At 46.0% G+C, this 144,179-nt stretch overlaps 2 pseudogenes; both read right to left on the minus strand.

Moving 5' to 3' along the window:
- Positions 1-3,930: 3,930 nt before the first annotated feature.
- On the minus strand, positions 3,931-79,012 carry LOC140912874 (up-regulator of cell proliferation pseudogene; annotated as a pseudogene).
- A 5,534-nt stretch (positions 79,013-84,546) lies between these two features.
- LOC144930645 (up-regulator of cell proliferation pseudogene) lies at positions 84,547-92,790 on the minus strand (annotated as a pseudogene).
- Between the last annotated feature and the right edge of the window lie 51,389 nt (positions 92,791-144,179).

Below are 144,179 nucleotides of genomic sequence, written 5' to 3' on the forward strand. Positions count from 1 at the left end.
CAAAACTGGTGGAAAACCATTTCCAGAGAGTAGCTATCAATGGCTAACTTCCTGTCAGGGTGGTTAAGCACTGAAATAAATTGCCTGAGGGGTTCCGGAATCTCCATCAGTGGAGATTTTTAAGAGAAGGTTAGACAAACACCTGTCCGGGATGATCTAGATAATGCTTAGTCATGCCATGAGTGCAGGGGACTGGATTAGATCAGTGGTTCTCAGCGGGGGAGTCAGTGAGCCCTTTCCGGGGGGCCGTGGAGCCCCACGGCTGAAACCTGGAGCCCCAGTGCTGAAGCCTGGGGGCCCCCCCTTCCTCCTAAGCCAGGAGCAGTGCGGGTCTGAAGCCAGTGGGCCCCCTGCTCTAGTTAGGAGCGGCGCGGGGCTGAAGCCCGCGGTGCCCTCCCCATCCCCCCCAAGCCAGGAGTGGCACAGCCAGAAGCTAGGTGGGGCTGAAGCCGGCAGGGTCCCCACATCCCCTCCAAGCCAGGAGCAACGTGGTGCTCGAGCCGGCAAACCTCCCCTCCCCCACAAGCCAGGAGCAGCAGGGAGGCTGAAGCCGGGAGTCCCAGTGACTTGCCCCTGAAGCTGGGCATTGCACTGGAAGCCCCCCTGCCTGCATACAGCCCATAGCTACCCCCTGCCTGCACCCTGAGCTACCCCCTGCCCATACACAGCCCTTAGCTATCCCCTCCCTGTACCCTGAGCTACTCCCCTCATTTCACACAGCCCCTAACTAACCTCCTGCCCGCACCTGAGTGGTTTTAAAACTTTTTGAACTGAGTCCCCCCTTTCAGTTACATTTTTGGTTGCATCCCCCCAGAGCCCAGACAAGCTGGGTGCCCTCCTGAGCGAGTCAGGGGGTGGAGATGGCACATCCTCCCTGGACCCTGCTGTGTGGAGCTGGGATGAGCCATGCCAGGCCTTCCTTACCCCCCCGCCACCAAAAAAAAATTGAAGTAAAACTATGCCTATGCCCAAGTGTGTCCCCCTGGCCTGGAGCCCACGCTTACCCCCTGCCGGGCCCTCTTGTTTTTATAGGATGTTGAATGGGGCCACAGCAAGAAAAAGGTTGAGAACCCCTGGATTTGATGATCTTTCAAGGTCCCTTCCAGTCCTATGATTCTATGTGGAAAGGAACAATTGAAACCGGGTGACATGGGCAAATCCACTGAGCAGCTGGGCTGACAGATAGAGTACGGCAACTGCGTGGCATGTGGCAATGAAGAGAAGAGATTCCCCCGTGGGACAGTAGAGGGAGCCACTGCCCAATCCAGCTACACTCACAGCCCCACTGCCGAGAAGGGACACAGAGAGGGAGTGTCACGGGTTGGGGTCACTACAGAGAGTTTGGGCCATCAGTGTTGTTACTGGGGATTTCTAACCCTACATATTTCGGTCTGTTTGTGTGTATGTGTGTATAGTTATCTAATTTCCCTTGTAACTGTGGAAAATCCAGTCTTTGGGTTGGGGTTGAACTGCTTCACCTGGGGGTTGCTCCATTGACTCCACAGCTGGCCCTGCCTATCCCACCACAGCGGTTACTAACTTGTGCCGCATTGGGTCTCCACCCCCCCACCCCCTCCCCAAGTGAGAGCTCAGGGCTCCATGAAATGTTCTCACTGTTTAAATGAGAAAACAAAGCCCATTTTTCATGAGGTCAGTCGTTCTTATCAGCATCAGGCCTCTCAGAAGGGCTCATTTAAATGTTAAGGGGTCCTGTATTGCTTGGGATCTTGGGTTTGTACTTTGGAAGCATCACATCTCCTGAAATGTTTGCTGACCTCACCCACTATCCTTCCTCTCAGGGCTAAATAAAACAAAAAGTTTCAAGGCAACATTTCAAAATAAATAAGCCACCACAAAAAAGTCTGTTCCCAAGTTTATTTTGTTTAACTGTAAATGGTTTTCTGTTGTTTCTTATGCGTGATTACATTAAAACAAGAATACTAATTTCTTAATGCACAATAGGGAGAGTAAATGACAGTCATGCTCTAAATATAGCAGTTTAATTGTCTTCAACGGATTCTTATTTGGGGGGGAGAGACTCAGTTTAAACACTCAACATACATGCCAATCATTTATCTGTGTTTACAGCCTATTCTAAAGTAATTACTTCCTACTATGTAATACTCAGGTCCTGAATCTGCCCTTGTCTTGAATAAAGAAAGTTTCACTGATGTAACTTAGGCTATGTCTACACTGTCAGATGTACAGCTCCAGGAGCTGCAGTGCCCCTCAGAGAGCGCTGCAGGGAAAGCGCTGCTGTGTGTTCACAATGCCAGCACAACGGCAGCTCTTGCAACAGCCACAGAGCAGTGCATTGTGGTAGCTATCCCAGCATGCAAGTGGCTGCAACATGCTTTTCAAATGGGGTGGTGTTGGGTGGAGTGTGACAGGGAGTGTGTTGTGTGTATGTGGGGGGAGAGAGAGTGGGTTTGGGGGGGGATGAGAGCATGTCAGCATGCTGTCTTGTAAGTTCAGACAGCAGCAGACTCCCCTCTCCCTGCCTCTCAAGCAACATTCCACAGTAATGGTTTGCTTTGTCCCAGAGCAGATAAGCATTCCAGCTGTCAGAAACGGCGCTTTGAAAGGACATATCCGCATTCCTACAGCCGATTCCAAACAATGACAAGAGTGGCCACTTGACTTAAGGGGATTAGGGGACGTTTCTGGAGGCGGATCAGAGCGCAGTAATGCAACACCTCGTTCACACTGACGCTGGGGCGTTTCAGCCGAGATGCACCAAGCATTATGCTTCTGGTGGAGGTGGATTTCCAGGGGCACTCCCGCTACAAAGTCCAGGTGCTCTACGTGCCTTGACAGTGTGGATGGGTCATGAGTTAGGGTGCCCGGGGTTGCTTTTAATGCACTCTAACTCACAAGTGTAGCCAAGTCCTTAGTGATTTTCAGCTATTAGGCTGGGCAGAAATGCTGTCCTGCCACAAGTAATTGTCAGCTCTTTTGAGCACTTAAAATAACAAAAGGCCCTATCTCCTGAACAGTGGGGAGAAACAGGTTAAACCAGACCAGGGACCCTTAGGGAGAGTTCACTCCTCCTGGCAGAGATACCTCTCCTCACCCCTCTTACTTTCGCAGGAGTCAGGCATTCAAGCACCTGGCTTAATGAGTACTTTCAGCTGAGGGTGACCCCTCATTTGAGACAGGTTAAGCACAGTTCTGCTCCCCTTTACTTATACAATAAATGCAACAACACTGACAACAACATTTCACTACCCCTTCATTCAGTACTAAAGTGATCTGTAACCCAACACAAGTCAATATTGATCACTTTGAGCAACACCTCTATATCTGCTGGATATCTAGGCAGAGTAGGTGAGTTCATGTAAATACAATTTCCTCCTAAAGTCTCTCCCGCTCCCAGCTAGCTGTCATGGGAGAACTCATTCGGACCCTGTTTACATAGTTGTGTTAGGAAGAAGCTTCTCCTCTAAAAACGTTTCTATACAATTTCCATTAGATGGTTTCTTGCACCTCCCACTGAGACATCTTGTAATGGCCACTGTCAGAGACAGGATGGATCACTGGTTTGATCCAGTACAGCAGGGAGATGAGATACCGAGCTAGATGGCCTTTAGGTCTGATCCAATACAGCAAGGATGTGGGATACTAGGCTATATGGGTGATTGGTCTGATCCAGTACTGCAGAGAGGTGGGGATACCAGGCTAGATGGGCTGTTATTCTGGTTCAGCAAGGACACAGGGATACATGGACTATCAGTTTGCTTTGGTATGGCTGTTCCTGTGCAGCAGCCTTGCACTAACTGGAAGAAGTGACCTGCAATTGATTTTTTTTTTTTTAGTTTTCAATTTAAAAAACGGTATAGGCTGTCAGATTGGTTCATATTCCATTTTTTAAAATTAAGGGTTTTGTTTTGTTGAAGTGTATCCTATTTAAAGAGACTCTTGGCATGTCTATTATTTCATGTAAAACACTTCCTTTAGGCTCTTCAGCGCCTGCTCTTTAGTTAGATTTTTCCAGTCTCCTGGAAGATCTGCTGCTTTAGCACCATACGCTCTAGCTAACTGGTCACTGAATGATTTGAAAACAAATTTCCTGAAATCAGAAGCATCAATATTGGGACCAGGCTGAATGTGCCAGTCTGGGTAGTAATGGCGGTAATCTTTGAAGGGATGAAATTTCCCATCTGCGGCTGCAGTTTGGAATTCACGATTGGAAACCACATCAGAGGAGCATATGGAATGCTCAAGCTTTTGTGAATCACAATCCCTGAAGTTCCCTAACCCTTTGGGTCGATGGACTGATACAAAATGCTCTTTATGGTCAGTGCCTCCTGCTTCACAGGGGGCTTCACAGAACGGACACTGCTTCCCACAGCCAAACACTCGCTTGAAGATCTCATCCTGGGGTTTCACTGGCAGGCTGGAGAGTTTGGTCTCAAGTTCCAAATGATTAAACTGGGTTAAGATTTGTTGTTCCAGCTCCAGAAGGAAGATTTCAATGTTACCAGAAAGCTGCTCAATTTTTGCTGTGGTTTTAAACTGTACTCCAACTAAGCTATTGCTGGAAATGGCCAGGTCCTGCTGCAGCTCTTTGCAAAAGCTGTCTAAAAAGGCAGAAACTGTGTTATTGTTTTTATTTATGGAGTTTTTCAGAACTCCCTTGATTTTATTTATTATTCTGGATAGAATCCCTTTCTCCAAATCCCTCAAACTTGCCTTCCCTCCATAGTGGTCTATCAGACATCTCTGTATCCAGAATTTGACAAACTCTTCATAGTTAGTTATCTATTTCACATAGTTGTCAAAGTTCATCTCTTCCAGCAGCTTCTTTAGCAAAAAGAACTGAAAGAAGCTTCGGCTGGTGTATTCAAGGGCCTGTTCACTGCTGAGAAAATTGTCAACTATTTCTAGTCCGAGCCTTTTGTTGACATAACCCACCAGGGCAGGTTTGAGACACTGATCACAGAAATTCCTCGCCCTCGTTTGGCTCTCTTTCTTTTCCAAATGGAGATCAGTAAATATGGAGAAATAATGAGGTTTCAGCTTCTCCAGATGTTGCTGAGGATCATTTTCTTTGATAAAATCTTCATGCATCTTCTGAAATGCCCAAGCTGCTTCCCCCAAACGTGAAGCTTCAGGTCAACTTCAAACAAAGGAGAAGTGTGAAGTTTCTCAATCTCCTCCTCTTTTAACCTCTTATTAACCATTTGCAGCAGTTCTCCACAATAGGTTTCATCATAGTCTGTTTTGGATTTAACTTTTTCTTCAATGTATTTCTTGCATTCAGTCATTAAAGATAGAGCAAGCTCTTCAGTTTTACAGTAACATTCCTGTGAGAAGTATTCTGCAACTGCTCTGGTCCATTTTAGGTTTAAGTATTCCTTCTTCATTGTGAAAGACTTCATTCTATAATCCAGCAGGCTTTTTGCATGTTGCAGTATCTGTCTGACAGCACCCCCTCTGTGCTTCAGATCCTTTCTCAGCTGGAGATCCATATCTTGAACAACTTGACATTTCTGTAAAGTACAGAGCGTTAACTCTGACAAGGTTTCTCGCCACATCGTTTCAAATTCTTTTTTCAGTTTCTCATGGTCTAGTTTATCTTCTCTGTTTCGGCATTCAGCCAAGAGTCTGGCAACTTCCCCTTCAATTTTCTGCTTGTACCCAGACTGGATATTGTCTATCTTGTGCTGTCCTCTTCGTATTCGAATTGCTTCCTCACAGTTACTGCTTGACTAATTTTCAAGTTCTCTTTTGACGCTATTTGTGCTCCTTTTGAAATCTTCTCTGTACTTTTCTATCAGGTTCAAATTTGGAGCTTCACCTTTAAAATACTGTTCTAAGTTATTCAAGAGCTTCTGTTCTCCCTGCTGTAGCTTCCCTGGTGCTTCCATTTTTAAGCTGTGAAAGAGATCACCCTCTAGTGTCTCTGGCAGCTGATTCTGGATAAAAGTTTCTTTTTCAGATATCCAGAGATACATCTCCTTGCGGAAACCTCATTCCCATTCAGAATACTTCACAGACAGCTGGTGATAGGCTTCAGCTACAAGGCTGTTTCTAAAGCTAAAGATGAAGTTCTCATGTTTCACTGACTTCCACAGGCTCTTCAACCATACAATAAAATCAGGAATATCCTTTCCAGCTCTTTTCCGTGAACGGTTCTCTATGAATTCAAACAGGTATTTCTTTAGCTCACACACACTCTCACTGTATCCAGTGTTTACGGGAGCCATGAGAGGGACTCCATGCCGCAAGCCAGGCATGTACCAATTGTGTTTTTCTGGGTCATACTCCATAATATCAGAAAATGCCATTTCCCTGCTTTGCTTTTCCATCCTTGCTGCAGCTTTGGTCATTTCATTCAGCTGCTCCAGGAGGTGTTTCCTGTCCCTCATGTTTTGATCATGAGCAGACACATCACTGACATTCTGGTGCACAAACTGGCAGTTTGGCTGTTTTCCTATTTCCTCCATTCTGAGAAATGCATGGACCACAATTTGCAGAACATCCTTCATTTCTGTGGCATTCTCCATGGTCATGTTAACGATGGTGATGTCACTCAGTCCAATCACCAGAGTGGCCAGCTCATTGTCATGTTGATAACTGTCTTCCAGTGCTGTTAGTTCAGGGGCCTTCAGACCTTCAGTGTCTATCACCAGGATGAAATCACAGCCAAGCAGCTCCTGAACAGCTTCTGTAACTTTAATGAGTGTCATGAACGCTCCTCGCGTACATCGATCGCCACTCACTGCAAACTGCAGGCCGAACATGGTGTTGAGAAGAGTGGATTTCCCAGTGCTCTGCACTCCCAGCACTGTTATAACCACCATTCTGGATCTACCCCCTAGTCTGATATGGAGATGAGTTAGAACATCTACTACCCAGTTCATGGGGATGTTGGAGGCATCTCCATCGATCAGCTCCACAGGAAACCCTTCCAGCATCAGGTCAGCTGCTGTGCATGGGAGATGGGAGAATTGTCTTTGGCTTTCTTCCATTTTCCCTTCTTTATCCAGGCTAAATTTCATCCATTTCAGAAAGTAATGTTTCTCCACTGGATTCAACTGTACTATTCCATTGATAGACTTAGTCAAACCATTAGTACGGTCACACTGATTCCGCTGTCTACGTATCTCTAACCATTTCTGTTTCAGTGCAGATTTATAGTCTTCAATGGCCACGTCCCCTTGCCTTTTCATTTGGCACATCTCTTTTTCCAATTGAGCCAAGTTTTTCCATGGGTCTCCTTGCAGGCTCAGCATTTCCCTTTTGTATTTTGCCCCATCTCTTATTTCTGCAGTGATTTCTTCAGTATATTTCCTCGCACACTGACATGCCTGACACTCCTCATCCACCTGGATTCCCAGGTCACGTGCCGTCACAGCCATGGCTCCCAAACTCACTGTCTTCGGAGATGAATTCACTGTGGTTCCTATGGTGGACTTCACCTTTTTCCACAAATCCTGCATTATTCATGATACTATCTTTCACCAGTACTAGTGATTTGCTCAGTTTCAACACTGAGGACAGCTTATTAAGAAATCCCAGAGTTTCTTTGGGTTTCTTATTCTTGCAGTTGAGGATGAAGTAATATTTAGAGCTGGATTTTTTCAGAGATGACAACAGCTCGTATTCTTTCTCACCGATGCTCTCGGTAACTATGAACACTGCGGAGGAGACCGCTGTTAAAAAGCTAAACTGTAGCCAGTGGGACTCAATGTCTCCATGCAAATTTGTAACTGCAATGGGTTCTGGGAAAAGATCAGAATTTTCCGTCCCCCCAGGGAAATACCAGGAAATCTCAACCAGCCCATCTGCGATTTTCTGAAGGAAGTTCCCAGACTCCATGTCCCGATGGATAAAGAAATCATGGTGCTGCTGGGAGGGGCTGAGAACCTCATTGAGGAGTTGGGACTTGGAGAAGCTGTAGCTCCCCATCCACACAAAAGAAATCGTTGGCATTTCTGTGAGCACCAGGCTCTCCTCTCTGAACCCTCTGCTCTCTGCCAGGGAGTGCGGCCTCCACTTCCTCACAATGTCCCTCATGGCCCACAGTAATAGGGTGCCCTTGGGGGTGTTGAGGGTGGGTAGCAGTAGAGGGAGGGCAAACTGGCACATGGACATTTTGGACAGGATCTCCTGCTGTAGGAAACTGAGCAAAGCAGAACAGCACAAAGAACATCAAGAGATTGCAGAGAAACTTTCATCTCAGTGTCACTAAAACAGAAACTGCCATCAGTATGCAGTTTCTCCTCATAATCATCCATTTCTTCTGCAGGAGCCTTGTGCCCAATGCTTGTATTTCTGGCCGTCCCATTCAGAGCTATGACCTTCCTCAGGAAATGCCAAGGTAAATCACCTAATGCCTCTGGAATCCTGTTCTTGATGCTTTCTGGGCAGATCTCCAAAACATCCCTCAGCCTGATCTTGATGCTTCTGTGCTTCTCCAGGTTTAATCTGGACAGAACATCTTGAAATGCTTTACTTCTTTCTGCAGAAGGAAGTTAAAACAAACCAAAATTTCAGAGTAGAAAATGGTGACTTTATATACAGTTTACTCATTCCATAGACAGCCTGATGTTTGTAATTTAAAGAAAAGCAGTACCCAGTAAGTAACAGATGACTTATACATCCTGGGTTCAATTCTTCTCTTACTTATATTGGTTTAACAAAAATGAAGCCAATGGGATTACTTCCATGCAAATAAAACATAGTTCTGGCCCACTTTGAACTCCACTAGGTTGGTTTGCATTGTTTGATCCCAATCCTTATCCTCAGCGCAGTGCAAAGTCCACTTTAAAATGGCTTAAGTGGCGAACTGAGAATTTCCTAGAAAATCTTCCTGTATAACCAGCTCTATGACATCCCAGCTCACAGCTACTGGAGGAGGGGGCATAGACTCAGGACCCTGTCTCTGTGGTGATCCCAGAAGCTGGAATGATCCCTTGGCTGCTCTAAGCTGCTGCTCAGGATCAGACTGGTGCCTGGCAGTCTGAGGATCAGGTGGCTGTGATGGTAGCCTTCACCCCTCACCCTGAGCTGTGCTGGGCATCAATGGCTCATCCGGAGGATCTGACCCTTTATTTCCCTTTCAGCAGTCAGTGCAGATTACACCTTCTGGGAAGACTTATTTTTGATTTTCTTCATATCTTCCTCCATCTCTTTGCTGGGACATGTCTTTTACAGGTGTAGCTAACAGCACTGTGGCTTTGCTTACCTCCCAGCGACCAAATCAGTCCCTTCACTCACGCTACTTTCTCTGTCCTTTTGGGGAGCTGTGAGTACTGTCATTACTAACAAAGCAAATTTACCCACACTGCAACATGGGGAGCTAATGCGAAGACACCTCCAGGCAAGTCCTGGTACGGTAATGTCTCCAGTGCAGTGTTAGGGTATTTGGACCTGATACACAATTAACCCATTTATTATGTATTATAGAGACATTATTAAGGTCACAAGAGCAAACTATTCCACTGCACAGGAAAGATAGGAAGAGTGGCAAGAGACCACCCTGGCTTAATCAGGAGATCTTCCATGATCTAAAAATAAAAATAGAGTCCAGAAAAAGTAGAAACTAGGTCAAATTACAAAGGATGAATACAAACAAATAACACAAGTATGTAGGGGCAAAATTAGAAAGACCAAGGCACAAAAGGAAATCAAACAAGCTAGAGACATAAAGGGTAACAAGAAAACATTCTACAAATACATGAGAAGCAAGAGGAAGACCAAGGACAGAGTAGGCCCATTACTCAATGAAGACAAAAAAGCAATAACAGAAAATGTGGAAATGGCAGACGTGCTTAATGACTTCTTTGTTTCGGTTTTCACCAAGAAGGTTGGTGGCAATTGGATGCCTAACATAGTGAACACCAGTGAAAATGGAGTAGGTTCAAAACAGGGAAAGAGCAAGTTGAAAATTACTTAGACAAGTGAGATGTCTTCAAGTCACTAGAGCCCAATGAAGTGCATCCTAGAATACACAAGGAGCTGACTGAGGAGATATCTGAGCCATTAGCTATTATCTTTGAAAAGTCATGGAAGACGGGTGATATTCCAGAAGACTGGAAAAGGGCACATATAGTGCCTATCTATAAAAAGGAAAATAAGGACAACCCAGGGAATTACAGACCAGTCAGCTTAACTTCTGGACCCGGAAAGATAATGGAGCAAATAATGAAGGAATCAATTTGCAAACATCTAGAAGATAATAAGGCGATATGTAATAGTCAGCATGGATTTGTCAAGAACAAATCATATCAAACTGACCCGATAGTTTTCTTTGACAGGCTGACGACTGTGTGGATGGGGGGAAGCGGTAGATGTGGTATATCGAGACTTTAATAAGGCATCTGATATAGTCTCAAATGACCTTCTCATTAAAAAACTAGGGAAATACAACCATGATGGAGCTATTATAAGGTTGGTGCATAACTGGTTGGATAACCATTCTCAGGGTAGTTATCAATGGCTCACAGTCATGCTGGAAGGGCACACCGAGTCGGCTTCTGCAAGGATCAGTTCTGGGTCTAGTTCTGATCAATATAGTCATCAATGATTTAGATAATGGCATAGAGAGGACACTTATAAAATTTGCAGACGATACCAAGGTGGGAGGAGTTGCAAGTGCTTTGGAGGATAGGATTATAATTGAAAATGAGCTGGACAAACTGGAGAAATGGTCTGAGGTAACTAGGATGAAATTCAATAAGAACAAATGCAAAGTATTCCACTTAGGAAGGAACAATCAGTTGTACATGTACAAAATGGAAAATGACTGCCTGGGAAGGATTACTGCAAAAAAGGGATCAAGAGGTCAGAGTGGACCACAAGCTAAATATGAGTTAACAGTGTAAGACTGTTGCAAAAAAAACCAAACATCATTCTGGGATGTATTAGCAGGAGTGTTGTAAGCAAGACATGCAAAGTAATTCTTCTGCTCCAGTCCATGTTGATTATGCCTCAGCTGGAGTATTGTGTCCAGTTCTGGGTGCCACATTTCAGTAAAGATGTGGACAAACTGGAAAAAGTCCAGAGAAGAGCAACAAAAATGATTCAAGATCTAGAAAGCATGACCTATGAGGGAAGATTGAAAAAATTGGGTTTGTTTAGTCTGGAAAAGAGAAGACTGAGAAGGGACATGATAACAGTTTTCAAGTACCTAAAAGGTTGTTATAAGGAGGAGGAAGAAAAATTATTTTCCTATCCTCTGGTGATTGGACAAGAAGCAATTGGCTTAAATTGCAGCAAGGGAAGTTAAGATAGGAAATTTTTCCTAATGTCCGAACTGTCAGGGTGGTTAAGCACTGGAATAAATTGCCTAGGGAGGTTGTGGAATCTCCGTCATTGGAGATTTTTATGAGCAGGTTAGACAAACACCTGTCAGGGGTCGTCTAGATGGTGCTTGGTCATGCCATGAGGGCAGGGGACTGGACTTGATGACCTCTCGAGGTCCCTTCCAGTCCTATGCTTCTATAATGAAGCACCAGCTCTGCTTTAGTTTAGATTGAGAAGCCCTTTCTACTTAAATGTTAATTCTTCTAAGTACTGTAAGATCTGTATGCTTACTTGGACTGTCTTGAAATTTGTTGTCTCATGGGGGAACAGGATAGGGTTAGTGACCCAAATTTCGGGGTCATTTGAGCAAGGAGTTCCCTCGACACAGCTCGTCAAAAACACAGCATTTTGCAAAATCAGCAGTCTTATAATGGAGGGAATTGTGCACCACAGAGCTCAACATCCCCTACTTGATCTCAGTCACTCATCGTTTATTTCAGCCAGTGTGTGGCACTCACTGCCCGTTTGAGGAAGCAATACTGAAAACATCTATTAAAGGAAACCTTTGGCTTTCTAGAACACTGCGTGCAAACACTCATGAGCCAAAGAGATTGAAACGTGCATGTGCTGTGAGCCTAGGCAAGAGTCTTTCCAGACAGTCCACTCTCACAGTAGCTGGATGGCTCAAGTACATTTGAGCCCTACTCTACTCCACAGTATTAACAACCTTCCTCAGAATACCATCCTTGCCACCATGGATGTCACTTTCCTATACACCAATATCCCTCACAATGACAGGATAGCTGCCTGCCCGAAATATTTAAAAGACAATGGACAACCATCAATTATCCATCCCAAACACATAGCCAAACTCATCCAGTTCATCCTCGCCTGTCATAGATTTACCTTCAACAATAAACATTTTGTCCAAAGCATGAGAACAGCCAGGGGTACTAGGATGGCTCCCCAATATGCTAACCTCTTCATGGGTCATCCTGAAGAAGAATTTCTGGAGAAGTGCATCATGAAACCAGTGATATACCTGAGAAATTTTCATCCTATGGGAAGACAGCTTAAACTCCCTCAGACTTCCACCACAACTTCAACAACCACCACCCATCCATTAAACTCTCTCTGGAGCTTTCCCACACTAGAATCAACTTCTGGACACCACAATCAGCTTCAACAATGGAACCCTACAGACAACCATATACAAGAAACCCATGGATCACCACACCTACCTTCATAGATCTAGTAACCACCCCAACCATACCAAGAAATATGTTATTAACAGCCAGGCACTCAGATACCACAGAATGTGCTCTGAGGAGAAAGTAAGTGATATATACCTTAATGAAGGGATAGCTTATTTTTGTCAAGGTCCAAATTTCTTGGTCAAGGTACAGTCAAGGTCCAGATTCCAAGAAAAAAAAATTGAGAAACCCATAATGATAATAAACAAATAAAAACATTGTGGGGTCCATTCAAAAGCATCTCGCAGTCCGGATTTGGCCCATGGTCCACCTATTGACTATTCCTGGCTTAACACACTTGTTGTCGATATTGTGAAGGCCAAAACTATAACCGTGGTCAAAAAAGACCTAGGTAAATTGATGGAAGATAGGTCCATCAATGACTATTAGCCAGGATGGGCAGGGATGGTGTCCCTAGCCTCTCTTTGACAGAAGTTGGGAATGGGTGACAGGGGATGGATCACTTGATGATTACCTTTTTGATTCATTCCTTCTGAAGCACCTGACATTGGCCTCTGTCAGAAGACAGAACACTGAGCTAGATGGACTTTGGTCTGACCCAGTATGGCCACCCAGTATGGTCACTTAAAACCACCTTCACCAAACAAGGACACTTCATCAGAGAAGTAGATTGCATCATGCAACAGGCCACCCAAATACCCCAGGAGAACCTGCTTCAATACAGAAATAAACCCCCTTCTGACTGCATACCCCTATTTGTCACCTACCACCCCACACTGGAACCCATACAGTAAAGCTAGTGTAACCAACAATGGGTGTAAACAACTACACCCCATACGCGATGGGTACCCCATCATGAAAGAAATATTGCAAGAATCATCTCTTCTGGTCTTCGAACAATCTCTTCAAACTCATTGTTGCCCTGGTTTGAGGGATGTGTATACCCCATTATGTGATCAAACTAATTGCAACCATATTATGTGCATTCTGCCAATAGGAATTAATGAAATAGAACACCACATAGTTAAGGGTTAATTTGGAGAGAGGCTTTTAGAAGCGAGGTCATATCTAGCTGATAGTTTTTGCTAATCAGAATGGGAGGAGGGGACAGACAAGTAAACAACTGAGACTGAAAACCTTGGTGGTTGGAAAACTTTGAATCTAGGCACCTCTGATATGAAAAGTTGACTGAAAGTTAGAAAAGAGATGATCCAGTTGGGGTCATTATGACCTATGTGTTTTGTAGAAGTTAGTTCTAAAAGATTAGCTAATAGAGTATATTGTGCAGCAGTCCTCTGAAGCCATCTTGAGACACTTTTTTCTGACACCCTTTCTCCCTGGTGGGTGAGCAACTGGTCACTGCAAACTTGCTGTTAATTACTCAATACCATTCCAGATCTTAGGAAAAATATCTGGGATGTTCTAAACCTATTGCTTATGTCTCTGTGTGGTTAAATCTAATAAACTGCAGTGTTAGATAAGAGCATACTTACTTGCATTTAATCCTTGATCAGACAGAAGTGCTGTGTTCCTATTGATTGATTCCTGACACTACATGGAGTGAAATAGTTAAGTTGCCCCTGCTGTGGGTTCTGAAAACCCCAGGTAACACTCGTCATCAAGAGGAAGCTCCCCACAGACCAGGACACACCCACTCAAAGCAGCACCAGACTCTGCCAGAACTATAGATGCAAAACTTGCAGACATATCTCCATTACTATAATGATCAACATTCCACACAAAACACCTTTCAAGATCCCAGGATCTTATACATGCCTATCACATGTAGCACACTTCATCCAGTGCACTAAATGCCTGAATAATGATTATATGGATGAAACAGATAATCATTATAAACTCAAATGAATATACACAGGAAAATGATAAAAGACAAAAACACCCTATCACCTGTGGGTGAACACTTTTCATAAAGTAATCTGAAAACATCTATTAATGGAGTTTCATAGATTCATAGATTCATAGATATTTAGGTCAGAAGGGACCATTATGATCATCTAGTCTGACCTCCTGCACAATGCAGGCCACAGAATTTCACCCACCAGTCCTAAAAAAGACCTCACACCTATATCTGTGCTATTGAAGTCCTCAAATTGTAGTTTGAAGACCTCAAGGAGCAGAGATCCTCCAGCAAGTGACCCGTGCCCCATGCAACAGAGGAAGGCGAAAAACCTCCAGGGCCTTCCAATCTGCCCTGGAGGAAAATTCCTTCCCGACCCCAAATATGGCGATCAGCTAAACCCTGAGCATATGGGCAAGATTCATCAAGTTAACACCCTTAAGAGTAAATCTGACCGATCAGACCCAATCCTCAAAGGCAACTTGCACAGCATTTTCAAAAGAAGAACCAGGGAGCTTACATTCATTACTCTGCTGGACACCAAATCATGGATTATGGACATCATGGATTGAACAGAGACACTAGATTTATGGTTTATTAAAACAATCTGTAATCCACTAACCCCTTCTTTTTTTCCTATTTGCAGCGGTGCTAATGGCCCATTCTACTTTGAATGGTCCCTTACAATATGTGCTAACTAATTATGCTAAATAATCTGTTCCATCTTGCATTTTGCTCTGACATTGGGAGTAATGTTCCCAGACCTGAAGAAGAGCTCTTTGTGGCTCAAAAGCTTGTCACTCTCACCAACAGAAGTTGGTCTAAGAAAAGATATTACCTCACCCACATTGGCTTTCCAATATCCTGGGATCTACCCAGCTATAACTACGCTGCAGACAACCCTATGCTTGTCCGAAATCTGAGAATAATCTCTAGGAATATTGACAGGTTTCAGAGTAGCAGCCGTGTTAGTCTGTATTCACAAAAAGAAAAGGAGTCCTTCTGGCACCTTAGAGACTAACCAATTTATTTGAGCGTAAGCTTTCGTGAGCTACAGCTCACTTCATTGGATGCATTCAGTGGAAAATACAGTGAGGAGATTTATGTACACACAGAACATGAAAAAATGGGTGTTATCATACACACTCACTTAAGATGAGCTATTCAAGTTGCAGTGGGGGAGGTTTAGATTGGATATTAGGAAAAACTTTTTCACTAAGAGGGTGGTGAAACACTGGAATGCGTTACCTAGGGAGGTGGCAGAATCTCCTTCCTTAGAGGTTTTTAAGGTCAGGCTTGACAAAGCCCTGGCTGGGATGATTTAACTGGGAATTGGTCCTGCTTTGAGCAGGGGGTTGGAATAGATGACCTTCTGGGGTCCCTTCCAACCCTGATATTCTATGATTCTATGATTACCAGTAGGAGAGTGGGGGCGGGGGGTGGGGGGAAGAAAACCTTTCTTGATAACTTCTGGAAATGGCCCACCTTGCTTATCACTACAAAAGGTTTTCTCCCGTGCCCCCCCACCCCCCCGGTGGTAATTATTATTTTCTGTGGGTATCTGCAGCTGTTCTTGTGACACAGTGCCCTCTGGTGGGCAAAAGGTGGAATGCAGCAACATTTTGGCAGAAGCTTTTTTTTTCTACACAAAAAATTAAAGATAGGCATGGCTCATTAATTATGCATGCCTACAGTAGTACAGAATTCCTCCAGGAGTAACGTTTGGCGAAAACCTGATTTCAGAACAGCTGTTCCTTTGTAGAAGATTTTCTTCTTTGATGAAACACAAATGCCTCATGATTAAAAAAATCCCATTCCCCATGCACCAAGTGAACACTCCAAGGGTTGAAATGCAGGACTATTGAAGTTCAAAATCTTGGTCTTTATCTTCAAGGTGCTCAATGGCCTTGGCCTAGTGTATCTAAAAAATCAACTAACGCTACAGGACAAAGACTGTGGTCAACATTTACTCTTGTCTGCCACAATGAAATGGAATTCTTTACAAGGTAAAGCTCGTCTAGGTAGGAGACAGAGTTTCCTTGAAAAGGTGACCAATAATTTAAATCTGATTGAATATCAGATTAGGAGTGAGCAGAGGGATTCAAAGAGGAAAGTGATGGGTTCAAATCAACAGGTAGAGAACGTGCTTTTAGCAGCTCAACCTCAATACATTATTTCTTTTAAAAAATGCTTATGGATACACTGGACACAGAAATATTTTGGATTGCTTTTTCCCAAAATTGGCATTTCTGAATTGTTTGGGATATATACTCAATGTGTGTCCACCTCAGATACCCATCCTACCTGACCTTCAATGAAATTGAGGAGTTCAACATTAAAAATTAAACGTTGTTTTAAAACTATTTTAAATAATTGTGGCACCTTAGAGACTAACAAATTTATTTATATGCTCAAATAAATTGGTTAGTCTCTAAGGTGCCACAAGTCCTCCTTTTCTTTTTGAGAATACAGACTAACACGGCTGCTACTCTGAAACCTATTTTACATACATTATTCTTCCTCTATAATGTGGTCATGGCCTTTCCAGTGTGCAGTAAATCAGTTACTGAAATTGCGAACTGATGGTAGTTGGCTTATTTAGGCACATAATGGTACCTTTCCTCAGTCCTCAAGTCCATGCAGTTCCATCCCCCCTCTTGAGTCACATGAGCTTGGGGAGGAGAGAAACTATGGAGACAACCCAGAAACTCAGCTGAGGGGGACTGGGGCATGCAGCTCTAACGAGGACCTGCAGATTCTGATGGTGTCATCAATCACACGTTCATAGAATCATAGAATCATAGAATATCAGGGTTGGAAGGGACCTCAGGAGGTCATCTAGTCCAACCCCCTGCTCAAAACAGGACCAATCCCCAATTAAATCATCCCAGCCAGGGCTTTGTCAAGCCTGACCGTGAAAACTTCTAAGGAAGGAGATTCTACCACCTCCAAAGGGAACGCATTCCAGTGTTTCACCACCCTCCGAGTGAAAAAGTTTTTCCTAATATCCAACCTAAACCTCCCCCACTGCAACTTGAGACCATTACTCCTTGTCCTGTCCTCTTCTACCACTGAGAATAGTCTAGAACCATCCTCTCTGGAACCACCTCTCAGGTAGTTGAAAGCAGCTATCAAATCCCCCCTCATTCTTCTCTTCCGCAGACTAAACAATCCCAGTTCCCTCAGCCTCTCCTCATAAGTCATGTGTTCCAGACTCCTAATCATTTTTGTTGCCCTTCGCTGGACTCTCTCCAATTTATCCACATCCTTCTTGTAGTGTGGGGCCCAAAACTGGACACAGTACTTCAGATGAGGCCTCACCAATGTCAAATAGAGGGGGACGATCACGTCCCTCGATCTGCTTGCTATGCCCCTACTTATACATCCCAAAATGCCACTGGCCTTCTTGGCAACAAGGGCACACTGCTGACTCATATCCAGCTTCTCGTCCACTGTCACCCCTAGGTCCTTTTCCGCAGAACTGCTGCCTAGCCATTCGGTCCCTAGTCTGTAGCTGTGCATTGGGTTTTTCCGTCCTAAGTGCAGGACCCTGCACTTATCCTTATTAAACCTCATCAGATTTCTTTTGGCCCAATCCTCCAATTTGTCTAGGTCCCTCTGTATCCTATCCCTGCCCTCCAGCATATCTACCACTCCTCCCAGTTTAGTATCATCCGCAAATTTGATGAGACTGCAATCCACACCATCCTCCAGATCATTTATGAAGATATTGAAAAAAACCGGCCCCAGGACTGACCCCTGGGGCACTCCACTTGACACCGGCTGCCAACTAGACATGGAGCCATTGATCACTACACGTTGAGCCCGACAATCTAGCCAACTTTCTATCCAACTTATAGTGCATTCATCCAGCCCATACTTCTTTAACTTGCTGACAAGAATACTGTGGGAGACCATGTCAAAACCTTTGCTAAAGTCAAGAAACAACACATCCACTGCTTTCCCTTCATCCACAGAACCAGTAATCTCATCATAGAAGGCGATTAGATTAGTCAGGCATGACCTTCCCTTGGTGAATCCATGCTGACTGTTCCTGATCACTTTCCTCTCATGTAAGTGCTTCAGGATTGAATCTTTGAGGACCTGCTCCATGATTTTTCCGGGGACTGAGGTGAAAACCCGTTGTGGGTTTTTTATATATTTTCACTCTAGACATTAGTAGTATACAGCTCAATAGGATTCATCAATATATATATTTTTACAGGTTTCCACACCCTCTTTTGTCCTCCAGTTTCATATGTTGACACATACACATTTGGCACTGTTGACCATTTTTGAAGGAAAAAAAAGTATTTTTTCCTTTTCACAAGGCATATTTATTAGAGATGACCTGAAGAAGTCTTCTTCTGAAAGCAGTGAAATTGAGAAAGCCTTTACAAAATACATACACCACAGGAAGCTGAGTATTTTGTACATTGTGCAAAATGTGTTTTGCCAGGGGAAAAAAGACAAATGATTATTTTAAATACAAAGTATATGGTTCTCTTTAAAACCATGGAGATAAACTGCAAGTTACAACCCAGGCAATGCAAACGTACCCTGGGAAAACACAATTCTTTTGGGAGGCTTTTGAGGATGCTATCAAAAAGCCCACAAGTTTCTGCTGGTGGATTTAAATGTTTTAGCACCCGAAGCCTACAGGTTAAGAACAAGCATTTCTCCCCCAGACTGGCCCTATGTATACACCTTGAAAAAAACAGAAAAGTAGTAATTTTTTTAACAATCCTTAGCCATTTAAAAAAAAAAGAGCATCCCCCTGATAAGCATGTCTAGCCATGTACACAGAAACCTAGCTCTTTTGAAACTCCTCATCAAAGCCAGACCGCATCAAAGGAAGGTTATTCTGTGCTCAGCCTCTGACAACCTGGTAGTGGCCAGCTCTGAAATAGCACTCAACTCTGTAAAAGGAAAAGTCCCCCAGAAACCCTAACAAGTAAGCATGCTAAAAAGAAAATGGGGGATTAGTAAAACACTGAGCGATTACAAAAACCTGTTCCTCAAAAGAATAAAAGATGATTGTAAAACAGATCAGGGGTTTTATCAAACATTTGTTGAGTTTTGCTGTCAGGCATTTTAAATAAAATGGTTGAAAAATTGTACCTCGTTCCTAGCCATCAGCTAGAACAAACACGCCTCTAGTGATGAAACATGCCTCTAGTGATGAAGAAAATATCAGAACCACACCTCCTCACCAATTGGATTCAGAGATGAAAGACGTTCTTGAAAGATCCAGTTTATCAGACTCTGAAAAGGCTAAACTTTACGAGAGGGTCCTACAAAGGTATCTGGTATAGGCCAAGAAGGCTGAAGAAAAAAGACTAAAAGAAGTCTCTTTCTCCGAGAGTAAGAGGAGCAGGGGGCTGGGCCCATGGCAAAAAGGCGGAGGGTCATGGCCCCTTGGCCTCCCCATCTTCCAGCATGGTCATTTTCTGGCAGGGGCATGCCTATGTACAGAACTCTAAGGCTTTCAAGCCATGTGTAGGGCAGCTTGTGTTTGGAACAAAGGAAGCACAGGCTGCATGGCAAAAGACTATAAAAGGCAGCTGCATCTTCTCCATTTTGTCTTCAGTCCTGCTTCTTATCTCTGGGTGAACTTTGCTACAAAATGAAGCTCTGAACAAAGGACTGAATGACCCATCCTAGCTGGGGTTGTGTTCCAGAGGGACATTCAAGCCAGCAAACTCACAAGTACTGATAGGAGCCTGATATATGGACTTTCAAATCTTTGTATATATGTAACTGCTTTACCATTTAACATCTATCTTCTTGTTCTTTCTTTTTTCTTTATAATAAACCTGGCTGGCAGAGTGGTATTTTGGGTAGTATCCAAACCTATACTGGCCTGGTGACATGGCTGACCCTTTGGGGTCAGAAGAACATTTTGTATATGTGAGCAGAGTTTTTAGATAACTTCTCACTGTACTGGACGTAGGTGTTGATTGGGAGCCAGAGACTGGAATGCAATTAAGGGGCTGTGTGATTTCATTTTTGCTTCTTGATAACCAGTGTGGGGGATTGGAAGCACAGTTTGTGACTGGTTGGGGAGTTTAACTTCAGTGTTACCCACCAGTCTGGGGAGTATCTGCTCTCCCCTTTGCAGCCTGCCCTGACATTGGCATTTCCAGTGAGGGGTTCCCCTCGCACTGCTGGTCACACCTCGTTTGGACCGTACCAGTTAGTCACCATGCCTTTTGGTTTCTGTGTGGCCGCAGCCACATTTCAGTGACTTACGGACAGGCTGCTGCAATCTCACCACCTATATGCAGCAGCCTACATAGACAATATAGTTGTAGACAGCCTCATGTGGGAAGAACATCTCCAACACCTCACAACCATCTTGCAAGCTATAGGGGAAGCCGGGCACACCATCAACCTAGTCAAGTGCCATCTTGGGCAGCGAGAGGTAACATAGTTGGGGTACAGTGTGGGCCGAGGTACCCTACACCCCCAGTTGGATAAAGTACAAGCCTTAGGGGACTGCCCGGCCCCTATGACAAAAAGGCCGGTAAGCCAAGTCTTGGGCCTAGCAGGATACTATTGCTACTTTCTGCCAAACCTTGCAACGCTCATGTCACCCTTACCCGACCTAAAAAAGAGCTTCCAGCTTCACAAGATACAGTAGTCAGCAGAGTGTGAGAGAGCTTTCCTGGAACTGAAGGATCGACTAACTAGGGATCCCATCCTATTCCACCCAGACTTTGACAGAGCCTTCATATTACAGACTGACGTCATATTACATATTGATGTCAGTCATATTACAGACTGACATCAATGCCCGGGCCATGAGGTGGTAACTTTCACTGCAGCCCTACGATTTTCAAGTTGGCCACCGACCCGGTAAGGCCCATGCAAATGGCAGACTTCTTTTCCCGAGTGGGCAGTAAAAACCCAGAAGAGAGACCGCAACCAGATTCCCTCTTAAAGAGAGGTGTGCATGACGGGGCGCAGTGGTTGCCCTTGTAAGAACCATGACAAGTGCTATGTAAGTGAACTTAGCCAGTATGCCATGTTACCAACTCTTATTGTGAATTTAGAGTTACATGGTGTCTTTGTAAAGTCCAATAGGATCTCCTTATTCCTGGCTTTAAAATCCTGAAATTTCCCATAGTAGAAATAATCGCTGTCTCCCATTATTTGAAATGAGATTGATGCCAAACTGCCCTGGGATGAGACGACTATCATTCACTACAGGCTTTGCATGTGAAAGTAAGGCTGCCCCAAATAGAGATGGCTGCCATCTCCCACAGTTTTCCATTATACTGAAGCCAGGGTGCCCTCAGAGACAATGGCCACTTTCTGGACTCTGTGGTTAATGGCTGGACAAGTAACTCTGAGGAACTGGGAGGAACGTGGGAAGCAGGAGACATCCTCATGAGGAGAAGAGGCTATTCAGAGAGGTGGGGGGGAGGACTGAGGAGATCTCAGGGAAATAGGGGGTGAAAGAGGGAAAATGTGAGGGGTAAGATATTATAAGGGCAGGGGAGAGGGTGGGAAAATGTGGGGGCAAGCGAATGCAAGGTGGCACTGGGGACAGAAGCCTCTGGGGGGCAATGGGAGGAGTGTGGAGTGGAGGAGGGGACTTAGTGGGGCAGGGAGGGGAAGGGGATAGGATAGGGGTAAAGGAGAGAGATGAAGAGGCACAAAATGGCAGCTCCACCCTTGCAGGGGTTAGGAGTAGATAAGGGGAGTCATCTTCAAGCAGATGGGGGGGAAGTCTGCAGTTTGCATATTTGTTTAGTGTTGAATTTGACCCTAAGGCACTCCACAGACTAAAGCAGGAGGCAGCTTTCCCCTAAAGGCTCACAAACCAGACAAGAAATTTACAAACCGTGAAGTATAGTATAATTATCGTTTTACTCTTGTGATATTTAGGCCAATCTCATGTGTATTTGGTTTTTGAAGGTCCTAATAGATCATTTTTGTAAACTTAAGTGAAGCATGTTGGGTGAAATTCTGGCTCCACTGAAGTCAGTGACAAATTCCTGTTGGAGGAGAGAGGTTCTTCAACAGCCACCCAATAGGAGAAGTGGGGGGAAACAACCTAACTAGTTTGAAGATGGAGCTTGAAAAGTTTATGAATGAAATGATGTCATGGGGTTGCCTATGACAGCAGGGACTGAATTCGATGACCGAGGAGATTCCTTCAAGTCCTATGTTCTATTGACTTCAAAGGCACCAGAATTTCACCCACTGAATTTAGGTACAGTGCAAAAATTATGAGAGGAAATACCGTAAAGTCCTTCTGTCTCCTCCAGCTCCAGGACCGGCTCAATGAACCCTTCTTGCTCCAGCTTTAAGACATCTTTCTGCCTTGACTTTGGAGCTCTCTGTGTCGCTGAATCTTGCTCCTGATTTAAACCATCTGATAGTGAAATGAAAGAAAATAAATTATCGGTACTTCATCAATAATTGACTTTCTCACTAGACACAAACACATGTATTTTCTTCCCCGTTTGTGTGAATACAAACAAACTGAAAATGTGGAAGGATCACTGCTAATTTCCTTGTAATAATCTGAGAAGTGCAATGTATAAGATGGAGTCCTCAGCTCTTTGTAGGGAATTTTACTATGAAATCCTGGGCCATATCTGAAATAGATGAAGATGCAAAAATGCAACCTTTACTTCTGCAAAAATATATTAAGTGTTGGGTTTGTTTGTGGGGGTTTTATTATTGTTTTGGTTTCACTCAAATAATTTTAAAAGCAGCTGAAGGTTGCAGGTGAAAATTTCTTAGGAGGCTTTTCTATTCCTCACTGAGGCCCAATATCCAGGTTAATTTAGAAAAAAGAGGTGTTAAATAATAACAGTTATAACCAAAAGAAAAAAAATGTTTTTGTCATACGGTAGAATGAAATGTCTTCTAAATTCAGAGGTGCTTTCGTATTTATAGGACTACTGAATGTCACACAGGTTACACGTTGCTATTTTACTGGGACGTTCTGCAAGCTTCATACACTTTTGACTTTGTGCAACTGTACAAGTACATAGTGAAATCAGGATAGACCGTTTTGTTTGTTTTTTGCTTGAGTTTATTTTATTTCTTTTTTCCCTGGGGAAAAAAAAAGCACTGGGTGATATTTTCATTCCTGCTCTGGACCCTTTATGCTGGGTAAAAGGGCCAGAGGAATGGTTCCAGCGGAGGGAGAATCCCCTCTATACAGGAAGTGATGCTTTGCCACTGTTAAAAAAAAATTACAACTGTTTCTTTGAGAAGGTCTAACAGCTCCATACTTTAGAACAGGGACTTGACATTTGGAGCAAGGGGGCCTTTTGCTGTCTCTCAGAAAATTCTTCCAGAACTACCCAATTTATACGCCTCTGAAAATAACTCTTGGCACATGCTCAGTAGAGGCTTGTTAGAAGCTGGCAGCCAAAATCTAAGATTCCATCCTCACTGAGCATGATCCATCCCCACACAGCTCCAAGTTAACCTTAGTGAATGCCCTCCATCCCTGAAATTCTCTGTGCCAACCTCACTGAGCATGATCTGCCTGCAAAGAACTCACAGAGTATGCTCTCGCCCAGGGCTTGAGGCTGACAAAAAACTTTCCCTGCAATTGCTCCTTGCAGTTGCTGGTGGCCACCGTGGCATCGGGCATTGAACTGCTAGCAGGGTGAGTGTCTGCTGTGGTCTCAAAGCTCCCCCTGCTGGCACCCTGGCAGTGAGGATGAAAGCCTGATTCCACTGTAGATGCGGTGAGAAGCAGAACAGGGACTGGGGCAGCTGGAGGATATTAATGGAATGTGGCAGAACGCAGTGTAATGGGAATCAGAGGCAGAATGGTGTAGGCGCCCCAGGTATCCGTCCCTTTTCTACCACCCCACCCAAAAAAACCTCATCCTCTTATACCCACAAGCTGCCTGTGATGGCCCCGATTTCCATGAGTTGCTTCAGGCTCCCAGCATTGCCGATAGTGCACCCGTCACAGTTCCTGGGAGTGAGGAGTAGAGCCCCAAACCAAGTGGGAAGAGTCCCGCTTACCTATAGATCCTTTGCTTTTTCTACGGAATGGGGAACATGGAAAGCATCCTTTTTTCTTCTTCCTTTTCCATTTTTCTTTGGGCTCTAGTGTCTCCTTAGCTAATAAAGAAGAACAGACTAAAAGAGTATTCAGCGGTTACCCTTGTAATAGGCATGATAAGTGAGATGTAAGTGAACTTGGCCAGTATACCATGTTGCCAACTCACATTGTGAATTTAGAGTTACATGGTGTCTTTTAAAAGTCCAATAGGATCTCCTTATTCCTGGCTTAAAAATCCTGAAATTTCCCATATTAGAAATGATTGCTGTCTCCCATTACTTTAAATGAGATTGACACCAAAATGTCCTCAGACGAGATGATTATCATTTACCACAGGCTTTGTGCTGGGTAAAATGTCCAGAGGAGTGTTTCCAGCTGGGATAGAATCCCTTCTACACAAGAACTGATGACAGCCGCAGGACCAAGGGTGCGGTCTGAATCCCTAGGGTAGGAGGCATACCCGGGGTGGAGCTGCAGGCAATCAAAACATATCAGTGATGGACCCACAAAATGTAGCTCTGCAGAGATTGTGGGAAGTCCTGCTGCTCACAGGCAGTCAGGGACAGGCTGCTATTACTTAGAAAGCCCCTGCTTTGGAAGATGTTTTGGCCCCAGAGTAGCCCACAATCAGGAGTTTGTAAAGGTGGTTTAAAGCCATCTTGTCCTCCTCTTCATGGACTGCAAATAAAAGGCAGCACGGAATCTAAACCCATATGATCAATGTTACTATTTAATATTATTAATCATGTTTATTACATCAGTAAGAAGGGCCTAAGGCAGGGGTAATCAATAGGCAGACCGCAGGCCAAATCCAGACTGCCAGATGCTTTTGAATGGAACCCCAAATCTTTTTATTTTCTTCTTATTATAATTTTTTTATTATTATTTCCTCTGGAGTCTGGACCTTGACTATACCTTGACCAACAAATTTGGACCGTGACAAAAAAATAATTGACTATCCCTGGCCTAACGTCTAACCGGAAGAAGCCCCATTGTGCTAGCAGACAGTCCCTGCCCTGAAGAGCTTGTAATTTAACTAGTCCGGACATGCCAGCAGAGTGAACAATGTAATGGCAGCAAACATGTTAGTTCCAAGATATATTTTTTGAGGGGGTATTTAGGAGGGGATCTATTAAATGTAAAGAAAAGGGCACAGGGTATGGGAGAGGCAGGTAGGAGGCAGGCGTGATACTGTGGTGAAGAGACTGGGAGGGAGGGTTGGAACAAACAGCCAATTAAGGGACTGCTGCACTAAGGTGAGGGGATAAAATTGGACCCCATCAAGGCTACCCCTCCCTCCAGTACTTGGACACAGAATGTGCCGTGGAAGTTAAGGTTAATATGAGAATCTTAACTTGAGCATTTCTCGACTGTATTAAAAATTGTAACCTTAATATTACATTAATGTAATCTGTGTGTACACATAGTGATGATAATTGTGAGACAAGTTATAGAGGGAGCTAGTTACAAACCCTATATTTAGATTGCCTCACTATAAAAGATTCTCATGATTCCCTCTCCCCGCCACACACAATATCTAAGACCTCTATTGTTGGAAGCAGAACAGAAAGATAGTCCCTGCCCCAAACAGCTGACAATCTAAATATAAGACAAGATAGTGCCGTAAGTACTTTAGCTTTCAGCCAAAAACCTTTTCTTTCTAATATGGACACATTTCTTTCTCAAACATATATACAATTACTGACAGCTCAGAATTATACTGGATGAAGATCATGACAGGCAATGATAGACTTACCCCATTCGTACCTTTTACAAAAGACCAGGTCTAAACTTTTGACTGAAATGTTCCAACTGGAAAGTTTGGTTTGGATATAATCAAACTTTTTTTTTTTTTGAAACTCAAAAGCCACTCTTGGAAAATACTAGTGAGTAGGGCAACAATTACAAGGGTACTATGAAAGGAGGTTTATTAATTGATGATAGTCCTTTAACTATATCTTAAAAATACCTTTTAATATTTTATTTATATGCTAGTTTATATCATATTTGGGGAGGTGTCAAGGTTCCTTCCCCACTCTGAACTCTAGGGTACAGATGTGGGGACCTGCATGAAAACCTCCTAAGCTTACTTTTACCAGCTTAGGTTAAAACTTCCCCAAGGTACAAAATTATTTTACCCTTGGATTTCCACTGCCACCACCAAACTTTATCTGGGTTTCCTGGGAAAACGTAGTTTGGACACGACTTTTCCCCCCAAAATCCTCCCAACCCTTGCACCCCACTTCCTGGGGAAGGTTTGGTAAAAATCCTCACCAATGTGCATAGGTGACCACAGACCCAAAGCCTTGGATCTTAGAACAATGAAAAAGCATTCAGTTTCCTTACAAGAAGACTTTTAAAAGAAGTAAAGGAATCACCTCTGTAAACTCAGGATGGTAGAAACCTTGCAGGGTAATTAGATTCAAAACATAGAGAATCCCTCTAGGCAAAACCTTAAGTTACAAAAAAGACACACAGACAGGAATAGTCATTCTATTCAGCACAGCTCTTTTCTCAGCCATTTCAAGAAATCATAATCTAACATATACCTAGCTAGATTACTTACTAAAAGTTCTAAGACTCCATTCCTGTTCTGTCCCCGGCAAAAGCAGCATTCAGACAGACACAGACCCTTTGTTTTTCTCCCTCCTCCCAGCTTTTGAAAGTATCTTGTCTCCTCATTGGTCATTTTGGTCAGGTGCCAGCGAGGTTACCTTTAGCTTCTTCACCCTTTACAGGTGAGAGGATTATTCCTCTGGCCAGGAGAGATTTTAAAGGGGTTTACCCTTCCCTTTATATTTGTGACAACTATTCATCGAAAGAAAGAAAGAAAGAAAGAAAGAAAGAAAGAAAGAAAGAAAGAAATTAGTAGTCCTTACATATCCTGCTTTCTTTGTATGTGTCCGTCTTCCTTAGATCATAAGGTCTTTGTATTGTTAAGGAAAAGTTAGCACATGTGACTCCATTTTGGTTTGGGGCCCACCATTGTCTAAAAGCAAGCACATCATGCACCAGGAGGAGTGTTCCTTAGACACTGCATCCCTGTGAAAATCCTCCTCCTTGTCTCCAGCCTGCCTTGACTCCCAGTATCTGGTTTTTGTCAGTCTCTAACTCCGTATCTCCTGGCCTGTGATGTGAGGCCTCCCATCCTGATAATAAAAGTTCCTGATGCATGGCTTTCGGACCATGCTGTGTAATTAACATCCTGGTTTAGCATGAGGAATGCACCAAGCAGGGATAGGTGGTAGATAAGAAAAGGGTTTGTTTATTGGCTAAGGTTTCTGATGCACGAGGGCAATATGCTTTGCTAAAAAGTATATAACCTTTGTATAATCTGTATTCGGGGTCCCCTCCTGGCTAGCAGGGGGTCACCACGCTCGAGCGAAATAAACTTGGTGTTTTGTGGGAACTCTGCAGTTGTGGACTTTGTTTATGTGCCTCAGCCTAGATTCGAACAGTGCGTGACCTATCAGGTATAATTCGTAACAGCATTTGTGTGCGTGTCCTACCAGGTGTAATTCGCAGCATTTGTGTGCATGTCCTACCAGGTATAATTCGCAGCAGTTGTGTGCGTGTCCTATCAGGTATAATTCGTAACAGTTTTAGGGAGTGTCCTTACTCTTTCTGTTTTGTAAAGCACACACGATTGGTACTGAACAGATAAATAATGGATACATCACCAAAAAACAAACAAAAAACAAAACAAAACCAACCTTTGTCATAAAGGTTGGTCTCCTCAGTAAAGTAAGCCATAAAAATTAGGACAAAGGCTACGAAGTCAAGTACTCTCAAGTTAGGAAATACCAGAATGAGTATTGCCCATGAAACATTAACTCTGCAATAAATGAGGCAGGGATCCTGCAGACAACAGACTCCTTCAATACACAGCCACAGAGCAAAGAATTCTGTGCACTGAATAAGGCAGGGGTCGAGAGGGAAAAAAATAACATGGGATCATGTAATTAACGTCTGCATCATTGGGCAAAGGCACAAGAGGACTGAATTAAGGGTGCCACGGCAACACTTATTTGGACATTTGCTAACCTGAGAATGCTAAACTTCTTAACCTTTTAATCCTTTTTAAAACCTTGACTTTGTATTTCCTAATTATTTGATGGTTTAATTTATTGATGAAAGCTAACCTAAGAAGCGTTAAATGAAGGGTTTTTGGTTTCTTAATTTCCTTCGTTTTTGAATAGAAAGAGCATCTATTATATATGTGCTGTTTAAACAATGAAGCTCTTACTCATCTATTGTTTTCAGTATATATTTTATTGCCATTCTTATCTTTGTGAAGGTCCCTTTTCACCACTCAGTGCTGTGTTGATCAGAGTATAGAAAGTAATTAAATTAAACTGTATTAAAATAAAACTCATTTTCTGCAACTTCAGTATCAGTGAAAGTTCTAAGCTCTAATCCTCAATTTGTAAGAAGCAGATAAACAATATCCAAGTAAAAGAGCAGGAATTTTGCCTCTTATTTTCACTGAACCTTTACTAAGGAAAGTAGCAAACAATTGCTCTTTGAAAAGAAACACTGTACAGTACCACAGTACAAACCCAAATGAGCCCAGCAGGAGACTGTCCTGCTTATCCAAATCTGGTCCTGTTTCATTACAAACTTCCTATCTGTGAGGATGTTCTGGTAAGAAGGGGGCAATCAGTTGTCAAAGGTAGCTGTTGCCATGGCAGCCAGGGGCTAGTCATTCTCCCCAGGTGTGACAAGGAGCTGGAGGCAGGGAGCGCTGAGTGGTGGATTATCTCTGATGTCACAATGCTACTGCTCAGGCAGCACCAGTGGGCAGCAAATGTGCAGTGTGTGTGTGTGTGTGGGGGGGAAATAGGCTTTCCCAGTGCTCCCGTTTCCCCAGATTTCCTAAAGAAACCTACAACATAACACCGAATGCACATTAGTGATTGTTCCACACACATGCTAATTAGTAGCTGAAATTTGATTCAAAGTCCCGATGGCATGTTTAGAAACCAGTGTTCCAAAAGAAGGAGAGACCTTGTAAAACAGAAAATTTGGACGCTCTGGTGTATTTGTGGTTCTGTTAAAATTGAATACTGCGACTTTAAATTTTGGGCACGGTTCCTGGACCTACTTGCATGCTAAGCAGCTCAGTGGGGGTGTAGCAGCAGTCAGTCAGCAGGTACCCAGTGAATTGTGCCTCTCTGTTATAGGCAGAAGCTTACATTCTCTGCTTCTGATTTTGGGGTTCTTATGTGTTTTTGTTCTGGTCTTAAGAAACAAATTAGTGAGACATTGCAAACTTCCAGCAAGAATCATTTATGTTTTTCTCTAACTTCTCTGCTTGTGTGCCAGAAAACCTAAACGACACAATCTCATAAAAAAATGAAATAAAATTCTGCAGCCAAAAGTCCTAACTTCCCCCATACTAATTTCCCCCTACTCTTACTGACACCTTCTGGTCAACTGTTTGAAATGGGCCAGCCTCATTACCACGACAAAAGTGATTTTTCCTCCCCAGGAATGCTACTCTTAATTGAATTGTCTCGTTGGAACATGTCCATCTCAATGATATTTTGTTTGCTGGGAGTCCCAACCAAAATGGGATCGTGGGGGAGTTCAGAGGTTGTTGTAGGGGGGTTACAGCATTGCCACGCTCACTTCCGTGCTGCCTTCAGACCTGAGCTCTGAGGGCAGGAGCCAAGAATCTTTCTGAAGTTAGAGGAGGTTCTAAGATGTGCGGAGGGGTCCCTGCTGCTGAGAGCACTTCAGCTGGGGGCTCCACCTACTAGTCTCCTGGCAAATTAACGCAAGGACCAATTTGGGGGCATCCTTAAAAATGAACCCCTGAGCCCCAGAAGGAACTGCAAGGGAAGCCCTGAGCCCCAGCTGCGGATGCCGGGAAGACACCCAGAGTGCCGAGAGCAGTGGGGAGGGGCATGAAAGTCCTGAGCTCAGCACCCCAGCCTTGGCTGCAGCCACAGGGGTCAGAAGCCCCTAGCCCAGACACCCAGAGACGTGGCTGGAGCAGAAGTCGCCAAGGCCAAACCCCTGAGCCCAACGCCGGGCTGATGCAGTGCATTCACTTCTGCATGCCTCTGGTGCATCTGATATCCCCAGCCCAGCAGACAAACAGCTAGGAGGCCCCTACTGGGTTCTCCTGGCTGGAGGGATCCCAGCAGGACAGGGAGATCGGATTTCACGGTGCAGGGCTAATTCGATCTCGCCAAGAAAGGCACAACAAGAACCAACAGCTGTCAGTTGAAGCCAGAGAAATTCAGATGAGAAGTAAGGCACACATTTTTGACAGTGAGGGAGACTAACCACTGGAACAAACAGAAAAGGAGGACTTGTGGCACCTTAGAGACCAACACATTTATTTGAGCACAAGCTTTCATGAGCTACAGCTCACTTCATTGGATGCATTCAGTGGAAAATACATTGGGGAGATGTATATGCACAGAGAACATGAAACAATGGGTGTGACCATATGCACTGTAGGGAGAGTGATCAGGTAAGGTGAGCTATTACCAGCAGGAGAGCGGGGAGAAAAAAACCTTTTGTAGTGATAATCAAGGTGGGCCATTTCCAGCAGTTGACAAGACCGTCTGAGGAACAGCGTGTGTGTGTGTGGGGGGGGATAAACATGGGGAAATAGTTTTACTTTGTGTAATGACCCATCCACTCCCAGTCTATATTCAAGCCTAAACTAATTGTATCCAGTTTGCAAATTAATTCCAATTCAGCAGTCTCTCTTTGGAGTCTGTTTTTGAAGTTTTTTTGTTGAAGACTTGGCACTTTTAGGTCTGTGATCGAGTGACCAAAGAGATTAAAGTGTTCTCCAACCACTTTTTGAATGTTATAATTCTTGACATCTGATTTGTGTCCATTTATTCTTTTACATAGAGACTGTCCAGTTTGGCCAATGTACATGGCAGAGGGGCATTGCTGGCACATGATGGCATATATCACGTTGGTAGATGTGCAGGTGAACAAGCCTCTGATAGTGAGGCTGATGTGATTAGGTCCTATGATGGTGTCCCCTGGATAGATATGTGGACACAGTTGGCAACGGGCTTTATTGCAATGATAGGTTCTTGGGTTAGTGGTTCTGTGGTGTGGTGTGTAGTTGCTGGTGAGTATTTGCTTCAGGTTGGGGGCCTGTCTGTAAGCAAGGACTGGCCTGTCTCCCAAGATCTCTGAGAGTGATGGGTCATTCTTAAAGATAGGGTGTAGATCCTTGATGATGTGTTGGAGAGGTTTTATTTGGGGGCTGAAGGTTATGGCTAGTGGCGTTCTGTTATTTTCTTTGTTGGGCCTGTCCTGTAGTAGGTAACTTCTGGGTACTCTTCTGGCTCTGTCAATCTGTTTCTTCACTTCAGCAGGTGGGTATTGGAGTTGTAAGAATGCTTGATAGAGATCTTGTAGGTGTTTGTCCTTGTCTGAGGGGTTGGAGCAAATGCAGTTGTATTATAGAGCTTGGCTGTAGACAATGAATGGATTGTGTGGTGTGGTCTGGATGAAAGCTGGAGGCATGTAGGTAGGAATAGCGGTCAGTAGGTTTCCGGTATAGGGTGGTGTTTATGTGATCATCCCTTCTTAGCACCGTAGTGTCCAGGAAATAGATCCATTGTGCGGACTGGTCCAGGCTGAGGTTGATGGTGGGATGGAAATTGTTGAAATCATGGTGGAATTCCTCAAGGGCTTCTTTTCCATGGGTCCAGATGTTGAAGATGTCATCAATGTAGCGCAAGTAGAGTAGGGGCATTAGGGGACGAGAGCTGAGGAAGCATTGTTCTAAGTCAGCCATAAAAATGTTGGCATACTGTCAGGCCATGCGGATACCCATGGCAGTGCCGCTGATTTGAAGGTATACATTGTCCCCAAATGTGAAATAGTTATAGGTGAGGACAAAGTCACAAAGTTCAGCCACCAGGTTTGCCATGACATTATCGGTGATACTGTTCCTGATGGCTTGTAGTCCATCTTTGTGTGGAATGTTGGTGTAGAGGGCTTCTACATCCATGGTGGCCAGGATGGCCTTTTCTGGAAGATCACCGATGGATTGTAGTTTCCCAAGGATGTCGGTGGTGTCTCGAAGATAGCTGGGAGTGCTGGTAGCGTAGGGCCTGGGGAAGAGGTGGATTCTCTGTTTCCTGGTATCCTCCCATCACAACTGGTTATCACTCTGGAAGGTGCCATGGCACCTTTTTGTGAATGACAAGCAATTGGGCTTAATATGGTGGTAAGCGTGTGAAATGTCATAGCCAGTGAAATAGAGGCCGGATTAGGAGATGAAATAGTTTCACAACTGATGCCTCTATGAAAAACTCAGTGTGGGGTGAGGCATAGACTCTACTGTTTTACTGGGTGGCCTGCTTGCTCCCCAGAATCAATAATGAGCAAGTGAGGAGATCCAGGGTGCAGCTCAAACATCCATCCGGGCAGGCCAGGGGCAGACATCAGGCCTGCAAGGGAAAGGTGAGTGTGGCAGTGACTTCACAAAGGCCTTTGGCAGGAACTCAGCCTATTGGGCAAAGATGATGAGGCGGGTGTGACCCCACAGAGCTCCCTTGACAACAGCCTGGCAGGACAGGGGTGCGGGGCAGGGGGAACCTCGGAGACCCCTGTAGCCTTGCTGCAGCAAGCCTCCATCTCGCGGTCTCTCAGTGGGGACCAAGAGACGGTTGGTGTGGAGGAGATTCTCGGGATTATTTTTATGACTGTATTGATTGTGTGGAAAGAAATCGTCATCTGTGTAGAAGGTAAGAAAAAATATAGGCTCTAAGTAGAAGATGGGGGACCCTATCCTAGCAGATTCAAAGGCATCCCCACCCTCCCAGTGAAAAAGTTTTTCCTAATATCCAAGCCTTCCACACTGCAACTTGAGATCATTGCTCCTTGTTCTGTCGTCTGCCAGCTCTGTGAATTTCATGAGAATCAATCTTTCATTAGGAAAATAATTCAAAAATACAAAGACAAAAAATGTGAATTGAAATCTATCCATCCTGATCTTCAGTGTCTGGGGGGTGTGGGCCTCGGAGGCCAGACTGAGACCCTCATTGGCTAGGGACACCCAGGAAGCCAGTAAAAAAATTCCAGTCCTCTTTGCAACCAAGCCTCCATAATCCAAGGAACACCTGAGGGCTGTGGGAGATAAAGGAGTGCTGAGAATGTCTAACTCATGATTGAAAATACAGAGATGTGTTATTGGCTTTGGATGGGGGACAAGTATCAAATCTGTTGGGGTTCTTGCCGCAAACAACAATCACCCATTGTCCTTTAGAGCACAAGGGCTCTAACACGCCTGACGTGCTCAAATCTCTTGCCTGCTAGGACTTAGAGAATTTTCTCCATCTCCATGATAGAGAGGGAAAGAGAAAAGAAGTGACCTCTCTTTGGTCACAAACCACGGTCATGCTGGAGCTAGAAAGAGAAGCATAAGAAAAACGTTGTATGAAAATGTTTTGCATTTAAAACTGATTTCTTAAACAAAGGAAATTTGAAGTGTGGTTAGTGAACTAAAATGATACGTTCTGGTTTTCACGTGTTTCTAGATTTATGAACTAGTATATCCATCCCCTCACACCTAGTTTTTATCCATAGATTGAGGGAGGAAAAGAAGTTGCCTGTTTTGTGAACTCTCAATGGCTTTCTTGAATTTCAACGAACAAGTCATTGAACTGAACTCTTTGAATAAACTGAAAAGAAGACAATAGTTTCTGCACCTTCCAAGGAAGCTATTGCTGTCCAAAGCTGGCTTAGCATTTCAGCTAACTTTGCTTCCAGGGCTTTAGCTATCATGTTAGTGGTGTGACTCTCTCAAAAACTTGGCAGTGAACATGTTCGATTTCATGTTATTTTTTCCTCTTCTCTTTAAATTATTGAAGAGATTTTCATAAATTTTGCCCTTAATTTAAAATAGATGATTTTTTTTGGTCAAGCTGGGCCTTACAAATCTCTAAGGATGAAGATTCCACCACCTCCATAGGTCACACTCAGGGCCAGGGAGACTGGGAATAGAAGAAAATCACCAGTGAAAGCCAGGAGTCCAGATTCCCACCCCCGTGCCTCAGTCACAACAAAAAGTCACACTCAGAGCCAGGGAGACTGGGAATCGAGTCCCGCTGGCACTTCCCAGCTCTGGAAGGGACTGTTCCTCTCGTGGTTAGTGCGGGAGCCTGGACAAAGGCTCCATCCCCGGCTCTATCCCTGACTCCCTCAACGACCCTGAGGCAGTGGCTTCTCCTGCCCAGGCCTCTGTTTCCCTCACTGGGGCTGGGGACACTCCCCTACAGCCCTTGGGTCATCACGCTTCAGGAATGTGCTTGAGGTACGAGGAGACCTGGAGATGGGAGGTGTGCTGCTGGCCATAGGTCAATGTTGTAAACCCCCGGTTGCTAGGCTGAGTTTATCCATCCCCTGACAATAAAACGTCATCTTGTTTTCACAGCCACTTTCGATCTGCAGGCTTCTACTCCCTGCTCTGCTGGCAGGGCTTTGGGCAGCACCCTTTCCAGCCCACCTGGGTGCAGGAGATCAAGGAGGAGGGCAAGAGACTAGGCCTCGGTGAGTATCTGCCACCCAGCGCTTTCCCATCTACAGCAAGTGAGTGGAGTTCTCCAGAGCCATCCCCAGTGTGGTGGGAATGGGCCAGCAAGAGGGCTCCCAGCCCTTCCCTTGCAGGAGATTGTTCCCCACGTCGAGAGTCTTTGGGGAGGGCAGAACCTGCCAGGTGCTGAACACCCACAACCGCAATCAGTGAAATCAGTGGGAACTGAGGGCGACTCCTCCCTCCCAGCATTGGCACCTTGTGAACTTTTGCTGGGGACTGTCCGGGTGCTGCTCTTTCCCTGGCCTGGGAGGGAGCGGGACCTTCTGGGGTGGAGGGAGCTGCTTGTCCAAACTAACAGAGAGCCCCACTGCTCTGAAAGGACGAGACTCCCCTGGTGTCACAGGGCTCCAGGGGTGAGGGGGAACGTTGGGAGCAGCCTGTGCTGTGAGCTGCTGCCAGTGGGTGTGGACGGCAGCCCCCATGCTCTGGGGTGGGGTGTGTGGTGAGGAGAAATTGCCTCAGCGGAGGGGAGGTGGATGGAGGAACAGGCAGGCACATTAATGAGAGGCTGCCTTGAACCCAGACTCATGGCTGCTCCCCACTCATTCCCAGGATGCAGCGGCTGAGGCGGATGCTGAGGAGGAAGGCCGGGCTGGTGGCTCCCGAGCTGGTAGGGAGCAGCGGCCGGCTTTCCCAGGAGGAGAGCGGCCCCTCTGTCCCCGCGGGCGGGGAAGAGGCCAGTGGCCAGGCGAGGAGGAGGAGCTCCCTGGCTTTCTGGAGGAGGAGGAAGACACCAGCTCCCTTAGCATGCCCTGAGGCCCCTTCTGGTCCCAAATGGAGGTGGCCCAGGGTGATGCTATGTAGGAGGGACCCAAGAGAGGGTGGGAGCCTGGGAAGGTGGCTCTGCAGCTTCCTTCACAGGAAGCGGAGGAGCCAGGAGCCGCACCCCAGTGCCCAACCGGAGCCATCCGCCAGCCTGGCCACCGAGGAGCCCCCAGCCAGCCCAGAGCAGGAGCTGGGCGACTCTGGCACGGGGACCAGCAGCTCCTCCTTCTCCCGAGGGGCCAGCAGCCCCTCCGTGGGGTCTGAGAGCCCTGAGGCTGAAGTCTCCCTCTGTGCAGGTGAGGGGAGACCCATGGGACAGGGGGGAGGACAGGGGCAGCGGGGGACTAGTAACACCCTGTCAAGGTTTCTTCCCTACTCTGAACTTTACGGTACAGAGGTAGGGACCTGCATGAAAGACCCCTAAGCTTATTTTTACCAGCTTAGGTTAAAAAAACTTCCCCAAGGTATAAACTTTGCCTTGTCCTTGAACAGTCTGCTGCCACCACGAAGCATTTTAAACAAAGAACAGGGAAAGAGACCACTTGGAGACGTTTTCCCCCAAAATATTTCCCCCAGCCCTACACCCCCTTTCCTGGGGAAGGCTTCATAATAATTTTTACCAACTGGTAAAGGTGAACACAGACCCAAAGTCTTGGATTTTAAGAACAATGAAAAATTAATTAGGTGTTTAAAAGATGAATTTTAATTAAAGAAAAGAGAAAAGAATAACCTATATAAAGTTAGGATGGTAAATACCTTACAGGGTAATTAGATTTAAAACAGAGAATTTCTTGAGGCAAAACCTTAAGTTACAAAAAGACACAAAAACAGGAATATACATTTCCTTCAAAGTTAGTAACAGCCCGTTTGTTGAGCCATTTATGAAACAGATTTGTTATTTGGTTTACATAAGCCACATTAGTTCAGGCCTTTTTTAAGGGTTTGAAATTTTACTTTGTAAGTTTTAGGTGTAACTTGAAATTGGCGATTTGGCTGTATTGCGCAACAAATGGCCTGTAATATCTGGCCAAGCCTAAGAAGGATTGGACCAGTTTTTTTTTTTTTTTTACTTTGGGACAGGCCACTTTTGGATAGCATTCACTTTGGCCTGTAGGGGGTTGATAGTTTCTTGACCCTCCTGATGTTCAAGGTAAGCTACTCTGTTTAGGCCTATTTGACACTTTTTAGTCTTAACAGTTAGTTTTGCCTCCCTTATGCGCTTGAAGACTTTTTGTAGGTGTTCCAGGTGTTTTGCCCAGGATTCCAAAAATATGGCCACATCATCAAGGTCTGTGACTGCACATTTTTCCAATTCCGCTAGGAGACCATCTACAAGTTTTTGGAAGGTGGCGGGTGCATTCTGCAGCCTGAAAGAGAGCACATTAAATTCATACAGCCCGACATGTGTGATGAAGGCGGACATTTTCTTGGCGGATTTATTTAGCGGTACCTGCCAGTACCCCTGGGTTAAGTCCAAGATAGGGATGAACTGGGCCCGTCCCAGTTTCTTCACTAGTTTATTTGTTCGTGGCATTGGATAGTTGTTTGGGAGCGTTACAGCATTCAGCTTATGGTAGTCCATGCAAAAATGTATTTCCCCATTTGGGTTGGGAACTAGAACCACTGGAGATGCCCATGCACTGCCAGAGGGGCAGATTACACCCATTTGTAGCATATCCTGGATCTTCCATTCTATAGCAGTTTTAGCTTGAGGAGACACCCGGTAAGGTCGGGCTCTAATTGGGTGAGCATTACCTGTGTCAATGGAGTTGTATGCCCGTTCAGTCAGTCCTGGGTGGCTGAGAACGTCGGCGTGTAGCTAGTGCACAGCTCCTTGATTTGCTGTCGCTGCATATGCCCAAGGGTCATGGAGAGGTTTACCTTTTCCACACCACCAGCACTTTTTCCTTTGTAGTAGACACCTTTAGGCCACTCAGCGTTATCTCCTCCCTGGGCTGTAAACTGACAAATCTTTAATTCTTTGGAATAAAAGGGCTTTAGAGAATTAATATGGTACACCTTAGGCTTTCGGTTGGAGGTGGGGAATGCTATGAGAAAATTAACAGCTCCCAGGAGCTCTTGGACCATTAATGGCCCTTCCCACAACGCTTTTATTCTGTGGGCCTAGAGTGCCTTCAAGACCATGACCTGGTCCCCTACACTGAAGGAATGCTTTCTGGCATGTTTATCATACCAGGCTTTTGGCTCTTTTTGAGCATCCTGTAGGTTTTCTTTGGCAAGGGCTAAAGAGGTTTGGCAGGTGTTTTGCAGGTTAGTTACAAAGTTCAGAATGTTAGTTCCTGGAGAAGGTGTAAACCCCTCCCATTGCTGCTTTACCAACTGTAATGGCCCCTTAACCTTGTGGCCATATACAAGTTCAAATGGTGAAAACCCTAAACTGGGATGTGGTACAGCTTTTTAGTCAAAAAGCAACTGCTGCAACACTAGGTCCCAATTATTGGAGTGCTTATTTACAAATGTACATATTATGGCTTCCAAAGTTTCATTAAACTTCTCCACCAGGCCATTTGTTTGATGGTGGTAAGGAGTGGCAACCAAGTGGTTCACCCCATGAGCTTCCCAAAGGCATTCCATAGTTCCTGCCAGGAAATTAGTTCCTGCATCTGTAAGGATGTCGGAGGGCCAACTTACACTGGCAAAAATGTCTGCTAGTGCCTGGCACACACTTTTAGCCCTGGTGTTGCTTACAGCTACTGCTTCTGGCCATCGGGTGGCAAAATCCATGAAAGTCAGTATGTACTGCTTTCCTCTGGCTGTCTTTTTTGGAAAAGGAGCCAGAATATTTACAGCTACTTGCTGAAATGGAACCTCAATGATGGGGAGTGGCTGGAGAGGGGCTTTGCCCTGGTCTTGGGGTTTTCCCACTCTGTGGCACACCTCACAAGACCGGACATAGGTAGAAACATTCTTGCCCATTCCCTCCCAGTGGAACGACTTTCCCAAATGGTTTTTGGTTCTGTTCACCCCAGCATGGCCACTAGGATGATCATGGGCTAAGCTTAATAGCATTACCCGGTACTTAGTTGGAACTACCAACTGTCTCTGAGGATGCCAGTTTTCCTCGTATCCACCAGAAAGAGTTTGCTTGTATAAAAGTCCTTTTTTTACAACAAACCTGGATTGATTCGAAGAGCTGAGAGGCGGTGGGTTGTTCCGTGCCGCCGTCCAAGCTCTCTGGAGGCTTTGATCTGCTTTCTGTTCGGTCTGGAACTGTTCCCTTGATGCTGGAGACATCAATTCCTGATTGGATTGTGGACCTGGGCTTGGTCCCTCTGGAAGCGATGCAGGTGATGGGGCTGTTTTAGTTGACTGTGAACCGCTCTTGGCTGGTGCACTATGTTGGGGTTCAGGCTCTGGCTGAGCCTCTTGTGTAGGGTTATCTGCTGCTGCCAGTGCAGGTTGGGTGGGGCCCTCTGGTGTTGGGGTTGCAAGTACTGGATTCAGTGCTGGCAATGGGTCTGGTGCTGTTTTTTTTGCCGGTTCCAGTTCCGGGACTGGCTCTGTCTGGATCTCTGTGACTGGATTCACTACTGCTGTTGCAGACGTTTGTATGGGGTCTGGTTCCAATATCTTTGAGTGCGTCCTGATAGAAGTCTCCAAAATAGAGCTAGGTGTGACAGCTTGCTTAGCCTGTCTGTGGGTGACCATTCCCAACTTCTTGGCTAGCTTCACATGATTGGCCAAGTCTTCCCTCACCAGCATGGGGATGGGATAATTATCATAGACTGCAAAAGTCCACGTTCCTGACAAGCCCTTGTAGCGAACAGACAACTTGTCTGTAGGCAAGTCAAAACAGTTGGCCTTGAAGGGTTGAATTGTCACTTGGACCTCTGGGTCAATTAAATTGGGGTCCACTAAGGAAGCCTGGATAGCCAATACTCCGGTGTCCCTCCATTTTGTGACCTTCTTCCTGCCCACACTCACAGTTTCCCTCCACTCTGAGGGTGTCTGGGAGGCATCTGGGCCTGAGGACCTCTGGTGTGATTTTGGTGCAATGAACTATAATTTCCAGGGGTTCTTGGGGCAGTTGGGCTTGACATGTCCCGGCTTGTTACATTGAAAACTTTGCCCAGCTGACTGGTCACTGGGGCGACGTGGGTTGCTGGAGAACGGTGTGGTGGGACAACAAGGTGTCTGGAGTGTTCCTTGGGGTGTAGTTGGGGCCTTGGGCTGCCCCGGGTAGTAGGATGTGGTCTGAGGGTGTCCCTTCTGGTATCCGCTCCAACTGTGACCAGGGTTGTTCCTCTCTCCTCCCTCCACCCGTTTTGTTCCGGTTTGCCCCGCCTCTCTGGCACTCTGGGACTGCTTGTATAGATCAGCATAAAAAGCAAGACTTCCTGCTGAGTCCATTTTTTTATCCCATAAACACTGCTATCTATCATCCTTGGACATATTCAGGAATTGCTCCTGTATTATCAAATCCCGTATTCCTCCAAAGCTAGTTACATCCTGTCCATTGAGCCATTTCTCAAACAGATCTGTTCTCTGGTTTACATAAGCCACATTACTTAGTCCAGGTCCTCTCTTAAGGGCTTTCACTTTTACTCTGTAAGTTTCAGGTGTAACTTGAAATTGTTTTAAAACCAAACCCTTGGATTGATTATAGTTCGAAGCCTCCTCAATCACCATCTTATTGAATATGTCCAGAGCTCTTCCAGGCAATCTTGCGGCCGATCTGGTCATCTTGTGAGCTTCAGGGATTTGATGGAGTGTGCAAAGTCTCTCAAAGGTGAGAAAATATTCAGCAATATCACTGGATTCATTATACTGTGGACATAGTGTAATGGATTGTTGGGGAAGGATTTGTGGATTGTTGGGGAAGGATTGTTAGGGTTATTTAGTATATTCTGCCGAGCCTTTGCCTTCTCCATCTCCACTGTATGCTTCCTCTCTTTTTCCTTCTTCTCCTCTGCATGCTTCTTTTCTTTTTTCCTCTCCTCCATTTCTGTTTCCTTTGCCTCCATTTCTTTTTTTGCCTTCATTTTCTCTGCCTCAGTTCGACCCATCTTTTATGTTCCTTTTGTTTTTCCTCAGCCTCAAATCTGGCTAATTGCAGCTTCTGTTGAACATGGCATTCTGTCCTCCTAACCTCTCTGTTTTTAACTCACTTTACACCCAAGAGTTAGAAATAAAGCAAAAAACCCAAAAACCCTGACTTGTAAAATTTTGCTGTGCTGTAACCCGATACCTTTTTTCTTTGATAGCTGTTCTCAGCCGACAGAAAACTCCTTTTGTTATGCCTGCTGCTCTGTCCCCCAGACAGAGAGACAAAATCTACAGCTGCAATCACTTTTTACAAAACCTTTTAAAATCCTGCTGTGCTTCTGGTCCAAAATGATCCCACCACTGCCACCATGTCAAGGTTCCTTCCCCACTCTGAACTTTAGGGTACAGATGTGGGGACCTGCATGAAAGACCCCCTAAGCTTGTTTTTACCAGTTTAGGTTAGAAACTTCCCCAAGGTACAAACTTTGCCTTGTCCTTGAACAGTATGCTGCCACCACCAAGCATTTTAAACAAAGAACAGGGAAAGAGACCACTTGGAGACATCTTCCCTCAAAATATCCCCCAAGGCTCTACACCCCCTTTCCTGCAAAGGCTTAATAATAATCCTCACCAATTGGTACAGGTGAACCGAGACCCAAGCCCTTGGTTCTTAAGAACAATGAAAAATTAGTTAGTTTTTTAAAAGAAGATTTTAATAAAAGTAAAGGTAAAAGAATTATCTCTGTAAAATCAGGATGGTAAATACCTTACAGGATCATCAGATTTATAACACAGAGAATCCCTCTAGGCAAAACCTTAAGATACAAAAAGACACAAAAACAGGAATATACATTCCCTCCAACACAGCTTATTTTACCAGCCATTAAACAAAAGCAAATCTAACACATTTGCTAGTTAGATTACTTACTAACTTAACAGGAGTTGGAAGGCTTGCATTTCTGATTTGTCCCCAGCAAAAGCATTACACAGACAGACAAAACCCTTGATTAGTCCCCCGCCCCCCTCCAGATTTGAAAGTATTTTGTTCCCTCATTGGTCATTTTGGGTCAGGTGCTAGCGAGGTTATCTTAGCTTCTTAACCCTTTAGAGGTGAAAGGGTTTTGCCTCTGGCCAGGAGGGATTTTATAGCACAGTATACACAAAGGTGGTTACCCTTCCCTTGATATTTATGACACACCCTGTGCCCATTGGCTCAGCAAGGCGCCAGGACGGAGCCACGGGAGCCCCACTGACACCAGTGGGAGTGGCCCAGCCACACTCCATGGCAGGAGATGCTGGGCAGAGTTGGGGGAACTCCAGCCTCCCCTGATAATGTTGGGTGGGGGCTGATGGCCACGGGGCCCTGAGGCTGATGGGGCTGAGGTCATCTCTGGGAAGGGCAGGGTGGGGACCTTGATGCCATGGGGTTCCTTGTTGAGGATGGGGGACATTGAGCCATTTCTCTACCCTGCATTCTCACAGCAGTAGCATAAATGATGCTTTTCTCCTTCTCTCCCTGGTGCAGAGACCCTCAGTGCCCAGCTGGAGGAGGAGGAGGAGGAGGAGGAGGAGGATGTGTCCCCTGAACAAGACACCATCAGGGTCATCCAGCAGCACCTCCAGGGCAGAGTTGAGGTACAAAAATCTTCCAGCTGCACTGCCCCCAAGTCTGTCCTGCCCCTTGTTCCATCCCCACCCACATTCGGGGTCTTGTCCCAGAGAATCCATCACCCGCAATGGGGGGCACTTCTCCCCTGTTACCTGGCACCCCAAAGTGGGGGTGTTCATCTCATGCAGGCCAAGGTGTCCGCTCCCCGCAGACACTGCCCCGGTTACAACCCTAGTCTGTGCAGGGTGACACTGGTTTTGGGAAGAGGGGCGGCTTTCTCTGTCCAACTCCAGGGAGGTCCTGAGACCTGGAGCTTTTGTAGGTGGGGTGGGGAGGTCCCTACCTGACCATCTCTCTCTCTCTCTCTCTCTCTCCCACAACCCCACTCTTAGTGGGTGGAGGACAGGGCCAAACAGCTCCGCTTCCTCCACGCTGTCCCACGTCTGTGCTTGTCGGCACAGCAGCAGGGGTGGGACACTCTGGAGCCGCACTTCTCCAAAGCGGCCCTTGTGGAGAGCATTGCGGTGAGTGGGACCCCGTGCCCGGCTCCTGGGGTGAGGGAGCCCAACATGGCAGGAAGAGTTAGTGGGGCTGGAGGGGGAAGCAGAGGACAGGGCTTCCTGGGGATGAGGACTGGGGAGCAGGGAAAGAGGAAATTCTGACACTGATGGGGAACTGGCAGTGGGGAAACTGTAAGGCCGGAGGGGCAGCTGAGGCTGAGGGGAGGGAAGAATTGGGTGGCAGAGGAGGAAGGAAAGAGTAAGTTTGATGGATAGGAGGAATGGGGAGGCCAGCTGGTTGGGGGTGGGGGTGACACTTACTGTTTCTGCAGAGCACTTTGGCCTCCTCCCTGGGAAGCGCCTGTGGGTCTACAGGGCCTGAATCTCACATGCAATTTTATCTCCTTGGGGTCTCTCAGGAGCTGATTGAAGATCTGCCCATGGTGTCTGAGCCGAGTTCCATCGTCTCCAGCTCCATGGCCGCAGTTTGCAGCCTCAGGTACCAGGACCCTCCCATCCAGCTGCTCTAACCCTGGTGCAGATCCTCTCAGGCCTAGATTAACCCCAGCCGTGTCTGTTTGCATCCCCCAGCAGAGGAGTTGGGAACATCCCCTCTTTCCTGGCTGGGGGGTGATTTCACTCCCGTAACGTTACAGTGGCCATAGGGAGGGATCATTGCAGGGGAGGAGGGTCATGTGCATGACACTGCCAGCGCCACTCCGGTGCTGCCAAGCATAACACGGGCTCCTCTTTCCCTCCAGCAAACTGAAGCCACCACTTGCCCTGGAGCTGGAGTCACGCCTCCTGCGGGCTCTACAATACACCATTTTCACCATGGGCACGGGGCAGGACACCACCCACTTCCGGGTAGGTCATGATCCTACTTCTCTGTCCCAGGAGCAGGAGCGGCCTCTGGTCCCTGCCCCCTCGGTTTGATGGAGCTGCTGAGAATAGGGGAGGGGTGAGCAGAGCGGGGGGCAAGCCCGGGCAGGGCGTGTGGGGTCGGGGGGATGACACAAACTGCAAGGGAGGGCCCCTTCCCTCCAGTGAGGATTGCGTTACCCCTCTGTGGCTGATCCCAGCCTTCCCTCTTCTCCTCATTGTGTGCTCTGCTGCCTGGACTTTCCCAGGGATCCTACCTCCCACCCATTGCGGTTTGGCTTTTCCATATTCTGCTGGGTACCAGGCCCTGCGCAGAGAACTGCTAAGGGCAAGGATTGAAGAGCCAGCAGGCATCCAGCCATGAACTCTTTTTAAGTGTCCCTGCAGTGATGTGAATGGCAGAGGCCAGGATGTACCTTTTGGGTCTGGCCAGGGCTCCCCAGAGAACCCTCCTGGTCCCCTGAGAGGGGTAGCCCCATGTCCCATGACTGACGGGTGCTCCCTCTTCTTGCAGGCTGTCAAGGTTCCTTCCCCACTCTGAACTCTAGGGTACAGTTGTGGGGACCTGCATGAAAACCTCCTAAGCTTACTTTTACCAGCTTAGGTTAAAACTTCCCCAAGGTACAAACTATTTTACCCTTTGCCCTTGGATTTCCACTACCACCACCAAACTTTATCTGGGTTTACTGGGAAAACAAAGTTTGGACACGCATTTCCACCCAAAATCCTCCCAACCCTTGCACACCACTTCCTGGGGAAGGTTTGGTAAAAATCCTCACCAATGTGCATAGGTGACCACAGACCCAAGCCCTTGGATCTTAGAAGAATGAAAAAGTATTCAGTTTCCTTACAAGAAGACTTTTAATAGAAGTAAAAAGAAAAGAATTACCTCTGTAAAATCAGGATGGTAAATACCTTACAGGGTAATTAGATTCCAAACATAGAGAATCCCTCTAGGTAAAACCTTAAGTTACAAAAAAGACACACAGACAGGAATAGTCATTCTATTCAGCAAAGCTCTTTTCTCAGCCATTTCAAGAAATCATAATCTAACACCCACCTAGCTAGATTACTTACTAAGTTCTAAGACTCCATTCCTGTTCTGTCTCCGGCAAAAGCATCACACAGACAGACACAGACCCTTTGTTTTTCTCCCTCTTCCCAGCTTTTGAAAGTATCTTGTCTCCTCATTGGTCATTTTGGTCAGGTGCCAGAGAGGTTACCTTTAGCTTCTGAACCCTTTACAGGTGAGAGGATTTTTCCTCTGGCCAGAAGGGATTTTAAAGGGGTTTACCCTTGCCTTTATATTTATGACACAGGCTCTGCACAACACCTACTTAGAGAGCCTGGACACCATGCTCGGGGGCCTGCTGGCAGAGACCCCCACCACGGACAAGCTGCAGCACCTCTTGGAGGTGAGCAGAATGGGAGGGTCTGGGGGGGAATTTACCATGAACCCCGTGGGAGGGCTGCAAAGGAGAGACTAGAAGAACCATGTTTCCATTGTGTCCTCCCAGCTTGGACCCAGATGGCCACGCTTTCCCAGAGCCATCAGTGCAGTTGAATGCTGGGACCCTTCCGCCATCCGGGGTAGCGGTGGCGGGGAAGGGGCGGGGGCAGAGGGAAGGAGCTGGGACTGTCAGCCAGAGCTCTGCATGGTTCCATTGAGCACTAACAGTGAGCACCAGGCCTGGCTGGGGACTGACAGACTGAAACCCCTGTGCGATATGGGACACAGGCCTCTGAGAAAAGTTACTGGCTCCTTTCTAGGGAGACCCTGAGATACAGGAGAAGACTGAGGGAATCAGCTCTTCTGTCCTAGGGACACGGCAGTTCCTGGAGTGATTGTCCCCACGGCCCCTCCATCCATCCTACCAAGGCCTGTGGAGCTGGGGTCTGGGGGCCCAGGGCATGTGCCTCGATCCTGATGGGCTGTTGATGGATCAGGGGTTCAGAGCAAATAGACCAGCCCCAAGGCTGAGCTTTGTCCCAGGCTGGAGAGACAGTGGCAGCTTGTGCCCAGCAAGATGTGGGCAGTGTCACGAACCCCCACATGAGGAGTCAGATATTCCACCCTGAGCACAAGTTCTCTGCCCCATGTGGAGTGGGAGAGGCTCGTTTGTAGAGCATGTAAGCCTGCCGGCTGACTGTCCCCTGCCTTCTTCTCCCGCAGCACCTCCATTTCTGGCTCGACTCCAGAAACACCCAGGAGAGAGCTAGGGCCATACGGAGCAGCGCTGCCCTGCTCCGATTTGCCACCTCCCTCTCCGGATTTGACGTAAGTGACCTTTGACCCCAGCATCCTGCAGAGCCAGGGCTTGAGTCAAATTCCTCATACCCTGGTTAAGTGGTCCCCCCTGGCTCCGTAAGGGACTGTGACATTCCATAGGCCACTGGCTGGCAGGGTCGTGCCTGGCCTCAGTGCCCTTGTTACTCTGGAGAAGCCTGGCAGCTAGTGCTCATAGAGGGCCCAGGCCGTGGGTCCCTTTGCTCCAAGCTCCCTTGGGGGCAGAGAGAAAGAGGGCTCTAGTTCCTCTCCCTCAGTGCCTCCTACAGATGGATGGGAGCAGAGCTCTAGCCCCGGGGAGCTGGGGAGCTGAAGGCAGAATGTTGATGGATTCCCCCCTTCTCCTCCTCCACCAGACCTCCTCCGATTTCCCCAAGGCGGGCAACTTTGTGCTGCGGCTGGGTCTCTACCTCTCTGACCCAGCCGATGACATCAGCCGGCAAGCCAGGGCTGGGATCTATTGGCTGCAGAGGCTCCTGCTGCAGAGGAGGGGTAAGAAACTCAGCTGGGCAATGGGACCCCATAGAAATGAGTCCCTTGGAGACTAGCTCCAGCTGGCCATTGGGACACCAATAGAACTAAGGCCTCTGCTCTTAGACCAACTGCAGCAGGGCAGAGGGACCCCAATGGAAAGAAGGCCCCTGTTTTGGGCCCCCCACTTACTGGCCAAGGGACCCTACAGAAAGAAGCTCCCTCCTCTGAGACTGACCCCAGCTTAGATGATGACTCACACTCATCTCCCTTATTCAGGGAGAGAGGAAGGGGACGAAGATGCCAGGGAAATTGGCTGCTTTACCTCATAGCCTGGCTCTGTCCCCCAGTCCAGAGAAACCAGCCCCCCCAGGGGGCTGCCAGCTGGTGAGGGGACAGGAACGGACCTATTGAGACACATGGAGGGAAAGAGCCCATCATGAAGGCAGGGGCAGGGACCACAGGGGATGGACACAAAGCTTGTAGAATGTCACCAGTTGGGTAGCTGGGGCCAGATCCTGAAGTCAGTGGCTGTGGGGCGTTTTCAGCATTAGCAGCCACCATTAACAGGCACCCATGCCCAGAGCACAAGGACCGTAAGGGTCACCTGATTACTGTGATGAATGAGACAAATCCCCCTTCAGGTACTAAAGCACCTGGTGGGGACCCTGCCAGTCCATTGGGCCGTGGATGCCATGAGAACCCCAGCCAGTGTTCACCCAGCAAAGGGAAGAGAAGGAAACAGGCATTAAAGCCAGATGCCAAACCTCCCCAATGGGTGTGTCTTTCTCCCCCAGGGCTGAACATCAGAGAGGAGAGCGATCTGTGGTGTCGGGACGGGCTCCAAGACACCGAGCGCCTGGCGTACAGAAACATGGCCAGGGTGGGGGAGGTAAGGACTCTCCGCCAGGGCATTGCAGTAGCTCAGGTGTGGAGCTGTCTCCCCCTGCAGTGAGTGTGTTCTGTAGGGGGAGGGATAGCTCAGTGGTTTGAGCATTGGCCTGCTAAACCTAGGGTTATGAGTTCAATCCTTGAGGGGGCCATTTAGGGACCTGGGACAAAAATCTGTTGGATGATTTAGTTGGGGATTGGTCCTGCTTTGAGCAGGGGGTTGGACTAGATGAACTCCTGAGGTCCCATCCAAACCTGATATTCTGTGATACTTATTTCCAGCAGACAGTGTTTGGCTGCAAGAGGCCGAGGAGCCTGGGCTGGACCCTTGCTAACGGTCCAGGCTTGTGTGTGTTGCATGGATCCATGGTTACATGGCATAAAAGGGATCCTCTGGTGGGTTGAGTTAATGAAGGATTGTATCTCCAGGAATCTGGCTCTGCTCACTGTCTCCCTGGCTGACACCCTGGTGTCTGAGAGGTGAGCCCCTGGGTCAGTGAGTTGGGAAGCTCACACCAGCAATTGCTGGACCAGATCCTTGTTGGATTCCCTGCACCTCTGGAAGCACAGGCAGGGTGTGGGGTTTGCCGAGCACCAGGGCGAGCCAGGAAGCAGAACCTGCCCCTGCCCTGGGCCTTGTGTGAGGGACACTGAGCTCCTTTCCTGGGCTGAGTCACTGCAGCATATGTGACGCTCGTGGGATTGTTGGTGGGATGGGGAGCAGGAACAGAAGCAGATCGAAAAGGTCCCTAACCTCTAGCGGGTGAGCTGCAGAAAATAGCACTGCTGGGAGCAGTAGCGGGTCCTTTGTTGTCTTTGTGAGCTGGGTTCCAGACTGCGCCGACACGTTCCCAGCCTGTCATGGCACCTGTGGTGACTCCCGCTCCAGAAAGAGCTATTCCTCAGTGCCTGCAACCTCTTCCTGAAGGGGGCTCCTTGGTCCATGGGACCCCAAAAGTTGGCTGCACAAGGAGGACTCTTGTCCACCTTGTGAGATACTAGAGGGATTTGGAGCCTGGTTCTGGACAATTGACAAGGGCTCTGGTGCTGTTGGTTTTAGGTCTTTGGAGAGATCTTCACAGAAGGCCAGAAAAGATCTTTCCTCCAGGCAGCGCTTCTGGCCATACATGACCCCCAGCTCCGTGTCAGCCAGGCTGGGCTTGTGCTGACATATTCTATCCTGGGGGAAGCCGGCCAGCTGATCGGGAATGAGGTAACCAAAGAAGGATCAATTGGGGAGGGACACCCAGGGCCTTTCACCTCCAGGCCATTGACAGTCACTCCCATCCCATCCCCTTGCACTGACCCGGGCAGGTGCCATTGGTAGGTGTCAGCTTCTCCCCTGAGCAGCTCAAAGCAGAGCAGACCCAGCTTGGCTATTTCCTAACAGGTGTCACATCAACATGACACGCTGCTATTGCTCATGCTAGGGGCTGCCAACTCCCCCTGTGAGAGTTTCATACCCCTCCAGGCCTCAGGCTGGTTCCTAGGGCCCTAGTATTATGTTATCCCAGCCACCACCTGCTCTGGGAGAACTGGAGGAGTCAGTCAGCAGAGGCTGCTGAAGTGCCCCATTCCCCAGAGCTACTGTCTATGGCATCATCTTAATAATAGGGGGGGGCGGTCCCCTTGTTAAAGGTTTCCACCTCCTCTCACCCCATAGCACTGCTGCCCAGAGCCTTCCAGCCCCTCAGCTGGAGGGGGAGAGGGTGGATAAGGGGATTCTGGGGAGTGGAGCTTAATCCCTGGCTGGGTTGGGAGGTAGAATAGCTCTCACAGGGGGACTGAGAGGAAGGGGACAGGAGTTCATTCCACAGTGGTGGGAGTGGGGTTGGAGGTCACTCGAGAGGAGAAAAGAGTTCGTCTCGGAGGGTTGGGTGCGGGAATCTGTCCCTTGGATGTGGGGAGGGTTGGGGTGGAAATTTTGCTGGCTCCCAGTGCCGTTCATGCCCTTCATTGCCATGGGTGTCGGAGGCTCTGACCGATCCTTGTTCCCTTGCAGCAGGAGGACGTGACAGCAGCGATCATGGCGCACCTGTTCTACATCCGGTGCTTGCGCCAGGTGCCCAAAGCGCTGCAGGGGCTGTGCTCCGTGGGACAGCCTTGAAGGGCCCCCCCTTCCCATGCCCAGAAGCTCCCACTCCCTGCTGCAGGTACTGCTCTTTCCTGCTGGGCCTGGGGGAGAAGGGCTAGGGGGAGGGGCCATAAACCCCACAGCACTGAGAGAAACCCAGGCTGAGCATCTCGCTCTCACCACCCTGCCCCACCCTGACCCCTGGAGCTGGGGCCAGGCCAGATACGGTCCCTGCCCCCATGCCCAGAGGCCAGTTTCAGAAGCATCAGGCTTTCAGGGCCATGGGACTGGCCCAGAAATGGGAGCATCCGCAGAGCCAGGGTTTATCCTCAGTAATCATTGCATTCTGGGAAGGGTGGCCCGATGTGGAGCCCTCCCCTGTCGTCACTGCTCAGACCTCCCCATTGCCCATGTTACCCCGTCGCAGTGAATGTCTGACCATCCCCCACCTGGAGCCCAAGCCACACACATGGTATCTGAACCCTTCCCAGACAGGAATGAAACTCCCCCCTAACACCTTGGGGCAAGGAAGGATCCTCCCCATCTGGCAGGTGGGGACTGAGACACAGAAGAAGGGCTGTGATCCTGGTCACACACTCCTGGGGGTAGATCTGGGAACTGGAGTGGATCCCAGGCTAGTCCCTTTCCCCAAGAGGCAACTTCACTTTCTGCCCTTTATTCTCCCCTCCTGCTGGGGGGGCGGGTCTCTGAGTGTGAAATGAACCAGGAGGGGGATGGGGTCCTGGCACAATGCTTGGGTGGGAGCTCCCCTTGGCTTGGACCCCAGGGTCAGAGACATCTTTGTCATCTTGCTCTCCTTCTTTTATTCCTAGGAAGGGAGTCCCCCGATTAGGGGTCTCTAGGGATCCAGCTGGGCAGTGCCTAGGAGAACCTGTAAGTCATCCTGGTTCCCGCCTGCATGCACCACCCTGTCCTGCCCTGCCCTCCGGTTCTTCATTGTTGACTCTGCTTTGACCCTTGGCTCCGGTCTCTGATTATGACTTTGGCGTGACCCTTCTTGGCTCCAGATGTTGCCTGCCCACCTTGATTCCATATCTCCTTGCCCTTCTTTAGCCCCACTCCAGGCCCTCCACTGACCCGCTCCAGCATTGCCTTCTCCTCCTGATCTTCCCCAACCACTCGGACGTTGACTACCCGGCTTTGACCCTCGGCCTGTATCTGGACTCTGGCTTGACACTGACTTGGCTGATCTTTGCTCTCTGACTACCGGGCTATGACCTTTGGCATGGATTTAGACTCTGGCCCTGGTTCTGCTTCTGCTTTGTCAATGGACTCTGATCTCGGTTTTGACCCTGCTGTGTCCCTGGACCTTGATTCTAGGACCACTCTTAGCCTCGGCACAATCCTGCACCTTGCTGCGACCTGTGCTCCCACCCCTGGGCATCATTATCAGATGCAATACGTGACATTAGGTGGTGCAACTTTTTGGAGAAAAGCAGGATCTCCGCAAGTCAGTGGCCTGTATGCAACAGGGACACACCACACCAGGTGTGAACCAGGGCCTCACTACATGAGCCTGGCCCGATGATGTCCCTGCTGGAGCTGCACAATGGAAATGATTGAAAATGTCGGGGTTCCTTGAACCAGCCTCTGCCTCTGGACCTACTCCACCTTCTTGACTCGGACACCCGGCATTCCTGATCAATACCCGGATTACATGGATACCTTTGAAAGAAATGGGGACTTGTTGCCTCTGCACCAGGACTATGACTGCCCCCTTGACCTGCAACCTTGGTTGAAAGTTGCCTTCACCAGTATTTACACATTGGTGGAACCAGAATTAGTGGCTCTCCCTGCGTACAGGCTTGAAAACCGGTCCTAAGAGTTTATGAGCAAATTAGCGTTTCCCACGGGTGCCCAGGCCCTTTTGGGGAAGAAGAAATGTGGGACTCTACTATGTCTCTCTTTAGACAATCAGCCCCTGAAAAAAAGGATCATTTGGAACCATAACCCCCAGTTAGGAATCCCACAATTGTTTGCTCGCAGGAAATCTGCAAAGTTGTTCATCAAACTTCATCTGTGAGGATTTCCAATCTAACACTCATTTGGGCAGGGGACAAATGGAAGGCAGATTTCAATGCACACTATGGACATTTTAACTGTCAGACATGCCATTTGAGCTAACTAACGGTCCCCTGCCCTTGCAACACTTCATCAGTGATGTATTTGGGGCCATTGTGGATCTGCACAGTGTCATCTATTCAGGTGACAGACTTCTTTTTTTTTGGAGAACCAAGAGCAGCATGCGCACCATACCTGAACCTGGAGAGGTTTCGGCAGCATGGTCTCAGCACAGAATTGGAAAAGCGTAACTCCGGCCAACTCTCCACAGAGTTTTTGGGCTACATCCTCTCCCCGGAAAATGTTACGATTGATCCAAATAAGGTGGAAGCCATTCATAGATGGGACACCCGCTTTACTGCCGCTTTACTGCTGCTTCGGCCCAGGGTTCTCAGAGCCAATAACCCCCACGAGTGCTCTCCTCCACATAATGGCCACGTTTGTTTGGTCACCCAAGTTCCAAAAAGCCCACAAATAGCTCACAACTGCCTTCACTACTGCACCTATTTGGAGGCTCAGTGCTCATCCTGCAAGTAGATGCATCTACTATGACCACCAGGGCCTGCTTCATTAGCTGGTGCCAGATGTGGGCTGAAATTCAGACTTAGCTGGACTGATGTGACTTCTGCGCTTTCAGCAAGGCACCACGCACCAAACTCCTTGGCATTTCAGGCCTCTGGAGACCCTGCCCTGGCCATGGGCAGTCATTGCCAGGAATTTTACCGAATCAAATGGCCACATGATGGGACTGACTCTCATAGATCACCTGACCACGATGGCATGCTTCATCCTCTTCTGAACATGTACCGTCGATTGATAGGACAGATCAGTTCCAAATTTGCAAAGGCCAATGAAACCTTTATTTTGCTAAATGTAGATTTCCCACTGATTTCATGTCATGCTACAAATGACCTCTCCAAAATTCCCAGCTATCGACCTGGGTGAACGAATCCATCACCTGCAAGAAGAATGAAGGGAGCCCCTTCAGGACACTTGGAAGGAGTTCAGATACTGTATGGACTGCTGATGACAAGAGGGAAGCCATTTGCTGAAGGGAGGTACAAAGTCCCTGGCACTGACCAAATCCCTAAGCTCTGTCCATGGCAGCAGTTCCTGGCCCATCCCCTTTGCTGACCTTCTGATAACATCTTCCTCCCCTGGGTCTAGGGAGCAAACTCTGGGTCCCTTCCCTCACTCTGGCACAATCTGTGCCCAGAGTGTCTGAGTCCCTCACCGAAAATGGGTCTCTCCTCCCTTCTCCTCCCTGTGGGGTGGGGGAGACTTGTACCCCCATTTTACAGACAGGGAATGAAGGTGAGGAAGTGACGTCTCCAAGGTCACACCGAGCAATGTCGGGGAGAGCTGGGAACTGACTGGGTTCTACAGGAGTGCCCTCCCCACAGGAGCAGCTTCACTTTCTGCCCTTCCTCCTCTCCTTCCCTCTTGACCCGTCTTTGAAGGGGGCTCTGAAAGGGAAATGAGCAAGGGTTTCCTCCCCGCTCTGTCTTCCAGGTTCTGGGATCTGTCCATGTCGCCAACAGCAATGCAGCCTGCAGCTGGCCCGGCTTGGGGAGCCATGGCCTCATCCTGTGAAATCGAGAAGTACTGGCTCTCAGGGATGCTTAGATGGAAAACCACACACCCCACCCGGAGGTAGGAGCCACCCATTCCCAGGTTGTCCTGAGGAGCCGCAATTCCTCCAGGAGCTGGGGAAGGGCACAGTGATCAGTTTATCAAAAGGTAGGGAAGGATCGTGTAAGAAGAAGGTCTAAGAGAGAAGGAGCATGAGCTACTCTCTGTATTTGGGCGTGGCAGGGATCAAGAGAAGGGACAGGGGCTGTTAGAGAGCAATGGTGAGGTACAAGGGGTGTCAGAGGTGGGGGCAAGGCCTGAAAAGTTCAGATACATTAGAACAATTGTGCCAGAGACTCACCGGTTGACGTGACTGAAAGCTCTGAACTTGGGTTGGCCAAAATCATCCTCCTCAGATGGGAACATCCCAAAAGTCTGTAGAAGCTTAGCCTCTGAGGTGAACGTTGTGGCCCCAACCTCTCTGCTCTGTACCTCACAGGATTCCCACTGGCTGTTCCAATCCAGGATGAAAACTATGCCACCGAAGTCTCACAGCACCTGGGCAGTGAAGTGGCCACTTAAACCCACTGTGATGCACAGACCTTGCCCTGGCTGTCTGCACAGGGCTGAATTTCACCCATTCAGAGTGTAAGGAAATAATTGGCTGAAGGCCTTTTTCTGGCCGGATGTGGTTCTAGGGGGAAAGAACCATGGAGATTTTTAACCCGTATTGCTCCCGGGACTGGTGCTGCAGTGATGCAGAGAAGTGCTGATGCACTGGATTTTTTTGGATCCCCCCCCCACTATTAATCCATTCTCTTCCTCTCTTTTAACTGGTAGTCTAAGGGCACCCCATGCTTCATGTGGGTATTCTTGGGTGGGCAGATTGCATCAGACCTGCACCACAATAAATACTTGTGAACGACATATGCAGACACTAAAGTTCTGCAGCCTAATTCTCAGAAACTTTTCTCTTCAATGTAGAATCAGGATTTTGTTTTTAATTTATTTTTTGAAGGTGCTAAGCAGATGCTATCCTGTAATAAGAGGAAAGAGAAGCAAAAACGGAAAGAATGTTACTTAAACCAATGAACAGATGCAGAGAGTGGAAACACAGGAAAGCAAACGAATGAATCCTGTGAGTAAATAACCTGGAAGCAAATGGGGGAGAAAACCTCATCTGGGTAATTGTGGTTCTTGGGATAAAGATCAGGTTCCTGGTGCGTAGCCTGGCTGAGATTCTGCCTTTTCCCTGGATCCCAGACCTGGGCTTCACATGTCATTCTCCTTATTTTATTCCTAGGGAAAAAGGATCCCCAAAGGAGGTGTGAGGATCTTCGACTAATGTCTGCAAGAAGCTTCAGCCACCTTTACAGGTAGAAGTCACTGTCTTTCCTACAACGCCACTAGTGCCCTTTCTGCTCTCCAGACCTGCTCCCTGCAGCAGGACAGAGACACCCCTTAACTCCCCGAGTCCTGATTTCCTGCCATTCAAGGGGCTGGGGGCTTGCATTGCCCCCACCCCCACCATCAGTTACTTTTCCGATGGGAATCTCCCTAGAGCAGGGGAGAAATCTGTTCTTCCCTTAGAACCAGTCTGCTCAGTAAATCAACCCACACTGACCTCATCTTGGCTGCTTTGTTTATCCATGATTAGTGGTGTTGCCGGCACCCAGCGCCGAGAGGCTGAACAACAGCTTGAGTTGGTTCGTTACCTGGTGTGCTGCACCCAATAATCACAACGGGGTGGAGAAACAGAAAAGTTTATTTGCAGCTGCAAAAAGGTACAGGGAGAATAAAATCTCAAATCCTGCACACAGAGCAGGAAGTTACACAGGCTTTTATACATTCTTTTTTCCAGCATACTTATCCAATAGCAAGCTGCCCCAAGTATCCATATAGCCAGCCAATCCAGTTCCCAGCTAGTTCCCTGATTTTCTGTATGATTTGTTAAACTATACATAAAGCTGCTTTATTTAGCATTGTTCTTCCATCTTTCCCCTGTTTGGCCTTGTTTAGTTGCAGGCAGTCTGACTCTGCAACATATTGTTGCAGATTCTTAGCATAACTGCTGTGTGTGCCTCCAGGCGGGGGGTGGGGGGGGGCAAGGACACTTGGGCCTAGTACGCAGAGCTGCTGCGAGTGCCTCCAGGCAGGAGGGGGGGCCAAGGACACCTGGGCCTAGTGCGAGGGGGTTTATCGACAGTCGTGGTCTTCCATCCCCTCGAGTTACCTAGTGGCCATGCCCCAGTGTCCCCAACAGTGGTATCTTTGGAAATTCCTTCGCGTGTGGGGGAGAGAGCTGGAGCGGGGGATACGGGAGCTCCAGCAGATTCCCCTGAAGAACACCACCCTGTCTTTCTCTGGTCAGGGTCAGACTAGCCGTCCATTGCAGAGGTGAAGACCAGATGGGAGCTGCTGGATTGACCTTGATATGCCATGTCCTTGTGTGGATGAAGGACCTACATCTCAGGGATGGCCAGCAGCAGATGTATCATGTGTCCAGGAATAGTCTGAACAACCTACACTGACAGGTAAGTAAAGTCGTGGCCACATGCAGTGGTGAGCTGGAGCCGGTTCGCACGAACCGGTTGTTACATTTTGAAGCCATTTTAGAACCAGTTGTTAACCCGCTTCCCTGCAGGGGGCGCTGAGGCTTTGATGGGCTCCGGCCGGGAAGTGATGTAATTCCTCCTCCGGCCGCCGGGGGCGCTGCACTGTGGGAGCCACGTGGGCTGCCGCCTGGCCCTGGGCATGAGCCCTGGGGCTGCTGCTGCTCCCCTGGCCCTGGGGCTCCCACTACTGCCTGCTGGGTCCCTGGCTGCTCTGCTGGGCCTGGGCTGCGTCCTGCTGCTCTCCCCGTGAGCACCCACCACCCTGCCTGCAGCCACCCCCTGCCGCACCCCCTGCCCGCAGCCAGCCCCTGCCGCACCCCCTGCCCGCAGCCAGCCCCTGTCTCCAGCCACCCCCTGCTGCTCCCACCCCCACATCCACTCGTGCCCTGCTGTTCCCAGGGCAGTAACCCTGCACACCTGCTTCAATGGGGGGGGGGGGGAGGGAGCAGCTGGGACCTACACATGTGCACACCCTAGGGTGACCAGACAGCAAGTGTGAAAAATCAGGACATGGGGTGGGGGGTAATAGGAGCCGGGGGGTAATAGGAGCCTATATAAGAAAGACCCCAAAATCAGGACTGTCCCTATAAAATCAGGACATCTGGTCACCCTAGCACACCCCCAGGGAGTGGCAGGGACCCACACATGTGAAACGGAGCTCATTTCTAGTACAGGCCCATCTTTTTAAAAAAGAACTTTAGGCAGGATTAATATACATCCATATTTTCCCAGACAGGTCAGGCTTTTTGGTTCTTAAATCGCCGTCCAGGAATACAGACGTATGCTGACCCTGTTTGTACAAAAAATACATACTGGGGCACATCCCTTAAATCAGAACTTTTTATAGGGAACCGGTTGTTAAGATTTTGGCAGCTCATCACTGGCCACATGTAGACACCACAGGAATTGGGGGGATTGAACCAGGGTCCTTCAGCACAAGCTCCGCTCACTCATTGTCAACCAATCCAGCTCCACCCACTAGATCTCACCCCCTTTCACAGTCACAGAATCCAGGAGCCCTAAGTCTCAGATCCATGCCTCACATCACAAGGCCAAATATCCTCCCTTTATGGGTGCTGTAGAAGGGACCATCTGCACAGACCCCTCTACATTACCCATCAGAGACTGCAGCCACTGGTGACCAGTGAATGAGCAGAGATCTCCCCTGTGGGAATCAGAGGGGATGCACATTTGGGGTTTCACAGGGAAGGCGTCTGGCAGCCATTAACAGAGTGACCCTGTGAAGAGATTTTCCATCTCTAACGAAGGGTTTCTGTTCCCCCAGATCTCAGCCGCTCAGCAGAATGCAGGAGAGCCGAGTGCTGATGGGCTAGAGGGGTCACAGGAGTCACCGTGCAGCAGCTGTGGTGTCTACAGTCAGCATGGGCCAAACCCTGTGCTCCAGGCTGTTTCTCTGGATTGCGAAGGGGAGTTTGGCTTGGGGAATCGGTTGCTGGTGCCTGTGTCCACAACTGGGATGTTTTCAGGTGGCTACTCAATGGTCCATGAAGCGCCATCCAAGCAAGTGGAGAGTGGACATTAAAGAGCGAGGCTGGGACCTCCGCAGAGCTGCTGCAGTCCAGCATCCACAGCCAGAAGAGACAATGGGAAAGGTACGGAGATGGCTGGCCACAGCAGCAGCCGCCATCTCATAAACCTCTGCTCATGCTCTACACAACAGAGGCAGGACAAAGAGCCACACAGTGAGAGCTTGGGTTGCAATGACCAATACACGGTTTTTCAGTAGATTATGCTGCCCTGACAGTCTACTGCCTGTAATGTGCACATCCAGCCTCCCAGGCTGACCTCAGTGGGAGTTAGGTGCTCTGTGCCCACAGGACACGGCTGGCCTTACTAGGAGGTGAACTGAGGTGGTCGACTCAGGTGCCAGACTGTGGGGGGCGCCACTAGGACCCAGAGTGTAGAAAACTGTGTCTGCTGCTGGTGCATGTGGATTCTCTCTGCTCGAGATGCACAGAGAGGGTGGAGTGCTGTGCTGGAGGCAGGAGGGCACAAGAGACATAACAGGCAGGCAGGAGAAAAGGTGAGAGAGAATCACAGAAAGCAGCAGGAGCTGCAGGGAGAGAGAGGAGGAGGAGCCTCTTATGTACCTCTCTAGCATCCCCAGGAGCCTGGACTGATTAACCCCAGCTTCTCAGGGAGCTTCCTGTTTCCTGCTGCTTCCCTGAACCCACGTGAGGAGAACAGGAAGTCAGCTGAGGTAGTAGGAGCCAGTTAGGCCCTTAAGACGCTGATTTCTTCCCTCACTCAGGCCCTGCTACCAGCCTGCTTATTTGTCCCCTTCAACTGAGTGTTGAGAGCCACTATAGCTGGCACAGAACAGCAGTCATGAGTGAAAGAAGAAAATGTCCCTCTGAGGCAGCATTCAGAAAAAGAGAAATGCTTCTTTTGCTTTCTTTATCTAAGTAGGAAGGAGCTCTCCTGAGATACGTAGACACAAATGTTCACAGTGAGCCTTCCAGCCACAGTGAGGATGTGAGTGGTGAGGAGATACCTGATCTTCCAGTTCATCAGAGTGCAGGTGACCTGGCAGCTACTGCAGCGTCCCTATCTGCATCTCCAATGGATGTAACCATGCACGTTCCTGAAGAAAAGTGTAGATCAGAGAAGAGTGTGGTGGAGGCGCAAGAAACTGCTGCTGCTGAGTTGAATTCCTTGAGTCTAGATGATCTAGGACTGTGGACCCACTTGAGCAGTCGCCTGAGGGACTTCCTTGTACTGCACGGGCCACAGCAAGTGAAAAACTTCATGTTCCCCAAAGACAATGAAAATAGTAGTTCCCATCCAACACATTACTGGCATGAAATCCCCAATGGTGAGAAAGTGGAGAGGCCACGGCTTATGTATTCAAAAATCGAGAATACTGCATTCTAATGTTCCAGCCTCTTTGGGCTCTACAGAAACAAAGGACTGGAGAAATCTGGCATGCCATGAGAAGGCAGCAAATCACCAGAGAGCATTCCATAGGTGGAAAGAGCTTGAGATGAGACTAAGGTTAAAGGCCTCCATAGATGATCAGCATCAAGAGAAGATTGCATCAGAGTCTCTTTCCTGGCAAAATGTTCGGAAAAGGCTCCTTGCCATTGTGAGAATGCTTGCTACCCAAAACCTAGCACTGCGTGGCATGTCAGATCAGCTGTATGTGCCAAACAATGAAAACTTCCTTAAAATTGTGGAGCTGATGGCTGAGTTTGGTGCTGTACTCCAGGAGCTTCTAAGAAGTGTCATCACCCAAGAAATGTACACACACTACTACCTTGGAAAACCATTCAAAATGGGATCATTCAGTTACTGGCAACAAAAGTCAAATGGATGATTGTGGGAGATCTTAAGTCAGCAAGATATTACCCTTTTATTCTGGACTGCACACCTGACATCAGCCATACGAACACATGCCTTTAATGGTGAGTGTTGTGTGCAGGCCACAGAATCTCACCCACCCACTCCTAAAATAAACCTCTCACCTGCATCTGAGCCATTGAAGTCCTCAAATCATAGTTTAAAGACTTCAAGGTGCAGAGAATCCTCCAGCAAGTGACCCGTGCCCTATGCTGCAGAGGAAGGCAAAAGAACCCCAGGGCTTCTGCCAGTCTGCCCTGGGGGAAAATTCCTTCCTGACCCCAAATATGGCAATCAGCTGAACCCTGAGCATGTGGGCAAGATTCACCAGCCAGATACTACAGAGAATTCTTTTCTGGGTAACTCAGATCCCATTCCATCCAACATCCTGTCCCAGGCCACTAGGCCCCATCTACCACAAATAGTCAAAGATCAATTAATTGCCAAAATCATGTTAACCCATCATACTATCTCCTCCATAAATTTATCAAGCTTAATCTTGAAACCAGCTAGGTCTTTTGCCCCCACTGCTTCCCTTGGAAGGCTGTTCCAGAACTTCACTCCTCTGATGGTACTCTCCTCTAATTTCAAGTCTAAACTTCCTGTGGAAGTAACAAAAAGGGATTTAAGTTCAGCCATCTTAGTTCTGTTGAAAAGAAAGCAAAAGTCAGGCTAACTCTAATGCAAAACTTGTAAAGGCAAAACTGGTAAGCGTATAAAAATTGCAAAGCAAAGCTGGTTTTAACCTTGCCTTACAATAACAATAAAATGTAATTGTTTAACATTTTTGCTACAAATAAAATATAAACAAGTATAAACAAAACAAAGCTTTATTATTACATAAATAATAAAAAGCTATAAATACTTGCTTTACATTTTTTATACTTTAAAAATTTGCGTAAGGACACTCTGTCCAAATGGACATCTTCCTTCTTGCAATTGCCCAAAAATAAAACTGTCTCTAACTTGTTGCATCCAAACTAAAAGTAAGAACTTGTTTTCTTCCACAATTTGGTGCCGTGACTCGGATAACGATGCCCGGCTAAAACAGCAGCAACTACTATAAACCTTTCCCCTTCAAAGCCCAAAGCACCAAACAAAAGGTAAAAAAAAACCTATAAAAATGGATACTGGGGTATCAAAAAAAAAATCCTAACCATGGGACTGTCTGTCCCTTTGGGCTCGCGCCATGCAAACTTATTTATTATGCAACAAGGCCAAATGCAAAGTGGTGCTGAAAAACTTTTTTCCGCACCCCCAATATGAGGTTGAGGTCAAACCTAATCAAAGCTAAAAATTTTTGCTGCCTCAATAAGGGTGTATTACGTCCAAACATAAAACATTAAGGTTATAGATTAAAAAAATGCATCTAAATATAAAAGTAAATAAAATAAAAGTAAATAATAAATGTGTAAAAAGTAAGTGCTGTTATCGAGGTCTGGGACTTAAGCTAACCTCAGGCACACCAGGGCCCTCACTCTCTAAGTAAAAAAGTTCTAAACATAAGGGGGGAGGGGTCAGCCAAACCTCGTGACCCAGCAAACAGTGCAAAAAAGTAAAAGCCCTTCCTACTTATAAGCTGCTACCCCGCAAACCCTTTCCCTAAAGTATGTAAAAATCTTTTTAGCTTTTAAGCAGCTAACACAGCAAACAAAATAAACTGGGGAAACTATTTTATAAGCCGCTAAGTGAACAAAATACTCCCTTGTGTAATTAAAAGTTTTACATAATAATCCCTCTAAACAATTCCCACTAAAAGGTACCTTCAATTTAAATAAAATCATACACATTAAAAAAAAAAAAGCTACAAAAACCTCCATAAGTCTCAAGTGCAAAAGCCAAAAAACTCCCTCCCCAAATTAAAAACTCAAGTACAAAATGTAAAAACTAAATGTAATGCAACCAAATGCCTCCCTACCCAAACTATATTGTTAACCCTCTCAGCTCTTTCATATCCCCAATTAGTTAAAGCTAAATGAAAAAAAAAATAAAGGGGGGGGGAGGGTTAATTTAAAAGTCAGTTTGGCCTAAAAATAAAAAAAGCTGCCCTGCATTCAAAAATCAAAAAACAGAGACCAAGCCAAGTAGAAAAAAACTGCTTTCACACCCAGCTGGCTGTAAAAAAAATATAAACACACATAAAACAAAAAGCAAATAAGTTGCAAAACTAAAATTACATTTGCAAAGATTGGCTGCCCGGTAAAACCCAACAGTCTGCCTTTGCAACCCTAAAGCCAGAATGGTTTGAAAACGCTAAAAAGGCCACAAACAGCCGGCGTAAACTAAAATACCAAGCAAAGATCCCTAAAAGGAACGCCCCAAAAAACCCAGGGCATAAAAATCCCTCCCAAAAGGAAAAGCAAGTTACAAAATTTTGCAGCGTACCTCTAAACAATCTATACACAAAACAACCTACCATCCAGCTCTCTCTCTCTATCTCTCTCTCCTACCCCCAGGGCTGGCTAGCCCAGGCAGCGTGTGTACATGTATAAAAGTGGGTCAAGGTTTAAGTATTAACATTTTTTCTTCCTTTAAGTGACGTAAAAGCAGTTCCTACACTCACCACTGTGTTAGTTTATTAATAAAGATTTAAAATTCAGTCACATGGTGTGTGCTCTTCATCTCCGCCCCTGCGATCCTGTGGTCTTAGCCTAATTAACTAAGGCACAGGCAAATTGGTAACAAAAAATCTGAGACAGTTGAAGAAAAAATTGCAAAGGGAAAAAGCCCTGAACAGTGCACACCATCTATCTGTTTTATCCTTGTTATTTTACGCTTGCTTTGTTTGGCACTGTTGGTATTATAGGTTAAAAATTGCATAATTAAAAATAAGCCCCACTCTCCATTGTAGTATGCCTAAAAACCAAAAAAACGGTTTAGCATTCCGCTCTCCACCCCGGGCTGCAAAGAAAGGGTGCAGGTGGGTCTACCCCAAGTCATAGCAAAACTAAGCAATAAAAAAAAAATTAAAAAATATGTGTACCCAACAGCTCAAAAAAATGAAGCAACTAAAAGCATAAATCACTATCCAAGCAGCAACTCAAACCTCCGCCCAAAACAAGTTGCAAGCCTTAAAACAAAACTTCCAGGCAAAAAAAGCGGAACGCACATGCCTGAAGCCCTGGCTAAGCAAGTACCAGCCCTTCAGGAACATGTGAAAATGTAACCATGTGTGCTCAGCATATGCCGCAATGGCCGTGTGTCTGCCGTAAAAAAACATGAAACAGTGAGAATGCCAATTGGCCATGCATTCTGCCCAGGTGGCCAGCCTCACACACCACCACCCGGGTAGCCCTTGGAAATAAAAATGTTTCCAAAAAAATAACCCAAAGGGGTGGGGGCTAGTTCAAAAGCCCACCCTCCTTGCTAAAGTGGTAATAAAACAAGGCTTGTACCCATAAAAAGGAACGGTTCTGCAAAAAAAGCAAAATCGGGCCCAAGCAAGCAACACAAATTTTTTTTTTAAAAGTTAAAAACTTTAAAAGCATAGCTAATAACAAGCATTAAAAATTTAAATCCCTAAAACAATTAATTAACTTAGATTTTACTATTTTAAGTGTCATTTTAAAAAATAAGTAATTTTAAAAAACTAAAGTTAACTCTATAATTGCTAAAAAAATTAAGTAGTTAAATTTTACAAAATGCTGGGAAGAAAAAAGAAATTCTTGGTTTCTTTGCAGCCAGTTGAAAGAAAAAAAAAGGGCCCTTTTCAAAAAAAGGTCTGCAAATAAATCCAGGCAAAAAAAAAATGATTTAATTAAAATCATTTGGCCATAAACATTTTAGTCAAATGAGCTAAAAATACATAAGGGGTTTTATTAAAACCTAACTGCCCCAAGAAAAAAACGGGGGCTTAAAATGGGTTCAAGCAGCCGTAAAATCTGCAGAACAATGCCAGGCATTAATAAAATGTGTTAGGTCTCTGTATTCACAGGTAAGACAAGTCCTGCTCCAAGAAACTTCACCCAGCCTGCCATTGGTTAAAAAACAGGTAACTGGGTCTACGTACAGGTCCATCAACACAAAACTGCTCTGGCCCCACGCTAAAAAGGCCCTTAGCAAGTCCTGCTAACTACCAACACTGCTGTAAAGTGCCAAGAGCTCACTGCCTGAACCCATGCTTCTTTCTGCAAGAAAGTCCCTCGGCCTGAAAATAACTCCACTTCAACTACTAATCAGCCTGTCCCTCCTTCTGGTATTGCTTTTCCTCCTTCTGGACAGCAAAACTAACAAACAAACAAACAAAAACTGAAGTGCTAGTAACCGCTCACTTGTCCAGTAATGAAATTACCACACAGCCAGCATTTGCCAAAAAAACCCAGACCACTGCAGGGTAACGTGCTGGTCATTCTCCCCTGCATGGTACTAAACCACAACTGCTTCAAACAAAAAAAACCCGCTCTCTCTGCTAAAACTGCCAACGTCCAAAAATTCCTAACTACAAAAAATATTAAAAACTAACCCTGGTAAAAAAACAAAAAATTATACACTGGCCAAAAAAGCCTTGTAAAACCCATGCTTAACAAAGTGGTATTAATTAAATGTGGGGCTTTATTCAACAGGCTGCGCCCTATGTTTTTAAATAAGTATCTTCAGCATGTATTGTCCTTTCTGATTGGCTGTTAAATAACAAATACCAGAAACGCCTTGTTGACACTGCCCCCGCCATTTTCTCCACTATACTATCCCCCGTAACACATCCAAGTACAGACAATACCATAGAGTCTAATAACACCCAATAGCCAAGGCCTTCCCACTTTAGTAATTTATTTAAATATTGTTTAAAAATATTTTTAACGTTCAAAATATCCCATATAAGCAAACAATTAAGTAATACAAACTGGTCAGTAAAAGTAAAGGTATATCACATGACTACAAATAAGCCTAAAAAATTTAAAATGTAAATTAGTGGGTTTTATAATGGGGTTAATATAATGGCAATTCCAGGGGTCTGTAGTATATATATAAAAAATGGGTCCTTATTGATTTTGGTGACCCAATTAGAAAATAATTAAATTCATATTTAAAAAAGGTGTGTTCTGCCACCAAAAAATTACCTGTACTAAAATAGTCCCAGTAATTAATAACCTAATCTGTACCATATTGCAATATACCCCTTCCTATGCTATTCATGTCAATGCTTCTTAAAGGTACATAAAAAAAATTAAACAAATGTGGTACCGTATTTATTGAAAAAAAATTTTTAAAATACTAATTTACAGTAATTTATGTTCCATTAAAAAATGTAAAATTTGTTTGGCCCTATCTCATTTCAGGTCAATTTTATATATCCAAACTGCTCCAAGGGGGCTGCTGTTCTGTTGGCACAACAAAGGCCCTGGGTCTCCTCTAGAAAAAGGAAATCTGGTAAAACACCTGTAAAATGGTGCCAGGAGTGCAGCAGCAATTTAAAACATTTCAAGGCCAACAGCATAATAAAAAATTAAAACAGCTAAAAAAGGCCACTGGTCTTATTACGAAAGGACAGTTAACCCAGGTACAGGCTAAAGTTGGTAAATTACATGTTATCTCCACCCTTAGTTCAAGGACCCAAAAGCGGTTAACAAAAATGGTATTAAATATCACTAAGGCAAAAAAAAAAATGCAGTAAAATCTGGCATGTTCAAACATGCAGAATTTCCCAGATAACCAGCTAACGGCCATTCAAAGTGACCTTAAGCATCAGGCTTGGTCCATTGCCCTTACTAGTGCTTCAAAAGTGCCATCTCATCTGTGGCCGTAAAAACAAACTTAAATGTTTTCAGGGTAAAGTTTCAGGCACTCTCAGTGCTCCTTCCAAGCCTATGGGCCGGTTAAAGGGGTGTGGGCTCCCACATACCAAATCCTGCCAGGTCCATAAAAAAAATGCAGGTAAAGTTAAATAATTCACCGTAATATTTAAAAAATTAAACCACCTTGTATGCCTAGCCAATTTGTTGTCAGTGCTCCTAAAATAACACCTAATGTTTAAATAAAAATAAAAAATTAATAAACACTTTGGCCTTTAAAGCCCCCACAGCTTCAGTGCGTACAAAAGCTAAAGCCAAAAAAAGTCATCACTGTTTATAACAATGGTTGTTAAAAAGGTAGCAAACAGAAAACGACCCGAACAAAACACCGAATTTCCCAGTTAGTAACAGCTGTGTAAATGTTGAGGCCACCACTTTGTAAAATATACATTTTAATCTCATCACTGCTGCCAACAATTCCATTATTGTCCTGCAAATAAAGTCCTACAATTAAATCTTAGGTTTCAAATACCTTTGAATTAAACTACCTTCATACCAAACCAATTCCAAAACCTACACTCACTCCTACCAAAGGTTCAAAAAAATTCTAAATTACAAGGTCAAATTTATGCACTTCAAGTTATATTGTATTTATGTACTTCATTGATGTACATATATATTTATGTACTTCAAAGTATATTATATTATACTTCGAATTATATATTCAATTAAAAAACATGCATTCCACAGTTTATAAAGTGTCTATCATAATGTAGTGTGTTATGTAACTAAGGCTATAAATCAACCCCAGCAGATTGTTACAATAAAAACAGTAATGTTTATACTGTTTTCATGTAGTTTAAAAATATGTTGTTGTAAAAAATGTAATAACAAAAATACCTTTCATGTTCAAACAGTATGCTTTGTTGTTATATCCAGTCACAGTTGATAAGGCTAACCATTTAATCTAAAATCAAAAATACAAAATCTAATAAAAATAAAAAATATAAAATGGTAGTTGTGCTAAAAAATGCACAAAAGGCGGGGGGGAGTGTAAAAACAAAATTAAAAAACATTAAATGTCGGCCTCTCAGTTGATTTAAAAACAAAGCAACAGTCAGGCTAATGCAGAACCATAATAACGCAAAATTTGTAAAGGCAGACCTGGTAAAGCGTATAAAAAACTGCAAACAAAGCTGTTTAACCTTGTCTTAAAATAAAAATAAAATGTAATTGTTAGCAAAAAATTTTAAAAACAAATAAAATATCAAAAAAGTATAAACAAAGACACCATCTTATATAATCAAAGGGTATAAATACTGCTTTATATTGTTTATACTTTAAAAAACTACTAAGGCAAAGGTATTCTTCATCCATTGTATTTCTTCCCTTGCAATTGCTTAAAAATAAACTCTTTTTGGCTTGTTGCATTCAAACTAATATATATATATATTTTCTTCCACAGTACCAAACCACAATTGCTCCAAAACAAACAAACAAACAAACAAAGCCGCTCACTCTGCTAAAACCGCCAAAGTCCAAAAATTCCTAACTACAAAGAACATTAAAAACTGGCCCTGGTAAACAAGGCGTAGCGTTATACACTGGCAAAAAAAAAAAAAAAACCCTTGTAAAATCCATGCTTAATAGTGTGGTATTAATGGGGTTTGGGGGTTTATTCCAAGGCTGCGCCCTGTGTTTTTCAATAAGTACCTTCAGCATGTATTGCCCTCCCTAATTCGCTTTCAAATAACAAATACCAAAGGTGCCTTGTTGCCACTGCCCCTGCCATTCCCTCCGTGATACTTCTACCCCCGTAACACATCCAAATACAAACAACATCAGATATTCTAATAAAACCCAATGGCCAAGGCCTTCACATTTTAATAATGTAATTAAATATTGTTTAAAAAATTAGGTTAAAGGTTCAAAATATCCTATCTAAGAAAACAATAAAAAACAAACTAGTCCATAAAAAGAAAAGTATACAATATCACTACAAATAAGCCTCAAAAATCTAAAATTAAAATTAGTGGATTTTATAGCGGGGTTAATATAAAAGCCATCTTAGGGGTCTATAATATGTCATAAAAAAGGTCCTTATTGTTTTTGGTTGCCCAATTAGTAAAGAACCAAATTCATATTTAAAAAAGGGTGTGTTCTGCCACCAAAAATTTACCTGTACTAAAATAGTCCCAGTAATTAATAACCTAATCTGTACCATGTTGCAAAATACCCCTCCTATGCTATTCATGTCAATGCTTCTTAAAAGTATTTTAAATTATATAAACAACAAATTTGATATGGTACTTTACTAAAAGAAATGTGTTAAAGTAATAGTAATTAATGCTATATTAAAAACTATAAAATTTACTCTTCCCCTATTTAGCTTTCAGGTCACGTATATCTATCCCAACTGCTCCAAAAAAGCTGCCATTAGGTTAGCAGAGCAAAGCGCCCGTGTCTCCTCTAAAAAAATATTGGGTCAAACACCTGTCAAGTGGGGCCAATAGTGCAGCAGCAATTGAAAACATTTATAAAAGCCAACAACATAATAAAAAATCAGAGCAGCTAAAAAAGGCCACTAGTCTTATGACTGAAGCACAGTTAACCCAAGGGCAAGCTGAAATGGATAAATTACATGTTATCTCCGCCCTTAGGTTAATAACCCAAAAGCTGTTAATAAAAATGGTATTAAATATCACTAAGGCAAAAAAAATTGCAATAAAATCTGGCATGTTCCAAATTTCCTAAATAACCAGCTAATGGCCATTCACAGTGACTTTAAGCACCAGGCCTGGCCCACTGCCCTTACTCGTGCTTCAAAAGTGCTATCTGATCTGTGGCCGTAAAAACAAACTTAAACGTTTTCAGGGTAAAGTTGCAGGCACTCGCAGTGCTCCTGCCAAGCCTACGGGCCAGTGAAAGGGGTGTGGGCTCCCACATACCAAATCCTGCCGGGTCCGTAAAAACAATGCATAGAACATGAAACAATTCACGGTAATATTAAAAAAAATAATTCCCCTGGTATGCCGAGCCAATTTGTTGTCAGTGCTCCTAAAATAACACCCAATGTTAGACAATCCAGGAAGTTTTTGGAAAGCATAGGGGACAATTTCCTGGCGCAAGTGCTAGAGGAGCCAACTAGGGGGGGTGCTTTTCTTGACCTGCTGCTCACAAACCGGGTAGAATTAGTGGGGGAAGCAAAAGTGGATGGGAATCTGGGAGGCAGTGACCATGAGTTGGTTGAGTTCAGGATCCTGACGCAGGGAACAAAGGTAAGCAGCAGGATACGGACCCTGGACTTCAGGAAAGCAGACTTCGACTCCCTCAGGGAACGGATGGCCAGGATCCCCTGGGGGACTAACTTGAAGGGGAAAGGAGTCCAGGAGAGCTGGCTGTATTTCAAGGAATCCCTGTTGAGGTTACAGGGACAAACCATCCCGATGAGTCGAAAGAATAGTAAATATGGCAGGCGACCAACTTGGCTTAATGGTGAAATCCTAGCGGATCTTAAACATAAAAAAGAAGCTTACAAGAAGTGGAAGGTTGGACATATGGCCAGGGAAGAGTATAAAAATATTGCTCGGGCATGTAGGAATGTTATCAGGAGGGCCAAATCGCACCTGGAGCTGCAGCTAGCCAGAGATGTCAAGAGTAACAAGAAGGGTTTCTTCAGGTATGTTGGCAACAAGAAGAAAGCCAAGGAATGTGTGGGCCCCTTACTGAATGAGGGAGGCAACCTAGTGACAGAGGATGTGGAAAAAGCTAATGTACTCAATGCTTTTTTTGCCTCTGTTTTCACTAACAAGGTCAGCTCCCAGACTGCTGCGCTGGGCATCACAAAATGCGGAAGAGATGGCCAGCCCTCTGTGGAGATAGAGGCGGTTAGGGACTATTTAGAAAAGCTGGACGTGCACAAGTCCATGGGGCCGGACGAGTTGCATCCGAGAGTGCTGAAGAAATTGGCGGCTGTGATTGCAGAGCCACTGGCCATTATCTTTGAAAACTCGTGGCGAACCGGGGAAGTCCCGGATGACTGGAAAAAGGCTAATGTAGTGCCAATCTTTAAAAAAGGGAAGAAGGAAGATCCTGGGAACTACAGGCCAGTCAGCCTCACCTCAGTCCCTGGAAAAATCATGGAGCAGGTCCTCAAAGAATCAATCCTGAAGCACTTGCATGAGAGGAAAGTGATCAGGAACAGCCAGCATGGATTCACCAAGGGAAGGTCATGCCTGACTAATCTAATCGCCTTTTATGATGAGATTACTGGTTCTGTGGATGAAGGGAAAGCAGTGGATGTATTGTTTCTTGACTTTAGCAAAGCTTTTGACACGGTCTCCCATAGTATTCTTGTCAGCAAGTTAAGGAAGTATGGGCTGGATGAATGCACCATAAGGTGGGTAGAAAGCTGGCTAAATTGTCGGGCTCAACGGGTAGTGATCAATGGCTCCATGTCTAGTTGGCAGCCGGTATCAAGTGGAGTGCCCCAGGGGTCGGTCCTGGGGCCGGTTTTATTCAATATCTTCATAAATGATCTGGAGGATGGTGTGGATTGCACTCTCAGCAAATTTGCGGATGATACTAAACTGGGAGGAGTGGTAGATACGCTGGAGGGGAGGGATAGGATACAGAAGGACCTAGACCAATTGGAAGATTGGGCCAAAAGGAATCTGATGAGGTTCAATAAGGATAAGTGCAGGGTCCTGCACTTAGGACGGAAGAACCCAATGCACAGCTACAGACTAGGGACCGAATGGCTAGGCAGCAGTTCTGCAGAAAAGGACCTAGGGGTGACAGTGGACGAGAAGCTGGATATGAGTCAGCAGTGTGCCCTTGTTGCCAAGAAGGCCAATGGCATTTTGGGATGTATAAGTAGGGGCATAGCGAGCAGATCGAGGGACGTGATCGTTCCCCTCTATTCGACATTGGTGAGGCCTCATCTGGAGTACTGTGTCCAGTTTTGGGCCCCACACTTCAAGAAGGATGTGGATAAATTGGAGAGAGTCCAGCGAAGGGCAACAAAAATGATTAGGGGACTGGAACACATGAGTTATGAGGAGAGGCTGAGGGAGCTGGGATTGTTTAGCCTGCAGAAGAGAAGAATGAGGGGGGATTTGATAGCTGCTTTCAACTACCTGAAAGGGGGTTCCAAAGAGGATGGCTCTAGACTGTTCTCAATGGTAGCAGATGACAGAACGAGGAGTAATGGTCTCAAGTTGCAGTGGGGGAGGTTTAGATTGGATATTAGGAAAAACTTTTTCACTAAGAGGGTGGTGAAACACTGGAATGCGTTCCCTTTGGAGGTGGTAGAATCTCCTTCCTTAGAGGTTTTTAAGGTCAGGCTTGACAAAGCCCTGGCTGGGATGATTTAACTGGGAATTGGTCCTGCTTTGAGCAGGGGGTTGGACTAGATGACCTTCTGGGGTCCCTTCCAACCCTGATATTCTATGATTCTATGATATTCTATGAATGTTTACATAAAAATAAAAAGCCAGTAAACATTTTTGGCCTTTAAAGCCCCCACAGCCTCAGTGCGTACAAAAGCTAAAGCTAAAATAAAATTTGTCACTGTTTCTAACAGCATTTGTTAAAAAAGTAGAAAACAAACACCCACCCTAACAAAACACCTGCTCTTCCAAGCTCGTTACAGCTGTGTAAACGTTAAGGTCACCATTTGCAAAACATACATTTTAATTTCACCATTGCTGCAAAAAATCCTTATCTATTGGCCTGCAAATAAAATCCTATAATTAAATCTTAGGCTTCAAATACCCTTTCATTAAACCACCTTAATACCCGACCAATTCCAAAACCTACACTCACTCCTACCAAAGGTTCAAAAAATCTCTAAAATACAAGGCCAAATCTATGTGCTTCAAAATATATATCAAATTAAAAAACATGCCTTTCATATCATCTATAAAGCATTTATCTTATGGACTAATTATAATATTGTGCTATGTAACTAAGGCTACAAAATAACTCTAGCATATTATTACACTAAACACATTAATGTTTGTATTGTTTTTGTTTAATTAAAAATATGTTATTGTTGTTATAAAAAACAGAACAACAAAAATACTTTTCATGTTCATACTAATTATGCATTATCGTTACATCCAACCAAAAGTTATGGAGCTGATCCTTTTAATCTAATATCAAAAATACAAGCTCTAATAAAAATAAAAGTTTAAAAATGATGGTTGTGCTAAAAGCACTGAAGAGGGGAGTGTGAAAGTAAAAAAGGGCATTTAAGTACAGCCATCTTAGTTCTGTTAAAAAAAGAAAGAAAGTCAGGCTAACTCTAACTCCTAAGAACTCAAAACTTCTAACGTCAAAACTGGTGTAAGCGTACAAAAATTGCAAAGCAAAAACCTTACCTTAAAAGAACAATAAAATGTAATTGTAGCACAAACATGTTAAAAACAAATACAATATAAAAAATGTATAGACAAAGCAGAGCTTTATGTAATAAAAAGGTATAAATACTTGCTTTACATTGTTTATACTTTAAAAATTTGCATAAAAACAGACACCCTGTCCAAACGGCTGTCTTCCTTCTTGCAATTGCCTAAAAATAAAACTGTCTCTAACTTGTTGCATGCAAACTAAAAGTAAGAACTTGTCTTCTTCCACAGTATCCATTTGTTCTTGTGTCCACATTGGTACTGAGCTTAAAGAATTCCTCTCCCTCCATGGTATTTATCCCTCTGATGTATTTATAGAGAGCAATCACATGTTCCCTCAGCCTTCTTTTGGTTAGGCTAAAGAAGCCAAGCTCCTTGAGTCTCCTTTCATAAGACAGGTTTTCCATTTCTCGGATCATCCTAGTAGCTCTTCTCTGTACCTGTTCCTGTATCCTTCTTAAACATGGGAGATCAGAACTGCACACAGTCTTCCAGATGAGGTCTCACCAGTGCCTTGTAGAACGGTACTAACACTTCCTTATCTCTACTGGAAATACCTCGCCTGATGCATGCCAAAACCGCATTAGCTTTCTTCACGGCCATATCACATTGGTGGCCCATAGTCATCCTGCGGTCAACCAATCCTCCAAGGGCCTTCTCCTCCTCTGTTACTTCCAATTGATGCATCTCCAGCTTATAACTAAAATTCTTGTTATTAATCCCTAAATGCATGACCTTACACTTCTCACTATTAATTTTCATCCTATGACTATTACTCCAGTTTACAAGGTCATTCAGGTCTTCCTGTATGATATCCCGGTCCTTCTCTGAATTGGCAATACCTTCCAGCTTTGTGTCACACACAAACATTATTAGTGTACACTCACTTTTTGTGCCGAGGTCAGTAATAAAAAGATTAAATAAGATTGGTCCCAAAACCGATCCCTGAGGAACTCCACTGGTAACCTCCCTCCAGCTTGACAGTTCACCTTTCAGTAGGACCCTCTGTAATAATTAGTATTCTTGAACTAATAATTCCCCATGTAGCACCATAACAAACGCCTTACTGAAATCTAGCTAAATTAGATCCACTGTGTTTCCTTTGTCTAAAAAATCTGTTACTGTCTCAAGGAAGGAGATCAGGTTGGTCTGGCACGATCTACCTTTTGTAAAACCATGTTGTATTTTGTCCCATTTACCATTGACCTCAATGTCCTTAACTACTTTCTCCTTCAAATTTTTTTCTATACTACAGATGTCAAACTAGCAGGCCTGTAGTTACCCGGATCACTTGTTTTCCTTTCTTAAAAATAGGAACTATGTTAGCAATTCTCCAGTCATGTGGTACAACCCCTGCGTTTACAAATTCATTAAAAATTCTTGCTAATGGACTTGCAATTTCATGTGCCAATTCCTTTAATATTCTTGGATGAAGATTATCTGGGCCCCCCATTTAGTCCCATTCAGCTGTACAAGTTTGGCTTCTACCTCGGATATGGTAATCTCTACCTCCATAGCCTCATTCCCATTTGTCATGCTACCATTACCCTAAGATCCTCATTAGCCTCATTAAAGACAAAGGCAAAGTACTTGTTTAGATATTGGGCCATGCCTAGATATCCTATGATTACCCTTAACTTCCACTCAGTCCTCAGTGTTTAACTGTCCCACTTCTTCTTTCTTTGTTTTCTTCTTATTTATATGGCTATAGAACCTTTTACTATTTGTTTTAATTCCCTTTGCAAGGTCCAACTCTACATGGCTTTTAGCCTTTCTCACTTTATCCCGACATGTTCGAACCTCAATAAGGTAGCTTTCCTTGCTGATCCCTCCCATCTTCCACTCCCTGTATACTTTCTGCTTTGTCTTAATCACCTCTCTGAGATGCTTGCTCATCCAGCTTGGTCTACAAATCCTGCCTATGAATTTTTTCCCCTTTCTTGGGATGCAGGCTTCTGACAGCTTCTGCAACTTTGACTTGCAGGAATCCCAGGCCTCCTCTGCCTTTAGATCCATAAGTTCTTCAGTCCAATCCACTTCCCTAACTAATGTCCTTCATTTTTTTAAAGTTAGCCCTTTTGAAATCAAAAACCCTACTCACAGATCTATTTTTTGTTATCCTTCCCTTCAGGTTAAGGTGAATTGGCTCATGATCACTGGAACCAAGGGTGTCCCCTACAACCATTTCTTCTAGGAGGTTCTCACAACTTACCAAAACCAAATCTAAAATGACATCCCCAGTTGTTGGTTCAGCAACTACTTGATGAAGGAATTCATCAGCTATCGCATCTATTAAAATCTGAACCCTATTATTATTACTAGCACTTGTCCTCCAGTCTATATCTGGGAAGTTAAAGTCTCCCATGAGCGAACAGTTCCCATGAGTATTTACTTCATTAAAAACATTAAAGAGGTCTCTATCCATAGTGTGGAAGAAAACATGAGTTTTTCATTGTGTCCTCCACCGCTTGGGTCACCACCACTGCTGCCTCTGTGTCTGTCTTTCCCTTCTCACCTCAGTCCTTCTCCTCCAGCAGAACTCCCCCTCAACCTCCCCTGTCTCCAGCTCTGGTGGCTGGCTCCTCTGCCGCTGCAGCCACCTACACTCCTTCCGGCCAGATGAGGGATTTCAAAACGTTCTGAAGAGTGCGCAGAAATGGGTAGAGGAGCTTCACACTGAAGCTATTTCCCCACCCATTCAAGAATACAAGAGTCACCAAAGAAGACGACATTTTGTATATGAGGCACGGGAGAATCTCATAAGAGACCCCAAACAACAATTCAAAGCTGAATTCTTTAACCGGGTGCTAGACTGTGCGATACAATCCGTTGCAGAACGTTTCATGCAGCTCAAGGATCACAGCAGCATATTTGGGATGTTGTAGGATGTTCCCTCCTCACTGTACTGTACTCCTCACTGTACCTGAAGAAGACCTAAACCAGCAATGCAGGGCACTAGAGACCGTGTTGACACATGACGACATGTGCGATATTGATGCAAGTGATATAGGTGATGAACTGAAAGCCCTTTTCAGATACATTCAACAGGATCAACTCCAAAGGCTGTTCTGGAATATACGTGCACAAATAAGATGACCACCATCTTTCCAAATTATTTTGTGGCTCTGTGCATACTTCTAACACTTCCTGTAACAGCTGCCAGTGGAGAACACAGCTTCTCCAAGCTGAAATTAGTAAAATCACATCTACGCTCCACAATGACCCAGGAGAGGCTAGTCGGCCTTGCAACCATCTCAATAGAGTATGAGTTGGCCCAGACTGTGGACCTTGAGGAAGCAGAAGCAGTTCAAATCTCTGCAACTAAGAAGGCACGGAAGCACCACTTTGATTATTCAAACATCAAAATGCCAGTGTTAACTTTCAAATGCCTGAACAGCAAATGTAACTTTTCTTGTCTGCATAGTAAAGTGTACTGACAATTTTTGAACAAGGCATTTAAAGTTGTTAGTTCTCCTTTATTGGGGTAGGTAGCAGAGCAGTACCACGGGCGGAGTAGAACAGAAAGAAGGCAGAATTGAGACCTTTCAAAGTTTTGGCCCAAGCAAGGGGGCATGGGGGTGTCATTTGAGCTCCCCGCCTGATAGGGTGACCAGACAGCAAATGTGAAAAATCAGGAGAGGGGGTGGGGGGGTAATAGGAACCCATATAAGAAAAAGACCCAAAAGTCGGCACTGGCCCTATAAAGTTGGGACATCTGGTCACCCTAATGCCTGAGGTGCCAAAATGTTGTGGGCCGGCCCTGCCGGCAGGTGCAGTGTATTGAATAAAACAAACACATACAAAACAGGATGTGATTGAAGAGAATTAGTCATTAAATAACTTATTTCTCTTCTGTTTATCTTGATGGAGGTATTAAATCAGGAATCACAGACTCTGCGAGCCCCAAAGCTGTGGGAGAAAGGTGGCATAAATCCCGAGTTGGAATTAGACTTTCAACAAACCAGAGAGCCGGAGGAGACAGACCTTCCCCAAGACAATGTCCTCTTATCGCCCTTTGTTCTGTAGTGGCAGTGAACATGGTTAGAAGAGATTGGCACTGCCAGGTGTGAATGGGGCTTGTGAGAGTGAACTATTTTCATTGTATTCTGCAGATAATATCGCTCAGATTCAAAAGGAGATGCCGAGTTAACTCGAGCTACACCTCATGCATTGCCCTAACTCGACTCCTGTCCACACAGAAAAACCCTTAAGATGTGCTGCTAATAACTCAAGTGAGCTGGCCCCTCGGGGCACAGGCTAAAGCCTAAGTTAGCACAACTCACCAGCTAACATGATCTTTCTGTAGTATGGATGCACGCTAGCTGCACTTGAGTGCTTCTAATTCTCCAATGCCTTCCCACTCTTCCCCCTGTGTCCCAAGAAAGGACAGACAAGTTCTCCCACCATCCACTGGGAAAGAATCCATACAGTGGCTCAGCTCACTGCTGGGCAAAGAGCCTTGGGATGAGCTCCTAAAAGTCTCAGTGCCCCACCTGAGTGAGTGCAGTGCCAGTCTGGAAACAGCAGGACCTTTGTTTATTCACAGTGCGGCTCTTCTCATGTGAGAGAGGCTGACTCAAGCCCAGTAACTGAGTGTAGAAAACTCAGGTTAACTCTGCAGTGAAGACAAAGCCTCAGATCTTTCAGCTGACAGGGATCTATTCTACCACAGTGGTTCTCAACTGGGGGGTCTGTGGCCCTGTTGGAGGGGGGGGGGTCACAACAATAAAGAGAGACTGGGAGTGGCTACGTCATTATGGAAGGTAGCCTATTTCCCCTTGTTTTTTCCTACCCACCCCCCCGACGTTCTGGTTAAACTTGGATTTAAACTTGGAGAGCGGTCAGTTTGGATGAGCTATTGCCAGCAGGAGAGTGAGTTTGCGTGTGTGGTTTTTGGAGGGGGGTGAGGGGATGAGAGAACCTGGATTTGTGCAGAAAATGGCCCACCTTGATTATCATGCACATTGTGAAGAGAGTTGTCACTTTGGGTGGGCTATTACCAGCAGGAGAGTGAGTTTGTGTGGGGGGGTGGAGGGTGAGAAAACCTGGATTTGTGCTGGAAATGGCCCAACTTGATGATCACTTTAGATAAGCTATTTCCAGCAGGACAGTGGGGTGGGAGGAGGTATTGTTTCATGATCTCTGTGTGTATATAAAGTCTGCTGCAGTTTCCACGGTATGCATCCGATGAAGTGAGCTGTAGCTCAGGAAAGCTGATGCTCAAATAAATTGGTTAGTCTCTAAGGTGCCACAAGTCCTCCTTTTCTTTCTCCCTACACATTTACTGTAATAACTCTAACTTCCCTTTTAACTAGAAATCCCCCTGCATTCAGCTTCCCTCAGTGCTGTTACAGCCTCTCCCACCCCAGCAGTTACCGAGCTGTGCCCCGTTGTGCCTGGGCACCCCAGCAGGAGCCACCGAGGTTCAGGGCTCCCTGGAGCCTTTTTACTGCCCCAGCGCCCCCATCCCCTGTGCTGAGCTGCTCGGAGAGTGCAAACCTTTCTTCTAGACTGGATGGATGTTCTTCAAACTGTTATTAACATGAAAGATCAGTGAACTGAGGGTGTGTCTGTGTCTCTCCAGCCTCTCGCTCTCCAAAACAGAGGACTGTATGTTTCTGAGCGTGTCTTCTCTCAGTTCGGAGACGTTCCTTCACATTCCCAGGCCAGGCCGTGTCGGTAGCAGTCAGAGAGACGGGGGTCAATGGCAGCAGGAGGGGACGGCTCTCTTTCACTGAATGAGAATGTGGGAAGCTTGCAACCCATGAAACAAAGAGCTAAAAATAATGAGGTGATTTATGAAAGGGGCCCCCGCTGTTACCCCAGCATTATGACTGAGACTGGGGTATGAATGAAGCCCAGTTTGTCCTCCCTTACAGGGGGGATCCCAAGCGTGTGACAAATGCTCCAGACCTCTCCCCTGGAGCCCCACAGAGGGGGAGCTGCAGTGACTGGGGCCTCTTGTACCCAGCTCTTGCCCCACCCTGCGCAGCACCAGAGCCTCCCGCTTCCCCTGCCGGCTCTGGGGCTGGGCCCAGACCCCTCCCTGACCCTGCAGCCTGGGCTCCCAGCACAGCCACAGCCCTGCCCAGGGGTCTGCAAGCCCTGAGGAGCCCTTTATAGCCCCCCCGGCACCCAGGCCAGCCCCTGATTGGCTGCTCCATTATCCTCTGTGCAAATTAGCTCCCACCCCCGAGGCTAATGAGGGCCCAGGTGGCTGTAAGGGGGGAGGGGAGCTTGGCATGTCCTGGGGTGACAGTTAAACCGACACAGCAGAGTCACCCTGTGGAGCTGGGGGTCACTAGGGAAGGGAGGGGGCAGTTCAGGGGGGGGCTGAGGTGCAGGAGGGGCTGCAGGGGTCAGGAGGTGGGTTCAGGGGAGCAGAGGGGGTTGGGGGTTCATACAGGGCTCATTAGGGGGACTGAGGAGGGGGCCAGGATGGGGGAGGGGCAGAGTCCAGGCATGGGGTAGATTTGGGGGGCAGAGTTGAGGGGATTGTTGAGGAGGGGGAAGTTCAGGGGCAGTTTACAGGGGTCAGTGTTGGGGAGGGGGAGAAGTTCAGGCTGACTCCCTCCCTCCCCAAGGCAGGGCTGTGGGGCACAAACTGGCTTTATTAGCAGGCAAGGACTTTCTCCTCCTCCCAGCCCCATGCGGTTTGGGGCTGGGGGCACAGAGGTTGGAGCAGGGGAGGGGTGTTATCAAGCCAAAGGGCGGGGGGTTGTTTGCTTCAGGGCAGGGAGCAGAATGGGGCGGGTGCCGTCCAAAGGGCAAGCGAAAGAGATGGAAGCAGGAGGCGGCAGGTGGCAGTTCAGGGGGCATGAGGGACAGGAGGGGGAAAAGGCTTTTTGGGGGTGACTGAAGGGCAGGAGGTGCAGGGCGAGGCAGGGTGTCAGGAGGCGGATTCAGGGGAGTAGAGAGGATTTGGAGGGGTTAGTAGAAGACCCATGGGGAGATTTGTGGGGGGAGGGTGTGGGAAAGGTCAGATTACAGGAACTGTTGCTGCTTCCCCCTGCCCCCCCTCCCCCCAAATCAGCCCAGCTGGGCCCCTCTGCCCTGGGGTGGGGAACTCGCACGATGGGGCTGCTTGCACTGCAGCCCCAGCCCCTGCTAGGGTGCCCAGATAGCAAGTTTGAAAAATCGGGACAGAGTGTGTGGGGGGGGTAATAGGCACCTATAGAAGAAAAAGCCCTGAATATTGGGACATCTGGTCACCCAAGCCCCTGCAGCGTCCCTGCCCCAGGAGACCTGTTGCCCCATCACCCCCAGGCCGAGCTGTGGGAAGGGAGACCTGAGCCGCCCCAAGGAGGGAGGCCGGAGAGCCTCAGTGCAGCAGCAGAAGGGGAGAAGAGCCCAGTGCTGGGAGCAGCGGAGAGACAGAGCCCATATGTGAGGTGTAAGAATTGGATGGGGAGAGGTGGGAATTAATGATCACCTGGAGAGTGGGAGGCCCTGAGTGGCAACACTAGGATTGGTCGTGTTCTCTGTGTTTATTATTGACCTGGAATAATGGACTAAAAACTTGAGATAGGAAAACTTGCCCGGGCCACCGAATTCTTTTGTTTGGGTGGATTGTGAGGAATTTCAAAAAGAGCTTGATAATGTCAGGCAACATTCAATGTGTCTGTGCAAGGTGCTGCCTTTCAAGAAGGCTGACTTAAGAAAATTCAGGGAGTTGGTAGGTAAGATCCCTGGGTAGCAAGTCTAAAGGGAAAAACAGTTCAAGAGTTAGCAGTTTTCCAGAGACATTTTTACTTGCCTGTAGCAAGGCGAAGGCTCACCGGCATAGCGCCTCCTGCTGGTCATCTTGGAAGTTAGCTCTTCAGCACTGGGAGCCCCCTCTGCAGGCTGGTGTCTTGCCTGCCTTAGGGCCCCCATATCCCTCCTGGACCTCAGTGCCCTTTTACCTTGGGGTGCTGCCCCCTAGCTGTACCCCCACACTCTGGGTCTCCCCTCCCAGGGGAACCCCCAACCCTCTAAACCCACCTTGCCTCAGTGGCTACTGCCAGTCATCATCTAGCCCCTGCTCACTGGGGCAGACTGCAGTCTGTAATGGCTACTCATCATTGGCGAGGGGGTAGGACCTGCTGCCTTTGCCTATCCCCAGGCTGCCCCTCTGCCTCCCCAGTACCTTTCTTAGGCCTTCAACAAGGCCTCAGCCTGGGGATTTAACCAGGCTGCTGCTCCCCAGCTCCCTTTGCCCTTCCCCAGCACTGCTCCACTTCAGGTACATTGCTCCCAGGCACCTTGCCCTTCTCCCTCCAGGGCTAGAGTGATACTCCTCTCACTTCTGGCCCCAAGCCCTCTTATAAGGGCCAGCTGGACCCTGATTGAGCTGGCCACAGCTGTGGCTGCTTCCCAAATCAGCCTAGCCCAGCCACAGCCCTCTCCAGGGATGCTTTTAACCCCTGTTTTACTGGAGTGGGGCAGTTGCCCCACTACAAGGCCTAAAAGCAAACTATTCCACTGCATAGGAAAGATAGGAAGTATAGCCAGAGACCATGCTGGCTTAACCAGGAGATCCTCAATGATCTAAAAATCAAAAAATTGTTGTACGTAAAGTGGAAACTAGGTCAAATTACGACAAAGGATGAACATAAATAACACAAGTATGTAGGGACAAAACGAGAAAGGCCAAGGAACAAAACAGATCATAGCTAGAGACTTAAAGGGTGACAAGAAAACATTCTACAAATACGTTAGAAGCAAGAGGAAGATCAAGGACAGGGTAGGCCCATTACTCAATGAAGAGGGAAAAAACAATAAGAGAAAATGTGGAAATGGCAGAGGTGCTTAATGACTTCTTTGTTTCAGTGTTCAAGAAGAGGGTTAGTGGTAATTGGACATCTAGTATACTGAATGCCAGTGAAAATGAGGTGGGATCCGAGGATAAAATAGGAAAAGAACAAGTAAAAAATTTAGACCAATTAGATGTCTTCAGGTCACCAGGGCCTGATGAAATGTATCCTAGAATACTCAAGAAGCTGACTGAGGAGATATCTGAGCCATTAGTGATTATCTTTGAAAAGTCATGGAAAACGGGAGAGATTCCAGAAGACTGGAAATGGGCATCTATAAAAAGGGAAATGAGGACAACCTGGGGAAATACAGACCAGTCAGCTTAACTTCTGTACCTGGAAAGATAATGGAGCAAATAATTAAGCTCTAAATTTGCAAACATCTGGAAGATAATCAGGTGATAAGTAATAGTCAGCATGGATTTGTCAAGAACAAATCGTGTCAAACCAACCTGATAGCTTTCTTTGACAGGGTAACGAGCCTTGTGGATGGGGAGAAGCTGTAGATGTGGTATATGTTGACGGTAGTAAGGCTTTTGATGCAGTCTCACCTGACCTTCTCATAAACAAACTAGGGAAAGACAACTTAGATGGAGCTACTATAAGATGCGTGCAAAACTGGTGGAAAACCATTCCCAGAGAGTAGCTATCAATGGCTAACTTCCTGTCAGGGTGGTTAAGCACTGAAATAAATTGCCTGAGGGGTTCTGGAATCTCCATCAGTGGAGATTTTTAAGAGTAGGTTAGACAAACACCTGTCCGGGAGGATCTAGATAATGCTTAGTCATGCCATGAGTGCAGGGGACTGGATTAGATCAGTGGTTCTCAGCTGGGGGTCAGTGAGCCCTTTCAGGGGGGCCGCGGAGCCCCACGGCTGAAACCTGGAGCCCCAGTGCTGAAGCCTGCCCCCCCCTTCCCCCTAAGCCAGGAGCGGTGCGGGTCTGAAGCCAGTGGGCCCCCTGCTCTAGTTAGGAGCGGCGCGGGGCTGAAGCCCGCGGTGCCCTCCCCATCCCCCCCAAGCCAGGAGTGGCACAGCCAGAAGCTAGGTGGGGCTGAAGCCGGCAGGGTCCCCACACCCCCTCCAAGCCAGGAGCAACGCGGTGCTCGAGCCGACAAACCTCCCCTCCCCCACAAGCCAGGAGCAGCAGGGAGGCTGAAGCCAGGAGTCCCAGTGACTTGCCCCTGAAGCTGGGCATTGCACTGGAAGCCCCCCTGCCTGCATACAGCCCATAGCTACCCCCTGCCTGCACCCTGAGCTACCCCCTGCCCATACACAGCCCTTAGCTATCCCCTCCCTGTACCCTGAGCTACTCCCCTCATTTCACACAGCCCCTAACTAACCTCCTGCCCGCACCTGAGCGGTTTTCAAACTTTTTGAACTGAGTCCCCCCTTTCAGTTACATTTTTGGTTGCATCCCCCCAGAGCCCAGACAAGCTGGGTGCCCTCCTGAGCGAGTCAGGGGGTGGAGATGGCACATCCTCCCTGGACCCTGCTGTGTGGAGCTGGGATGAGCCATGCCAGGCCTTCCTTACCCCCCCGCCACCAAAAAAAAATTGAAGTAAAACTATGCCTATGCCCAAGTGTGTCCCCCTGGCCTGGAGCCCACGCTTACCCCCTGCCGGGCCCTCTTGTTCTTATAGGATGTTGAATGGGGCCACAGCAAGAAAAAGGTTGAGAACCCCTGGATTTGATGATCTCTCAAGGTCCCTTCCAGTCCTATGATTCTATGTGGAAAGGAACAATTGAAACCGGGTGACATGGGCAAATCCACTGAGCAGCTGGGCTGACAGATAGAGTACGGCAACTGCGTGGCATGTGGCAATGAAGAGAAGAGATTCCCCCGTGGGACAGTAGACGGAGCCACTGCCCAATCCAGCTACACTCACAGCCCCACTGCCGAGAAGGGACACAGAGAGGGAGTGTCACGGGTTGGGGTCACTACAGAGAGTTTGGGCCATCAGTGTTGTTACTGGGGATTTCTAACCCTACATATTTCGGTCTGTTTGTGTGTATGTGTGTATAGTTATCTAATTTCCCTTGTAACTGTGGAAAATCCAGTCTTTGGGTTGGGGTTGAACTGCTTCACCTGGGGGTTGCTCCATTGACTCCACAGCTGGCCCTGCCTATCCCACCACAGCGATTACTAACTTGTGCCGCATTGGGTCTCCACCCCCCCACCCCCTCCCCAAGTGAGAGCTCAGGGCTCCATGAAATGTTCTCACTGTTTAAATGAGAAAACAAAGCCCATTTTTCATGAGGTCAGTCGTTCTTATCAGCATCAGGCCTCTCAGAAGGGCTCATTTAAATGTTAAGGGGTCCTGTATTGCTTGGGATCTTGGGTTTGTACTTTGGAAGCATCACATCTCCTGAAATGTTTGCTGACCTCACCCACTATCCTTCCTCTCAGGGCTAAATAAAACAAAAAGTTTCAAGGCAACATTTCAAAATAAATAAGCCACCACAAAAAAGTCTGTTCCCAAGTTTATTTTGTTTAACTGTAAATGGTTTTCTGTTGTTTCTTATGCGTGATTACATTAAAACAAGAATCCTAATTTCTTAATGCACAATAGGGAGAGTAAATGACAGTCATGCTCTAAATATAGCAGTTTAATTGTCTTCAACAGATTCTTATTTGGGGGGGAGAGACTCAGTTTAAACACTCAACATACATGCCAATCATTTATCTGTGTTTACAGCCTATTCTAAAGTAATTACTTCCTACTATGTAATACTCAGGTCCTGAATCTGCCCTTGTCTTGAATAAAGAAAGTTTCACTGATGTAACTTAGGCTATGTCTACACTGTCAGATGTACAGCTCCAGGAGCTGCAGTGCCCCTCAGAGAGCGCTGCAGGGAAAGTGCTGCTGTGTGTTCACAATGCCAGCACAACGGCAGCTCTTGCAACGGCCACAGAGCAGTGCATTGTGGTAGCTATCCCAGCATGCAAGTGGCTGCAACATGCTTTTCAAATGGGGTGGTGTTGGGTGGAGTGTGACAGGGAGTGTGTTGTGTGTATGTGGGGGGAGAGAGAGTGGGTTTGGGGGGGGGGATGAGAGCATGTCAGCATGCTGTCTTGTAAGTTCAGACAGCAGCAGACTCCCCTCTCCCTGCCTCTCAAGCAACATTCCACAGTAATGGTTTGCTTTGTCCCAGAGCAGATAAGCATTCCAGCTGTCAGAAACGGCGCTTTGAAAGGACATATCCGCATTCCTACAGCCGATTCCAAACAATGACAAGAGTGGCCACTTGACTTAAGGGGATTAGGGGACGTTTCTGGAGGCGGATCAGAGCGCAGTAATGCAACACCTCGTTCACACTGACGCTGGGGCGTTTCAGCCGAGATGCACCAAGCATTATGCTTCTGGTGGAGGTGGATTTCCAGAGGCACTCCCGCTACAAAGTCCAGGTGCTCTACGTGCCTTGACAGTGTGGATGGGTCATGAGTTAGGGTGCCCGGGGTTGCTTTTAATGCACTCTAACTCACAAGTGTAGCCAAGTCCTTAGTGATTTTCAGCTATTAGGCTGGGCAGAAATGCTGTCCTGCCACAAGTAATTGTCAGCTCTTTTGAGCACTTAAAATAACAAAAGGCCCTATCTCCTGAACAGTGGGGAGAAACAGGTTAAACCAGACCAGGGACCCTTAGGGAGAGTTCACTCCTCCTGGCAGAGATACCTCTCCTCACCCCTCTTACTTTCGCAGGAGTCAGGCATTCAAGCACCTGGCTTAATGAGTCCTTTCAGCTGAGGGTGACCCCTCATTTGAGACAGGTTAAGCACAATTCTGCTCCCCTTTACTTATACAATAAATGCAACAACACTGACAACAACATTTCACTACCCCTTCATTCAGTACTAAAGTGATCTGTAACCCAACACAAGTCAATATTGATCACTTTGAGCAACACCTCTATATCTGCTGGATATCTAGGCAGAGTAGGTGAGTTCATGTAAATACAATTTCCTCCTAAAGTCTCTCCCGCTCCCAGCTAGCTGTCATGGGAGAACTCATTCGGACCCTGTTTACATAGTTATGTTAGGAAGAAGCTTCTCCTCTAAAAACGTTTCTATACAATTTCCATTAGATGGTTTCTTGCACCTCCCACTGAGACATCTTGTAATGGCCACTGTCAGAGACAGGATGGATCACTGGTTTGATCCAGTACAGCAGGGAGATGAGATACCGAGCTAGATGGCCTTTAGGTCTGATCCAATACAGCAAGGATGTGGGATACTAGGCTATATGGGTGATTGGTCTGATCCAGTACTGCAGAGAGGTGGGGATACCAGGCTAGATGGGCTGTTATTCTGGTTCAGCAAGGACACAGGGATACATGGACTATCAGTTTGCTTTGGTATGGCTGTTCCTGTGCAGCAGCCTTGCACTAACTGGAAGAAGTGACCTGCAATTGATTTTTTTTTTTTTTAGTTTTCAATTTAAAAAACGGTATAGGCTGTCAGATTGGTTCATATTCCATTTTTTAAAATTAAGGGTTTTGTTTTGTTGAAGTGTATCCTATTTAAAGAGACTCTTGGCATGTCTATTATTTCATGTAAAACACTTCCTTTAGGCTCTTCAGCACCTGCTCTTTAGTTAGATTTTTCCAGTCTCCTGGAAGATCTGCTGCTTTAGCACCATACGCTCTAGCTAACTGGTCACTGAATGATTTGAAAACAAATTTCCTGAAATCAGAAGCATCAATATTGGGACCAGGCTGAATGTGCCAGTCTGGGTAGTAATGGCGGTAATCTTTGAAGGGATGAAATTTCCCATCTGCGGCTGCAGTTTGGAATTCACGATTGGAAACCACATCAGAGGAGCATATGGAATGCTCAAGCTTTTGTGAATCACAATCCCTGAAGTTCCCTAACCCTTTGGGTCGATGGACTGATACAAAATGCTCTTTATGGTCAGTGCCTCCTGCTTCACAGGGGGCTTCACAGAACGGACACTGCTTCCCACAGCCAAACACTCGCTTGAAGATCTCATCCTGGGGTTTCACTGGCAGGCTGGAGAGTTTGGTCTCAAGTTCCAAATGATTAAACTGGGTTAAGATTTGTTGTTCCAGCTCCAGAAGGAAGATTTCAATGTTACCAGAAAGCTGCTCAATTTTTGCTGTGGTTTTAAACTGTACTCCAACTAAGCTATTGCTGGAAATGGCCAGGTCCTGCTGCAGCTCTTTGCAAAAGCTGTCTAAAAAGGCAGAAACTGTGTTATTGTTTTTATTTATGGAGTTTTTCAGAACTCCCTTGATTTTATTTATTATTCTGGATAGAATCCCTTTCTCCAAATCCCTCAAACTTGCCTTCCCTCCATAGTGGTCTATCAGACATCTCTGTATCCAGGATTTGACAAACTCTTCATAGTTACTTATCTATTTCACATAGTTGTCAAAGTTCATCTCTTCCAGCAGCTTCTTTAGCAAAAAGAACTGAAAGAAGCTTCGGCTGGTGTATTCAAGGGCCTGTTCACTGCTGAGAAAATTGTCAACTATTTCTAGTCCGAGCCTTTTGTTGACATAACCCACCAGGGCAGGTTTGAGACACTGATCACAGAAATTCCTCGCCCTCGTTTGGCTCTCTTTCTTTTCCAAATGGAGATCAGTAAATATGGAGAAATAATGAGGTTTCAGCTTCTCCAGATGTTGCTGAGGATCATTTTCTTTGATAAAATCTTCATGCATCTTCTGAAATGCCCAAGCTGCTTCCCCCAAACGTGAAGCTTCAGGTCAACTTCAAACAAAGGAGAAGTGTGAAGTTTCTCAATCTCCTCCTCTTTTAACCTCTCATTAACCATATGCAGCAGTTCTCCACAATAGGTTTCATCATAGTCTGTTTTGGATTTAACTTTTTCTTCAATGTATTTCTTGCATTCAGTCATTAAAGATAGAGCAAGCTCTTCAGTTTTACAGTAACATTCCTGTGAGAAGTATTCTGCAACTGCTCTGGTCCATTTTAGGTTTAAGTATTCCTTCTTCATTGTGAAAGACTTCATTCTGTAATCCAGCAGGCTTTTTGCATGTTGCAGTATCTGTCTGACAGCACCCCCTCTGTGCTTCAGATCCTTTCTCAGCTGGAGATCCATATCTTGAACAACTTGACATTTCTGTAAAGTACAGAGCGTTAACTCTGACAAGGTTTCTCGCCACATCGTTTCAAATTCTTTTTTCAGTTTCTCATTGTCTAGTTTATCTTCTCTGTTTCGGCATTCAGCCAAGAGTCTGTCAACTTCCCCTTCAATTTTCTGCTTGTACCCAGACTGGATATTGTCTATCTTGTGCTGTCCTCTTCGTATTCGAATTGCTTCCTCACAGTTACTGCTTGAATAATTGTCAAGTTTTCTTTTGAGGCTATTTGCGCTCCTTTTGAAATCTTCTCTGTACTTTTCTATCAGGTTCAAATTTGGAGCTTCACCTTTAAAATACTGTTCTAAGTTATTCAAGAGCTTCTGTTCTCCCTGCTGTAGCTTCCCTTGTGCTTCCATTTTTAAGCTGTGAAAGAGATCACCCTCTAGTGTCTCTGGCAGCTGATTCTGGATAAAAGTTTCTTTTTCAGATATCCAGAGATACATCTCCTTGCGGAAACCTCATTCCCATTCAGAATACTTCACAGACAGCTGGTGATAGGCTTCAGCTACAAGGCTGTTTCTAAAGCTAAAGATGAAGTTCTCATGTTTCACTGACTTCCACAGGCTCTTCAACCATACAATAAAATCAGGAATATCCTTTCCAGCTCTTTTCCGTGAACGGTTCTCTATGAATTCAAACAGGTATTTCTTTAGCTCACACACACTCTCACTGTATCCAGTGTTTACGGGAGCCATGAGAGGGACTCCATGCTGCAAGCCAGGCATGTACCAATTGTGTTTTTCTGGGTCATACTCCATAATATCAGAAAATGTCATTTCCCTGCTTTGCTTTTCCATCCTTGCTGCAGCTTTGGTCGTTTCATTCAGCTGCTCCAGGAGGTGTTTCCTGTCCCTCATATTTTGATCATGAGCAGACACATCACTGACATTCTGGTGCACAAACTGGCAGTTTGGCTGTTTTCCTATTTCCTCCATTCTGAGAAATGCATGGACCACAATTTGCAGAACATCCTTCATTTCTGTGGCATTCTCCATGGCCATGTTAACGATGGTGATGTCACTCAGTCCAATCACCAGAGTGGCCAGCTCATTGTCATGTTGATAACTGTCTTCCAGTGCTGTTAGTTCAGGGGCCTTCAGACCTTCAGTGTCTATCACCAGGATGAAATCACAGCCAAGCAGCTCCTGAACAGCTTCTGTAACTTTAATGAGTGTCATGAACGCTCCTCGCGTACATCGATCGCTACTCACTGCAAACTGCAGGCCGAACATGGTGTTGAGAAGAGTGGATTTCCCAGTGCTCTGCACTCCCAGCACTGTTATAACCACCATTCTGGATCTACCCCCTAGTCTGATATGGAGATGAGTTAGAACATCTACTACCCAGTTCATGGGGATGTTGGAGGCATCTCCATCGATCAGCTCCACAGGAAACCCTTCCAGCATCAGGTCAGCTGCTGTGCATGGGAGATGGGAGAATTGTCTTTGGCTTTCTTCCATTTTCCCTTCTTTATCCAGGCTAAATTTCATCCATTTCAGAAAGTAATGTTTCTCCACTGGATTCAACTGTACTATTCCATTGATAAACTTAGTCAAACCATTAGTACGGTCACACTGATTCTGCTGTCTACGTATCTCTAACCATTTCTGTTTCAGTGCAGATTTATAGTCTTCAATGGCCACGTCCCCTTGCCTTTTCATTAGGCACATCTCTTTTTCCAATTTAGCCAAGTTTTTCCATGGGTCTCCTTGCAGGCTCAGCATTTCCCTTTTGTATTTTGCCCCATCTCTTATTTCTGCAGTGATTTCTTCAGTATATTTCCTCGCACACTGACATGCCTGACACTCCTCATCCACCTGGATTCCCAGGTCACATGCCGTCACAGCCATGGCTCCCAAACTCACTGTCTTCGGAGATGAATTCACTATGGTTCCTATGGTGGACTTCACCTTTTTCCACAAATCCTGCATTATTCATGATACTATCTTTCACCAGTACTAGTGATTTGCTCAGTTTCAACACTGAGGACAGCTTATTAAGAAATCCCAGAGTTTCTTTGGGTTTCTTATTCTTGCAGTTGAGGATGAAGTAATATTTAGAGCTGGATTTTTTCAGAGATGACAACAGCTCGTATTCTTTCTCACCGATGCTCTCGGTAACTATGAACACTGCGGAGGAGACCGCTGTTAAAAAGCTAAACTGTAGCCAGTGGGACTCAATGTCTCCATGCAAATTTGTAACTGCAATGGGTTCTGGGAAAAGATCAGAATTTTCCGTCCCCCCAGGGAAATACCAGGAAATCTCAACCAGCCCATCTGCGATTTTCTGAAGGAAGTTCCCAGACTCCATGTCCCGATGGATAAAGAAATCATGGTGCTGCTGGGAGGGGCTGAGAACCTCATTGAGGAGTTGGGACTTGGAGAAGCTGTAGCTCCCCATCCACACAAAAGAAATCGTTGGCATTTCTGTGAGCACCAGGCTCTCCTCTCTGAACCCTCTGCTCTCTGCCAGGGAGTGCGGCCTCCACTTCCTCACAATGTCCCTCATGGCCCACAGTAATAGGGTGCCCTTGGGGGTGTTGAGGGTGGGTAGCAGCAGAGGGAGGGCAAACTGGCACATGGACATTTTGGACAGGATCTCCTGCTGTAGGAAACTGAGCAAAGCAGAACAGCACAAAGAACATCAAGAGATTGCAGAGAAACTTTCATCTCAGTGTCACTAAAACAGAAAGTGCCATCAGTATGCAGTTTCTCCTCATAATCATCCATTTCTTCTGCAGGAGCCTTGTGCCCAATGCTTGTATTTCTGGCCGTCCCATTCAGAGCTATGACCTTCCTCAGGAAATGCCAAGGTAAATCACCTAATGCCTCTGGAATCCTGTTCTTGATGCTTTCTGGGCAGATCTCCAAAACATCCCTCAGCCTGATCTTGATGCTTCTGTGCTTCTCCAGGTTTAATCTGGACAGAACATCTTGAAATGCTTTACTTCTTTCTGCAGAAGGAAGTTAAAACAAACCAAAATTTCAGAGTAGAAAATGGTGACTTTATATACAGTTTACTCATTCCATAGACAGCCTGATGTTTGTAATTTAAAGAAAAGCAGTACCCAGTAAGTAACAGATGACTTATACATCCTGGATTCAATTCTTCTCTTACTTATATTGGTTTAACAAAAATGAAGCCAATGGGATTACTTCCATGCAAATAAAACATAGTTCTGGCCCACTTTGAACTCCACTAGGTTGGTTTGCATTGTTTGATCCCAATCCTTATCCTCAGCGCAGTGCAAAGTCCACTTTAAAATGGCTTAAGTGGCCAACTGAGAATTTCCTCGAAAATCTTCCAGTATAACCAGCTCTATGACATCCCAGCTCACAGCTACTGGAGGAGGGGGCATAGACTCAGGACCCTGTCTCTGTGGTGATCCCAGAAGCTGGAATGATCCCTTGGCTGCTCTAAGCTGCTGCTCAGGATCAGACTGGTGCCTGGCAGTCTGAGGATCAGGTGGCTGTGATGGTAGCCTTCACCCCTCACCCTGAGCTGTGCTGGGCATCAATGGCTCATCCGGAGGATCTGACCCTTTATTTCCCTTTCAGCAGTCAGTGCAGATTACACCTTCTGGGAAGACTTATTTTTGATTTTCTTCATATCTTCCTCCATCTCTTTGCTGGGACATGTCTTTTACAGGTGTAGCTAACAGCACTGTGGCTTTGCTTACTTCCCAGCGACCAAATCAGTCCCTTCACTCACGCTACTTCCTCTGTCCTTTTGGGGAGCTGTGAGTACTGTCATTACTTACAAAGCAAATTTACCCACATTGCAACATGGGGAGCTAATGCGAAGACACCTCCAGGCCAGTCCTGGTACGGTAATGTCTCCAGTGCAGTGTTAGGGTATTTGGACCTGATAAAAAATTAACCCATTTATTATGTGTTATAGAGACATTATTAAGGTCACAAGAGCAAACTATTCCACTGCACAGGAAAGATAGGAAGAGTGGCAAGAGACCATCCTGGCTTAACCAGGAGATGTTCCATGATCTAAAAATAAAAAAAAGAGTCCTACAAAAAGTGGAAACTAGGTCAGATTACAAAGGATGAATACAAACAAACAACACAAGTATGTAGGGGCAAAATTAGAAAGGCCAAGGCACAAAAGGAAATCAAACAAGCTAGAGACATAAACGGTAACAAGAAAACATTCTACAAATACATTAGAAGCAAGAGGAAGACCAAGGACAGAGTAGGCCCATTACTCAATGAAGACAAAAAAGCAATAACAGAAAATGTGGAAATGGCAGACGTGCTTAATGACTTCTTTGTTTCGGTTTTCACCAAGAAGGTTGGTGGCAATTGGATGCCTAACATAGTGAACACCAGTGAAAATGGGGTAGGTTCAAAATAGGGAAAGAGCAAGTTGAAAATTACTTAGACAAGTGAGATGTCTTCAAGTCAATAGAGCCCAATGAAGTGCATCCTAGAATACACAAGGAGTTGACTGAGGAGATATCTGAGCCATTAGCTCTTATCTTTGAAAAGTCATGGAAGATGGGTGATATTCCAGAAGACTGGAAAAGGGCACATATAGTGCCTATCTATAAAAAGGGAAATAAGAAAAACCCAGGGAATTACAGACCGGTCAGCTTAACTTCTGTACCCGGAAAGATAATGGAGCAAATAATGAAGGAATCAATTTGCAAACATCTAGAAGATAATAAGGCAATATGTAATAGTCAGCATGGATTTGTCAAGAACAAATCATATGAAACCGACCCGATAGTTTTCTTTGACAGGGTGATGGCCTTGTGGATAGGGGGAAGCGGTAGATGTGGTATATCGAGACTTTAGTAAGGCATCTGATATAGTCTCAAATGACCTTCTCATTAAAAAGCTAGGGAAATACAACTGAGATGGAGCTATTATAAGGTTGGTGCATAACTGGTTGGATAACCATTCCCAGAGTAGTTATCAATGGCTCACAGTCATGCTGGAAGGGCACAACGAGTCGGCTTCTGCAAGGATCAGTTCTGGGTCTAGTTCTATTCAATACAGTCATCAATGATTTAGATAATGGCATAGAGAGTACACTTATAAAATTTGCAGACGATACCAAGGTGGGAGGAGTTGCAAGTGCTTTGGAGGATAGGATTATAATTGAAAATGATCTGGACAAACTGGAGAAATGGTCTGAGGTAACTAGGATGAAATTCAATAAGAACAAATGCAAAATATTCCACTTAGGAAGGAACAATCAGTTGGACATGTACAAAATGGAAAATGACTGCCTGGGAAGGATTACCGCAAAAAGGGATCTAGAGGTCAGAGTGGACCACAAGCTAAATATGAGTGAACCGTGTAAGACTGTTGCAAAAAAAGCAAACATCATTCTGGGATATATTAGCAGCAGTGTTGTAAGCAAGACATGAAAAGTAATTCTTATGCTCCAGTCCACGTTGATTATGCCTCAACTGGAGTATTGTGTCCAGTTCTGGGTGCCACATTTCAGTAAAGATGTGGACAAATTGGAAAAAGTCCAGAGAAGAGCAACAAAAATGATTAAAGATCTAGAAAACATGACCTATGAGGGAAGATTGAAAAAATTGGGTTTGTTTAGTCTGGAAAAAAAAAGACTGAGAAGGGACATGATAACAGTTTTCAAGTACCTAAAAGGTTGTTATAAGGAGGAGGAAGAAAAATTATTTTCCTATCCTCTGATGATTGGACAAGAAGCAATTGGCTTAAATTGCAGCAAGGGAAGTTTAGATAGGAAATTTTTCCTAATGTCCGAACTGTCAGGGTGGTTAAGCACTGGAATAAATTGCCTAGGGAGGTTGTGGAATCTCCATCATTGGAGATTTTTAAGAGCAGGTTAGACAAACACCTGTCTGGGGTGGTCTAGATGGTGCTTGGTCCTGCCATGAGGGCAGGGGACTGGACTTGATGACCTCTCGAGGTCCCTTCCAGTCCTATGATTCTGTAATGAAGCACCAGCTCTGCTTTAGTTTAGGTTGAGAAGCCCTTTCTACTTAAATGTTAATTCTTCTAAGTGCTGTAAGATCTCCATGCTTACTTGGACTGACTTGAAATTTGTTGTCTCATGGGGGAACAGGATAGGGTTAGTGACCCAAATTTTGGGGTCATTTGAGCAAGGAGTTCCCCAGACACAGCTCGTCAAAAACACAGCATTTTGCAAAATCAGCAGTCTTATAATGGAGGGGATTGTGCACCACAGAGCTCAACATCCCCTACTTGATCTCAGTCACTCATCGTTTATTTCAGCCAGTGTGTGGCACTGACTGCCCGTTTGAGGAAGCAATACTGAAAACATCTATTAAAGGAAACCTTTGGCTTTCTAGAACACTGCATGCAAACACACATGAGCCAAAGAGATTGAAACGTGCATGTGCTGTGAGCCTAGGCAAGAGTCTTTCCAGACAGTCCACTCTCACAGTAGCTGGATGGCTCAAGTACATTTGAGCCCTACTCTACTCCACAGTATTAACAACCTTCCTCAGAATACCATCCTTGCCACCATGGATGTCACTTTCCTATACACCAATATCCCTCACAATGACAGGATAGCTGCCTGCCCCAAATATTTAAAAGACAATGGACAACCATCAATTATCCATCCCAAACACATACCAAACTCATCCAGTTCATCCTCGCCTGTCATAGATTTACCTTCAACAATAAACATTTTGTCCAAAGCATGAGAACAGCCAGGGGTACTAGGATGGCTCCCCAATATGCTAACCTCTTCATGGGTCATCCTGAAGAAGAATTTCTGGAGAAGTGCATCATGAAACCAGTGATATACCTGAGAAATTTTCATCCTATGGGAAGACAGCTTAAACTCCCTCAGACTTCCACCACAACTTCAACAACCACCACCCATCCATTAAACTCTCTCTGGAGCTTTCCCACACTAGCATCAACTTCTGGACACCACAATCAGCTTCAACAATGGAACCCTACAGACAACCATATACAAGAAACGCATGGATCACCACACCTACCTTCATAGATCTAGTAACCACCCCAACCATACCAAGAAATATGTTATTGAAAGCCACTCAGATACCACAGAATGTGCTCTGAGGAGAAAGTAAGTGATATATACCTTAATGAAGGGATAACCTATTTTTTGTCAAGGTCCAAATTTCTTGGTCAAGGTATAGTCAAGGTCCAGACTCCAAGAAAAAAAAATTGAGAAACCCATAATGATAATAAACAAATAAAAACATTGTGGGATCCATTCAAAAGCATCTCGCAGTCCGGATTTGGCCCATGGTCCGCCTATTGACTATCCCTGGCTTAACACACTTGTTGTCGATATTGTGAAGGCCAAGACTATAACAGTGGTCAAAAAAGAGCTAGGTAAATTGATGGAAGATAGGTCCATCAATGGCTATTAGCCAGGATGGGCAGGGATGGTGTCCCTAGCCTCTCTTTGCCAGAAGTTGGGAATGGGTGACAGGGGATGGATCACTTGATGATTACCTTTTTGATTCATTCCCTCCGAAGCACCCGGCATTGGCCTCTGTCAGAAGACAGAATACTGAGCTAGATGGACTTTGGTCTGACCCAGTATGGCCGTTCTTATGTTCACTTAAAACCACCTTCACCAAACAAGGACACTCCATCAGAGAAGTAGATTGCATCATGCAACAGGCCACCCAAATACCCCAGGAGAACCTGCTTCAGTACAGAAATAAACCCCCTTCTCACTGCATACCCCTATTTGTCACCTACCACCCCGCACTGGAACCCATACAGTAAAGCTAGTGTAACCACCAATGGGTGTAAACAACTACACCCCATACGCGATGGGTACCCCATCATGAAAGAAATATTTCAAGAATCATCTCTTCTGGTCTTCAAACAATCTCTTCAAACTCATTGTTGCCCTGGTTTGAGGGATATGTATACCCCATTATGTGATCAAACTAATTGCAACCATATTATGTGCATTCTGCCAATAGGAATTAATGAAATAGAACACCACATAGTTAAGGGTTCAGTTGGAGAGAGGCTTTTAGAAGCGAGGTCATATCTAGCTGATAGTTTTTGCTAATCAGAATGGGAGGAGGGGACAGACAAGTAAACAACTGAGACTGAAAACCTTGGTGGTTGGAAAACTTTGAATCTAGGCACCTCTGATATGAAAAGTTGACTGAAAGTTAGAAAAGAGATGATCCAGTTGGGGTCATTATGACCTATGTGTTTTGTAGAAGTTAGTTATAAAAGATTAGCTAATAGAGTATATTGTGGAGCAGTCCTCTGAAGCCATCTTGAGACACTTTTTTCTGACACCCTTTCTCCCTGGTGGGTGAGCAACTGGCCACTACAAACCTGCTGTTAATTACTCAATACCATTCGAGATGTTAGGAAAAATATCTGGGATGTTCTAAACCTATTGCTTATGTCTCTGTATGCTTAAATCTAATAAACTGCAGTGTTAGATAAGAGCATACTTACTTGCATTTAATCCTTGATCAGACAGAAGTGCTGTGTTCCTATTGATTGATTCCTGACACTGCATGGAGTGAAATAGTTAAGTTGCCCCTGTTGTGGGTTCTGAAAACCCCAGGTAACACTCGTCATCAAGAGGAAGCTCCCCACAGACCAGGACACACCCACTCAAAGCAGCACCAGACTCTGCCAGAACAATAGATGCAAAACTTGCAGACATATCTCCATTACTATCATGATCAACACTCCACACAAAACACCTTTCAAGATTCCAGGATCTTATACATGCCTATCACATGTAGCACACTTCATCCAGTGCACTAAATGCCCGAATAATGATTATATGGATGAAACAGATAACCACTATACACTCAAATGAATATACACAGGAAAATGATAAAAGACAAAAACACCCTATCACCTGTGGGTGAACACTTTTCTTAAAGTAATCACTCTATATCTGACCTATCAGTCCCAATCCTCAAAGGAAACTTGCCCAGCATTGTGAAAAGAAGAACCAGGGAGCTTACATTCATTACTCTGCTGGACACCAAATCGTGGATCATGGACATCATGGATTGAACAGAGACACTAGATTTATGGTTTATTAAAACAATCTGTAATCCACTAACGCCCTCTTTTTTTCCTATGTTTGCAGAGGTGCTAATGGCCCACTCTACTTTGAATGGTCCCTTACAATATGTGCTAACTACTTATGCTAAACAATCTGTTCCATCTTGCATTTTGCTCTGACATTGGGAGTAATGTTCCCAGACCCGAAGAAGAGCTCTTTGTGGCTCAAAAGCTTGTCACTCTCACCAACAGAAGTTGGTCTAAGAAAAGATATTTCCTCACCCACATTGGCTTTCTAATATCCTGGGATCTACCCAGCTACAACTACGCTGCAGATAACCCTATGCTTGTCAGAAATCTGAGAATAATCTCTAGGAATATTGACAGGTTTCAGAGTATCAGCCATGTTAGTCTGTATTTGCAAAAAGAAAAGGAGTCCTTCTGGCACCTTAGAGACTAACCAATTTATTTGAGCGTAAGCTTTCGTGAGCTACAGCTCACTTCATCGGATGCATTCAGTGGAAAATACAGTGAGGAGATTTATGTACACACAGAACATGAAAAAATGGGTGTTATCATACACACTCACTTAAGATGAGCTATTACCAGCAGGAGAGTCAGGGCGGAGGGGGGGGGGGGGAGAAAACCTTTCTTGATAACTGCTGGAAATGGCCCACCTTGCTTATCACTACAAAAGGTTTTCTCCTGTGCCCCCCCCCCCAGTGGTAATTATTATTTTCTGCGGGTATCTGCTGCTGTTCTTGTGACACAGTGCCCTCTGGTGGGCAAAAGGTGGAATGCAGCAACATTTTGGCAGAAGCTTTTTTTTCTACACAAAAAATTAAAGATATGCATGGCTCATTAATTATGCATGCCTACAGTAGTACAGAATTCCTCCAGGAGTAATATTTGGAGAAAACCTGATTTCACAACAGCTGGTCCTTTGTAGAAGATTTTCTTCTTTGATGAAACACAAATGCCTCATAATTAAAAAAATCCCATTCCCTATGCACCAGGTGAACCCTCCAAGGTTGAAATGCAGTAGCATTCAAGTTCAAAATCTTGGTCTTTATCTTCAAGGTGTTCAATGGCCTTGGCCTAGTGTATCTAAAAAATCAACTAACGCTACAGGACAAAGACTGTGGTCAACATTTACTCTTGTCTGCCACAATGAAATGGAATTCTTTACAAGGGTAAAGCTCATCTAGGTAGGAGACAGAGTTTCCTTGAAAAGGTGACCAATAATTTAAGTCTGATTGAATATCAGATTAGGAGTGAGCAGAGGGATTCAAAGAGAAAAGTGATGGGTTCAAATCAACAGGTAGAGAACGTGCTTTCAGCAGCTCAACCTCAATACATTATTTCTTGAAAAAAATGCTTATGGATACACTGGACACAGAAATATTTTGGATTGCTTTTTCCCAAAAATGGCTTTTCTGAATTGTTTGGGATATATACTCAATGTGTGTCCACCTCAGATACCCATCCTACCTGACCTTAAATGAAATTGATGAGTTCAGCATTAAAAATTAAACATTGTTTTAAAATTAAGTATTTTAAATACTTGTGGCACCTTAGAGACTAACAAATTTATTTATATGCTCAAATAAATTGGTTAGTCTCCAAGGTGCCACAAGTCCTCCTTTTCTTTTTGCGAATACAGACTAACACGGTTGCTACTCTGAACCCTATTTTAAATACGTTATTCTTCCTCTATAATGTGGTCATGGCCTTTCCAGTGTGCAGTAAATCTGAAATTACTGAAATTGAAAATTTCTGAAGCTTACTTTTACCAGCTTAGGTTAAAACTTCCCCAATGTACAAAATTATTTTACCCTTGGATTTCCACTTGTCAAGGTTCCTTTCCCACTCTGAACTCTAGGGTACAGATGTGGGGACCTGCATGAAAACCTCCTAAGCTTACTTTTACCAGCTTAGGTTAAAACTTCCCCAAGGTACAAAATTATTTTACCCTTGGATTTCCACTGCCACCACCAAACTTTATCTGGGTTTCTGAAAAAATGGAGTTTGGGCACGTCTTTCCCCCCAAAATCCTCCCAACCCTTGCACCCCACTTCCTGGGGAAGGTTTGGTAAAAATCCTCACCCATGTGCATAGGTGACCGCAGACCCAAACCCTTGGATCTTAGAAGAATGAAAAAGCATTCATTTTCCTTACAAGAAGACTTTTAATAGAAGTAAAGGAATCACCTCTGTAAAATCAGGATGATAGAAACCTTGCAGGGTAATTAGATTCAAAACATAGAGAAAAATCCCTCCAGGCAAAACCTTAAGTTACAAAAAAGACACACAGACAGGAATAGTCATTCTATTCAGCACAGCTCTTTTCTCAGCCATTTCAAGAAATCATAATCTAACACATACCTAGCTAGATTACTGACTAAAAGTTCTAAGACTCCATTCCTGTTCTGTCCCCGGCAAAAGCATCATACAGACAGACAGACCCTTTGTTGTTCTCCCTCCTCCCAGCTTTTGAAAGTATCTTGTCTCCTCATTGGTCATTTTGGTCAGGTGCCAGCGAGGTTACTTTTAGCTTCTTCACCCTTTACAGGTGAGAGGATTATTCCTCTGGCCAGGAGGGATTTTAAAGGGGTTTACCCTTCCCTTTATATTTGTGACAACTATTCATCGAAAGAAAGAAAGAAAGAAAGAAAGAAAGAAAGAAAGAAAGAAAGAAAGAAAGAAAGAAAGAAAGAAAGAAAGAAAGAAAGAAAGAAAGAAAGAAAGAAATTAGTAGTCCTTACATATCCTGCTTTCTTTGTATGTGTCCATCTTCTTTAGATCATAAAGTCTTTGTATTGTTAAGGAAAAGTTAGCACATGTGACTCCATTTTGGTTTGGGGCCCACCATTGTCTAAAAGCAAGCACATCATGCACCAGGAGGAGTGTTCCTTAGACACTGCATCCCTGTGAAAATCCTCCTCCTTGTCTCCAGCCTGCCTTGACTCCCAGTATCTGGTTTTTGTCAGTCTCTAACTCCCTATCTCCTGGCCTGTGATGTGAGGCCTCCCATCCTGATGATAAAAGTTCCTGATGCATGGCTTTAGGACCATGCTGTGTAATTAACATACTGGTTTAGCACGAGGAATGCACCAAGCAGGGATAGGTGGTAGATAAGAAAAGGGTTTGTTTATTGGCTAAGGTTTCCAATGCAGGAGGGCAATATGCTTTTCTAAAAAGTATATAATCTTTGTATAATCTGTATTCGAGGTCCCCTCCTGGCTAGCAGGGAGGCACCACGCTCGAGCGCAATAAACTTGGTGTTTTGTGGGAACTCTGCAGTTGTGGACTTTGTTTATGTGCCTCAGCCTAGATTCGAACTGTGTGTGACCTATCAGGTATAATTCATAACAGCATTTGTGTGCGTGTCCTACCAGGTGTAATTCGTAGCATTTGTGTGCGTGTCCTACCAGGTATAATTCGCAGCAGTTGTGTGCGTGTCCTATCAGGTATAATTCGTAACAGTTTTAGGGAGTGTCCTTACTTTTTCTATTTTGTTAAGCACACACGATTGGTACTGAAGAGATAAATAACGGATACATCACCAAAAAACAAACAAAAAACAAAAGAAAACCCACCTTTGTCATAAAGGTTGGTCTCCTCAGTAAAGTAAGCCATAAAAATTAGGACAAAGGCTACGAAGTCAAGTACTCTCAAGTTAGGAAATACCAGAATGAGTATTGCCCATGAAACATTAACTCTGCAATAAATGAGGCAGGGATCCTGCAGACAACAGACTCCTTCAATACACAGCCACAGGGCAGAGAATTCTGTGCACTGAATAAGGCAGGAGTCGCGAGGGAAAAAAATAACATGGGATCATGTAATTAACGTCTCCATCATCGGGCAAAGGCACAAAAGGACTGAATTAAGGGTACCACGGCAACACTTATTTGGACATTTGCTAACCTAAAAATGCTAAACTTTGTAACCTTTTAATCCTTTTTAAACCTTGACTTTGTATTTCCTAATTATTTGATGGTTTAATTTATTGATGAAAGCTAACCTAAGAAGTGTTAAATGAAGGGTTTTTGGTTTCTTAATTTCCTTTGTTTTTGAATAGAAAGAACATCTGTTATATATGTGCGGTTTAAGCAATAAAGCTCTTACTCATCTGTTGTTTTCAGTATATATTTTATTGCCATTCTTATCTTTGTGAAGGTCCCTTTTCACCTCTCCGTGCTGTGTTGATCAGAGTATAGAAAGTAATGAAATTAAACTGTATTAAAATAAAACTCATTTTCTGCAACTTCAGTATCAGTGAAAGTTCTAAGCTCTAATCCTCAATTTGTAAGAAGCAGATAAACAATATCCAAGTAAAAGAGCAGGAATTTTGCATCTTATTTTCACTGAGCCTTTACAAAGGAAAGTAGCAAACAATTGCTCTTTGAAAAGAAACACTGTAGAGTACCACAGTACAAACCCAAATGAGCCCAGCAGGAGACTGTCCTGCTTATCCAAATCTGGTCCTGTTTCATTACAAACTTCCTTTCTGTGATGATGTTCTGGTCATAAGGGGACAATCAGTTGTCAAAGGTAGCTGTTGCCATGGCAGCCAGGGGCTAGTCATTCTCCCCAGGTGTGACAAGGAGCTGGAGGCAGGGAGCGCTGAGTGGTGGATTATCTCTGATGTCACAATGCTACTGCTCAGGCAGCACCAGTGGGCAGCGAATGTGCAGTGTGTGTGTGTCGGGGGGGGAGGGAAACAGGCTTTCCCAGTGCTCCCGTTTCCCCAGATTTCCTAAAGAAACCTACAACATAACACCGAATGCACATTAGTGATTGTTCCACACACATGCTAATTAGTAGCTGAAATTTGATTCAAATTCCCGATGGCATGTTTAGAAACCAGTGTTCCAAAACAAGGAGAGACCTTGTAAAACAGAAAATTTGGATGCTCTGGTGTATTTGTGGTTGTGTTAAAATTGCATATTGTGACTTTAAATTTTGGGCACGGTTCCTGGACCTACTTGCATGCTAAGCAGCTCAGTGGGGGTGTAGCAGCAGTCAGTCAGCAGGTACCCAGTGAATTGTGCCTCTCTGTTATAGGCAGAAGCTTACATTCTCTCCTTCTGATTCTGGGGTTCTTATGTGTTTTTATTCTGGTCTTAAGAAACAAATTAGCGAGACATTGCAAACTTCCAGCAAGAATCATTTATGTTTTTCTCTAACTGCTCTGCTTGTGTGCCAGAAAACCTAAAAGACACAATCTCATAAAAAAATGAAATAAAATTCTGCAGCCAAAAGTCCTAACTTCCCCCATACTAATTTCCCCCTATTCTTACTGACACCTTCTGGTCAACTGTTTGAAATGGGCCACCCTCATTGCCACGACAAAAGTGATTTTTCCTCCTCTGGTATCCTACTCTTAATTGAATTGTCTCGTTGGAACATGTCCATCTCAATGATATTTCGTTTGCTGGGAGTCCCAACCAAAATGGGATCGTGGGGGAGTTCAGAGGTTGTTGTAGGGGGGTTACAGCATTGCCACGCTCACTTCTGTGCTGCCTTCAGACCTGGGCTCTGAGGGCAGCAGCCAAGAATCTTTCTGAAGTTAGAGGAGGTTCTAAGATGTGCGGATGGGTCCCTGCTACTGAGAGCACCTCAGCTGGGGGCTCCTACCTACTAGTCCCCTGGCAAATTAATGCAAGGACCAATTTGGGGGCATCCTTAAAAATGGACCCCTGAGCCCCAGAAGGAACTGCAAGGGATGCCCTGAGCCCCAGCTGCAGATGCCAGGCAGACACCCAGAGTGCCGAGAGCAGTGGGGAGGGGCATGAAAGTCCTGAGCTCAGCACCCCAGCCTTGGCTGCAGCCACGGGGGTCAGAAGCCCCTAGCCCAGACACCCAGAGACGTGGCTGGAGCAGAAGTTGCCAAGGCCAAACCCCTGAGCCCAACGCCGGGCTGATGAACTCACTTCTGCATGCCTCTGGTGCACCTGACATCCCCAGCCCAGCAGACAAACAGCTAGGAGGCCCCTACTGGGTTCTCCTGGCTGGAGGGATCCCAGCAGGACAGGGAGATCGGATTTCATGGGGCAGGGCTAATTCGATCTTGCCAAGAAAGGCAAAACAAGAACCAACAGCTGTCAGTTGAAGCCAGAGAAATTCAGATGAGAAGTAAGGCACACATTTTTGACAGTGAGGGAGACTAACATCTGGAACAAACAGAAAAGGAGGACTTGTGGCACCTTAGAGACTAACACATTTATTTGAGCATAAGCATTCGTGAACTACAGCTCACTTCATCAGATGCATGCAGTGGAAAATACAGTGGGGAGATTTCATATACACAGAGAACATGAAACAATGGGTGTTACTATACACACTGTAATGAGAGTGATCAGGTAAGGTGAGCTATTACCAGCAGGAGAGAGGGAAAAAAACAAAAAATAAAAAATCTTTTGTTGTGATAATCAAGGTGGGCCATTTCCAGCAGTTGACAAGACCATCTGAGGAACAGCGGGTGCTGGTGGGGGGATAAACATGGGGAAATAGTTTTATTTTCTGTAATGACCCATCCACTCCCAGGCTATATTCAAGCCTAAATTAATTGTATCCAGTTTGCAAATTAATTCCAATTCAGCAGTCTCTCACTGGAGTCTGTTTTTGAAGTTTTTCTTTGTTGAAGACTTGCCACTTTTAGGTCTGTAATCGAGTGACCAAAGAGATTGAAGTGTTCTCCAACCCAGTTTTTGAATGTTATAATTCTTGACATCTGATTTGTGTCCATTTATTCTTTTACATAGAGACTGTCCAGTTTGGCCAATGTACATGGCAGAGGGGCATTGCTGGCACATGATGGCATATATCACGTTGGTATATGTGCAGGTGAACGAGCCTCTGATAGTGTGGCTGATGTGATTAGGCCCTATGATGGTGTCCCCTGGATAGATATGTGGACACAGTTGGCAACGGCCTTTGTTGCAAGGTTAGGTTCCTGGGTTAGTGGTTCTGTGGTGTGGTGTGTGGTTGCTGGTGAGTATTTGCTTCAGGTTGGGGAGTTGTCTGTAAGCAAGGACTGGCCTCTCTCCCAAGATCTGTGAGAGTGATGGGTCATTCTTAAAGATAGGTTGTAGATCCTTGATGATGCGTTGGAGAGGTTTTAGTTGGGGGCTGAAGGTGATGGCTAGTGGCGTTCTGTTATTTTCTTTGTTGGGCCTGTCCTGTAGTAGGTAACTTCTGGGTACTCTTCTGGCTCTGTCAATCTGTTTCTTCACTTCAGCAGGTTGGTATTGTAGTTGTAAGAATGCTTGATAGAGATCTTGAATGTGTTTGTCTCTGTGTGAGGGGTTGGAGGAAATGCAGTTGTATCGTAGAGCTTGGCTGTAGACAATGGATTGTGTGGTGTGGTCTGGATGAAAGCTGGAGGCATGTAGGTAAGCATGGCGGTCAGTAGGTTTCCGGTATAGGGTGGTGTTTATGTGACCATCCCTTCTTAGCACCGTAGTGTCCAGGAAGTAGATCCATTGTGCGGACTGGTCCAGGCTGAGGTTGATGGTGGGATGGAAATTGTTGAAATCATGGTGGAATTCCTCAAGGGCTTCTTTTCCATGGGTCCAGATGTTGAAGATGTCATCAATGTAGCGCAAGTAGAGTAGGGGCATTAGGGGACGAGAGCTGAGGAAGCATTGTTCTAAGTCAGCCATAAAAATGTTGGCATACTCTCAGGCCATGCGGATACCCATGGCAGTGCCGCTGATTTGAAGGTATACATTGTCCCAAATGTGAAATAGTTATAGGTGAGGACAAAGTCACAAAGTTCAGCCACCAGGTTTGCCATGACATTATCGGTGATACTGTTCCTGATGGCTTGTAGTCCATCTTTGTGTGGAATGTTGGTGTAGAGGGCTTCTACATCCATGGTGGCCAGGATGGCCTTTTCTGGAAGATCACCGATGGATTGTAGTTTCCCCAGGATGTCGGTGGTGTCTCGAAGATAGCTGGGAGTGCTGGTAGCGTAGGGCCTGGGGAAGAGGTGGATTCTCTGTTTCCTGGTATCCTCCCATCACAACTGGTTATCATTCTGGAAGGTGCCATGGCACCTTTTTGTGAATGACAAGCAATTGGGCTTAATATGGTGGTAAGCGTGTGAAATGTCATAGCCAGTGAAATAGAGGCCGGATTAGGAGATCAAATAGTTTCACAATCTATGTCTGTGTGGAAAACCCAGTGTGGGGTGAGGAATAGACTCTGCTGTTTTACTGGGTGGCCTGCTCGCTCCCCAGAATCAATAATGAGCAAGTGGGGAGATCCAGGGTGCAGCTCAAACATCCAGCTGGGCTGGCCAGGGGCAGACATCAGGCCTGCAAGGGAAAGGTGAGTGTGGCAGTGACTTCACAAAGGCCTTTGGCAGGAACTCAGCCTATTGGGCAAAGATGATGAGGCGGGTGTGACCCCACAGAGCTCCCTTGACAACAGCCCGGCAGGACAGGGGTGCGGGGCAGGGGGAACCTCGGAGACCCCTGTAGCCTTGCTGCAGCAAGCCTCCATCTCGCGGTCTCTCAGTGGGGACCAAGAGACGGTTGGTGTGGAGGAGATTCTCGGGATTATTTTTATGACTGTATTGATTGTGTGGAAAGAAATCGTCATCTGTGTAGAAGGTAAGAAAAAATATAGGCTCTAAGTAGAAGATGGGGGACCCTATCCTAGCAGATTCAAAGGCATCCCCACCCTCCCAGTGAAAAAGTTTTTCCTAATATCCAAGCCTTCCACACTGCAACTTGAGATCATTGCTCCTTGTTCTGTCATCTGCCAGCTCTGTGAATTTCATGAGAATCAATCTTTCATTAGGAAAATAATTCAAAAATACAAAGACAAAAAATGTGAATTGAAATCTATCCATCCTGATCTTCAGTGTCTGGGGGGTGTGGGCCTCGGAGGCCAGACTGAGACCCTCATTGGCGAGGGACACCCAGGAAGCCAGTAAAAAAATTCCAGTCCTCTTTGCAACCAAGCCTCCATAATCCAAGGAACACCTGAGGGCTGCGGGAGATAGAGGAGTGCTGAGAATGTCTAACTCATGATTGAAAATACAGAGATGTGTTATTGGCTTTGGATGGGGGACAAGCATCAAATCCGTTGGGGTTCTTGCCCCAAACAACAATCACCCATTGTCCTTTAGAGCACAAGGGCTCTCACACGCCTGACGTGCTCAAATCTCTTGCCTGCTAGGACTTAGAGAATTTTTTCCATCTCCATGATAGAGAGGAAAAGAGAAAAGAAGTGACCTCTCTTTGGTCACAAACCACGGTCATGCTGGAGCTAGAAAGAGAAGCATAAGAAAAACGTTGTATGAAAATGTTTTGCATTTAAAACTGATTTCTTAAACAAAGGAAATTTGAAGTTTGGTTAGTGAACTAAAATGATACGTTCTGGTTTTCACATGTTTCTAGATTTATGAACTAGTATATCCATCCCCTCATACCTAGTTTTTATCCATAGATTGAGGGAGGAAAAGAAGTTTGCCTGTTTTGTGAACTCTCAATGGCTTTCTTGAATTTCAACGAATGAGTCGTTGAACTGAACTCTTTGAATAAACTGAAAAGAAGACAATAGTTTCTGCACCTTCCAAGGAAGCTATTGCTGTCCAAAGCTGGCTTAGCATTTCAGCTAACTTTGCTTCCAGGGCTTTAGCTATCAATTCAGTGGTGTGACGCTCTCAAAAACTTGGCAGTGAACATGTTCGATTTCATGTTATTTTTTCCTCTTCTATTTAAATTATTGAAGAGATTTTCATAAATTTTGTCATTAATTTAAAATAGATGATTTTTTTGGTCAAGCTGGGCCTTACAAATCTCTAAGGATGAAGATTCCACCACCTCCATAGGTCACACTCAGGGCCAGGGAGACTGGGAATAGAAGAAAATCACCAGTGAAAGCCAGGAGTCCAGATTCCCACCCCCCTGCCTCAGTCACAATAACAAGTCACACTCAGAGCTATGGAGACTCGGAATCGAGTCCCGCTGGCACTTCGCAGCTCTGGAAGGGACTGTTCCTCTAGTGTTTAGTGCGGGAGCCTGGACAAAGGCTCCATCCCCGGCTCTATCCCTGACTCCCTCGGCAACCGTGAGGCAGTGGCTTCTCCTGCCCAGGCCTCTGTTTCCCTCACTGGGGCTGGGGACACTCCCCTACAGCCCTTGGGTCATCACGCTTCAGGAATGTGCTTGAGATACGAGGAGACCTGGAGATGGGAGGTGTGCTGCTGGCCATAGGTCAGTGTTGTAAACCCCTGGTTGCTAGGCTGAGTTTATCCATCCCCTGACAATAAAACGTCATCTTGTTTTCACAGCCACTTTCGATCTGCAGGCTTCTACTCCCTGCTCTGCTGGCAGAGCATTGGGCAGCACCCTTTCCAGCCCACCTTGGTGCAGGAGATCAAGGAGGAGGGCAAGAGACTAGGCCTCGGTGAGTATCTGCCATCCAGCGCTTTCCCATCTAGAGCAAGTGAGTGGAGTTCTCCAGAGCCATCCCCAGTGTGGTGGGAATGGGCCAGCAAGAGGGCTCCCAGGCCTTCCCTTGCAGGAGATTGTTCCCCACGTCGAGAGTCTTTGGGGAGGGCAGAACCTGCCAGGTGCTGAACACCCACAACCGCAATCAGTGAAATCAGTGGGAACTGAGGGCGACTCCTCCCTCCCAGCATTGGCACCTTGTGAACTTTCGCTGGGGACTGTCCGGGTGCTGCTCTTTCCCTGGCCTGGGAGGGAGCGGGACCTTCTGGGGTGGAGGGAGCTGCTTGTCCAAACTAACAGAGAGCCCCACTGCTCTGAAAGGACGAGACTCCCCTGGTGTCACAGGGCCCCAGGGGTGAGGGGGAACGTTGGGAGCAGCCTGTGCTGTGAGCTGCTGCCAGTGGGTGTGGACGGCAGCCCCCATGCTCTGGGGTGGGGTGTGTGGTGAGGAGAAATTGCCTCAGCGGAGGGGAGGTGGATGGAGGAACAGGCAGGCACATTAATGAGAGGCTGCCTTGAACCCAGACTCATGGCTGCTCCCCACTCATTCCCAGGATGCAGCGGCTGAGGCGGATGCTGAGGAGGAAGGCCGGGCTGGTGGCTCCCGAGCCGGTAGGGAGCAGCGGCCGGCTTTCCCAGGAGGAGAGCGGCCCCTCTGTCCCCGCGGGCGGGGAAGAGGCCAGTGGCCAGGCGAGGAGGAGGAGCTCCCTGGCTTTCTGGAGGAGGAGGAAGACACCAGCTCCCTTAGCATGCCCTGAGGCCCCTTCTGGTCCCAAATGGAGGTGGCCCAGGGTGATGCTATGTAGGAGGGACCCAAGAGAGGGTGGGAGCCTGGGAAGGTGGCTCTGCAGCTTCCTTCACAAGAAGCGGAGGAGCCAGGAGCCGCACCCCAGTGCCCAACCGGAGCCATCCACCAGCCTGGCCACTGAGGAGTCCCCAGCCAGCCCAGAGCAGGAGCTGGGCGACTCTGGCACGGGGACCAGCAGCTCCTCCTTCTCCCGAGGGGCCAGCAGCCCCTCCGTAGGGTCTGAGAGCCCTGAGGCTGAAGTCTCCCTCTGTGCAGGTGAGGGGAGACCCACGGAACAGGGGGGAGGACAGGGGCAGCGGGGGACTAGTAACACCCTGTCAAGGTTTCTTCCCTACTCTGAACTTTATGGTACAGAGGTAGGGACCTGCATGAAAGACCCCTAAGCTTATTTTTACCAGCTTAGGTTAAAAAAAACTTTCCCAAGGTATAAACTTTGCCTTGTCCTTGAACAGTCTGCTGCCACCACAAAGCATTTTAAACAAAGAACAGGGAAAGAGACCACTTGGAGACGTTTTCCCCCAAAATATTTCCCCCAGCCCTACACCCCCTTTTCTGGGGAAGGCTTCATAATAATTTTTACCAATTGGTAAAGGTGAACACAGACCCAAAGTCTTGGATTTTAAGAACAATGAAAAATTAATTAGGTGTTTAAAAGACGAATTTTAATTAAAGAAAAGAGAAAAGAATCACCTATATAAAGTTAGGATGGTAAATACCTTACAGGGTAATTAGATTTAAAACAGAGAATTTCTTGAGGCAAAACCTTAAGTTACAAAAAGACACAAAAACAGGAATATACATTTCCTTCAAAGTTAGTAACAGCCCGTTTGTTGAGCCATTTATGAAACAGATTTGTTATTTGGTTTACATAAGCCACATTAGTTCAGGCCTTTTTTAAGGGTTTGAAATTTTACTTTGTACGTTTTAGGTGTAACTTGAAATTGGCGATTTGGCTGTATTGCGCAACAAATGGCCTGTAATATCTGGCCAAGCCTAAGAAGGATTGGACCAGTTTTTTGTTTTTTTTTTTACTTTGGGACAGGCCACTTTTGGATAGCATTCACTTTGGCCTGTAGGGGGTTGATAGTTTCTTGACCCACCTGATGTTCAAGGTAAGCTACTCTGTTTAGGCCTATTTGACACTTTTTAGTCTTAACAGTTAGTTTTGCCTCCCTTATGCGCTTGAAGACTTTTTGTAGGTGTTCCAGGTGTTTTGCCCAGGATTCCAAAAATATGGCCACATCATCAAGGTCTGTGACTGCACATTTTTCCAATTCCGCTAGGAGACCATCTACAAGTTTTTGGAAGGTGGCGGGTGCATTCTGCAGCCTGAAAGAGAGCACATTAAATTCATACAGCCCGACATGTGTGATGAAGGCGGACATTTTCTTGGCGGTTTTATTTAGCGGTACCTGCCAGTACCCCTGGGTTAAGTCCAAGATAGGGATGAACTGGGCCCGTCCCAGTTTCTTCACTAGTTTATTTGTTCGTGGCATTGGATAGTTGTTTGGGAGCGTTACAGCATTCAGCTTATGGTAGTCCATGCAAAAACCTATTTCCCCATTTGGGTTGGGAACTAGAACCACTGGAGATGCCCATGCACTGCCAGAGGGGCAGATTACACCCATTTGTAGCATATCCTGGATCTTCCATTCTATAGCAGTTTTAGCTTGAGGAGACACCCGGTAAGGTCGGGCTCTAATTGGGTGAGCATTACCTGTGTCAATGGAGTTGTATGCCCGTTCAGTCAGTCCTGGGTGGCTGAGAACGTCGGCGTGTAGCTAGTGCACAGCTCCTTGATTTGCTGTCGCTGCATATGCCCAAGGGTCATGGAGAGGTTTACCTTTTCCACACCACCAGCACTTTTTCCTTTGTAGTAGACACCTTTAGGCCACTCAGCGTTATCTCCTCCCTGGGCTGTAAACTGACAAATCTTTAATTCTTTGGAATAAAAGGGCTTTAGAGAATTAATATGGTACACCTTAGGCTTTCGGTTGGAGGTGGGGAATGCTATGAGAAAATTAACAGCTCCCAGGAGCTCTTGGACCATTAATGGCCCTTCCCACAACGCTTTTATTCTGTGGGCCTAGAGTGCCTTCAAGACCATGACCTGGTCCCCTACACTGAAGGAATGCTTTCTGGCATGTTTATCATACCAGGCTTTTGGCTCTTTTTGAGCATCCTGTAGGTTTTCTTTGGCAAGGGCTAAAGAGGTTTGGCAGGTGTTTTGCAGGTTAGTTACAAAGTTCAGAATGTTAGTTCCTGGAGAAGGTGTAAACCCCTCCCATTGCTGCTTTACCAACTGTAATGGCCCCTTAACCTTGTGGCCATATACAAGTTCAAATGGTGAAAACCCTAAACTGGGATGTGGTACAGCTTTTTAGTCAAAAAGCAACTGCTGCAACACTAGGTCCCAATTATTGGAGTGCTTATTTACAAATGTACATATTATGGCTTCCAAAGTTTCATTAAACTTCTCCACCAGGCCATTTGTTTGATGGTGGTAAGGAGTGGCAACCAAGTGGTTCACCCCATGAGCTTCCCAAAGGCATTCCATAGTTCCTGCCAGGAAATTAGTTCCTGCATCTGTAAGGATGTCGGAGGGCCAACTTACACTGGCAAAAATGTCTGCTAGTGCCTGGCACACACTTTTAGCCCTGGTGTTGCTTACAGCTACTGCTTCTGGCCATGGGGTGGCAAAATCCATGAAAGTCAGTATGTACTGCTTTCCTCTGGCTGTCTTTTTTGGAAAAGGAGCCAGAATATTTACAGCTACTTGCTGAAATGGAACCTCAATGATGGGGAGTGGCTGGAGAGGGGCTTTGACCTGGTCTTGGGGTTTTCCCACTCTGTGGCACACCTCACAAGGCCGGACATAGGTAGAAACATTCTTGCCCATTCCCTCCCAGTGGAACGACTTTCCCAAATGGTTTTTGGTTCTGTTCACCCCAGCATGGCCACTAGGATGATCATGGGCTAAGCTTAATAGCATTACCCGGTACTTAGTTGGAACTACCAACTGTCTCTGAGGATGCCAGTTTTCCTCGTATCCACCAGAAAGAGTTTGCTTGTATAAAAGTCCTTTTTTTACAACAAACCTGGATTGATTCGAAGAGCTGAGAGGCGGTGGGTTGTTCCGTGCCGCCGTCCAAGCTCTCTGGAGGCTTTGATCTGCTTTCTGTTCGGTCTGGAACTGTTCCCTTGATGCTGGAGACATCAATTCCTGATTGGATTGTGGACCTGGGCTTGGTCCCTCTGGAAGCGATGCAGGTGATGGGGCTGTTTTAGTTGACTGTGAACCGCTCTTGGCTGGTGCACTATGTTGGGGTTTAGGCTCTGGCTGAGCCTCTTGTGTGGGGTTATCTGCTGCTGCCAGTGCAGGTTGGGTGGGGCCCTCTGGTGTTGGGGTTGCAAGTACTGGATTCAGTGCTGGCAATGGGTCTGGTGCTGTTTTTTTTTGCCGGTTCCAGTTCTGGGACTGGCTCTGTCTGGGTCTCTGTGACTGGATTCACTACTGCTGTTGCAGACGTTTGTATGGGGTCTGGTTCCAATATCTTTGAGTGCGTCCTGGTAGAAGTCTCCGAAATAGAGCTAGGTGTGACAGCTTGCTTAGCCTGTCTGCGGGTGACCATTCCCAACTTCTTGGCTAGCTTCACATGATTGGCCAAGTCTTCCCTCAACAGCATGGGGATGGGATAATTATCATAGACTGCAAAAGTCCACGTTCCTGACAAGCCCTTGTAGCGAACAGACAACTTGTCTGTAAGCAAGTCAAAACAGTTGGCCTTGAAGGGTTGAATTGTCACTTGGACCTCTGGGTCAATTAAATTGGGGTCCACTAAGGAAGCCTGGATAGCCAATACTCCGGTGTCCCTCCATTTTGTGACCTTCTTCCTGCCCACACTCACAGTTTCCCTCCACTCTGAGGGTGTCTGGGAGGCGATCTGGGCCTGAGGACCTCTGGTGTGATTTCGGTGCAATGAACTATAATTTCCAGGGGTTCTTGGGGCAGTTGGGCTTGACATGTCCCGGCTTGTTACATTTAAAACTTTGCCCAGCTGACTGGTCACTGGGGCGAGGTGGGTTGCTGGAGAACGGTGTGGTGGGACAACAAGGTGTCTGGAGTGTTCCTTGGGGTGTAGTTGGGGCCTTGGGCTGCCCCGGGTAGTAGGATGTGGTCTGAGGGTGTCCCTTCTGGTATCCGCTCCAACTGTGACCAGGGTTGTTCCTCTCTCCTCCCTCCACCCGTTTTGTTCCGGTTTGCCCCGCCTCTCTGGCAGTCTGGGACTGCTTGTATAGATCAGCATAAAAAGCAAGACTTCCTGCTGAGTCCATTTTTTTATCCCATAAACACTGCTTTCTATCATCCTTGGACATATTCAGGAATTGCTCCTGTATTATCAAATCCCGTATTCCTCCAAAGCTAGTTACATGCTGTCCATTGAGCCATTTCTCAAACAGATCTGTTCTCTGGTTTACATAAGCCACATTACTTAGTCCAGGTCCTCTCTTAAGGGCTTTCACTTTTACTCTGTAAGTTTCAGGTGTAACTTGAAAGTGTTTTAAAACCAAACCCTTGGATTTATTATAGTTCGAAGCCTCCTCAATCACCATCTTATTGAATATGTCCAGAGCTCTTCCAGGCAATCTTGCGGCCGATCTGGTCATCTTGTGAGCTTCAGGGATTTGATGGAGTGTGCAAAGTCTCTCAAAGGTGAGAAAATATTCAGCAATATCACTGGATTCATTATACTGTGGACATAGTGTAATGGATTGTTGGGGAAGGATTTGTGGATTGTTGGGGAAGGATTGTTCGGGTTATTTGGTATATTCTGCCGAGCCTTTGCCTTCTCCATCTCCACTGTATGCTTCCTCTCTTTTTCCTTCTTCTCCTCTGCATGCTTCTTTTCTTTTTTCCTCTCCTCCATTTCTTTTTCCTTTGCCTCCATTTCTTTTTTTGCCTTCATTTTCTCTGCCTGAGTTCGACCCATCTTTTATGTTCCTTTTGTTTTTCCTCAGCCTCAAATCTGGCTAATTGCAGCTTCTGTTGAACATGGCATTCTGTCCTCCTAGCCTCTCTGTTTTTAACTCACTTTACACCCAAGAGTTAGAAATAAAGCAAAAAACCCAAAAACCCTGACTTGTAAAATTTTGCTGTGCTGTAACCCGATACCTTTTTTCTTTGATAGCTGTTCTCAGCCGACAGAAAACTCCTTTTGTTATGCCTGCTGCTCTGTCCCCCAGACAGAGAGACAAAATCTACAGCTGCAATCACCTTTTACAAAACCTTTTAAAATCCTGCTGTGCTTCTGGTCCAAAATGATCCCACCACTGCCACCATGTCAAGGTTCCTTCCCCACTCTGAACTTTAGGGTACAGATGTGGGGACCTGCATGAAAGACCCCCTAAGCTTGTTTTTACCAGTTTAGGTTAGAAACTTCCCCAAGGTACAAACTTTGCCTTGTCCTTGAACAGTATGCTGCCACCACCAAGCATTTTAAACAAAGAACAGGGAAAGAGACCACTTGGAGACATCTTCCCTCAAAATATCCCCCAAGGCTCTACACCCCCTTTCCTGCAAAGGCTTAATAATAATCCTCACCAATTGGTACAGGTGAACCGAGACCCAAGCCCTTGGTTCTTAAGAACAATGAAAAATTAGTTAGTTTTTTAAAAGAAGATTTTAATAAAAGTAAAGGTAAAAGAATTATCTCTGTAAAATCAGGATGGTAAATACCTTACAGGATCATCAGATTTATAACACAGAGAATCCCTCTAGGCAAAACCTTAAGATACAAAAAGACACAAAAACAGGAATATACATTCCCTCCAACACAGCTTATTTTACCAGCCATTAAACAAAAGCAAATCTAACACATTTGCTAGTTAGATTACTTACTAACTTAACAGGAGTTGGAAGGCTTGCATTTCTGATTTGTCCCCAGCAAAAGCATTACACAGACAGACAAAACCCTTGATTAGTCCCCCGCCCCCCTCCAGATTTGAAAGTATTTTGTTCCCTCATTGGTCATTTTGGGTCAGGTGCTAGCGAGGTTATCTTAGCTTCTTAACCCTTTAGAGGTGAAAGGGTTTTGCCTCTGGCCAGGAGGGATTTTATAGCACTGTATACACAAAGGTGGTTACCCTTCCCTTGATCTTTATGACACACCCTGTGCCCATTGGCTCACCAAGGCGCCAGGACTGAGCCACGGGAGCCCCACTGACACCAGTGGGAGTGGCCCAGCCACACTCCATGGCAGGAGATGCTGGGCAGAGTTGGGGGAACTCCAGCCTCCCCTGATAATGTTGGGTGGGGACTGATGGCCACGGGGCCCTGAGGCTGATGGGGCTGAGGTCATCTCTGGGAAGGGCAGGGTGGGGACCTTGATGCCATGGGGTTCCTTGTTGAGGATGGGGGACATTGAGCCATTTCTCTACCCTGCATTCTCACAGCAGTAGCATAAATGATGCTTTTCTCCTTCTCTCCCTGGTGCAGAGACCCTCAGTGCCCAGCTGGAGGAGGAGGAGGAGGAGGAGGATGATGTGTCCCCTGAACAAGACACCATCAGGGTCATCCAGCAGCACCTCCAGGGCAGAGTTGAGGTACAAAAATCTTCCAGCTGCACTGCCCCCAAGTCTGTCCTGCCCCTTGTTCCATCCCCACCCACATTCGGGGTCTTGTCCCAGAGAATCCATCACCCGCAATGGGGGGCACTTCTCCCCTGTTACCTGGCACCCCAAAGTGGGGGTGTTCATCTCATGCAGGCCAAGGTGTCCGCTCCCCGCAGACACTGCCCCAGTTACAACCCTAGTCTGTGCAGGGTGACACTGGTTTTGGGAAGAGGGGCGGCTTTCCCTGTCCAACTCCAGGGAGGTCCTGAGACCTGGAGCTTCTGTAGGTGGGGTGGGGAGGTCCCTACCTGACCATCTCTCTCTCTCTCTCCCACAACCCCATTCTTAGTGGGTGGAGGACAGGGCCAAACAGCTCCGCTTCCTCCACGCTGTCCCACGTCTGTGCTTGTCGGCACAGCAGCAGGGGTGGGACACTCTGGAGCCGCACTTCTCCAAAGCGGCCCTCGTGGAGAGCATTGCGGTGAGTGGGACCCCGTGCTCGGCTCCTGGGGTGAGGGAGCCCAACATGGGAGGAAGAGTTAGTGGGGCTGGAGGGGGAAGCAGAGGACAGGGCTTCCTGGGGATGAGGACTGGGGAGCAGGGAAAGAGGAAATTCTGACACTGATGGGGAACTGGCAGTGGGGAAACTGTAAGGCCGGAGGGGCAGCTGAGGCTGAGGGGAGGGAAGAATTGGGTGGGAGAGGAGGAAGGAAAGAGTAAGTTTGATGGATGGGAGGAATGGGGAGGCCAGCTGGTTGGGGGTGGGGGTGACACTTACTGTTTCTGCAGAGCACTTTGGCCTCCTCCCTGGGAAGCGCCTGTGGGTCTACAGGGCCTGAATCTCACATGCAATTTTATCTCCTTGGGGTCTCTCAGGAGCTGATTGAAGATCTGCCCATGGTGTCTGAGCCGAGTTCCATCGTCTCCAGCTCCATGGCCGCAGTTTGCAGCCTCAGGTACCAGGACCCTCCCATCCAGCTGCTCTAACCCTGGTGCAGATCCTCTCAGGCCTAGATTAACCCCAGCCGTGTCTGTTTGCATCCCCCAGCAGAGGAGTTGGGAACATCCCCTCTTTCCTGGCTGGGGGTGATTTCACTCCCATAACGTTACAGTGGCCATAGGGAGGGATCATTGCAGGGGAGGAGGGTCATGTGCATGACACTGCCAGCGCCACTCCGGTGCTGCCAAGAACAACACGGGCTCCTCTTTCCCTCCAGCAAACTGAAGCCACCACTTGCCCTGGAGCTGGAGTCACGCCTCCTGCGGGCTCTACAATACACCATTTTCACCATGGGCACGGGGCAGGACACCACCCACTTCCAGGTAGGTCATGATCCTACTTCTCTGTCCCAGGAGCAGGAGCGGCCTCTGGTCCCTGCCCCCTCGGTTTGATGGAGCTGCTGAGAATAGGGGAGGGGTGAGCAGAGCGGGGGGCAAGCCCGGGCAGGGCGTGTGGGGTGGGGGGGATGACACAAACTTGAAGGGAGGGCCCCTTCCCGCCAGTGAGGATTGCGTTACCCCTCTGTGGCTGATCCCAGCCTTCCCTCTTCTCCTCATTGTGTGCTCTGCTGCCTGGACTTTCCCAGGGATCCTACCTCCCACCCATTGCGGTTTGGCTTTTCCATATTCTGCTGGGTACCAGGCCCTGCGCAGAGAACTGCTAAGGGCAAGGATTGAAGAGCCAGCAGGCATCCAGCCATGAACTCTTTTTAAGTGTCCCTGCAGTGATGTGAATGGCAGAGGCCAGGATGTACCTTTTGGGTCTGGCCAGGGCTCCCCAGAGAACCCTCCTGGTCCCCTGAGAGGGGTAGCCCCATGTCCCATGACTGACGGGCGCTCCCTCTTCTTGCAGGCTGTCAAGGTTCCTTCCCCACTCTGAACTCTAGGGTACAGTTGTGGGGACCTGCATGAAAACCTCCTAAGCTTACTTTTACCAGCTGAGGTTAAAACTTCCCCAAGGTACAAATTATTTCACCCTTTGCCCTTGGATTTCCACTACCACCACCAAACTTTATCTGGGTTTACTGGGAAAACAAAGTTTGGACACGCCTTTCCACCCAAAATCCTCCCAACCCTTGCACCCCACTTCCTGGGGAAGGTTTGGTAAAAATCCTCACCAATGTGCATAGGTGACCACAGACCCAAGCCCTTGGATCTTAGAAGAATGAAAAAGTATTCAGTTTCCTTACAAGAAGACTTTTAATAGAAGTAAAAAGAAAAGAATTACCTCTGTAAAATCAGGATGGTAAATACCTTACAGGTTAATTAGATTCAAAACATAGAGAATCCCTCTAGGTAAAACCTTAAGTTACAAAAAAGACACACAGACAGGAATATTCTTTCTATTCAGCAAAGCTCTTTTCTCAGCCATTTCAAGAAATCATAATCTAACACCCACCTAGCTAGATTACTTACTAAGTTCTAAGACTCCATTCCTGTTCTGTCTCCGGCAAAAGCATCACACAGACAGACACAGACCCTTTGTTTTTCTCCCTCCTCCCAGCTTTTGAAAGTATCTTGTCTCCTCATTGGTCATTTTGGTCAGGTGCCAGAGAGGTTACCTTTAGCTTCTGAACCCTTTACAGGTGAGAGGATTTTTCCTCTGGCCAGGAGGGATTTTAAAGGGGTTTACCCTTGCCTTTATATTTATGACACAGGCTCTGCACAACACCTACTTAGAGAGCCTGGACACCATGCTCGGGGGCCTGCTGGCAGAGACCCCCACCACGGACAAGCTGCAGCACCTCTTGGAGGTGAGCAGAATGGGAGAGTCTGGGGGGGAATTTCCCATGAACCCCGTGGGAGGGCTGCAAAGAGGAGACTAGAAGAACCATGTTTCCATTGTGTCCTCCCATCTTGGACCCAGATGGCCACGCTTTCCCAGAGCCATCAGTGCAGTTGAATGCTGGGACCCTTCCGCCATCCGGGGTAGTGGTGGCGGGGAAGGGGCGGGGGCAGAGGGAAGGAGCTGGGACTGTCAGCCAGAGCTCTGCATGGTTCCATTGAGCACTAACAGTGAGCACCAGGCCTGGCTGGGGACTGACAGACTGAAACCCCTGTGCGATATGGGACACAGGCCTCTGAGAAAAGTTACTGGCTCCTTTCTAGGGAGACCCTGAGATACAGGAGAAGACTGAGGGAATCAGCTCTTCTGTCATAGAACGCGGCAGTTCCTGGAGTGATTGTCCCCACGGCCCGTCCATCCATCCTACCAAGGCCTGTGGAGCTGGGGTCTGGGGGCACAGGGCATGTGCCTCGATCCTGATGGGCTGTTGATGGATCAGGGGTTCAGAGCAAATAGACCAGCCCCAAGGCTGAGCTTTGTCCCAGGCTGGAGAGACAGTGACAGCTTGTGCCCAGCAAGATGTGGGCAGTGTCATGAACCCCCACATGAGGAGTCAGATATTCCACCCTGAGCACAAGTTCTCTGCCCCATGTGGAGCGGGAGAGGCTCATTTGTAGAGCATGTAAGCCTGCCGGCTGACTGTCCCCTGCCTTCTTCTCCCGCAGCACCTCCATTTCTGGCTCGACTCCAGAAACACCCAGGAGAGAGCTAGGGCCATACGGAGCAGCGCTGCCCTGCTCCGATTTGCCACCTCCCTCTCCGGATTTGACGTAAGTGACCTTTGACCCCAGCATCCTGCAGAGCCAGGGCTTGAGTCAAATTCCTCATCCCCTGGTTAAGTGGTCCCCCCTGGCTCCGTAAGGGACTGCGACATTCCATAGGCCACTGGCTGGCAGGGTCGTGCCTGGCCTCAGTGCCCTTGTTACTCTGGAGAAGCCTGGCAGCTAGTGCTCATAGAGGGCCCAGGCCGTGGGTCCCTTTGCTCCAAGCTCCCTTGGGGGCAGAGAGAAAGAGGGCTCTAGTTCCTCTCCCTCAGTGCCTCCTACAGATGGATGGGAGCAGAGCTCGAGCCCCGGGGAGCTGGGGAGCTGAAGGCAGAATGTTGATGGATTCCCCCCTTCTCCTCCTCCACCAGACCTCCTCCGATTTCCCCAAGGCGGGCAACTTTGTGCTGCGGCTGGGTCTCTACCTCTCTGACCCAGCCGATGACATCAGCCGGCAAGCCAGGGCTGGGATCTATTGGCTGCAGAGGCTCCTGCTGCAGAGGAGGGGTAAGAAACTCAGCTGGGCAATGGGACCCCATAGAAATGAGTCCCTTGGAGACTAGCTCCAGCTGGCCATTGGGACACCAATAGAACTAAGGCCTCTGCTCTTAGACCAACTGCAGGAGGGCAGAGGGACCCCAATGGAAAGAAGGCCCCTGTTTTGGGCCCCCCACTTACTGGCCAAGGGACCCTACAGAAAGAAGCTCCCTCCTCTGAGACTGACCCCAGCTTAGCTGATGACTCACACTCATCTCCCTAATTCAGGGAGAGAGGAAGGGGACGAAGATGCCAGGGAAATTGGCTGCTTTACCTCATAGCCTGGCTCTGTCCCCCAGTCCAGAGAAATCAGTCCCCCCAGGGGGCTGCCAGCTGGTGAGGGGACAGGAACGGACCTATTGAGACACATGGAGGGAAAGAGCCCATCATGAAGGCAGGGGCAGGGACCACAGGGGATGGACACAAAGCTTGTAGAGTGTCACCAGTTGGGTAGCTAGGGCCAGATCCTGAAGTCAGTGGCTGTGGGGCGTTTTCAGCATTAGCAGCCACCATTAACAGGCACCCATGCCCAGAGCACAAGGACCGTAAGGGTCACCTGATTACTGTGATGAATGAGACAAATCCCCCTTCAGGTACTAAAGCACCTGGTGGGGACCCTGCCAGTCCATTGGGCCGTGGATGCCATGAGAACCCCAGCCAGTGTTCACCCAGCAAAGGGAAGAGAAGGAAACAGGCATTAAAGCCAGATGCCAAACCTCCCCAATGGGTGTGTCTTTCTCCCCCAGGGCTGAACATCAGAGAGGAGAGCGATCTGTGGTGTCAGGACGGGCTCCAAGACACCGAGCGCCTGGCGTACAGAAACATGGCCAGGGTGGGGGAGGTAAGGACTCTCCGCCAGGGCATTGCAGTAGCTCAGGTGTGGAGCTGTCTCCCCCTGCAGTGAGTGTGTTCTGTAGGGGGAGGGATAGCTCAGTGGTTTGAGCATTGGCCTGCTAAACCTAGGGTTATGAGTTCAATCCTTGAGGGGGCCATTTAGGGACCTGGGACAAAAATCTGTTGGATGATTTAGTTGGGGATTGGTCCTGCTTTGAGCAGGGGGTTGGACTAGATGAACTCCTGAGGTCCCATCCAAACCTGATATTCTGTGATACTTATTTCCAGCAGACAGTGTTTGGCTGCAAGAGGCCGAGGAGCCTGGGCTGGACCCTTGCTAACGATCCAGGCTTGTGTGTGTTGCATGGATCCATGGTTACATGGCATAAAAGGGATCCTCTGGTGGGTTGAGTTAATGAAGGATTGTATCTCCAGGAATCTGGCTCTGCTCACTGTCTCCCTGGCTGACACCCTGGTGTCTGAGAGGTGAGCCCCTGGGTCAGTGAGTTGGGAAGCTCACACCAGCAATTGCTGGACCAGATCCTTGTTGGATTCCCTGCACCTCTGGAAGCACAGGCAGGGTGTGGGGTTTGCCGAGCACCAGGGCGAGCCAGGAAGCAGAACCTGCCCCTGCCCTGGGCCTTGTGTGAGGGACACTGAGCTCCTTTCCTGGGCTGAGTCACTGCAGCATATGTGATGCTCGTGGGATTGTTGGTGGGATGGGGAGCAGGAACAGAAGCAGATCGAAAAGGTCCCTAACCTCTAGCGGGTGAGCTGCAGAAAATAGCACTGCTGGGAGCAGTAGCGGGTCCTTTGTTGTCTTTGTGAGCTGGGTTCCAGACTGCGCCGACACGTTCCCAGCCTGTCATGGCACCTGTGGTGACTCCCGCTCCAGAAAGAGCTATTCCTCAGTGCCTGCAACCTCTTCCTGAAGGGGGCTCCTTGGTCCATGGGACCCCAAAAGTTGGCTGCACAAGGAGGACTCTTGTCCACCTTGTGAGATACTAGAGGGATTTGGAGCCTGGTTCTGGACAATTGACAAGGGCTCTGGTGCTGTTGGTTTTAGGTCTTTGGAGAGATCTTCACAGAAGGCCAGAAAAGATCTTTCCTCCAGGCAGCGCTTCTGGCCATACATGACCCCCAGCTCCGTGTCAGCCAGGCTGGGCTTGTGCTGACATATTCTATCCTGGGGGAAGCCGGCCAGCTGATCGGGAATGAGGTAACCAAAGAAGGATCAATTGGGGAGGGACACCCAGGGCCTTTCACCTCCAGGCCATTGACAGTCACTCCCATCCCATCCCCTTGCACTGACCCGGGCAGGTGCCATTGGTAGGTGTCAGCTTCTCCCCTGAGCAGCTCAAAGCAGAGCAGACCCAGCTTGGCTATTTCCTAACAGGTGTCACATCAACATGACACGCTGCTATTGCTCATGCTAGGGGCTGCCAACTCCCCCTGTGAGAGTTTCATACCCCTCCAGGCCTCAGGCTGGTTCCTAGGGCCCTAGTATTATGTTATCCCAGCCACCACCTGCTCTGGGAGAACTGGAGGAGTCAGTCAGCAGAGGCTGCTGAAGTGCCCCATTCCCCAGAGCTACTGTCCATGGCATCATCTTAATAACAGGGGGGGGGTCCCCTTGGGAAAGGTTTCCACCTCCTCTCACCCCACAGCACTGCTGTCCAGAGCCTTCCAGCCCCTCAGCTGGAGGGGGAGAGGGTGGATAAGGGGATTCTGGGGAGTGGAGCTTAATCCCTGGCTGGGTTGGGAGGTAGAATAGCTCTCACAGGGGGACTGAGAGGAAGGGGACAGGAGTTCATTCCACAGTGGTGGGAGTGGGGTTGGAGGTCACTCGAGAGGAGAAAAGAGTTCGTCTCGGAGGGTTGGGTGCGGGAATCTGTCCCTTGGATGTGGGGAGGGTTGGGGTGGAAATTTTGCTGGCTCCCAGTGCCGTTCATGCCCTTCATTGCCATGGGTGTCGGAGGCTCTGACCGATCCTTGTTCCCTTGCAGCAGGAGGACGTGACAGCAGCGATCATGGCGCACCTGTTCTACATCCGGTGCTTGCGCCAGGTGCCCAAAGCGCTGCAGGGGCTGTGCTCCGTGGGACAGCCTTGAAGGGCCCCCCCTTCCCATGCCCAGAAGCTCCCACTCCCTGCTGCAGGTACTGCTCTTTCCTGCTGGGCCTGGGGGAGAAGGGCTAGGGGGAGGGGCCATAAACCCCACAGCACTGAGAGAAACCCAGGCTGAGCATCTCGCTCTCACCACCCTGCCCCACCCTGACCCCTGGAGCTGGGGCCAGGCCAGATACGGTCCCTGCCCCCATGCCCAGAGGCCAGTTTCAGAAGCATCAGGCTTTCAGGGCCATGGGACTGGCCCAGAAATGGGAGCATCCGCAGAGCCAGGGTTTATCCTCAGTAATCATTGCATTCTGGGAGGGGTGGCCCGATGTGGAGCCCTCCCCTGTCGTCACTGCTCAGACCTCCCCATTGCCCATGTTACCCCGTCGCAGTGAATGTCTGACCATCCCCCACCTGGAGCCCAAGCCACACACATGGTATCTGAACCCTTCCCAGACAGGAATGAAACTCCCCCCTAACACCTTGGGGCAAGGAAGGATCCTCCCCATCTGGCAGGTGGGGACTGAGACACAGAAGAAGGGCTGCGATCCTGGTCACACACTCCTGGGGGTAGATCTGGGAACTGGAGTGGATCCCAGGCTAGTCCCTTTCCCCAAGAGGCAACTTCACTTTCTGCCCTTTATTCTCCCCTCCTGCTGGGGGGGCGGGTCTCTGAGTGTGAAATGAACCAGGAGGGGGATGGGGTCCTGGCACAATGCTTGGGTGGGAGCTCCCCTTGGCTTGGACCCCAGGGTCAGAGACATCTTTGTCATCTTGCTCTCCTTCTTTTATTCCTAGGAAGGGAGTCCCCCGATTAGGGGTCTCTAGGGATCCAGCTGGGCAGTGCCTAGGAGAACCTGTCAGTCATCCTGGTTCCCGCCTGCATGCACCACCCTGTCCTGCCCTGCCCTCCGGTTCTTCATTGTTGACTCTGCTTTGACCCTTGGCTCCGGTCTCTGATTATGACTTTGGCGTGACCCTTCTTGGCTCCAGATGTTGCCTGCCCACCTTGATTCCATATCTCCTTGCCCTTCTTTAGCCCCACTCCAGGCCCTCCACTGACCCGCTCCAGCATTGCCTTCTCCTCCTGATCTTCCCCAACCACTCGGACGTTGACTACCCGGCTTTGACCCTCGGCCTGTATCTGGACTCTGGCTTGACACTGACTTGGCTGATCTTTGCTCTCTGACTACCGGGCTATGACCTTTGGCATGGATTTAGACTCTGGCCCTGGTTCTGCTTCTGCTTTGTCGATGGACTCTGATCTCGGTTTTGACCCTGCTGTGTCCCTGGACCTTGATTCTAGGACCACTCTTAGCCTCGGCACAATCCTGCACCTTGCTGCGACCTGTGCTCCCACCCCTGGGCATCATTATCAGATGCAATACGTGACATTAGGTGGTGCAACTTTTTGGAGAAAAGCAGGATCTCCGCAAGTCAGTGGCCTGTATGCAACAGGGACACACCACACCAGGTGTGAACCAGGGCCTCACTACATGAGCCTGGCCCGATGATGTCCCTGCTGGAGCTGCACAATGGAAATGATTGAAAATGTCGGGGTTCCTTGAACCAGCCTCTGCCTCTGGACCTACTCCACCTTCTTGACTCGGACACCCGGCATCCCTGATCAATACCCGGATTACATGGATACCTTTGAAAGAAATGGGGACTTGTTGCCTCTGCACCAGGACTATGACTGCCCCCTTGACCTGCAACCTTGGTTGAAAGTTGCCTTCACCAGTATTTACACATTGGTGGAACCAGAATTAGTGGCTCTCCCTGCGTACAGGCTTGAAAACTGGTCCTAAGAGTTTATGAGCAAATTAGCGTTTCCCACGGGTGCCCAGGCCCTTTTGGGGAAGAAGAAATGTGGGACTCTACTATGTCTCTCTTTAGACAATCAGCCCCTGAAAAAAAGGATCATTTGGAACCATAACCCCCAGTTAGGAATCCCACAATTGTTTGCTCGCAGGAAATCTGCAAAGTTGTTCATCAAACTTCATCTGTGAGGATTTCCAATCTAACACTCATTTGGGCAGGGGACAAATGGAAGGCAGATTTCAATGCACACTATGGACATTTTAACTGTCAGACATGCCATTTGAGCTAACTAACGGTCCCCTGCCCTTGCAACACTTCATCAGTGATGTATTTGGGGCCATTGTGGATCTGCACAGTGTCATCTATTCAGGTGACAGACTTCTTTTTTTTGGAGAACCAAGAGCAGCATGCGCACCATACCTGAACCTGGAGAGGTTTCGGCAGCATGGTCTCAGCACAGAATTGGAAAAGCGTAACTCCGGCCAACTCTCCACAGAGTTTTTGGGCTACATCCTCTCCCCGGAAAATGTTACGATTGATCCAAATAAGGTGGAAGCCATTCATAGATGGGACACCCGCTTTACTGCCGCTTTACTGCTGCTTCGGCCCACGGTTCTCAGAGCCAATAACCCCCACGAGAGCTCTCCTCCACATAATGGCCACGTTTGTTTGGTCACCCAAGTTCCAAAAAGCCCACAAATAGCTCACAACTGCCTTCACTACTGCACCTATTTGGAGGCTCAGTGCTCATCCTGCAAATAGATGCATCTACTATGACCACCAGGGCCTGCTTCATTAGCTGGTGCCAGATGTGGGCTGAAATTCAGACTTAGCTTGACTGATGTGACTTCTGCGCTTTCAGCAAGGCACCACGCACCAAACTCCTTGGCATTTCAGGCCTCTGGAGACCCTGCCCTGGCCATGGGCAGTCATTGCCAGGAATTTTACCGAATCAAATGGCCACATGATGGAACTGACTCTCATAGATCACCTGACCACGATGGCGTGCTTCATCCTCTTCTGAACATGTACCGTCGATTGATAGGACAGATCAGTTCCAAATTTGCAAAGGCCATTGAAACCTTTATTTTGCTAAATGTAGATTTCCCACTGATTTCATGTCATGCTACAAATGACCTCTCCGAAATTCCCAGCTATCGACCTGGGTCAACAAATCCATCACCTGCAAGAAGAATGAAGGGAGCCCCTTCAGGACACTTGGAAGGAGTTCAGATACTGTATGGACTGCTGATGACAAGAGGGAAGCCATTTGCTGAAGGGAGGTACAAAGTCCCTGGCACTGACCAAATCCCTAAGCTCTGTCCATGGCAGCAGTTCCTGGCCCATCCCCTTTGCTGACCTTCTGATAACATCTTCCTCCCCTGGGTCTAGGGAGCAAACTCTGGGTCCCTTCCCTCACTCTGGCACAATCTGTGCCCAGAGTGTCTGAGTCCCTCACCGAAAATGGGTCTCTCCTCCCTTCTCCTCCCTGTGGGGCGGGGGAGACTTGTACCCCCATTTTAAGGACAGGGAATGAAGGTGAGGAAGTGACCTCTCCAAGGTCACACCGAGCAATGTCGGGGAGAGCTGGGAACTGACTGGGTTCTACAGGAGTGCCCTCCCCAGAGGGGCAGCTTCACTTTCTGCCCTTCCTCCTCTCCTTCCCTCTTGACCCGTCTTTGAAGGGGGCTCTGAATGGGAAATGAGCAAGGGTTTCCTCCCTGCTCTGTCTTCCAGGTTCTGGGATCTGTCCATGTCGCCAACAGCAATGCAGCCTGCAGCTGGCCCGGCTTGGGGAGCCATGGCCTCATCCTGTGAAATCGAGAAGTACTGGCTCTCAGGGATGCTTAGATGGAAAACCACACACCCCACCCGGAGGTAGGAGCCACCCATTCCCAGGTTGTCCTGAGGAGCCGCAATTCCTCCAGGAGCTGGGGAAGGGCACAGTGATCAGTTTATCAAAAGGTAGGGAAGGATCGTGTAAGAAGAAGGTCTAAGAGAGAAGGAGCATGAGCTACTCTCTGTATTTGGGCGTGGCAGGGATCAAGAGAAGGGACAGGGGCTGTTAGAGAGCAATGGTGAGGTACAAGGGGTGTCAGAGGTGGGGGCAAGGCCTGAAAAGTTCAGATACATTAGAACAATTGTGCCAGAGACTCACCGGTTGACGTGACTGAAAGCTCTGAACTTGGGTTGGCCAAAATCATCCTCCTCAGATGGGAACATCCCAAAAGTCTGTAGAAGCTTAGCCTCTGAGGTGAACGTTGTGGCCCCAACCTCTCTGCTCTGTACCTCACAGGATTCCCACTGGCTGTTCCAATCCAGGATGAAAATTATGCCACCGAAGTCTCACAGCACCTGGGCAGTGAAGTGGCCACTTAAACCCACTGTGATGCACAGACCTTGCCCTGGCTGTCTCCACAGGGCTGAATTTCACCCATTCAGAGTGTAAGGAAATAATTGGCTGAAGGCCTTTTTCTGGTCGGATGTGGTTCTAGGGGGAAAGAACCATGGAGATTTTTAACCCGTATTGCTCCCGGGACTGGTGCTGCAGTGATGCAGAGAAGTGCTGATGCACTGGATTTTTTTGGATCCCCCCCCCCACTATTAATCCATTCTCTTCCTCTCTTTTAACTGGTAGTCTAAGGGCACCCCATGCTTCATGTGGGTATTCTTGGGTGGGCAGATTGCATCAGACCTGCACCACAATAAATACTTGTGAACGACATATGCAGACACTAAAGTTCTGCAGCTTAATTCTCAGAAACTTTTCTCTTCAATGTAGAATCAGGATTTTGTTTTTAATTTATTTTTTGAAGGTGCTAAGCAGATGCTATCCTGTAATAAGAGGAAACAGAAGCAAAAACGGAAAGAATGTTACTTAAACCAATGAACAGATGCAGAGAGTGGAAACACAGGAAAGCAAACGAATGAATCCTGTGAGTAAATAACCTGGAAGCAAATGGGGGAGAAAACCTCATCTGGGTAATTGTGGTTCTTGGGATAAAGATCAGGTTCCTGGTGCGTAGCCTGGCTGAGATTCTGCCTTTTCCCTGGATCCCAGACCTGGGCTTCACATGTCATTCTCCTTATTTTATTCTTAGGGAAAAAGGATCCCCAAAGGAGGTGTGAGGATCTTCGACTAATGTCTGCAAGAAGCTTCAGCCACCTTTACAGGTAGAAGTCACTGTCTTTCCTACAACGCCACTAGTGCCCTTTCTGCTCTCCAGACCTGCTCCCTGCAGCAGGACAGAGACACCCCTTAACTCCCCGAGTCCTGATTTCCTGCCATTCAAGGGGCTGGGGGCTTGCATTGCCCCCACCCCCACCATCAGTTACTTTTCCGATGGGAATCTCCCTAGAGCAGGGGAGAAATCTGTTCTTCCCTTAGAACCAGTCTGCTCAGTAAATCAACCCACACTGACCTCATCTTGGCTGCTTTGTTTATCCATGATTAGTGGTGTTGCCGGCACCCAGCGCCGAGAGGCTGAACAACAGCTTGAGTTGGTTCGTTACCCGGTGTGCTGCACCCAATAATCACAACGGGGTGGAGAAACAGAAAAGTTTATTTGCAGCTGCAAAAAGGTACAGGGAGAATAAAATCTCAAATCCTGCACACAGAGCAGGAAGTTACACAGGCTTTTATACATTCTTTTTTCCAGCATACTTATCCAATAGCAAGCTGCCCCAAGTATCCATATAGCCAGCCAATCCAGTTCCCAGCTAGTTCCCTGATTTTCTGTATCATTTGTTAAACTATACATAAAGCTGCTTTATTTAGCATTGTTCTTCCATCTTTCCCCTGTTTGGCCTTGTTTAGTTGCAGGCAGTCTGACTCTGCAACATATTGTTGCAGATTCTTAGCATAACTGCTGTGTGTGCCTCCAGGCGGGGGGTGGGGGGGGGCAAGGACACTTGGGCCTAGTACGCAGAGCTGCTGCGAGTGCCTCCAGGCAGGAGGGGGGGCCAAGGACACCTGGGCCTAGTGCGAGGGGGTTTATCGACAGTCGTGGTCTTCCATCCCCTCGAGTTACCTAGTGGCCATGCCCCAGTGTCCCCAACAGTGGTATCTTTGGAAATTCCTTCGCGTGTGGGGGAGAGAGCTGGAGCGGGGGATACGGGAGCTCCAGCAGATTCCCCTGAAGAACACCACCCTGTCTTTCTCTGGTCAGGGTCAGACTAGCCGTCCATTGCAGAGGTGAAGACCAGATGGGAGCTGCTGGATTGACCTTGATATGCCATGTCCTTGTGTGGATGAAGGACCTACATCTCAGGGATGGCCAGCAGCAGATGTATCATGTGTCCAGGAATAGTCTGAACAACCTACACTGACAGGTAAGTAAAGTCGTGGCCACATGCAGTGGTGAGCTGGAGCCGGTTCGCATGAACCGGTTGTTACATTTTGAAGCCATTTTAGAACCAGTTGTTAACCCGCTTCCCTGCAGGGGGCGCTGAGGCTTTGATGGGCTCCGGCCGGGAAGTGATGTAATTCCTCCTCCGGCCGCCGGGGGCGCTGCACTGTGGGAGCCACGTGGGCTGCCGCCTGGCCCTGAGCATGAGCCCTGGGGCTGCTGCTGCTCCCCTGGCCCTGGGGCTCCCACTACTGCCTGCTGGGTCCCTGGCTGCTCTGCTGGGCCTGGGCTGCGTCCTGCTGCTCTCCCCGTGAGCACCCACCACCCTGCCTGCAGCCACCCCCTGCCGCACCCCCTGCCCGCAGCCAGCCCCTGTCTCCAGCCACCCCCTGCTGCTCCCACCCCCACATCCACTCGTGCCCTGCTGTTCCCAGGGCAGTAACCCTGCACACCTGCTTCAATGGGGGGGGGAGGGAGCAGCTGGGACCTACACATGTGCACACCCTAGGGTGACCAGACAGCAAGTGTGAAAAATCAGGACATGGGGTGGGGGGTAATAGGAGCCGGGGGGTAATAGGAGCCTATATAAGAAAGACCCCAAAATCAGGACTGTCCCTATAAAATCAGGACATCTGGTCACCCTAGCACACCCCCAGGGAGTGGCAGGGACCCACACATGTGAAACGGAGCTCATTTCTAGTACAGGCCCATCTTTTTAAAAAAGAACTTTAGGCAGGATTAATATACATCCATATTTTCCCAGACAGGTCAGGCTTTTTGGTTCTTAAATCACCGTCCAGGAATACAGACGTATGCTGATCCTGTTTGTACAAAAAATACATACTGGGGCACATCCCTTAAATCAGAACTTTTTATAGGGAACCGGTTGTTAAGATTTTGGCAGCTCATCACTGGCCACATGTAGACACCACAGGAATTGGGGGGATTGAACCAGGGTCCTTCAGCACAAGCTCCGCTCACTCATTGTCAACCAATCCAGCTCCACCCACTAGATCTCACCCCCTTTCACAGTCACAGAATCCAGGAGCCCTAAGTCTCAGATCCATGCCTCACATCACAAGGCCAAACCTCCTCCCAAAATGGGTGCTGTAGAAGGGACCATCTGCACAGACCCCTCTACATTACCCATCAGAGACTGCAGCCACGGGTGACCAGTGAATGAGCAGAGATCTCCCCTGTGGGAATCAGAGGGGATGCACATTTGGGGTTTCACAGGGAAGGCGTCTGGCAGCCATTAACAGAGTGACCCTGTGAAGAGATTTTCCATCTCTAACGAAGGGTTTCTGTTCCCCCAGATCTCAGCCGCTCAGCAGAATGCAGGAGAGCCGAGTGCTGATGGGCTAGAGGGGTCACAGGAGTCACCGTTCAGCAGCTGTGGTGTCTACAGTCAGCATGGGCCAAACCCTGTGCTCCAGGCTGTTTCTCTGGATTGCGAAGGGGAGTTTGGCTTGGGGAATCGGTTGCTGGTGCCTGTGTCCACAACTGGGATGTTTTCAGGTGGCTACTCAATGGTCCATGAAGCGCCATCCAAGCAAGTGGAGAGTGGACATTAAAGAGCGAGGCTGGGACCTCCGCAGAGCTGCTGCAGTCCAGCATCCACAGCCAGAAGAGAGACAATGGGAAAGGTACGGAGATGGCTGGCCACAGCAGCAGCCGCCATCTCATAAACCTCTGCTCATGCTCTACACAACAGAGGCAGGACAAAGAGCCACACAGTGAGAGCTTGGGTTGCAATGAGCAATACACGGTTTTTCAGTAGATTATGCTGCCCTGACAGTCTACTGCCTGTAATGTGCACATCCAGCCTCCCAGGCTGACCTCAGTGGGAGTTAGGTGCTCTGTGCCCACAGGACACGGCTGGCCTTACTAGGAGGTGAACTGAGGTGGCCGCCTCAGGTGCCAGACTGTGGGGGGCGCCACTAGGACCCAGAGTGTAGAAAACTGTGTCTGCTGCTGGTGCATGTGGATTCTCTCTGCTCGAGATGCACAGAGAGGGTGGAGTGCTGTGCTGGAGGAAGGAGGGCACAAGAGACATAACAGGCAGGCAGGAGAAAAGGTGAGAGAGAATCACAGAAAGCAGCAGGAGCTGCAGGGAGAGAGAGGAGGAGGAGCCTCTTATGTACCTCTCTAGCATCCCCAGGAGCCTGGACTGATTAACCCCAGCTTCTCAGGGAGCTTCCTGTTTCCTGCTGCTTCCCTGAACCCACGTGAGGAGAACAGGAAGTCAGCTGAGGTAGTAGGAGCCAGTTAGGCCCTTAAGACGCTGATTTCTTCCCTCACTCAGGCCCTGCTACCAGCCTGCTTATTTGTCCCCTTCAACTGAGTGTTGAGAGCCACTATAGCTGGCACAGAACAGCAGTCATGAGTGAAAGAAGAAAACGTCCCTCTGAGGCAGCATTCAGAAAAAGAGAAATGCTTCTTTTGCTTTCTTTATCTAAGCAGGAAGGAGCTCTCCTGAGATACGTAGACACAAATGTTCACAGTGAGCCTTCCAGCCCCAGTGAGGATGTGAGTGGTGAGGAGATACCTGATCTTCCAGTTCATCAGAGTGCAGGTGACCTGGCAGCTACTGCAGCGTCCCTATCTGCATCTCCAATGGATGTAACCATGCACGTTCCTGAAGAAAAGTGTAGATCAGAGAAGAGTGTGGTGGAGGCGCAAGAAACTGCTGCTGCTGAGTTGAATTCCTTGAGTCTAGATGATCTAGGACTGTGGACCCACTTGAGCAGTAGCCTGAGGGACTTCCTTGTACTGCACGGGCCACAGCAAGTGAAAAACTTCATGTTCCCCAAAGACAATGAAAATAGTAGTTCCCATCCAACACATTACTGGCATGAAATCCCCAATGGTGAGAAAGTGGAGAGGCCACGGCTTATGTATTCAAAAATCGAGAATACTGCATTCTAATGTTCCAGCCTCTTGGGGCTCTACAGAAACAAAGGACTGGAGAAATCTGGCATGCCATGAGAAGGCAGCAAATCACCAGAGAGCATTCCATAGGTGGAAAGAGCTTGAGATGAGACTAAGGTTAAAGGCCTCCATAGATGATCAGCCTCAAGAGAAGATTGCATCAGAGTCTCTTTCCTGGCAAAATGTTCGGAAAAGGCTCCTTGCCATTGTGAGAATGCTTGCTACCCAAAACCTAGCACTGCGTGGCATGTCAGATCAGCTGTATGTGCCAAACAATGAAAACTTCCTTAAAATTGTGGAGCTGATGGCTGAGTTTGGTGCTGTACTCCAGGAGCTTCTAAGAAGTGTCATCACCCAAGAAATGTACACACACTACTACCTTGGAAAACCATTCAAAACGGGATCATTCAGTTACTGGCAACAAAAGTCAAATGGATGATTGTGGGAGATCTTAAGTCAGCAAGATATTACCCTTTTATTCTGGACTGCACACCTGACATCAGCCATACGAACACATGCCTTTAATGGTGAGTGTTGTGTGCAGGCCACAGAATCTCACCCACCCACTCCTAAAATAAACCTCTCACCTGCATCTGAGCCATTGAAGTCCTCAAATCATAGTTTAAAGACTTCAAGGTGCAGAGAATCCTCCAGCAAGTGACCCGTGCCCTATGCTGCAGAGGAAGGCAAAAGAACCCCAGGGCTTCTGCCAGTCTGCGCTGGGGGAAAATTCCTTCCTGACCCCAAATATGGCAATCAGCTGAACCCTGAGCATGTGGGCAAGATTCACCAGCCAGATACTACAGAGAATTCTTTTCTGGGTAACTCAGATCCCATTCCATCCAACATCCTGTCCCAGGCCACTAGGCCCCATCTACCACAAATAGTCAAAGATCAATTAATTGCCAAAATCATGTTAACCCATCATACTATCTCCTCCATAAATTTATCAAGCTTAATCTTGAAACCAGCTAGGTCTTTTGCCCCCACTGCTTCCCTTGGAAGGCTGTTCCAGAACTTCACTCCTCTGATGGTACTCTCCTCTAATTTCAAGTCTAAACTTCCTGTGGAAGTAACAAAAAGGGATTTAAGTTCAGCCATCTTAGTTCTGTTGAAAAGAAAGCAAAAGTCAGGCTAACTCTAATGCAAAACTTGTAAAGGCAAAACTGGTAAGCGTATAAAAATTGCAAAGCAAAGCTGGTTTTAACCTTGCCTTACAATAACAATAAAATGTAATTGTTTAACATTTTTGCTACAAATAAAATATAAACAAGTATAAACAAAACAAAGCTTTATTATTACATAAATAATAAAAAGGTATAAATACTTGCTTTACATTTTTTATACTTTAAAAATTTGCGTAAGGACACTCTGTCCAAATGGACATCTTCCTTCTTGCAATTGCCCAAAAATAAAACTGTCTCTAACTTGTTGCATCCAAACTAAAAGTAAGAACTTGTTTTCTTCCACAATTTGGTGCCGTGACTCGGATAACGATGCCCGGCTAAAACAGCAGCAACTACTACAAACCTTTCCCCTTCAAAGCCCAAAGCACCAAACAAAAGGTAAAAAAAAACCTATAAAAATCGATACTGGGGTATCAAAAAAAAATCCTAACCATGGGACTGTCTGTCCCTTTGGGCTCGCGCCATGCAAACTTATTTATTATGCAACAAGGCCAAATGCAAAGTGGTGCTGAAAAACTTTTTTCCGCACCCCCAATATGAGGTTGAGGTCAAACCTAATCAAAGCTAAAAATTTTTGCTGCCTCAATAAGGGTGTATTACGTCCAAACATAAAACATTAAGGTTATAGATTAAAAAAATGCATCTAAATATAAAAGTAAATAAAATAAAAGTAAATAATAAATGTGTAAAAAGTAAGTGCTGTTATCAAGGTCTGGGACTTAAGCTAACCTCAGGCACACCAGGGCCCTCACTCTCTAAGTAAAAAAGTTCTAAACATAAGGGGGGAGGGGTCAGCCAAACCTCATGACCCAGCAAACAGTGCAAAAAAGTAAAAGCCCTTCCTACTTATAAGCTGCTACCACGCAAACCCTTTCCCTAAAGTATGTAAAAATCTTTTTAGCTTTTAAGCAGCTAACACAGCAAACAAAATAAACTGGGGAAACTATTTTATAAGCCGCTAAGTGAACAAAATACTCCCTTGTGTAATTAAAAGTTTTACATAATAATCCCTCTAAACAATTCCCACTAAAAGGTACCTTCAATTTAAATAAAATCATACACATTAAAAAAAAAAGCTACAAAAACCTCCATAAGTCTCAAGTGCAAAAGCCAAAAAACTCCCTCCCCAAATTAAAAACTCAAGTACAAAATGTAAAAACTAAATGTAATGCAACCAAATGCCTCCCTACCCAAACTATATTGTTAACCCTCTCAGCTCTTTCATATCCCCAATTAGTTAAAGCTAAATGAAAAAAAAAAAAAAATAAAGGGGGGGGGGAGGGTTAATTTAAAAGTCAGTTTGGCCTAAAAATAAAAAAAGCTGCCCTGCATTCAAAAATCAAAAAACAGAGACCAAGCCAAGTAGAAAAAAACTGCTTTCACACCCAGCTGGCTGTAAAAAAAATATAAACACACATAAAACAAAAAGCAAATAAGTTGCAAAACTAAAATTACATTTGCAAAGATTGGCTGCCCGGTAAAACCCAACAGTCTGCCTTTGCAACCCTAAAGCCAGAATGGTTTGAAAACGCTAAAAAGGCCACAAACAGCCCGTGTAAACTAAAATACCAAGCAAAGATCCCTAAAAGGAACGCCCCAAAAAACCCAGGGCATAAAAATCCCTCCGAAAAGGAAAAGCAAGTTTCAAAATTTTGCAGCGTACCTCTAAACAATCTATACACAAAACAACCTACCATCCACCTCTCTCTCTCTATCTCTCTCTCCTACCCCCAGGGCTGGCTAGCCCAGGCAGCGTGTGTACATGTATAAAAGTGGGTCAAGGTTTAAGTATTAACATTTTTTCTTCCTTTAAGTAACGTAAAAGCAGTTCCTACACTCACCACTGTGTTAGTTTATTAATAAAGATTTAAAATTCAGTCACATGGTGGGTGCTCTTCATCTCCGCCCCTGCGATCCTGTGGTCTTAGCCTAATTAACTAAGGCACAGGCAAATTGGTAACAAAAAATCTGAGACAGTTGAAGAAAAAATTGCAAAGGGAAAAAGCCCTGAACAGTGCACCCCATCTATCTGTTTTATCCTTGTTATTTTACGCTTGCTTTGTTTGGCACTGTTGGTATTATAGGTTAAAAATTGCATAATTAAAAATAAGCCCCACTCTCCATTGTAGTATGCCTAAAAACCAAAAAAAAAAAAAAAAAAAAGTTTAGCATTCTGCTCTCCACCCCGGGCTGCAAACAAAGGGTGCAGGTGAGTCTACCCCAAGTCATAGCAAAACTAAGCAATAAAAAAAAATTAAAAAAATATGTGTACCCAACAGCTCAAGAAAATGAAGCAACTAAAAGCATAAATCACTATCCAAGCAGAAACTCAAACCTCCACCCCAAACAAGTTGCAAGCCTTAAAACTAAACTTCCAGGCAAAAAAAGCGGAATGCACACTCCTGAAGCCCTGGCTAAGCAAGTACCAGCCTTTCAGGAACATGTGAAAATGTAACCATGTGGGCTCAGCATATGCCGCAATGGCTGTGTGTCTGCCGTAAAAAAACATGAAACAGTGACAACGCCAATTGGCCATGCATTCTGCCCAGGTGGCCAGCCTCACACGCCACCACCCGGGTAGCCCTTGGAAATAAAAATGTTTCCAAAAAATAACCCAAAGGGGTGGGGGCTAGTTCAAAAGCCCACCCTCCTTGCTAAAGTGGTAATAAAACAAGGCTTGTACCCATAAAAAGGAACGGTTCCGCAAAAAAAGCAAAATCGGGCCCAAGCAAGCAACACAACATTTTTTTTTCAAGTTAAAAACTTTAAAAGCATAGCTAATTACAAGCATCAAAAATTTAAATCCCTAGAACAATTAATTAACTTAGATTTTACTATTTTAAGTGTCATTTTAAAAAATAAGTAATTTAAAAAAACTAAAGTTAACTCTATAATTGTTAAAAAAATTAAGCAGATAAATTTTACAAAATGCTGGAAAAAAAAAGAAATTCTTGGTTTTTTTGCAGCCAGTCGGAAAAAAAAGGGGCCCTTTTCCAAAAAAAGGTCTGCAAATAAATCCAGGCAAAAAAATGATTTAATTAAAATCATTTGGCCATAAACATTTTAGTCAAATGAGCTAAAAATACATAAGGGGTTTTATTAAAACCTAACTGCCCCAAGAAAAAAACGGGGGCTTAAAATGGGTCCAAGCAGCCGTAAAATCTGCAGAACACGGCCAGGCATTAATAAAATGTGTTAGGTCTCTGTATTCACAGGTAAGAAAAGTCCTGCTCCAAGAAACCTCAACCAATCTGCTATTGGTTAAAAAACAGGTAACTGGGTCTATGTACAGGTCCATCAACACAAAACTGCTCTGGCCCCACGCTAAAAAGGCCCTTAGCAAGTCCTGCTAACTACCAACACTGCTGTAAAGTGTCAAGAGCTCACTGCCTGAACCCATGCTTCTTTCTGCAAAAAAGTCCCTCGGCCTCAAAATAACTCCACTTCAACTACTAATCAGCCGCTCCCTCCTTCTCGTATTGCTTTTCCTCCTTCTGGACAGCAAAACTAACAAACAAACAAACAAATTGAAGTGCTAGTAACCGCTCACATGTCCAGTAATGAAATTACCACACAGCCAGCATTTGCCAAAAAAACCCAGACCACTGCAGGGTAACGTGCTGGTCACTTCTCCCCTGCATGGTACTAAACCACAACTGCTTCAAGCAAAAAAACCCGCTCTCTCTGCTAAAACTGCCAACGTCCAAAAATTCCTAACTACAAAAAATATTAAAAACTAACCCTGGTAAAAAAACAAAAAATTATACACTGGCCAAAAAAGCCTTGTAAAACCCATGCTTAACAAAGTGGTATTAATTAAATGTGGGGCTTTATTCAACAGGCTGTGCCCTATGTTTTTAAATAAGTATCTTCAGCATATATTGTCCTTTCTGATTGGCTGTTAAATAACAACTACCAGAAACGCCTTGTTTCCACTGCCCCCGCCATTTTCTCCACTATACTATCCCCCTGTAACACATCCAAGTACAGACAATACCATATAGTCTAATAACACCCAATAGCCAAGGCCTTCCCACTTTAGTAATTTATTTAAATATTGTTTAAAAATATTTTTAACGTTCAAAATATCCCATATAAGCAAACAATTAAGTAATACAAACCGGTCAGTAAAAGTAAAGGTATATCACATGACTACAAATAAGCCTAAAAAATTTAAAATGTAAATTAGTGGGTTTTATAATGGGGTTAATATAATGGCCATTCCAGGGGTCTGTAGTATATATATATATATATAAAAAATGGGTCCTTATTGATTTTGGTGACCCAATTAGAAAATAATTAAATTCATATTTAAAAAAGGTGTGTTCTGCCACCAAAAAATTACCTGTACTAAAATAGTCCCAGTAATTAATAACCTAATCTGTACCATATTGCAATATACCCCTTCCTATGCTATTCATGTCAATGCTTCTTAAAGGTACATAAAAATTTTAAACAAATGTGGTACCGTATTTATTGAAAAAAAAGTTTTAAAATACTAATTTACAGTAATTTATGTTACATTAAAAAATGTAAAATTTGTTTGGCCCTATCTCATTTCAGGTCAATTTTATATATCCAAACGGCTCCAAGGGGGCTGCTGTTCTGTTGGCACAACAAAGGCCGTGGGTCTCCTCTAGAAAAAGGAAATCTGGTAAAACACCTATAAAATGGTGCCAGGAGTGCAGCAGCAATTTAAAACATTTCAAGGCCAACAGCATAATAAAAAATTAAAACAGCTAAAAAAGGCCACTGGTCTTATTACTAAAGGACAGTTAACCCAGGTACAGGCTAAAGTTGGTAAATTACATGTTATCTCCACCCTTAGTTCAAGGACCCAAAAGCGGTTAACAAAAATGGTATTAAATATCACTAAGGCAAAAAAAAAAAAATGCAGTAAAATCTGGCATGTTCAAACATGCAGAATTTCCCAGATAACCAGCTAACGGCCATTCAAAGTAACCTTAAGCATCAGGCTTGGTCCACTGCCCTTACTAGTGCTTCAAAAGTGCCATCTGATCTGTGGCCGTAAAAACAAACTTAAATGTTTTCAGGGTAAAGTTTCAGGCACTCGCAGTGCTCCTTCCAAGCCTACGGGCCGGTTAAAGGGGTGTGGGCTCCCACATACCAAATCCTGCCAGGTCCATAAAAAAATGCAGGTAAAGTTAAATAATTCACTGTAATATTTAAAAAATTAAACCACCTTGTATGCCTAGCCAATTTGTTGTCAGTGCTCCTAAAATAACACCTAATGTTTAAATAAAAATAAAAAATTAATAAACACTTTGGCCTTTAAAGCCCCCACAGCTTCAGTGCGTACAAAAGCTAAATCCAAAAAAAGTCGTCACTGTTTATAACAATGGTTGTTAAAAAGGTAGCAAACAGAAAACGACCCGAACAAAACACCTAATTTCCAGTTAGTAACAGCCGTGTAAATGTTGAGGCCACCACTTTGTAAAATATACATTTTAATCTCATCACTGCTGCCAACAATTCCATTATTGGCCTGCAAATAAAGTCCTACAATTAAATCTTAGGTTTCAAATACCTTTGAATTAAACTACCTTCATACCAAACCAATTCCAAAACCTACACTCACTCCTACCAAAGGTTCAAAAAATCTCTAAATTACAAGGTCAAATTTATGTACTTCAAGTTATATTGTATTTATGTACTTCATTGATGTACATATATATTTATGTACTTCAAAGTATATTATATTATACTTCAAATTATATATTCAATTAAAAACCATGCATTCCACAATTTATAAAGTGTCTATCATAATGTAATGTGTTATGTAACTAAGGCTATAAATCAACCCCAGCAGATTGTTACAATAAAAACAGTAATGTTTATATTGTTTTTGTGTAGTTTAAAAATATGTTGTTGTAAAAAATGTAATAACAAAAATACCTTTCATGTTCAAACAGGTTTCAGAGGAACAGCCGTGTTAGTCTGTATTCGCAAAAAGAAAAGGAGGACTTGTGGCACCTTAGTTAGTCTCTAAGGTGCCACAAGTCCTCCTTTTCTTCATGTTCAAACAGCGTGCTTTGTTGTTATATCCAGTCACAGTTGATAAGGCTAACCATTTAATCTAAAATCAAAAATACAAAATCTAATAAAAATAAAAAATTTAAAATGGTAGTTGTGCTAAAAAATGCACAAAAGGCGGGGGGGGGTGTAAAAACAAAATTAAAAAACATTAAATGTCGGCCTCTCAGTTGATTTAAAAACAAAGCAACAGTCAGGCTAATGCAGAACCATAATAACACAAAATTTGTAAAGGCAGACCTGCTTAAGCGTATAAAAAACTGCAAACAAAGCTGTTTAACCTTGCCTTAAAATAAAAATAAAATGTAATTGTTAGCAAAAAATTTTAAAAACAAATAAAATATCAAAAAAGTATAAACAAAGACACCATCTTATATAATCAAAGGGTATAAATACTGCTTTATATTGTTTATACTTTAAAAAACTACTAAGGCAAAGGTATTCTTCATCCATTGCATTTCTTCCCTTGCAATTGCTTAAAAATAAACTCTTTTTGGCTTGTTGCATTCAAACTAATATATTATGTGTATATATTTATTTTCTTCCACAGTACTAAACCACAATTGCTCCAAAACAAACAAACAAACAAACAAAGCCGCTCACTCTGCTAAAACCGCCAAAGTCCAAAAATTCCTAACTACAAAGGACATTAAAAACTGGCCCTGGTAAACAAGGCGAAGCGTTATACACTGGCAAAAAAAAAAACCCTTGTAAAATCCATGCTTAATAGTGTGGTATTAATTGGGTTTGGGGGTTTATTCCAAGGCTGCGCCCTGTGTTTTTCAATAAGTACCTTCAGCATGTATTGCCCTCCCTACTTCGCTTTCAAATAACAAATACCAAAGGTGCCTTGTTGCCACTGCCCCTGCCATTCCCTCCATGATACTTCTACCCCCGTAACACATCCAAATACAAACAACACCATATATTCTAATAAAACCCAATGGCCAAGGCCTTCACATTTTAATAATGTAATTAAATATTGTTTAAAAAATTAGGTTAAAGGTTCAAAATATCCTATCTAAGAAAACAATTAAATAAAAAACAAACTAGTCCATAAAAAGAAAAGTATACAATATCACTACAAATAAGCCTCAAAAATCTAAAATTAAAATTCGTGGATTTTATAGCGGGGTTAATATAAAAGCCATCTTAGGGGTCTATAATATGTCATAAAAAAGGTCCTTATTGGTTTTGGTTGCCCAATTAGTAAATAATCAAATTCATATTTAAAAAAGGGTGTGTTCTGCCACCAAAAATTTACCTGTACTAAAATAGTCCCAGTAATTAATAACCTAATCTGTACCATATTGCAAAATACCCCTCCTATGCTATTCATGTCAATGCTTCTTAAAAGTATTTTAAATTATATAAACAACAAATGTGGTATGGTACTTTACTAAAAGAAATGTGTTAAAGTAAGAGTAATTAATGCTATATTAAAAACTATAAAATTTACTCTTCCCCTATTTAGCTTTCAGGTCACGTATATCTATCCCAACTGCTCCAAAAAAGCTGCCATTCGGTTAGCAGAGCAAAGCGCCCGTGTCTCCTCTAAAAAAATATTTGGTCAAACACCTGTCAAGTGGGGCCAATAGTGCAGCAGCAATTGAAAACATTTATAAAAGCCAACAACATAATAAAAAATCAGGGCAGCTAAAAAAGGCCACTAGTCTTATGACTGAAGCACAGTTAACCCAAGTACAAGCCGAAATGGATAAATTACATGTTATCTCCGCCCTTAGGTTAATAACCCAAAAGCTATTAATAAAAATGGTATTAAATATCACTAAGGCAAAAAAAATTGCAATAAAATCTGGCATGTTCCAAATTTCCTAAATAACCAGCTAGCGGCCATTCACAGTGACTTTAAGCACCAGGCCTGGCCCACTGCCCTTACTCGTGCTTCAAAAGTGCCATCTGATCTGTGGCCGTAAAAACAAACTTAAACGTTTTAAGGGTAAAGTTGCAGGCACTCGCAGTGCTCCTGCCAAGCCTACGGGCCGGTGAAAGGGGTGTGGGCTCCCACATACCAAATCCTGCCGGGTCCGTAAAAACAATGCATAGAACATGAAACAATTCACGGTAATATTAAAAAAATTAATTCCCCTGGTATGCCGAGCCAATTTGTTGTCAGTGCTCCTAAAATAACACCCAATGTTTACATAAAAATAAAAAGCCAATAAACATTTTTGGCCTTTAAAGCCCCCACAGCCTCAGTGCGTACAAAAGCTAAAGCCAAAAAAAATTTGTCACTGTTTCTAACAGCGTTTGTTAAAAAAGTAGAAAACAAACACCGACCCTAACAAAACACCGGCTCTTCCAAGCTAGTTACAGCTGTGTAAACGTTAAGGTCACCATTTGCAAAACATACATTTTAATTTCACCATTGCTGCAAAAAATCCTTATCTATTGGCCTGCAAATAAAATCCTATAATTAAATCTTAGGCTTCAAATACCCTTTCATTAAACCACCTTAATACCCGAACAATTCCAAAACCTACACTCACTCCTACCAAAGGTTCAAAAACTCTCTAAATTACAAGGCCAAATCTATGTGCTTCAAAATATATATCAAATTAAAAAACATGCCTTTCATACCATCTATAAAGCATTTATCTTATGGACTAATTATAATATATTGTGCTATGCAACTAAGGCTACAAAATAACTCCAGCATATTATTACACTAAACACATTAATGTTTGTATTGTTTTTGTTTAATTAAAAAATATGTTATTGTTGTTATAAAAAACAGAATAACAAAAATACTTTTCATGTTCATACTAATTATGCATTATCGTTACATCCAACCAAAAGTTATGGAGCCGATCCTTTTAATCTAATATCAAAAATACAAGGTCTAATAACAATAAAAGTTTAAAAATGATGGTTGGGCTAAAAGCACTGAAGAGGGGAGTGTGAAAGTAAAAAAGGGCATTTAAGTGCAGCCATCTTAGTTCTGTTTAAAAAAAAAAAAAAAAAAGCAAAAGTCAGGGTAACTCTAACCCCTAAGAATTCAAAACTTCTAAAGTCAAAACTGGTGTAAGCGTACAAAAATTGCAAAGCAAAAACCTTGCCTTAAAAGAACAATAAAATGTAATTGTAGCAAAAACATGTTAAAAACAAATACAATATAAAAAATGTATAGACAAAGCAGATTTTTATGTAATAAAAAGGTATAAATACTTGCTTTACATTGTTTATACTTTAAAAATTTGCATAAAAACAGACACCCTGTCCAAACGGCTGTCTTCCTTCTTGCAATTGCCTAAAAATAAAACTGTCTGTAACTTGTTGCATGCAAACTAAAAGTAAGAACTTGTCTTCTTCCACAGTATCCATTTGTTCTTGTGTCCACATTGGTACTGAGCTTAAAGAATTCCTCTCCCTCCATGGTATTTATCCCTCCGATGTATTTACAGAGAGCAATCACATGTTCCCTCAGCCTTCTTTTGGTTAGGCTAAAGCAGCCAAGCTCCTTGAGTCTCCTTTCATAAGACAGGTTTTCCATTTCTCGGATCATCCTAGTAGCTCTTCTCTGTACCTGTTCCTGTATCCTTCTTAAACATGGGAGATCAGAACTGCACACAGTCTTCCAGATGAGGTCTCACCAGTGCCTTGTAGAACGGTACTAACACCTCCTTATCTCTACTGGAAATACCTCACCTGATGCATGCCAAAACCGCATTAGCTTTCTTCACGGCCATATCACATTGGTGGCTCATAGTCATCCTGCGGTCAACCAATCCTCCAAGGGCCTTCTCCTCCTCTGTTACTTCCAATTGATGCATCTCCAGCTTATAACTAAAATTCTTGTTATTAATCCCTAAATGCATGACCTTACACTTCTCACTATTAATTTTCATCCTATGACTATTACTCCAGTTTACAAGGTCATTCAGGTCTTCCTGTATGATATCCCGGTCCTTCTCTGAATTGGCAATACCTCCCAGCTTTGTGTCATACACAAACATTATTAGCATATACTCACTTTTTGTGCCGAGGTCAGTAATAAAAAGATTAAATAAGATTGGCCCCAAAACCGATCCCTGAGGAACTCCACTGGTAACCTCCCTCCAGCCTGACAGTTCACCTTTCAGTAGGACCCTCTGTAATAATTTGTATTCTTGAACTAATAATTCCCCATGTGGCACCGTAACAAACGCCTTACTGAAATCTAGCTAAATTAGATCCACTGTGTTTCCTTTGTCTAAAAAATCTGTTACTGTCTCAAGGAAGGAGATCAGGTTGGTCTGGCACCATCTAACTTTTGTTAAACCATGTTGTATTTTGTCCCATTTACCATTGACCTCAATGTCCTTAACTACTTTCTCCTTCAAAATTTTTTCTATACTACAGATGTCAAACTAACAGGCCTGTAGTTACCCGGATCACTTGTTTTCCTTTCTTAAAAATAGGAACTATGTTAGCAATTCTCCAGTCATGTGGTACAACCCTTGCGTTTACAAATTCATTAAACATTCTTGCTCATGGGCTTGCAAGTTCATGTGCCAATTCCTTTAATATTCTTGGATGAAGATTATCTGGGCCCCCCATTTAGTCCCATTCAGCTGTACAAGTTTGGCTTCTATCTCGGATATGGTAATCTCTACCTCCATAGCCTCATTCCCATTTGTCATGCTACCATTACCCTAAGATCCTCATTAGCCTCATTAAAGACAAAGGCAAAGTACTTGTTTAGCTATTGGGCCATGCCTAGATATTCTATGATTCTATGATTATCCTTAACTTCCATTCAGTCCTCAGTGTTTAACTGTCCCACTTCTTCTTTCTTTGTTTTCTTCTTATTTATATGGCTATAGCACCTTTTACTATTTGTTTTAATTCCCTTTGCAAGCTCCAACTCTACATGGCTTTTAGCCTTTCTCACTTTATCCCGACATGTTCTAACCTCAATAAGGTAGCTTTCCTTGCTGATCCCTCCCATCTTCCACACCCTGTATACTTTCTGCTTTGTCCTAATCACCTCTCTGAGATGCTTGCTTATCCAGCTTGGTCTACAAGTCCTGCCTATGAATTTTTTCCCCTTTCTTGGGATGCAGGCTTCTGACAGCTTCTGCAACTTTGACTTGCAGGAATCCCAGGCCTCCTCTGCCTTTAGATCCATAAGTTCTTCAGTCCAATCCACTTCCCTAACTAATGTCCTTCATTTTTTTAAAGTTAGCCCTTTTGAAATCAAAAACCCTACTCACAGATCTCTTTTTTGTTATCCTTCCCTTCAGGTTAAGGTGAATTAGCTCATGATCACTGGAACCAAGGGTGTCCCCTACAACCATTTCTTCTAGGAGGTTCTCACAACTTACCAAAACCAAATCTAAAATGACATCCCCAGTTGTTGGTTCAGCAACTACTTGATGAAGGAATTCATCAGCTATCGCATCTATTAAAATCTGAGCCCTATTATTATTATTACTAGCACTTGTCCTCCAGTCTATATCTGGGAAGTTAAAGTCTCCCATGAGCTCACAGTTCCCATGAGTATTTACTTCATTAAAAACATTAAAGAGGGCAACAGTGGAAGAAAACATGAGTTTTTCATTGTGTCCCCCACCGCTTGGGTCACCACCACTGCTGCCTCTGTGTCTGCCTTTGCCTTCTCACCTCAGTCCTTCTCCTCCAGCAGAACTCCCCCTCAACCTCCCCTGTCTCCAGCTCTGGTGGCTGGCTCCTCTGCCGCTGCAGCCACCTACACTCCTTCCGGCCAGATGAGGGATTTCAAAACGTTCTGAAGAGTGCGCAGAAATGGGTAGAGGAGCTTCACACTGAAGCTATTTCCCCACCCATTCAAGAATACAAGAGTCACCAAAGAAGACGACATTTTGTATATGAGGCACGGGAGAATCTCATAAGAGACCCCAAACAACAATTCAAAGCTGAATTCTTTAACCGGGTGCTAGACTGTGCGATACAATCAGTTGCAGAATGTTTCATGCAGCTCAAGGATCACAGCAGCATATTTGGGATGTTGTAGGATGTTCCCAAACTCCTCACTGTACCTGAAGAAGACCTAAACCAGCAATGCAGGGCACTAGAGACCCTGTTGACACATGATGACATGTGCGATATTGATGCAAGTGATATAGGTGATGAACTGAAAGCCCTTTTCAGATACATTCAACAGGATCAACTCCAAAGGCTGTTCTGGAATATGCATGCACAAATAAGATGACCACCATCTTTCCAAATTATTTTGTTGCTCTGTGCATACTTCTAACACTTCCTGTAACAGCTGCCAGTGGAGAACACAGCTTCTCCAAGCTGAAATTAGTAAAAACACATCTATGCTCCACAATGACCCAGGAGAGGCTAGTCAGCCTTGCAACCATCTCAATAGAGTATGAGTTGGCCCAGACTGTGGACCTTCAGGAAGCAGAAGCAGTTCAAATCTCTGCAACCAAGAAGGCACGGAAGCACCACTTTGATTATTCAAACATCAAAATGCCAGTGTTAACTTTCAAATGCCTGAACAGCATATGTAACTTTTCTTGTCTGCATAATAAAGTGTACTGACAATTTTTGAACAAGGCATTTAAAGTTGTTAGTTCTCCTTTATTGGGGTAGGTAGCAGAGCAGTACCATGGGCGGAGTAGAACAGAAAGTAGGCAGAATTGAGACCTTTCAAAGTTTTGGCCCAAGCAAGGGGGCATGGGGTGTCATTTGAGCTCCCCGCCTGATAGGGTGACCAGACAGCAAATGTGAAAAATCAGGAGAGGGGGTGGGGGGTAATAGGAACCCATATAAGAAAAAGACCCAAAAGTCGGCACTGGCCCTATAAAGTTGGGACATCTGGTCACCCTAATGCCTGAGGTGCCAAAATGTTGTGGGCCGGCCCTGCCGGCAGGTGCAGTGTATTGAATAAAACAAACACATACAAAACAGGATGTGATTGAAGAGAATTAGTCATTAAATTACTTATTTCTTTTCTGTTTATCTTGATGGAGGTATTAAATCAGGAATCACAGACTCTGCAAGCCCCAAAGCCCCAAAGGGAGAAAGGTGGCATAAATCCCGAGTTGGAATTAGACTTTCAACAAACCAGAGAGCCGGAGGAGACAGACCTTCCCCAAGACAATGTCCTCTTATCGCCCTTTGTTCTGTAGTGGCAGTGAACATGGTTAGAAGAGATTGGCACTGCCAGGTGTGAATGGGGCTTGTGAGAGTGAAGTATTTTCATTGTATTCTGCAGATAATATTGCTCAGATTCAAAAGGAGATGCCGAGTTAACTCAAGCTACACCTTATGCATTGCCCTAACTCGACTCCTGTCCACATAGAAAAACCCTAAAGATGTGCTGCTTATAACTCAAGTGAGCTGGCCCCTCGGGGCACAGGCTAAAGCCTAAGTTAGCACAACTCACCAGCTAACATGATCTTTCTGTAGTATGGATGCAAGCTAGCTGCACTTGAGTGCTTCTAATTCGCCAATGCCTTCCCACTCTTCCCCCTGTGTCCCAAGAAAGGACAGACAAGTTCTCCCACCATCCACTGGGGAAGAATCCATACAGTGGCTCAGCTCACTGCTGTGCAAAGAGCCTTAGGATGAGCTCCTAAAAGTCTGAGTGCCCCACCTGAGTGAGTGCAGTGCCAGTCTGGACACAGCAGGACCTTTGTTTATTCACAGTGTGGCTCTTCTCATGTGAGAGAGGCTGATTCAAGCCCAGTAATTGAGTGTAGAAAACTCAAGTTAACTCT

This window comes from Lepidochelys kempii, chromosome 6, assembly GCF_965140285.1.
Source record: "Lepidochelys kempii isolate rLepKem1 chromosome 6, rLepKem1.hap1, whole genome shotgun sequence".
Lineage (NCBI taxonomy): Eukaryota > Metazoa > Chordata > Testudines > Cheloniidae > Lepidochelys > Lepidochelys kempii.